Source organism: Diadema antillarum, unplaced genomic scaffold (genome assembly GCF_040938485.1).
Source record: "Diadema antillarum isolate AM-2024a unplaced genomic scaffold, OU_Dant_1.0 seq00001199_RagTag, whole genome shotgun sequence".
In the NCBI taxonomy this organism is placed as follows: domain Eukaryota; kingdom Metazoa; phylum Echinodermata; class Echinoidea; order Diadematoida; family Diadematidae; genus Diadema; species Diadema antillarum.
Genome location: NW_027271993.1, coordinates 1,145,668 through 1,274,500, shown reverse-complemented (window position 1 = coordinate 1,274,500; position 128,833 = coordinate 1,145,668). Strand labels below are relative to the sequence as shown.

General features: G+C 37.9%; 3 protein-coding genes across 3 annotated transcripts; 2 read left to right on the top strand and 1 right to left on the bottom strand.

Annotated features, from left to right (window-relative positions):
* The first annotated feature begins 10,895 nt into the window (after positions 1-10,895).
* Positions 10,896-18,799, top strand: LOC139744643 (uncharacterized). Its single transcript, XM_071655073.1, has 2 exons — positions 10,896-11,354; positions 15,896-18,799. Exons 1-2 carry the CDS (start codon positions 11,131-11,133, stop codon positions 17,490-17,492), a joined length of 1,821 nt encoding a protein of 606 aa, XP_071511174.1. The 5' UTR covers positions 10,896-11,130; the 3' UTR covers positions 17,493-18,799.
* Positions 18,800-31,584: 12,785 nt separating this feature from the next.
* LOC139744645 (b(0,+)-type amino acid transporter 1-like) lies at positions 31,585-69,362 on the bottom strand. The gene is made up of 12 exons (XM_071655075.1): positions 69,230-69,362; positions 67,482-67,629; positions 66,837-67,085; positions 65,811-65,936; positions 48,013-48,118; positions 47,302-47,346; positions 46,295-46,418; positions 45,287-45,390; positions 44,467-44,563; positions 37,279-37,428; positions 36,543-36,711; positions 31,585-32,707 (listed from the first exon to the last, which is right to left on the bottom strand). The coding sequence occupies exons 1-12, from the start codon at positions 69,326-69,328 to the stop codon at positions 32,643-32,645; spliced, it is 1,482 nt and encodes a 493-aa protein (XP_071511176.1). The 5' UTR covers positions 69,329-69,362; the 3' UTR covers positions 31,585-32,642.
* A 39,352-nt stretch (positions 69,363-108,714) lies between these two features.
* LOC139744642 (geranylgeranyl transferase type-2 subunit alpha-like) lies at positions 108,715-125,540 on the top strand. The gene is made up of 12 exons (XM_071655072.1): positions 108,715-108,824; positions 113,379-113,489; positions 114,054-114,178; positions 114,712-114,899; positions 116,217-116,414; positions 117,851-117,934; positions 119,499-119,683; positions 121,139-121,232; positions 122,514-122,654; positions 123,345-123,571; positions 124,390-124,588; positions 125,053-125,540. The coding sequence occupies exons 1-12, from the start codon at positions 108,822-108,824 to the stop codon at positions 125,208-125,210; spliced, it is 1,713 nt and encodes a 570-aa protein (XP_071511173.1). The 5' UTR covers positions 108,715-108,821; the 3' UTR covers positions 125,211-125,540.
* The last annotated feature ends 3,293 nt before the right edge of the window (positions 125,541-128,833 follow it).

Sequence of the window (128,833 nt, the reverse complement as noted above, 5' to 3'; positions counted from 1 at the left end):
CGAGTTGACGACGTTGCAAGAGTTAAAAACAAATGTGTACTTGAAGTCCAGGTAGTCTGTATCCAATGCAATTAAAGGTAATGTGAGATTGGTTGTGAAAATACAGTAGTCTTTTCTTGTTATGTCACCCTCAAAGGAACAACAAAGCCCTAATGTAAATGTGAATTGAGTTAAAGCAGCAATGTTAGCCGAGCACATCCGTGAAAGTTTGAGTAAAATCGGGCAATCAACTCATAAATTATGAATTGTTAAAGTTTCGGTGCCGTCATCGCTGGATAAGGAGATTACTTCACTTCATGACGTCATTATGGACAACATTATAAAGAAAGTATAAAGAAACTATAACATATTTCCACTATGTTATAGCATAATGAAAGAGCACTTTACTTACCTCTTCCAGCATTGTCCAGAAAGCAGAGGGAATAATATTACCCTTAGCATAATGTATGTCAGTAGCAAGTCGATGGAATGTGTAAATTTCATTTTTAAAAAAAGGTTTTGTGGAATTCTCTTATATATTTTTTATATATTGTCCAAAATGACGTTATAAACTGTATTAGTCTTTTTATCCATTAGTGACGGCATGGAAACTCCAGCAATTCGTAACTTTTGCGTCGATTGTCCGAGTTTCCTCACGCTTTCACTGATCATAATTTTCACTAACATTGCTGCTTTCACTCAATCCACGTTGATATAGTTGGATTTGGGGTTCCTTTAACATGTTTAATAAAGGTTTTATGAACATGCGAAAGAGAAGAAAGGGAGACGTCGATGTGCATGTTCGAAACTGAAACAAACGAATGCTATAATGCTGACAGATAATGGCTTGAGTTCAAATCTTCAAGTATCTTATGAGAGGTAAGGGGAAGATGGACTCTTTTTAGAGGCAAGCTATAAGCGCAATGCAAAGCAACCAAAACTGCATAAAGCATAATGATAATGGTCTTATTTTCAACCTGCTGAGGTGCCGATAGGTTTAATGTGCACAACATATTTCACACTCGTAACTATGGACAGGAAATTCATCATGTATACAGACGGTTACTGCGGGATGACCTCTTTCGTGTTAACACCGGCAGCTTTTACCATAGGCTCTTGTTCGGAGCCTGTACACGCAGTTCAAGAGGCTTTGATATAGTGGGCAAACATCATGATTGTAGGTCTACTTATAAGGTTGATTGTCCTAGCGGGATTTCGTCTCAAAAGTGATAGAATATCAACTTTATATCTTTTTGACTATCTCTCTCCCATAAATATAAATATGTATATACTCTGTATATATATATATATATTATATATATGCATTATATACATATTTACATACATATATATATATGTATATATATATATATATATATATATATATTTATCTATCTATATATAAACGAATGGCCCCGTATTCCTTGAACTTCACTGCATGACGTGTTTCTCATATTATGTATTATATAATACTCCCTCGTCTCACAAGTGGACCATCCAGATCCCCCTCCCTGTGGCTTTGGTTTCGCTCCCGCCTCCTCAATCATGTAACAAGTTATTATGGTGACTGGACGTGTGTGTGTTTGTGTTATGTGTGTGTATAATAATAATAATAATAATGATAATGATGATAATGATAATAACAATAATAATAACAATAAAAATGATAATAATAAATAACAATATTATTATTATCATTATTATTATTATTATTATTATTATTATTATTGCTATCATCATCATTATCAACACCTTGAGTGATATCACAATTTGCTCATAATAAGATATCCGATGGACAAGAAGGGGGGAAAATGTTAGATTTCTATTGTTTCCAAAGGATGACCCATGAATGTGATGGACAGGGCAGCGAATGTAAAAACATACAGCTCAATCAAAATATCAAAAATATTAAAATATTTCGCCAAGTGCTTGGCAACATATTATAAAACCCAACATTAGACAGCAAGGCCTACCACCGTCTCTCCTAAAATGATGATGATATATTAGAATGAAGTATATGAAATCCATATCCATATCCAGGGCTCTGTGGTTGGCCCAATGTTGTTTACCATGTATTCTTCTCCTTTACAAGATATTATCGTGTCCAACCGAATGTCAGGGATGTGTTATGCTGATGACACTCAGATATACATTTCATTTCAACCTTGTAACGTGCAGGATGCAATCTCTCAAGCAGAATGTTGTATCAAAGAGATTAAACTATGGTCAATCCAAAATGGTCTTAAACTGAATGATGAAAAAACTGAGATCTTACACCTTACATCTCGATTTCGCAGAAGAATGGAACTTCCTGCAATAAAGATTGACAGTATACTTCCATTGTACCTAGTAAAACAGCCAAAAACCTTGGTGTGATATTCGATCAGAATATGGTCATGGACAAATTTGTTTCAGAGAAATGTAAATCAGCATCCTTCGCTTTATATAAGCTTGGAAAAGTTCGTCAGTTTTTGGATGTAAAGACCACTAAGAAGTTTGTTCAGGCTTTTGTTATTATGTCATTTAGACTATTGTAACAGTTTGTTGTATAATATCTCTGACTCACAGTTACATAAACTCCAGGCAATTCATAATGAAGCTGCATGATTGATCACCCGCACGAAGAAGAATTCTCACATAACCCCTATTTTGAAACAGCTCCATTGGCTTCCTGTTCAGTCACGTATAGTTTTCAAGATACTGTTACTGACTTATCAGTGCCGCCATTCAATGGCACCAGAATATCTCAGTAAGTTCTTGGTCAGGTACGCTCCCTCTCGTAATTTAAGATCAACTCAAAAAAAAAATTTCTCCAATGTCCTGCTATCGCAACAAAGTTTTATGGTGAGCGATCTTTTGCTCATGCTGCTCCCACACTGTGGAACACGGTTCCATGTTATATAAAAGAAGCTCCCACAGTGTTAAAGTTTAAAACTGATCTCAAGACATTTCTGTTCAAAAAGTATTATGAATGAGTTTGGTTCTGCATTTATGGTACACACATTGTACACTACATTTCTTCTTTCTACTTTCATCCCTCTCCTTTAAAGCGCATAGAGACACCACGGTATATAGTAATATGCGCTATTGTATTATAAGCACTGTGTTATACTTCCACTGGAACGATCTGTCCAATCATGTAGATCGGTTACGCGTTACCATATGAAAAGGAAAAAATAGAGACATTCATTGCTGAGAACTTCTCAAAACAGAGACTATTCTCTTCAGGTCTTTGACGGTGATGGTCCACCAGAGAGATAACTGACTACATAGACCAAATAAGATCGTGACGTATTATGGTGTGATCATACGGTGAGACTACACTGCAAACAGTGTTCATGTAAGGCATCAGATAGGGTCTGATAGTTGTGATAAATGACGACTTAATGATGTCGCAGATCACACCATTGTAATGAATACAAGAGAGACAGAAAGAGAGAGAGACTTAGACGTTAGATAAAAAGGTGACCAGAAGCTGCGACTGCTTTGACTCAACGTAAAGATATTAAAAGACTAATTGCATCGGAACGCCGTTTTTCCCCCATTGTAAGAGATCATTTACTTATTCATTGCTATAGTTAAAAAAAAGAAGCAATACACCTTTATACACACACACTTATTTTTTGTTTTTTATATCATCATTACTTGTTACCGATTGAATATCTAAGCGCACTCAATTCGAAATATTTGGTCAGACAGAGTGGATCAAGCTCCTTTCGAATTTGTAAAGATGCCAATCGAATATTACCGTAATATTATTGTAGGTGTCTTTATTGACGAGGAGTCGCATAGTTTTATTTCAGTTCAGCGAAAGACGTTTGTGCGGGTGCACAGTACCGTTATTCCAGTCTTCGAATTTATCTAAGAATATCCTGTTGAAGTATCCTTGTAGTATACATGTTTGTTTGTTTTTAATTGATCTAATTCGCATAATACTAAATTAAAGGGAGAGGCGCGTGCACATTTTTTTTTACTTTTTGTTTCTTTTGTTATAACAAAAAATAAAGAGGGTGTGCGCGCCCGGTACACCCCCCCCCCCCCAGATCCGCCATTGATTAACGCTATACGTCATCGGGGAAAACATGAATTATTGCAATTCGACTTTGACATGATTGACAATTGTTTCACGATTTGAACTTCAAGCCAATTCAAATGTGTTTATCAAAAGCAAGCACAACTTACGAAAATGACTGGGTAAACACATAATGATACTCTATTCAAGATTTTACGTTGTATAACCAACAGGCGTGCCATTGCGCAGACGTCCTGAGAGAACTGCATTGCCTTTGTGTTTGGTTTTTCTGTTTTTCTGTTTAGGTTTCCTTCTCAAGCGAACGCAAAGTGACATTTGTACAACCGAGAAACATGAACAAGGCATAAAACGAGTTCTTCTTGTGTCCTCAAGACCATCAAATCCACTTCCTCAGTGTACAGGTATTTTAGGAGAAATACACCATCATATACGATACTGCTCGTCAAAGGGGGAAATTTTATGGGATTTTTTTTTAAAGTACCTACAGCAAGACAGAGAACGAACTTCCCACTATCGTATATTAAGAATCGATATCTTCAATAGGCGTTGCGTTTTCCCCACACAAGTGCGTAACAATTTGTTTCTTTTCAAAAAGAAATAATAATAATAATAAGCTTGATAAAAGCCGGATCCTATGAGAACAAAAATCATGTGAACATCAAATTGAATATAAAATCGTGTCATTCATGTAAGATGACATATACAGTACTTTGTATTTTGTGTCTGTATAGGCAAAAGAGAAAAAGAAGTTGACATGACGGATATAATTATATCGCACAAGCCACCTGTGAAGGAGAAGACTTTCATATGAGTCTACTGTATAACAATAATTATGTCAAATACATTCGAACATCGTTTAACGAGCTTTCCGTCAGCAAGTTTAGAACTCCCCTTATGTCCTTGACTTACTTGACTTAATTGCACAGGACGTGGTGTCCCCTTGCCCTCCCTCGGGTAACCCTCCTCCATATGCCTCTATCCCTGGCCAGTTCCTCAGCATCCTGTTATAGGCCTATCCTACTTCTAATCTGGTCACTCCAACGCAATGAGGGGCGACCCGGTGGTCTAGGGGTGTCAAAGTTGTTCCTGTATGCCCTCAGGGGCAATCGGTTCTCTGTCATCCGAATGACATGGCCGAACCATTTGTGTTGCCTTTTTGTTACTTCATCATTGATGGTGTTAGTGATATGGAGCTGGCATATGATGTCACTGTTCTTTACTTTGTCCATTAGGCATACCCCGGCAATAGTTCTCAGGCATCTCATTTCGAAGACCTGCAATCTGTCCCTGTCTCCTTTCTTCAAAGTCCAGCTTTCAGCCCCATATGTTGCAATAGGTCTTATAAGTGCTCTGTATATGCGTACCTTCAGAGATCTGGTAATGTCTTTGTTAGTCCAGATATTTTTCCTTAGTCTTCCAAAGGACCAGGCAGCAAGAGTAGTGCGCCTCTTCACATCCTCTGTTACTGAGGGTATCACACTGCCAAGAAATACAAAGTTCTGCACTTTGTCTACACATGTAGCATTGATTGTTATGTCATCTTCTGAGGGTGTCATAACTTTACACTTGGAGGTGTTTATCTTCATACCCCATTTTCCGCAGGCTTCCTCTAGCTTGGTAGTTGATATTTGGAGTTTTTCAAAGACCAGCTCGACCAGGGTAGTATCATCTGCATACCTGATGTTGTTGGTACACATACTACCCATCTTCACTCCGCTGTCTAAGTTTTTGACGTCCGTCATTACAAACTCTAGGAAGATGTTGAATAAACTTGGGGATAAAAGACATCCTTGCCTGACTCCTGTCACAACTGTGAACCACTCTGTAGCTTTCCCATTAACAAGCACAGCACATTTGGATTGCTCATACATATATCTGATTAGATGAACCAGATCCTCTTCCACTCCTATGGCATAGAGACATTTCCACAGTGCTTCCCTCCATACAGTATCAAAGGCGGCTTTAAAGTCTACAAAGTTCCAATGTATGGGAATGCGTCTTTCCTTGGCCTTTTCTAGTATCTGGCGGACTACAAATACTGCGTCTGTTGTACCTCTGGAGCTTCTGAATCCACACTGCTCCTCTGAAAGGTGGTTGTCTATTGTATGTTGGATCCTATTGAGTATCATCCTGCAAAAAACTTTTCCTGGTACAGATAGTAAAACAATAGCTCTGTAATTCACAGGGTCTGATTTGTCTCCTTTTTTATACACCGGTGTGATAAGGCCTTTACTCCAGTCCTCTGGTGTTTTCTTTTGCAGAAGAATCTCATTAGCAATCTTTAATATCATTTGCGCCATAGATTGTCCCCCTGCCTTTAATACTTCTGCTGAAATTTTATCAGCCCCAGTAGCTTTGCGGTTTTTCAGGGTCTTAATAGCTGACTCAACCTCTGCCACTGTAAAAGGTTCACTCTCAGGAACTGCAGGAGGTGGATCTGGTATTGATTGCAGGACATTGTCATCTCTTGGGAACTGTGTGTTCAGATGAGTGCTAAAGTGATCTCTCCAGCAGTCCAGCACATCACTAGGGGCAGTTTTCAGTGTCCCTTCCTTGTTCTTTGCTATTGGTTGTATTGTGTCTCTTTCACCAGCCAGCTTCCGCACCTTCTTGAAAAGTTCATGGCTATCATTGCGAGCATATGCTGCTTCCATTTCCTCTACTTCCCTCAGTAGATTTTTCCTTTTCCACTTCTTCACTTGAAACTTAACTGATTTATTTAACTTCTTGTATCTTTTATTATTAACAGTATTGGGGTGATTTAGTTTGGCGATTCTTGCTTTCCTTCTTTGTTCACATATTTCTCTGACTTCTTCCGGGAGCCCGGTTACTAGTTTAGCTCTTCTGAATCCAACTGTTTCTTCCATGATGGCATTTGTGGTGTCACGGAACTTTGCCCATACCTCTTCTACATCAGTGTCCTCAAGTTGTAGCAGTGGCTCGAAAGCTCCACCAATACGGGCTCGGAATTCTTCAGCAACAGAGTAATTGCTAAACCTGCTTACATCGAATGGTTTAGGGAGGCTTTTCATTCTTCTTGACTTAATCAGTCCAAACCTAACATTGGCTATGACTAGGTTATGATCCGATCCAATGTCTGCAGAACAGTATGATCTGCAATTATTGATGAATCTAGCATTGTCCTGATTTGTGATGATGAAGTCGATCTGGTTTTTATAGAGACCATTCGGCGAAATCCAGGTGGCTCTTCTGCAAGTCTTGTGCTGGAAGCGTGTATTGCATACTGTGAGTTTGTGGAGCATACAAAACTCCAGTAACTTCTCCCCTCTACTGTTGATCTGACCCAGCCCATATTTGCCTAGTGTAGGAGCCCAGGTTTGGTAGTCTGTGCCTACTTTGGCATTGAAGTCACCCAGTAGCATCAGTTTCTCATTCCTTGGTATCTTCCGGATCTGCAGCTGCACCAGGTCATAAAACTTGTCACTGTCTGCATCACTGTGGGTTGTTGTGGAAGCATAGACCTGTACAATGTTCAAGATTCCTTCTCTGAGTCTAAACTTTGCAGTGATAATTCTTGGTGAAACTGCATCGTAATTCATTAAACATTGCAGCATTCTCTGTGAAATCAGGATACCAACTGATGTCTTTTCTGCTAGACAGAAGAATAGTATATTCTTCTTTATTTACAAGTGTCTCTTTGTCGGTAAGGTGGGTTTCACTAATTCCCAGAATATCCAGCTCAAATTTTCTGGCTTCCGCAATCAGTAGGTCCCAGTGACCTGATGTTCTCAAGGTCCGGACATTCCAGGTGCCTATACTAAGTGTTCTGGCATTGTTATTCCTCTCAGACATAGGTGGGGCCCTGGAAGATACCTCCTTTGTCATATCTGGTATGTTTGTCAACGTTATCATGCTGTGATTACTTACTCTCGATGTTTTACTCCATGGGTAGTCTGGATTTCCTTCAGTCAAATCCTTTCCTTCCTTTGGTGCTTGTGTTTTCTTCCTTAGTTCCTCTGGTGTCATCTTAGTCCCTGCGTTGTTGGATGATGTTTCTCCAGCGATGTGTACCTGTTGGGTTGACAGCTGGGAATCATCTGGCATATTTTAACACCCCTGCCGCTCTGCTGTCTACGAGCAGCCACCTGGACTTGGGGCCGTGGCTTAAGGTTGTGATTCATATTGAGTTAGTTTTTCCCGAAGGAGATTGGCCATTGTGCAAGGCACGTAGAGCTGGGCACTTGGCGAAGGACTTCCCAGCCCGGTGAAGCGATGGTCTGCTGATTTATAGGAGGGGGGACACCACTACCCCTCCCGACCCAGAGCCCCTGTCTGTTACCCAAGCTGCAAAGCCCAGGCATCCAGTTGGTACCACGGGGAGGTAGGGGTTGAGTTATATGCAGAGAGGCGATTATGGACAGATAGGCTTATGGGTGCTATCTGTACATACAGCATTGAGAGGAGAAACATATAGGGGGACAGGAGGGAAGTTTAAAGCAGAGGGAATATAAGGAATAGCATGCAGTCATACATGCAGTGATACATGCAGGGTGGAAGGGAAGGGATAGGAAATGTGAAAAGGCGACTCAGCTGAAGTTGCGCTTCTACACATCTTATGTCCACGTCACTATAATACAAGGATTTAGGTTGCTTTAATGTGGCATCTGCAAATAAATATATTGCATTCACGTACTGTAGTTAAAGAAAGATATGAAGATATCACGCATAAAAACAACGAGATATACATGGTTTGAAGACGACAACAATATTGTTTCACTGTTTACAGGCAGGGCAAGCTTTCATTCATTAATTTTGGTAGGGCATTTAAGGCACAGATTCTATAGATAATTTATAAGTTTTGCTTTCAAGACCCTTTGAGCAGAAAACAGAAAAAACAACAACTTGAAAAAGACTGTCAGGATTGAAGTGAAATATGCTTGACTTCTATACCAAATTATATCCATAATATCATATTTCTGTGTATATATGTATTGCATGTGCTGTATAGTGTATGAACCAATCGTGCACAAATAAACAACCTATAGCCCAGCAGCAACATCACTCATACTAACTTTCAGCTTAGCGGAAGAGGTCATGTAATAATACTTCCTTCAGAAAACAGTGGAAATAATTGCCCCTAACATTATATCTGTAATAATTAGGCGAGGAAATGTGATCGAAATTTTGTGTTATTTTCTGTTCATTTTCTTTGTATGGTTCACCTACAGTGTCACCACTGACTGTCGTATCACTCCCATCCAACGATGACGGCTAATGGTTCTGACCAAAACTTTAAAAATTCATAACTTTCCAATGGATTTCCTAATTTTCGTCAAACTTTATATTTTCCTGAAAATGAATCTATAACCTTAATATGGTTTGGCATTGCTTTCAAGTTTAAAGGGATCGTATAGTTTTGGTTGAGACCTAATTTCAGTTTTCTAACAATTTTTGGTGAGATAATGAGAAACCTCTTAAGAAATATGAAAGAGCATGTAATTCTATGAGGAATTCAACATTCATTTGATGAAAATTGGTTTTGAAATGGCTGAGATATCCAAAAAAGAGCGATTCTAATAAAGTGTGGGACCCACACTTTATTACGATCGCTTTGTTTTACTTTGTTTTTGGATGTTTTAGTCATTCCAAACCCGATTTTCATCAAATAAACTTTGAATTCCTCTTAAAACGGTATGCTATGTACTATATCATATGTGTATTCTTGGTATCTAGCAAAAAGTTAAAAGCCCAATTCTCATCTCCACCAATACTGTACCATCCCTTTAACCATACATTTCCTAACTCAGATCATGGATTAAATGTGTCATTTTTTCTCTCTTTTATGATTGAGAGCAGTGGCGGATCTAGGGGGGGGGAGGGTTAGGGGTTAACCCCCCTTGGGCTGCCAAGTGAAAATGTGATTTGCATAGAAAACCGCCGTCATGATTGTGTCCAGACCCACTATGTTCCAAGCACTCTGTCTCAGTCTCTCTCTCTCTCTCTCTCTCTCTCTCTCTAAAAAAAAAAAAAAAAAAAAAAAAAAGAAGTGAAGACCTTTTTTTCCTCTTCTTTTTTTTTTTGTGTTAGCCGATTTGGGAGAGAGAATTATCATTCATGGATTCCCCCCCCCCCCCCCCCCCCCCCCTTAGCAAAAAGCTGGATCCGCCCCTGAAGAGTGACGTTTATTGAATTTATCTATTTTAGCTTAACACGAGAAATGTGTCCATTGCTTGAGTCTTTCGATCAATACCCGATACCTGGCAACCCTGATCTGTCAACAACAACTCAATAACATAAACGTACAAAAATTTGGTGCGTAACTCACTTACTCCGTTGAGTGTCCCTGACCTGCACCGCATACAACCCAAAACCATTGCACCATGGTCTGGAATAAAGACTAGTATTTGCTCAGACAAACCATACTGACATGTCTCGCGAATGCGGGAAATCCCCTACTCCCACCCAGTATTGGGTGGTGATGTAACAGCGTCGCTGTGATCAATAGACAATAAATGTGTACCTTCTCTAATAGGAATGAAAGCGGATTTTGTGCAGCGCATGGCCTGTACTATGGTTTCATCGTAAAAGGGTGTTTTCCCGCTTTTTTCTTGACAATTTTCCCCTTTTATACGGGCTCCTCACGAGTGAAGGGGCATTCGAAATTGTTTGAGCTAACCACCAAGTATAACCGCAGTTTGTTTTGCTAATATGACATTATAGGGCCATTGGAAAGGACGTTTCCGTAGATCTTGAGCCTTTCATGCTGCCACTCGTCGTCTGCTTGTTGATTCGCTGATGCGGGCGCCAATCTTTACCAATGAGGGCACACGTCTGCCAGCTGTGGAGCACTATACTGTTGCTAAGTTAGACGGCGACATCATCTTCGTGACAGTGGTGTATACCGGCTACGTTTTTACTTGCTTCATTGAATGAATCAGTGTGACGCTAGGTGCTGTTGACATTCTAGGCAAGCAATCAATATCGCTTAAGCAGCATCAGCTGAATCCCTCTGCACTGTGTTGGAACATTTTATGTGCATACCAAGTAGAGTGGCTTGTTTTTTCAATTCAACAGCGTCGAACCTACCATCTCCCTCCTCGGAAATTTGCAGCTCGAACACCGGCAGGCTATAGTCTCCGCGAGGGTTCTACATCCCGATGCTCTTGGTGCGGAGTCTGCTCGGTGCCTTTTTCTGTGCGATGGAGTCCAATGACCTCCTGCGCATCTCATGCACTGTCAACGTCTGCACGCTGCTCTTCTTCACTTCTAAGCGGCTGGCCGATCGTCTGCTTGTGATGTGGCGGGAAACTCTGGACGACAGGTCCGTATGGCGGTCGATAGTCGAGATTGGCGAGGATGAACCCTGGAGACTTCCTCGATTGTAAGTAGATCTTACAAGAATGCATTTTATTTTATGTGTGTGCGTGTTTATTCATCTACTTGTTTATTTTGAGTTTTATTTATGTATTTGTTAATAGATATACACTCATGCATTTCCCAGATGATTCACTTTTCTCAACTGAGTTCACGAGAACAGCATGATGTAATAGACTACATGTTTTGATGTCTATTAATCGTCCTGATGTGTTGTTTTTTTTTTTCGTCGGTTCTTTTCAGCTGGAAATGACCTAACTGCGAATATAATTTTTTTTTATCAACAACAGGAACCCAATCGTTTTAATGATATCATTTAAACAGACCTAACAGAGAAAGCGGAGCATTATGTTAAGATAATTGCATCGGGCTCATTTGAAGCAATGATTAAGCAGATACCCGCGACGATTATTGTTGACAGGGATTAAGGTTCTTCTGAGTTATAGTCATGACAGATTATAGCATTCAAAACTTATTTAGAACACGATTAACCAACATTCAATGTAGGCCTACATACCTTTTCCATCTACCCCTGCAATCCTTAATCAGACTGCTAAATCGTGAATACTAACGGTGGTGTGGTTATTTTTATTTGTTTGGTTTGCTGGTTGGTTGGTTTGTTTGTTGTTATAATCGCATCATTACCCTCATTTTCAAGCCATGACCCCGTATGCATTTAACCAAAACCAAAGATCTGAATTTAAAATTCCTAACCTCTGATGAACGAATTGTCCAATATTCTGTAATAGTTCATAATATACAGTTTGTGCGTGGATAAATAGCACAGTCTGGTTTCTTGAAGACCTATCCAGTTTCTTAAATATCTCTGTAAAAAGGTCAATAATTTCAAGAGATGGCCTGCAATGATATTCATTCGAACAGGTTCAGATTGTAGGCCGACTGGTAACTCTAGCTTATCCATACTGATCTTTCGCAAAGGCATATCACCTGCCGTTGCTCACGGAAGCAAATCTTGTCTCGACATGATATCGCACATGGCGCTTATGTTGCGATTCGCAAAAGTAATCTGGCCGAAACAGAATTATACACCCTCAGGAGGGGATTAATCCCTACTAAACAGATTACATAAAATTGCATTTGTTGCGAAAGTGAGAGAATTTCGTCAAGCATATGGCAAGTGTTATCACACACTGTTTAAAATAATTCACTGAAGATATCTGTAGGGAAATGTTAATAAATCTAAGAAAATTGCCAATAGAATCAGAAATCGTAATGATTACATTAAAACTGTGCCTAAAGAGAAAGGGAAAAATGCGTGCGTATGATATCTCATGTCTGTAGCCAAATTAAATAAACATGATATGATACATGTAATTTTGAACAGATTTATCTGTAGACTTTGCTCCATCCAGATGTGTTTATCTACTATCGCACTTAAAACACATGCTAACATTGATAAACATTATATGGCTGTTAAACTTCCGCTCGCCGAACTGTATGTTTTAGAAATTAAAAAAAAAAAAACACGTCAGCCCTTGCATATCCCATTGCAAGTAAAAATATTGTGCAAAGTTAATGATCTGTATGGTAATGATTGCTGTTGAATATGATATAGTTTGATAGTTTGATGATGAATGTAACTATTTTAGCCTAGTAGAATTTTTGCCAGTGTTATGACTATTCCCTCTCGTTATTGCGCAAGTTCATAATTTCATTATGCTTCCTAGTGCATATCTTAAATTCCTGTTCCGTCTTCCTGGAAGTTGCGAATATTACGTACGTAACAAAAATATGTGTTACCACATTTTTACCGAACAATAGATACGCATAAAAAGAGGACGGGAAATTCCTTGGGATTCCCACAATGGCGTTGACTTCACGTGTGATGTCTTTCTTTATACATTATAGTTTAGGTTTGTTTGTATGTTGTTGTTTTGGGTTTTTTTCGGGGGGGGGGGGAGGGTGGGTGTTGAGTGAGGAAGAGTAGACACAGTCAACATCCACGTGGGAAGTTGGTTGATAAGACAAGAATGGTGCGTTTCCTTGGGGTCAGCCAAGTGTCCCATTGTCCAAGACGATAGCTTTATTCTGGTCACTTTGAATGTTTTTACAGATAAATGGAGCTATATAAATGCTGTTTCATCATCACTTGGGTCAAAGAACTAGATGTTTATCTAGTTGTGTAGTTACATGTACGCATGGAGGCGGGGGATGGGGGTAGAGTGATCAATAGCAAGATATTATCACCTGCGCTTATGTACATGTTTAGCCAACTCCACGGACTACCATTTCCAGTTTAACGCGCCGTAAATCCTTGCGTATAATATACGATATTTGTGTCAAGAACTTGATCTGTTAATAGTATAAAATTGTGTCGTTTCGTGTGACCGTGAAAAGCTTATAGATAGAATACATTTAATGAAAAGTCAACAAAATAAATGAGAAAGAGAGGAAAAAATAGAAATAAATATTAAAGACAACACACTGCATGCAGTATCTCTTTGCGATTAGCCTTGCATAACGCTACTCAGCTCAGGCACAAAAGAGGATGTGTTAATTACTCTGTCTATCCGCCTCAACTTTTTTTGCTCCCCATTTCTCAAACAGTGTCGAGTAGAGGACTTTCATGCATGGTTTTTTGTATATTTTTTAGTGTTGGTGAGCCGTGGTAGTTGATATGTTCTGCATTGTACATCGTAAACTATAGTTTAAGTATAGTATGACCAGTAAGCATAATTTCATGTGTATTTCACTTCTAAATCTGTATTATACTTAACAGTGGCGGATCCAGAGGGGGCTCACCGGGCAAGCGTCCCCTCTTTGTTATTTGTTAAAACAAAAGATTTAAAAAGAAAAATAAAGGGGGCGTGCGCCTCCTCTACGTTTGTAAAGGCGCCTCCCCTTTATGGAATTCCTGGATCCGCCACTAGTTAATGTACTCATATTTACTATAGCTTAGTATAATACAAAGTTTTGATTATGCATTAATGTTACGTTATGTGTACATGATTATTTGTTATTGCTTTCGATTGTACTGTCATACCCCGAAAGGGGTCGAAAGAGTTCATAAAATTGAATTAAAGTAAATTAAATCATGAAACATGGTGATAGTGTCCACATTTTCACAAGACGACGGCATCATACTGGTATGAGACAAAATGAAGAGCGAGACATTTTGATAACAGCTAACCATGAACTTGAAGTTGGGTGCATAATACTGTATTCAAGTTTTCGGCATGTAAACCCTTTCTGTACCTGAGATTTTCGGCAGCGTGTTAAACGCTAAAGGGTTTACTGAACAAATTGCCACACAAAGCACACACAGGGGTAATAGTGTGTAATTTGACACCATGTTATGATTGGCTTAAATGGGTTGAGAAAACGACAAAATCAGATGAATAAAAGTAGTAGCGATGCCATGAACATTGGACTCAAATGAGAAGATAATGTATTCAAATTCATGAAATTCTTTCGTCGAGATGTTTTCATTGCAACTGATTGACAAATATTGCCCGAGCTTCCGCCCGCTCGGTGGTCTAGTGGAGATGACACCTGTCCGGAGATCAGGAGGTCGTCTATAGGCTCGAATCCTGCTCGAGTGTGTACGCCCATGATTTCTTTAATCATGGCTGCTACTAAAACTCTGATCAATTCAGTGCTTATTTACGTCGATGTAGGGCAATTTGTCAATCAGTTGCAAAATAATGAAGTTGTAAAATATAGTAGTCAAATGTTTACACACATGAGTGGTATTATAGTAGTCACGTCATATTTGAATTGGCATACTTGACGATGACATTCCTTCATACTATTTTACACACACTGATCCTGGCGATTCCCCCCCCCCCCCCCTCTTTTTTGCCTGAAATCAACAGGATAACATATATGATATATATATCCTTGCATTGATTTATCAGGGTCTTAATTGTAATGACGTAGAAATGACGTCTTTATCAGGAAGGTGGCTGCACTTGCTAAATTGACCAAAATGTGATTTTGATCACATTTGTGTGTGTGTGTGTGTGTGTGTGTGTGTACACGAACTAATGAGGAGAGATTAAAGTAGGTATCTCAATGGCTTAGAGACTAGTGGCGACCTGGAGGCGAGTCGAGTCTCGCTGGTTTTGGAGACGTCGCCGCGACATCTCCTGGAGACTAGCTTGGTCTCTAAGGGGAGTCGTGAAAGTCTTCAAATAAATGTGTATCGTATGTGCTTTACTGTATAGAGATTCTGTTTTACGGCCCACATGGATGTCTTTGTCACAGACAACTACTGTATGTCTTGATTATGAATTGGTACTAAAAGAAAAAAGTAACAATACTAATGATTTACCTCCTACTGAAAAAACGCCCACACTGTTTCATCCTCATTAACAACTCATATCAACGCCATGCAAAACAAAAACAAACAAACAAAAAAGTCATGCGATTATACAATAGTGATATACGTTGCATCAAGAGCAAGACTCGCTTCCATCTTGTGATTCTGAACGTCAGCATGGTCACTTGTGTTACACACACTAACATCAATGTAACTGGACCCATCATAGTAACAGTGTGTTACTTTGCATTTCTGTTTGCCCACAGCTGTCTGGACGTACTTCAGAGCGCCGTTCTCACGTCAGTTGGATTTGCGATCCTCTGCAGCGGTGACGTCATAACTTATCCGTTCACGGGGACATTCAGCAACCTGACGGGGACAGGTTTCGCGGTGGCCATCGGCTGTTACATCTACCGCATCTGTCAGGACACCCTGCTGCACAGCCACCTGAAGAACTACCGAATCGATCTCGTTCATCATCTGGTCGCCGTTGCTGTGTACTGTGTGTTTCTGTCCTACCGGCAGAACGCCCTCTTCGGTGCCATCGGTTTAATCTGTACAGGGAGCGTACCTGGCGTCGAATTTTCCCGTCTCCTGAAGATGTTGGGTGAGACGAGCGGGAAACCCACCGCATTGATGGTTGTCTATCGCCGAAACCTCGTCGCTGGGGCCGTAATAACCGTCGTTGTCAGACTCGTTATTCCAATCATGTTCGGCAGCCTTGCGTTGGCGACTTCAACACCTCTGGTGATGGCTGTCCCCGTGGTCGCGTTCTTCTTCGCCTCGTTAATGTTTTTCGGGTCCATCAATGTCTGGTTATTCTTCTCGTCTCTGCTAGCTATTTATCGACTGCGAAACAAATGTATCAAAGACGTCCCCGTCGGTACTCCTGATGCTGAAGATGGTAGGACTTTCACCACAAAGTCGTCGCATCATGCCACAATTCTTGCAAAGCAGAACATCGTCTCTGGGCTGAGACCGTGTGCTAACATAAATGTAGCCCCACCAAGGTCGAGCAACTGGCCCAAGATAGCAAACAACGCTGTGCTGAACAACTATGCCAAAATGAGCGTTAACGAGGCCCTTGTGCATCCCCTGAATCAGACTCTTCAGGCCGGGCCCAGCCGACAGGAGGTGGAACATAACCAGAGCCCTGGCCCCGAGGAGCTCAGAATGTTCCACGTTGGGGACGAGGGGGAGAATGCCAGACCCCGATCCGTAAGATTTCTCGTTCCTGTAACTAGATCTGTTCGGGACCAAGTTCGCACCAGTACCAGCAGTAGTCCTAGTAGCAGTGGATCTACATCCGTTGCGTTTGTGACCCCCGTTCAGAATCCAACGACGTCGACACGGGAAAACTCAGCGAGCGAGCCAGAACAGCAGCGGTCTACTACTTTACCTCGCTCCGCGATGGCATCATGCTCTTCCCTTTCCGCAAAGGGCGCAACAAGTCTATTGCCTGGTTGCAGTCAAAGACATTTGGACGCATCTCAAAATGCGTCACCAGTAACGGTATCAGGCAAGCGACATCCAACCCCTCATATTGACACCTTGACCAATGAAGATAATATGGCGACTTCACAAGAAAATGAGGTTCCAGCAACAAGCACACGACCAGCCGTCCCTGTAACTAGAAGGGCGGAGGCGCTACTTTCAAAGCGACCTTTCAACATGAGCTTGACAAACCTGGCGACATCTTCCTACGCTAACACACCGGCAAATACATCATTTGACAGCCTGCGGAGGGATTCTCCAAGACGGCCACCGAAGGCCGCAAGAACTAGGAGCCTCAGCTACCTAGATGAAATCAAACAGACACCAAAGACGGGAACAGGCTCTTTCATGGACAACAAGAGCTTATAATCCGGCTATTCTGGAACAATCGAATACAACTCTGGTCATTTTATGTTCGTATGAGTTAGTCATGAATGATTACAGATATATTTATTTATTTATCTATTTATGTTAACTCTCGGGTACGCGTGGCCAGGAATGGATGCAATACTAGTTGATATGTCGTGGTATGGACGGAGGTATCACACACTGCACATTGTAAAGCAAAATGTCGGATGCAATGTCGGGCACAGGCTGGGAACACAGCAATCAGTAGATTGGTAACATACTCTTCTGTAGGCTCAACAGGTCCTTTAAAAACTGGCTCTTACATCATCTCCCGTGAGACACATTCTATTAATGTATTCAAAAGTACATTTATACCGGCAAGACTCGTTAATACAAATGTGATTTTCATGAACTGCAATAGGGGAGCCTGGGTGAGCTTGGCAGTGTGCTTGTTTTATTGTTTATATTTTTTCATTCAGATATTTCCCATACCCGTTTTATGCAATGAATTGACTAGAATTTCGAAAGCAGGCAGACTTTACCTTTTTGACAATTTAGTTAATAATTCATAACGCCTTCAAGCTCGAAGTGTTCTTCAATTTCCATCGTCTGTTAGTGAAAATGACAGAGATCCGGTTTATTCATTTGTCAGAATTATTAATGAAGACATGCATGGCATGGCGTGTCGAAATGAAATCCTTCGTTATAGCCCTCAAGCACGTATCAAGACAAGAAGTAGGTTACCACGAATAGTTTCACGGAGCGATCACACCCTGGTCGGAACGCAATTGTAGAAGGGGAAAACCCCGTTTCAACTCACTACCCGGCCAAAGTTCGGGGAAATTGCAGATAGCGAAGAGCTTCCCTTTTTCCATGGTTCATAGAACGAGAAATATGTGTATGAATATGATGTGGAAATGCTTGTATTCACTCAGACACTTAATTAAACAGTAGTTATCGAGGAATTGAAACAGGCTCGTAGCAATAACTGCTACATAAGATGGTGACTTACTTGATGTACTCTTGTTTGTGGCATGAAGTATTCTCGGAGATGTACCGCGCAGTTGAAATTCGGCTTGATTGTGAGCACTTACATGCCATGCAAATTTAAGATCAGGTACAGTCATTATTTTACACATTTCTATTGTCAATATCGTGATAATGGTATGTATCTGTAGAGCCCAAGGAAGAACATCACAAATGACGATATCAGGAGATTACATTTATGCATTCTCTGACCGATATTTGACTGATTATATTTCATCATAATGTAATGAAGTGCACACACTTTAGAATCACAGTTTCTCACATTTATTCGCAGTTTTGTAAAAAAGAAGAAAGAAAAGAAAAAGATTATCGTTACGAATAAATGAAAACATAGTCAAGGGTAAAAAAAAAATTCGCGTAAAGCTATGTTTGCTTTGTCTGTATTTAATGTTCAAAGATGATAATGCAACAACAACACAGTTTTTGATCTATCACAAATACGAAAGATAATAGATTGTGTGAAATATTCTAAGCAAATTGAGCTTCTGTTCCAAATTTTAAGTGTTATAACTATACAATCGTTCTATGGAGGCAACCTGTTATCACTATCTTCGAGTGTGTTGTATTCGAAACAAAATAAAATAACTTAAAATGTCTAAATGACTCAAGAAAATGAGAATCAATGATACATGCTGTAAAACATGCACTGCTGACGCACAAATATATGCCAGATGTAAGTTGTATTATGTGCCTATGATACACTGAGAAGTGGTGTTTTGAGGAAAGGTTTATACAATGAATTTTAGCAATTGTTCACCGGAGTGATTTTCAAAGCTTCTTAGCTACGTGAATTTGATTGTTCATGGGAAAAGGTAGTAGCTAACATTATGTTCTCTTTTTGCGAATCATGACGTCACATCGAATTGCGAATATCTACAATTATTCAGAATCTACTGATGTGTTTTTCCTTTTCCAAGAACTAGGTTGGTTCACAATAATTATGACTTGGCATGCTTGTACAATATGCGGATGCGGTATCAAAACTTAAATTCTGCTTTAGACGCAGTGGTATGAAGCCTATCGTCGTCAACGGAGCGAGAAAATAATATCGAAAAAAAAAACACCCCGCAATCTTACATATTTTAATGCACACCCGCAGGACAAGTATCTATAGACATAAGAGAAGAGAACAAAAACAACAACAATGTGCGCTCAATGTCATTGATGTAATGATATCATGCATTTACGTGTGAAGATTTTTTTTATTTTTTTTTATGGCATACTTAGAAAATGAATTGTCACATTCACCCGTGCTAACTTTGTCTTTCAGTAGCTATTTCGTTGTTGGATGAGCAGTATATCATATTATATTATACTGAATTGAAAAATGATGCGATAACGTGGGATCACGTCTGGCAGTCTTCGTGTGTGTTATGTGCTTGTATGTATTTACCATAATGTATATTATGTATATATATATATATATATATATATATATATATATATATATATATATATATATATATATATATATATATATATATATATATGTATATATATATATATATATATATATATATATATATATATAGCAATAATAATGTCACAACAGAGGAATGCATTAAATGCCAATCTTGATTTTAATTAAAAATCCGAATTTTCGGGGGTCCTACCCCTTCGTCAGGGATGACAGTGCGAATGATATATATATATATATATAATCATATATATATAAATATATGTATAATATATGTATAATGATACATATATATATATATATACATACACTTATTTAAGAGAGAGAGAAAGAGAAAGAGATGGAGAGGGAAGGAAAAAGGAGAGAGAAAACGAGAGAGAGAGATAATATGTGTATATGCCTTATACTTGATAACATATACTTTTTGGTAAATATTAGTTTGTTGGACATTGGCACATGTTATGTTCTATGCTTTTAGTCTCTCTCTCTCTCTCTCTCTCTCTCTCCCTCTCTCTCTCTCTCTCTCTGTTCAGCATTCTCCATTATTTTTCTGCAGGGTATTCAGTGAACTTTGCACAAGTACTCTTACATCTTCTCCTCCAGATACCTCTCACAATCTCTGCATGTGCTCATATGAATATACAGATTATCCTTCACAATAATCATCAACCTCTTCACATCACGGCAAAAAGACCACCTAATTTCCTTCAGAACAAACTGCTTGGTAATAATATCACAACCGATATGACAATGCACCAAAAACACACAATAAACAAGCATACAAATGGAACGGGACATTCCTCTTCGATATCTCTTTCGTTATAAGGACTTGAAGGAGCAACAGTAACTTTTTTTAAAGTTCTTCAAGCCTAAAGTAAAATCTTTCTTTCAAAAGTCTCAACCCGAAAATGTTATCATTTTGACATGCTGTAGGGATTGAATGGAGACCGATTTACGGCCTTAACAAAGCCGCAAACTATTTCTCGAAATGCACATTATACGTACATAACATTATACGTACATTATGTACGTAAGTTGAACCTGCAACTCAAGTAGACGGTATTCTATACTTCCGAAATGCAGGTTAAGTTTGACAGATCAGAGAATGGGCTGACGGCTATCATGCATTCAAAGCTTGTAGTGATTTACTAACCATGGCGTTTGTTCGAAGTCAGTTCCAGTGTGAACACCAAAGAAATGTCTTGTGGAAAGAATTACGTGATTAATATGACGGAAAATTAGCATAGCTAACAATTATTATTCGTCTCGTTAATTTTACGCTGTAGATGAAGAAACTACAGCTTTCAAGGAGAAACAGGTAAGGCTGTCATTTTTCTAGAGTTTCAGAATTTGTCGTTCGGTGTACAAAATAAATGTACAATGAAATGGTTTAGAGAACAAATCCTGGATGAAAATAGGATAGCATCAGAATGATGCCTACGTCTTAGCTATGCGGGCGAGACAATGAAATAAGGTTAAAGGTTACACATTCCCTTTACCAAGAGGTTCATTAATCCAAATACGTGTATTAGATTGCAATGTTGATCCGAAGGTTCATCATTCCGAAGGTTTGTAAATTGGAAAATGAAATAAGGTTCATTATTCCGAAGATTCGTTAATCCGGAAATGAAATAAAGTTCCTTTTTAATATTCTGAAGGTTCGTTGATCCTAAAATGATATTAGGTTCCTTATTCCGAAAGTTTGTTAATCCTAAAATGAAATAAGGGTTGTTAATTAGAAAATAGAATAAGGTTCGTTAATTCGAAAACGAAAAAAAGTTCGTTATTCCAAAAAGTGACTAATCTAATGCGAAGCCAGGGAGGGTGGATCATCGTTTCTGTCGAGTAGATAAGGGTGAAAAGGATCTAATCTATCGAGACCAGGGGAGCACGCAGGATCCTTTAAAGGGACTGTACAGTTGTGGTTGAGGTTAGGATTTAGCTTTTAACGTTTTGCGAGATATTCAGAAACCACTCTATGAGATGTCAAAGAGCATGTAATTCTAAGGGGAATCAAAAGTTTATTCGACGAAAATCGGTTTTGAAATGGCTAAGATATCCAAAAACAAGGTGAAACAAAGAGATCCTAATAAAAGGCGTGGCCTGTCGCCTTTTATTATTATCACTTTTTTTGATATCTCAGCCATTCGAAAACCAATTTTCAAGAAATAAACGTTGAATCCTTCTTAAACTTACATGCTCTTTCATATTTCATAGGAGGTTTCTCATTATCTCACTTACGAATGTTATAAACCTGAATCCTCACCGCAACCAGGACTGTACAGTCCCTTAAAAGGGGATGATCATTACACCCATGTATTTTTTTCTGCCTTTGAGTGGCCTCTTTCCTACGTCACGAATAGTTCACATCCCGACGATGTAAAAGAGGGGTGGAGCCGCTACGGCAGAGGACCGGAGGAAAAATACCTTTTTTTTTTCCCGTCAGTAACAATTACAGATTATATGATTGTATTCCAGTGAGTCAGTATGTGTATTGCGTTTGTTTGTGTATGTGTTTATACATGTGTGTGTGTGTGTGTGTGTATTGCGTTTTTCATTACACCTCTATATTTTGTCACTAAATGAATATTATTTCATTTTCGAACTAACGAAATCATTCGCAGATTAACGAACCTTCAGAATAATGAACCGCATTTCATTTTTGGAGTAACGAATCTTCAATATGATGAACCTTCGGAGTGACAAATTGTAACCCACACAAACACACAACATTTACACATCACAGAGAATGCAATGACGACAACGTGACGAGCTAGGCACAGTTACCATTGGCCTAACTACAGGGGCGGATCCAGGAATTTCGTAAAGAGGGGGCGTGTTTACAAAATTAAAGGGGGGGGGGCGCATGCACCCCTCCCCCATTTTTTCTTTTTATTTCTTTTGTTTCAACAAAAAATAAAGGGGGGCGTGCGCCGGTTGCGGTCCTCCCTGGATCCGCCCCTGTAACTATATCATCAGCAACATGTGACAGAGGCAAGGACACAATCAAATCAATTGGGTAGGTAGATGTGATGATATTTGAGTTAGAAGAGAAACCCTGTTTTATTTCACATTACTGACGAGTCTCTGGACACACTCTGCAATAAGCAGACCACGGTACACTGTCACACTGAACTGACTGTACACTCACGGGAATGATATTCATAGACAGTGACATGTACAAGCACATACTACAGTGGAACCACATTATAAGGACTTTGGGATCACGAAACATACCTTGTTACATCAAGTCACTTCTTATATCAGGGTGGGTAATCAAAAAAATCTTGAAATACATATGCAGAGTTGTGACCAGTAGAAATGACTTGTGGTAACAGGGTTTTGTCATATCTGACCCTCGTTATAACGGGGTTCCACTGTCCCATGAATTGCAGCTGTATCTGAACTTTAACACACATCTGTCATCTAATTTCACACAGGACTTCCAAATGTCTAGCTATCCTACGAAGAATTTTAATCAGTCACACTTCTTCCATCACTACTGCTGTGCATTTGTGAAAGTTCACTACTGGTATTGCATTGTGTCTCGAATGGGCAATACACCTCATACTCGGGACTATCTCATGTTACACACATTATCATCTTGCATAACACAAGGGCTTTAATTAACTGTGATGTTTGCCAGCCCGATGTCAGACACACGATAAGCCATAGATGGGACTATCAGGGTGTGTTCATACATCTTTAGTAACATCATACCTGTAACTCTTATGCTTCTTTTCTCTCCCTATACCACTGCTACATTTACCTTTCATATGTAAGGTGCTAATGCTTCTTTGAAGTAATGGTTTTTAGACATTTGGACATTTTTTAAACATTTTTCCCCCCGATTACAAGCTTTCAATCACAAAACTATTCAGCAGTGGGCACACTTGCAAAGTTGGGTATCTATGTAGCATGAAGTATTACACTGCACACGGTGTAAACACGTCATCACAATTCATTCATGGTGTACTCATGGTGTTATATTCACATGAAGACATACACCTCTTACACCTTACACTGACTGGAAGACACCAAAGACATTCTAAGAAATCTCACGGAAATGCAAAGAACCCTGCAACTTTACATCATCTGCCCAGTCTGGCATTAGGCCTGCACTTGTAGTATTCAAATACTATCATACCGTACATATACCGTATATGCCAGTAAAGTTTAGCAAATACTGGGAGGGCTTCCAATATCAGATCCCTGCCTACAAGCCTGATCTTTTGCATGCTCAGTCTTTGTTGCTATGTGGATGGATATGTACATTTTTTCACATTTAAATTCTCTTTACACCATACCTCGACTACATCTACCATTAGTAACTCTATAATCTTTAAAGCTCCTTGAATCCCAACTGAAAATATTCATAACTTTCAGCGTTAGTATTTCCACTTTATGCTTTCTACAATATTTACAATACCACAAAATTGATATAATATATGGCGTGATCGACAAAGAAAACATTTACCTCAAATTCATCACACAGTAAGAGAAATGAATATACACAAAGAATGAAAAGCTCTTTACTTTAACTAAAACAAGAAAATAAACTGAAACTTAACTGGCTCACAAAAAAGAGAATTCTTTGAGACCCATTGCACATAGTATACATTTTTGAACATGTAATCTGTTCACTTGTAGCTTTCATTATAACAGTCACAAAACATTGAGATCTCTTTGCGAATTATACCTTCAGCTCGCGCAATATACAGATTTCACATTGTATTGTATGCAATTCTTCTGCATATTCCGATCGAGAAGATTTATCAAAACGAATCAAAGCCTACTGGAAGTTTCTCACAATATTTTGCATGGCAGGGGAAATTGAATGTGCAGACTTTAGTCTGAATCGTACACAATGAAATTTACTGTTACCAAGAAATTAACATTTACAATCAGCTTATAACAGGGAAAACATCCATGATTTGAATACATCATGAAGTCACAGAAAGCAGTATTACAGTGTCAAGATGACTAATTTGACACACAAGTGTTTGTCTAGTGTAACAATGCTGGCTCAAACAGAAAATAGTAGATATCAATGTATACATAGATAAAATGGGATTAATGTAAGGATATATAAAACAATAATTCAGAAAGGGCCAGAGTCAGACAAAGGTACACGTGTATGCACATTATTTTGATTGCATTTCTAAAAAAAAGCAAAAGCAGAGCATGACCCATCAGCTCCCATTTCAATTCGTGGTAGATTACAAACCAAATGTTATGCAGCAACTCCAAAACATACTTAGTTTTCAGTGTTTAATGTCTGCTAGTTACTTGTTGTATAAATCAAGAAGTTTCTACTTCATTTACCTAATTCTGCTTCAATCTCAGAGTTCTTGCATCAAATAGCCACAGTTCAAAAATGCCAACAACACTGGTATCTACTTTGGAGGCATACCGGTATAGTGCCACAATACTGCTTTTCTTATTTTACTTTGCAGTACCCTAATAAAACACAGCATGCAGCACTCACAGTAATTAATCAGCGTACTTGCCCGCTGGCTTGAGAAATTTCTTGGTAATTACAAGCAACTGTTCTCTGAGTTATTAAAATGATTATCAGCATCGGTTAATAGTAAATCTGACATCCCCCCCCCCTCCCCCTTGAGCAATTGCTGCACTACAAAAAAAAAAAAAAAAAAATCAGACTCACAGAAACTGCAACATCAAATACAGTGAATGACACATTTGCACAGAATTCATTCTTTGAAGACGAAAAGACATTGCATTTCAGATATGCAATTAGGAAAAAGGAAGACAAATGAATGAAATGCATTTTTTAAAATTAATAATTATTATTATTTTTCTTTAATACATACAGCATGATATCCACAAGACTTCACGTGAACCAAAAACACTGCACATTCTCCCAACAGGGAACATAAGCATGATAACCCTGGTTAACTGGCACTTCAACAATTACAAAGTTGGACCACAAAAGAGTTAACTCCATTTTAGTTCATTTGAGATGTTTGCAATTAAAGCTGCTAAAAACAGAGAAAATACTGGAAATTTTTTCTCTATCTGATAATGGATGTGTACTTCAAAATGTTACAGAGAAAAGCACTGTAGCTCTTTTGCAATCAAACAATTCAATCATGTCACAGTCAAATTAAAATCTTTGTTTTCTTATCCAAGCCTTACATGTCATTGGGAACAAGGACATTTTGCCTCAAACACTACTCCATACTTGATCGTGACCACATCAACCACCTTTCACTGCGAGCAAATTTGCAACAAACCATTCACTCCTCACTCCAATCAATTTAAGACCAGTTCTGAATGACTGAAGCATACAAGTAGGCCCTACTTCAAAAATGTCTCCCTTCTCAGCTGTTCCTGTATAATCATTCTTCATCCTACATGGACTGAAATTTAAGCAATAATAATACACTTGCTCAGCTATTCCTCCCTTAGAAGCCCCACCCCTCCCCCCCCCCTTTGAATTTAATCGATCATAATTATGTGAAAGCAAGCAATTGTCTAGATTTTGTGACTTCCCATGATGTGATAAAACACCACTCTCACTGATGGTCCTTCACATCTGAAACTTGGCTCCTCCTTTCATACTGCATTTTAAAACCTTCAACTTGTACATCAAAAGTTACTTTCAAGTGCAGAGACACACACAATTGTCGTCCGCTTGGCTTGCAATATGCATTTGCCGGGAAGCACTTACGAAACACTAAAGACAGAATAGAGTACTGCCTCATTTTATGAGAGTATGACCCATGGACAGAATCCCTCATTGGACATATGCCACCTTCCTCTGCTGGCACCTAACCAAAGACAAAATAATACTGGCTGACACTGATACATTTATGACCAGGCATGATATTTTCCTTACCTGTGTAATTATCAGCAAATGTTTCTCCAAGAACATGCTGTCGCAACATCAAACTAACAAATAAAAGGAGAGAAGAAAGTAAGCTTAGGTCCTACAGCTCAACAACATACATCTACTCTTTGAAATTTGGGTAAGAAATAAAAAGAAATGGGCTGTTTTGATATCCCGAAAAGAAAATGTTTCACATAAATCAAGGTTTTACATGTATTCCCTGTGTGTAGAGTTTTAGAGCTCAGTGCACAACTAGGTGCAATTATTATTCTTTGGTAGACAAGAGCTCTAGTGCAATACCTACAATAAGATTGAGAACCCCTAATTCTGCATTCATTTCATATTGCCCTTATTACTGCAGTACTTTTTTCCATAATACTTAGACAGAAACATGCAACATCATTTACTTATCTCCACACTACATCATTTCAGCACCTCATCTCATGAGCAAATGGTCCCTCCTGGTTTTCAACAACTTGACATAAAAACTCCCAAACACCCTGCATCATCTCACGTGATCAGGGGCAGATCCAGGAATTCCGTAAAAAGGGGGGGGGGGGGGGGGCCTTTACAAAATTAAAGGGAACACGTGTCCCCCTATTTTTCTTTTTATTTCCTTTGTTTTGACAAAAATTAAAGGGAAGCGTGCACCCGGTGCGCCCCCCCCCCCCCCAATCCGCCACTGGTGATCAATTACCAGCCACAAGATGCTACAGGCCATAACTTAACTATTCAGACACGTCTTACAGTGTATTTTTTTACTTTGCAACACCCCTTAACTCTTGGTGAGTCATGGTGTAAACCCCCTGTGTGCCACGTTATTCTCAGACAGTAAGGTAGTCATGCTTTGGGGAAACATTCTGCTTTTCAAATCTATGTGAGTTCAATAGATTTCTTTACCCTGGTCATGTAATAACCAAAGTTATAGAGAAAATGCCAGGTTTTCCTTTGATGTAAATTGTATGACAGAGCTAAGATCATTTTTCATTTAAATGACCAGTAGCTACATTACTACTGTAGAGTACATGTACATGACATTTGCACACAAAACAGTGTCTGAAACTTAGAATTTACTTGCAAATCCAGTTGGGAACACCACTTGATAGCCAATCATCACATAAAATGCCAGCTACGTGTGACAGAAATGAATCGCAAGACTCACTTTCATTGTACTGTGGCATTTGGCTGTTTATCGATCGGTTTGGGCGGCTTGTGCGTTTGAGCAGAGTATGTGAAGTTGGCATGCCGTCGACTGAGTGGGACGTGCGAACGTGGAACACACAGAGTTAATGCAGCTCAACCCCCTACTGCCACATGAGCAGGCCTGCCGGTGACAAGGCAGTCGTACAAGACCGCTGTGAGGGCAAACTGTCTCATTATAATATGCTTACTTTTACCTTTTACACAACACTGTTGCAGCATGTTCTATAGAATGTCAGGCATGCCCCTGCAGGCTATCTAATAACTCAGAGAATCACACAGACAATGCCTTGACACATTTTTGCTAGGTCGGTGGGTCAGGTATAAATATGTACCACTCTAAAGTACAAATATATCATTCTACAATTTGATTTTAAAACTGCTTTAAATATCAGTCCAAAAAATTAGACATACAAAATGCTTTTAAGTTTCTCTTTTTTCTTTTAGAAAATAGGAGTTTAACTGCAATAGCAATTGAAAAAGGTCAAAAAGTTTCCTCCTTCGAAACATTTGTTCAGGAAATCATTCCATTGCCAAATAGTCCTGCTTTAAAAACAGCACAAAATTCCTGCCACAACCCTTAAACATGAACTTTTACAAACAGGAAACTATAAAAAGTTCAGTTGCCAAAGGGGCTCTATTTACACTTTCCATGAAAGTAATTTCCCTCATGACACTTCCTCTACTGGACAAACTAAAATATAAACAAATGGAAGCAAAAACCAGTTTTAGATAAACAGTACTATTTGAGTATCATTTCCTTCCGAGGACAGTTCGTGAAATATCACAGGAAGCATCCCTAATTCAAATAAATATTCATGGTTTGAAAATACAAACCAGCTAACTTTTTTTTTTTGGTTATACTTTTACCTCTCAATAACCTTAAAAGAACACAAACAGTTTATTTCAGTACGTGCAATTTTGGGAGAAACTCTGTACATGTAAATTATACCGAACAATAAGTTTGTGGCTTCAATTCTTAGGCACTCATTTGAAATCTGAAACTTTACACAAGGCTTAACATTGCCATCCTAAGAGGATTTTGCAATTTATTCCTATTTCTTGTGAAAACATCAACTGTTGGCATTAATATGTAAATGAGAGAGATTTTTCCCCTTTTTTTTTTCAAGGAGAGTCACATCATTCACTACATGATGCTTGCCCTTACTTTTTGTGACTGTTTTTGAGGGAGGTCACTTCTAACTAATGTCACTGGCCTTCAGTTTTTCTTACCAGTTACAACAGATTTTCACGACTTACAAAAAGAAAGAAGATCTCCACGTTGGCTGATCTACAAGTAAAGCCCATGGTGTCAAATGGGGAACAATGTCCTACCTTTACTGGAAAGGATCAAATTTTTTGGTTATTGTAGTTCCTTTTTCAAAGTTTTCCTCGAGGAAACCACAGCAAAAACAGTTTGCACAGCCCTGCCTTTTAATAGAGGAAGTGGATGGTTTACATGGCACGGTTACACACCTCTGTGCTGTTGAATCGACTTATACATTCTTAGACTAACTTATCAAGCTGCGCACAGCATGATGTAAGACTTGTACAACAGCCTGCCACTATCACTGCTCACTCATCATAATCTTGTTGTGTTCAATAATGGCATGTAACTTTCATGTATTCTTAATCCGTTCCATTCTGAATTCTGAAATAATGATAGACTTAATACATAGGCCACCAGGTTCCTGTATGGAATGGGTTAATCCAGCAAGATTGCCAGTGTCTAATAACTTACATAGATAACATCTTTCATCACCAATAGCCCATAATTTTCAGGATTTGAACTAATTATCATAAAATCTGAGTCTTTCCTATGCAGAAGGATCCAGAGCCATTAATGAGATGCTAAAATTCCCTTACTAAAAGTAAAACAACCAACAGGTCCCTCTAAGCAGGGGATCAAATATGAAATCAATGTTTTAAACTCTACTAAACGCAAATACATCTTTTTTTTTCTTTTTTTTTTAAATACTGTCTTGCTAAGTTCTGTTTTGTACCCATTTGGGAGTGATAAGAGTTGCACCTCACAATACTGTTTAAATATACCAAGGCCCTAAGCACAAAATGCCTGCAATGGAGACATACTTACTACATTAAGGACCACTTGTGAAATCACATAACGGTATTCTTTGGCAAAATATGAGATTAGCTCTCACACTACTGAGAGTTGCAATATCGTACACTAACTACTCACACTAAAACCATATTACTGTGGGTTTGTAGTCACAATGTAATTATGATAATCATTCAATCAATGACAAAGACAATGATAAAAACGAGAGTCAGCAATTTCTGAAGTTAAGTGAGTGATCTCACCTGCATGTGCAAAAAGTGACCAAAAAAAAAAAAAGGAACATAACAATATTTCTATTCTCACATTAGTTCAGCAATATACTTCTCATACAAACAAATAAAAGACATACAGAATTCACATGCCTGCACAAATTAATGTGAACCTTCTGTTTCCACTGCAAATACAATTCTCATACTTCTCATCCACATAATAATATACTTCTGCATGTTGGGGGGCTTCTTCTATTTATACGTAGCAAAACAAGAAGGTTGGGAAAAGCATAATTAAAGCAAGACTGCTCCAGAATTTGCTTGCAAAGTAAGACATGAACCCATAGGATCCTAGAAATCACATACATGTCTATAGTTTGGAGCTGTAATTCAATATAATAATAATAATGATAATAATAATAATGGAAATATGATTACTTTGTTTGTGTTTCTTTGGGATAGAGTGTAATTATTACCTTTCAATCCAGTCTTTGGTCATTCATTATAAACTGTTTGTTTTGGTTGCAAAATTTTATACAAGTGGAGAAATAAAACACACTGAAACTAAAAAATGGCTATTAAAATCCATGTTTAATTCTCAAATCGGCAACATATTTTGGTGGATTGAGGCTCTTTTTCTACCCATGAAGCACATTTTTGCAAATGTCTTTCTCTGATTGTGAGCACATTTAATGACTTCAACCAGCTCCATCTTATATGAAGTGAAATACAGGGTTGCCAATTTGATGATCACAAGGTGATAATTTTTTGGCAGCAAAGTTTCTCCAAGAATTAAATGAGTTTAGCCTGTTCCACATTCATATTGCAAAGTTGATTACCCTTAAAACTCAGTTCAAGTATGACATGTGGTATATCATATATACCCTACATCTTGCACATAGTTTCATATCATTATTCTTAACCACTGGTGGTGGCATATTTATACCGGAATACATAAAACAGAATGTAGAATACAAGCTACCTTCCCTAACAAGGTGTATTCCCTAAATATGTCTGACATAAGATTTTTGTTTTATTTTTTTTCAAAGCTTGTACCATTCTGTGTACTTTACAGAACACAAGATCATGAAATAAATGAAAATATGAGGAAAACATGATTATAAGTACAGGCACAATATATTATTTGAGACTGACGAAAAAACCAAGACAACAGGGTGCTGGAAAATATCTAACATCTATTTAAAATCTGTGCTAATCTTCTATACTGTTTTTAATACCTGTTGAATTAGAAGTTCAAGTATAAGAGCAAATGTTTCTTTGAATGTCAGCACAGCTACTTGGTAGCATTATTCAAAGATTTACAGACAAAAACAAGAAACAGAAGAATAGAAAAATAACACTCCTGTCACTAATGTGAACCTTATTTCACTCAAGAGTGACACTTGATTTCAGTTTGTGTTCATCTATTTCCTGCTCCTCCACTAGTCTCCTATCAAGGCTGGTTAATACAAATAAATATCAAATAAACTCTTGGTCAAACTGACTGTGGAGAAGATTTATTGCTCTAAAATATTTCATAGCATGTATATAGATTAAGTATGTTTTACTTTTCAATATATTACAAGTCCCTAAGATGAAAATGATAAATTCAAATTATGTTTTAAGATATTTGGCTCACACAAGTGTCATCCTAGAGCTACATTTCAGAATGCAGAGAGAAAAAGATAACTGTAACAGCATGACGAAACAAGGTTTTAATCATAAGGTGTTCTTAATGACATGCAATATTAAAGCTTAATATCAGTCTTTTAAAAAAAAGGAACAAAAGGCACACCTTATTAAAGGTGATCTAGACACAGACACAACATACTTATCAACCCCATGCTCTCTAATCTGCATACAGAAAGGACTTGCTGCCTATTTCTCACCATTTCTAAAAAGTGAGAGTCAAATATAGATACAAATTCACACTCACTTCCTTGTGGAATTATGCCTCCAGCAGCTTTGATAAAGCTTAACTATATTAGTGAGACAAACAAATTCATGATAACTTTTTAGTATTTGCCGAGTCTTCAACCTCAACCATCCCACTTTTGCACCACCACCCTTGGCTATTAAGCACCTTCAGAATTGATCGCATCTGCACAACTCTTTAAAAAAAAAATACTGGCGCCCTCATTGATGGACGAGAAAATTAGTGAAACGCGGTCAACTGAGAGTGGTGTGAGTGTGCACTAAGCCTTGAGACAAGACTAAGGGGGAAGGTCAGTCTCACATTGAGGTGTCCTTGACATGTCCTTGAGCTGTCTTGGGTGCTTTTGTATAGCAAGTGTTGCAAAGGGTGATGATGATGGTGATGATGGCGATGATGATGATAGTGAGTTGTCTCGGTCAGGCGATTCTTTCACTCCGTCCTCTTCACCGTTGGCACGACGATGAACAACTTCTGGAGCCAAAGGGTCACGGGATCTGAGCAAACAATGAGAAGGATGCCAAGGTAACCAATTAAAGGTTCTTCATAGCAACCAAATCATCTTTCCCCCAGTTTCCCCCCTTTGATCCTCTCTCATCACAAACACTGCTAATATAAAGTCTTCATTATTTTGGTTGCCAAAGCACACACTCGCTCTGGCAAACATGCTGTGTAAATATTTATCTTTGATCTAACACAAGCATCCACATTTAATGTGTTTACCGAATCATTGCTTCATCAAAATGTTGGTTTCCCCTTGGCAATTCTGTGTTGCATTAAATAAGCAATTAAATTCAAAGTAATCAGAAACAAGAAAAAAACCCCAAAATGTTAGCAGTTTTGATGGGAGCCTAGAAATAGATACACAATGGCTGTACCCCCATAGTTTGATCATTTAATAATTCAGTCCTTAAACATGCATTCTGTCATCCATTCAAAAAGAAAATCAACAGCAAATTGATATGACCAATGACAACCTTCCATGTGACACAATCTATAGGCTGTTTTATGTGTGTTCTCTATGACAACATTCTGTAACTTATCTTTTACTATCCATTGTGATTCAATTCATGACTTGTATTTAATTTCTGTAAAATACCTATGTTTCTGTTGAAAATGGGGAAAAAAATTAATTAACTAATTAATTAATGAAAATGAATGTGCAATTCAGCCTTTTACAGCCTTAGCACACTGTGGTTAATGCAAACAGAATAATCACTCCAGTTCCTGGGAAAGATCACTCACTAACAGAAGTGCAGTGGTTTGGTGCAAACTAACTACTATCAAGCCACATCCTGTTCCGGTGGTCAGACAGCAAAGAGAAATGGAGAAAACACGCATAAACACACCCCAAACTGAGACCAGTGCCTTGACAAAACTGCACTGAACTTCTTCTTCCCTAAATACCCTCCCCTCCCCTCACATCCTCACAACTCTTGTATTCATCAGCACAAAGTGTATCCACTTCCCTTTGATACAGATATGCACAAATTAACAGTAATGTCATCTTTGTTAGGGGTAGGTCATAGAAACATAATTGAGGAATTATTGGAGAGTTAAGCATTTGGATTAAAAAAAAAAAGACATTAAGAGATTTGTGAGGTGATAACATCATTGCCTTGGCAAATTTGCATGTGCGATTTTAATTGACAAAACAAATTTCAAATTTCCTTCATGTTTTATATTTGGCCCAAAATTGTTAACAAACTTGAACTGTAACATTTGTTTCATTTCTTCTCCTCTTTAAAATGGCACAATGTACCTGGTCTATAATGTTTGCCAACCACTGCTAATCACCTGGGGGAGGACCACAAGGTGTGGGCATCCTTTGCCCATTTACCAATGTGGGAGGACCTCTTCACCAGGGTAGCACCCTTCTCTTTGCTAAGAAGTGAAGTTGGATCTTCTACGTGTGCAAGTCGTGACTCTTTCACACACGGGACTTCCTTTTCATGTCCCATCCAAGGGACATTTTTTGTGCCTCTTACTAGAAGGGATGGTATGATTGTGCACAACAATGCTCAAGTAGACTCGGTGGAACTTGAAGCCAAATCTAATTGATTGCAAGACAGATGCGCTACTGACTGAGCCACTTCACCATTCATTTGTTTCCCTTATCCGTAAATCTGAACACTTGCAGACTTTCCACATAAGCATTCATTCGACGAATGAATACAATGTACATCTCATTCTTGCTTTAATACATTATACAATCCTCTTAACCAAAAGAGACCCATTTGTGGTTTCGCTAATCCAACACAAAAACTACATCAAACTACAGATGTTATCACACATGAAACTAATTCTCCAGAAGTGGCGTGCTCTGGGGTTTTCCCTGGTCAGGTTTGAACCACACTCAAAAGTTTGCTTCCCTGTTGGATGATATATACTAAGAATGGCAGCTGTCCAGCAAAACTAAACCACAAACAAGGGCATTAAATGCACTTTGCTTGGCTTGCAATGAACAACTACGAACAAAGTTGGCCTTGTACCGAAGAAAACGATCGAGATTTAAAGCCCTCTGCGTACTCTCAATCAATTCCTCTGAACCCACTCAAATGTCATCATCTTATACTTGTGTAAGGTGTAAGCTTGACCATACGGGTACATATTACCCTATACACAAAAATTCACACATCACTTCATGCCTATTGGATGGGCCATCTTAAGAATCATTTGAACATAAAATAAAACACATCTCTTGGCAAACTGCTTGCACTATTCTTACAGACTTTACAAAAAGTGATAACAACAATGTAGAATAGCAATTGTATCTTTCCACTGACTGATGATGAAGTTATCATGTCATTAACAAAACAATATCTGCAATGTACTTCTACATTGTTTGTTGTTTTGGTCCCCTTCCCCCCCCCCCCAAAAAAAAAAAAAAGGTGCAGTCAGCTAACACTCATTTGCAAAGTGAACTTGGAGCTTCTTTGATAGAAGTGAAATTGACAAGGACAGCACAGAACTTTGACATCGTTTGTCATAACAAAGTTTTTTTTTTTCTCGATACATACAATAGACTTGAAAGGTCAGCTGCATTGATAATCATCCATTAAACCCCTGGATGTGCCATGCCAAACGACATCATAGACACCAAAAGTGAGTTCTGGTGGTTCCAAGTGGAAAACGCTTGCTGGGCCTGGCATCTTGTCAAGCCACAGACAGAGTAGGTTTTACTGGTTTGTCTTTGAGAGGTTTGATTGCAACTTTGTTCCGCTGGCTGTGACAATCTTGGCAAAACATTAACCGGATTTCTGATAGGGGCTGCTATTATCGTCACCATCATTATTACCACTTATGTGGTGTCCATTAGAAATAACAAGTACTGTTTCCCTTCCATGAGAAGATGCCAAAAATGCCCCAGTTATCTCAAAGTAATGCCCCTGGAACAATTGTGTGGAGATTGAGTGATAAGAATATGACATTAACAAGCTAAAATCCAATGATGCTAAAAACAAGGATGTTAATGAGTCTTACAGAAAAAAAAAAGCGGGACATCTTTTCGAAATATCAGAGAGTCTTGACAGAAAGTGTGCATGATATCGGCATGGAAATTATATCTAAGATTAGTATCATCATGAATTGAATGTATTTTATGTAACATTGGTTTAACAAGGTTTTTCATTCTTAGAAGAGATCTGGGAGAAACCTGTGGTGTTTTAGGTATGACAGGTAAAAAGGTTTAATTCTATTATCTCACCACCCCCATAACAAAACAATATTCACTAATCAGATATCATATTATAAAACACTTAACATCTTAAAATATAATAAAACAATGCCTTCGGCAACACTTCGTGGCGGAGGCATAAATATGACAGATACAGAAAAACCTTTTATTGGCAGGAAAATGTTATCTCAAAAAAAAAAAGGAAAAAAGCTTAAACCACGCTTTACATTTTCTTACCTAATAAAATATGATTGGCATTGAAAGTGTCATAACCTTTTCAACATCACTTTTCCTAGCTCACCACTAATTTTCATCTTCCACTTTCATTCACACTGACATTTCATTTATTCACATTAATGACATTCTTCCATCAAGTTGTTTTTATCACAACTGATGGACAAAGTGCCCTACATTGACGTAAATAAGCACTGAATTGATCAATGTTTTATTAGTAGCCATGACCAAAGAAATCATGGGTTTAAAAAAGTCATGGTTCGAGTGTGTATGCCCATGATTTCTGTTGTTATGGCTACCACTAAAAAAAGTGATCAATTCAGTGCTTACGTACTATGCCAATGTAGGGTAATTTGTCAATCAGTTGCGCCATTTCATTTGCCCTCTGCTCGACAGAGGGCGGTGTGAGGGTGAGAACTTACTCATGAATTTCGGCGAGTATCTGTACTTGATGAACGGGAAGTAGAAAACGAGCCCCGCCAGGATGAAGAGGAAGGCGTAGAGGAACTCGATTAACGGCTCGTTGATGATCGGCGCCACCACGAGGTAGACCGACGCAAACACAAATATGATCGGGCATATAATGGGTACCTGCATTGAATGACATAAAGGGTAAGGAAGTGCTGATAAGTCCTCATTTCTCTTTGACCACTGGAGCAAATCGAATGGGGTTTTCTGTAAGATGTGGGCAATGAGTTATGGTTTCATACCCTGAATTTGTATTAAGATTGATTCACTATTTTCAAAGATATCATTGCAGAGCTCCCGTTGTATTTCTTCTCTTTTTTTTTTTTGGGGGGGGGGGGGGGGGGACATACGGTAATGTTAGCTTCTGTGACTTTCTCTTTTTTTTTTTAAATCTTTGCTTATATAACTACTCATAATGATGAGTGTTTAGATTTCTATGAAAAGTTTCCCATTTAAATTTAAGGACTTATTTTACAGAGATAGCTCTCCCTGATCACTAAAAAGAAATAATTTAGCTTAGAGAAGTTTAACTTTGCATATCAGTCAAACTATCAACACACAGTCAGTCAACAACTACTACCAAACAGGGATGAAGCTACAGGTATATTATTGATGTTGTTGAATGTTGATGCTGCAGGTTAGCAAGGAGATGTCACAAAATAGGTCCCACAGACTCCTGACTTTTCATACCTTGAAAGGTCGCTTTAAGTCGGGATACTTATATCTCCAGTACAACAGACCAGCGACGGTGGAGCAGTAGAAGAACCACGTGGCAAAGCTGAAGTAGTTAATCAGCGTATCGAAATCGCCTGGAATCAACATCAAAACTGCTATCGTGCTCTGTGATGGGTCAGTTCAAGAAATACAAACACAGAATTCATACAAAACGAGTAGGTTTGACTATTGCTTTACTTTATAGCTTTATTTATATTCCTTTCTGTTGTAATAAAGCCTTTCTTGGTAAATTAGAGTGTTACACATGCTATCAAGTATTGTATACACCATATATTTCATAGTGAGTATATTTTTTTTGGTGAATTGGGACTTCCAACTATTTCGCGAGTGGTTAAATTTACAATCTTGGAGTACAGTACTGAATGCATGTTGGGTTTAGAGTCAATATTTTTGTGTCTTTAAGCTCATGAAGAGCACCTAAATCCGTGAAATATATGGTGTGTATTGTATGCAAGTTGTAATAGAAGCCACAATGAAAACAAAGTTAACCCTTTGCATGCTTAGAGTCCTGATTGGCACTGAAGCCCCAGAAAGGGTTGAAGAGGCTATCAACCTTTGTGGATCAAAAAAATATATAATTCACAGTAAAAACAAATAAACAAAACATATCTAACAGTCAAAAATGCATTTTTGGTTCAAAATGGGAAAATTACACAAAGCAAGCATGATACATCAAATTTAAGACAAAAAACATATTCATCTCAAAGATATATTTTCTCATATCTTATACTGAAAATAAAACAGACTATCTAAAAACAAACTACAACAGAATACAACAGACTAAAACTGACTACAACAGACTACTCGTACTTAACTGTTCATTGAGACTACTTGAGAATTAAAATGACAGCTCCCTAAACTGCAATGCAATTATTGCAGTCATTTTGTTGCCTTGCTTAATCAAACATTTACCCACAAATTGATTACTAATATCATGGGACTAATATGAATAAATCAAAGATTATCAACAATGCACTTCTAAGATAGTGATGTTTCTTTCTGTTACACACATCAGTCAGTAATTACAGGAGACCTACAGGTGATTTTGAGTCTTATGCATCTGTACATCTATAAATTGGGTAATACTAGGTACAGACTGTAAGAATCTATGATTGGATGAGGAATAAGAATGTTTTCAAAATTCATAGGAACACACATTGAATGAGGATGATGACATAGCAGCTTCACACAAGATTGAATGATGGGTGCTCAAGGAAGCAGAACAAAAGAAAAAAGCATGCACAAGTTCCAGACAGGTGAACTTGTTCAAGCAAGTTGAATTGTAACAAAATGACACTGCTATGAATTACAGGAGTATGTGTGCATCCTATGTCATCATCCTTGTTCAATGCATGTTTTCAGTTTTTAGTTATTAATGGTTTATAAGCCTAAGGACCATAATAAATTTCACAAATCTACACATGGCACTAACTACTATCAATTTATGTAGTAATGTAAATGTAGTACTGTACATGATGTGAAATTATATAAATTGATATCACAGAAGATGTTCATCCTTGTGGTATTAAAGTGGTAGAGGAAATTTATATTCATTATATAAATTGTCTGGAATGCCCCTTTAACAACACTTTATGCTATAGATACACTCTAGGTAGATATATTGTATATCCAACCAAATCAAGGTTGACTGTTCGTTCGCATCAAAGGCATAATTTACCATTTGCAGATGAAACAAAAACCCAGAATCAGTGCTTTAAAATCATTCTTACATGTGAGTTAGGGATAGAAACAACCAATGTAAAAATCTGAACCAGTATAATTTATGTTAATTATTGGTAAATATACAAAATGTGAACAATAGTTAAAATCAATATGTTTCCAGACTAAACCGTCTACAGTTATGGTTTAATGAGAAAAATAGTGATATCTCCTTATATTTTAGGCTTTATTGCAGAAAAAAAAAATATATATATATATTATAGGATGTTTTGTGATACAAGTGACCTACATTTTTTAAATGCATCAAAAGTGATATCTTGAACATATTTGAATCTCCGCTCCCAAAAGTAAACAGGACCTTTAAGAACATTCAGCGTACACTAGTCATTGCAGGAGATACCATCCATGAGATAGCTACACCACTATAGGTAGATATCATATTGTATATCTAACCAAATCAAGGTTGACTGTTCGCTTGCATTAACAAAATGTATTCAAGGTAATGAATCACCCTCCCACCACAAAGTGTCTCTTTTCAACACATAATTCCACTTTGCATCATATGCTGGTACATTGTATCTCTATCTTGTAACTGAAGACCAATACATTGCAGTAACCACACACTGACACGTTTCCTCACTTCTTCATCTTTCATGGTTTGATTATTCATGTATGTATACCAGCATAATATGGCCGAATGAATGAAAAGCCGCCTGACTGCACCTCCCCCACAAAACTAAAAATGAAGGAGGCTGATTTTATAGGCCTTTGAAACAGATACTCGACACCATTTTCTGAGAAGACGATAGTTTCTATGTTCCCATTTATTACTCCATGATAGCGAGCACAAGTGTCAAGACAACCACAAGACATCCTATCTACAAACTAATCCAGTTTTGAATTGCTACATTAGTTTGGCCCTTGGACATATATCTATACAACATGTTATTAAAGTGCCATGTTGGAGCAGACTGTTAGCACTTTCACTTCTGATTCTCCCACTCGTGATCCTCTGCTACACAGTCAGTCCGCAGCGCGTGCGATAATGAGGCACGAACGACAATTTTATTCAGAATCACGTTTGCGCAGTTTGTGCCCTTGAGACTGACGAGATTTCGCGATACTTTGCGAGAGTTTTTGCAGAGGTCGCAATAACAGCTTTCATAGCTTTCGCAGTGCATTGTTTGACCCAGGATGGTTGGGTTGGTTATAGAGCTAATTATGCTCATTAATTTGATACCTAATTTCCCTATTTTTTATCTCAATATAGTAGTCCATTTTAGCATCAACGTAAACGATTATTTTGCCAGTGTTCAAGAAGCTTTTAGATCATAGTTTGATGTTTTGCTAGTTCCTGACTGGTATTGAAAATAGATCTCCGTAATTTCTTCGATTTCACAATCGTGAAACTTGAGCGAATATGATCAATCAAATTACGAAGAGGGGCACCATTTTTAAGGTTGTGAATTTTCCTGTTGAAAACAAGGCAAATTATGTTTTCTTATCAGAAGTGGGGTAGTGAATGAACACGCGTGGAGTGTGTTGTTGATACCCAGACAATGGTCGTGGACTATGACCAGGATTGGAATGCTTCATGAGGAATTCCACTATCGCAGCTAGTCTTTGTTCATTCTGAAATGTGGTGTGTGCAAGCACATGGAAACATGTGCTTACTTCTTTCATGTGCATGTATTTCACCCTGTGTCAAGAATTCAGACTAGCAGTGCTCAGGGCAATCCACATGAATAATTGATAAAGCATTCATGTGCCTTGCAGCAGAGCTCGGGACAGGTGGTAGCCAGGTCCATTGTTCAGGGTCATTGTAAGTGCACACTCACATACACATCATTGGTTTCTGTGTAAAGTTCAAGTTTTGTATAGAGAGTGAAAATTCAATCACAATCTGGAACCTAACATTAAAAAAAAAATCATGGATTTCATGAAACTAATATAGGCTTTCATTTTCACAATACCTCCAACTCAATTGTACACTATTCAGCTATTACTCATATCAATGACACTTCTATCTGATACATAGTTTTTGAACTCACAGCATTGAGTCAGCAGCCAATGGATACTGCTCAATGCGACACGCCGCGTCCTGCGACAGATTTCGACCAATCACAGACCCAGAATTCCGGTGCGAACGCGAGGATAATCTTTTTAAACTCGACGCTAGACATGTCTCTGAATTTTGCTAGTTCCTGACCGGTATTGAAATGAAGATGAGAAAACTTGCCCTTATTGTGATACTATATACTTTAGCGGACATAGTCTTCACCATATTTTAGAGGGGCATGAAAGATTTCAGGTTAGTTTTTTGGCGTCAAACGTGAAAGAATATTTTTGAATACAATACCGAATTCGAGAGAGATTTTGATATTCTATATTCTTCTTTTCCGTTTTATTTTGATCATGAGCATATTTGCTAATGTTTTCTCTTTCAGTCGATATTAAAAGTGTCGAAAACTGACGAGAAATACTCGTTCTACACGGATTTATTCATGACCATGTATCTGCTCATTACGTATGCAAGCACCGCTCAGCCGTGCATACGACTTGAATAAATACGTGCGTTTTCGCTCACGCTGCGGACTGACTGTACAGAGAGAATATTATACTAATGATGCACAGGATAGAGTGTGTTAGTGAAGGTGCGGCGCGCTCGAGAGTATTGACAATGGTGCGACATGCACGAGGCGCATCACACTAACGCCACGAAATAATCCTGTGCATCATTTGTTTTATAAAATGGGTCGAAAACTAACAGCATTATTCACGTACCTTTGTGGGTCAATACCAGTCAGCTACATGTAGCACTCGCTCAAAAGTCAAGATGTCCGAAGATGTTCGTCCCAAACATTTACGCACGTCGCACTCGGAAATCCCGCACATAAGTACTGTACGTACGTACGTATAAGAGTATACGTACGCCACGTACTGTTATGCACAAGAAAGGCCGCCGGCTGTTGTGGCAGCCCGCGGCCCGAACTAGAAGTTGTTTACAGGATTGACAGCGCGTATAGTAGCGCGTGACGCACTTGTAACAACTGATTGAGTGCGCACTGCTAGTGTAACACATTGTGACGTACGTCAGGCCAGGGAGGTGGAAGAGAGACTCTTCTTAGTGCATACCTGAAGAAAATAATGCACACACACGTGACTCATTTCAGCGCTTCCAATTGGCTACATTCTTGAACCCATTTTATAAATAGAATTACAGCTTTAAACATTAGATGCGCATCTAATATATCATTGAAGATCTTCCACGAAGAGGGGGCTATACTCAAGGAGTTTCGCTTTTGGCCAACTTGTGGTTTGTCATGCACCTGACAGGCTCACACACACCAAAGAAAATCCACCACACAAAGTGCGAAGACAGGAACAGGAGCGGAGTCTTAACTTCCTTCACAGTAATCACAACTTCCAGAAAACGAAAACCAAGCAATTCTTTTCGAGATATTTTGCATTGGTGGTGGATCCTGTGAAAATCTGTTTGCACCACCTTTCTTCACAAAAATATACATTATGTACATCAAAATACCATTTTTTTTTCTCCATTTGTTTTTCCAAGAACATGAACATTTCATGATCATTCTCAGAGAAAGACAGAGTTCTAATACGCTCTGACATATTTCTTCAAGGTAATTACTGAACTTTTACACATTATCAAAAACACAAACAAATCTTATATTGAACTACGTCAGTCCACTTTGTATAATGACTCGATATCACACAAAATTTGCTGGCAACAGTCCCACGACAGCATTACGACATATCCACACTTTGACTGTAAGTAGTTATGTACCGTACAGCACATGCCTGTCCTCTACTGAATTTGCAGGACACGACCACAAGAGGGTGCTAAAGCACTCATTTTACTTCAAGATAGGAGAGAGAGGGAAAAAAAAATCTACAGAAGTAAATCATTCTAGCTAGAGATATCAAAACTCTCTAGTATCTCGTTCATGCCTTTTTCTGCACATGATACCCACACACACATGAGCCTAGCGCTGTATTTTTGCTTGCCTTTATGAAGTAGCCTGGCCTATTTTGCTTCTCTTTGTTTGTTTTCTTGCTTTTTGTTTTAGACAGAGATTTTTGCGAGTCCTCTATAAAGCGTCAATCATAATCTGACTCTCAAATGGGGGTGGCAAACCACTTCCCCTAACTATGATGGTGAGGGCGCCACGCACTTTTCTGGACCCGTTGAGGACGAGTCCCGAGTTATTCTGCTAAGTGTCTATGGGAAATGGGTATTGTAGCAAACTCAGCTAGTCCCCAACAGGCTAAAATCATTTCCTTGGGAGTGCTGTTGCTTTCAGGTGAAATGAGTTTTATTTCTGATGTAAGTGTCTGCTTATTAATCACAAATTTCTATGTATGCCAATGTTTGTTTGCTTTTTTTTTCATCATACATTGTAGCTATTACTGACTAATTGGTGCTTATCGAATTATATTGATGTAGGGCAATTTGTTAATCAGTTGCAATGAAGACAACTTGACTCAAGAATCCATTAATTTGTGCAAATATCATGTTTAGCATGTATTCAGATGACTCTTTATGTCAGGCTGCAATGTATTAAGCAAGAAAACAAAACAAAACAAAACAAAACAAAACATATCCAAACTGTCAGGCACTCCACTACCTGTATATCTACTGGTGTATAAAGGCCCCTGAGCTATAAAGCCCTGCAGGACTTGATACCCAATTATGACAAAAACTTTGTTAGAATGAAGTAGAAATTCAGGTTCCAAAATCATCATCCCCCCATATATCTTCATATCTTCTTGTGTACCTGGTGGCTCTTGATGCTGATTTTGTAATTCTTCTTTTTTCTTTCTTTTCAGAAATAAAAGAGGAATGATGGCGGAATTGCGTCAAAAGCCGCCAAAACCTATTATCAAACAGTTTGTATTTGTAAATAGGAGTTTCTGCAATTTACAAGCATTGCTTCTCAGCAGGTCTCCTATTTATTCCACCTGATCTACATATATAAATATGTTAAGTCTCTTATCAGCTATCTGTCATGATTGTCAAATCATTGATTTTTGTCTTTTCGCCCAATATTACAATTTTGTAATTTGTTATTCTTGGTGGAATTGAACAAATAAATTGAAATATAAATTGAAAATTGAAATTAGTTCACTGTTCAGCTGTAACAAAATTTCTATAAAATGAAAGAAAACTGCCAGTCCAGAGGACCTCGTTAGAACAGCAGTCACCTGCAGTCTGACACTAGAGCTTCAAAGACGATGGCCAATCCACAGAGGACTATCAGCAGATGTGAGATAAAGGAACAAAAATAGATTAATCCATTGAGGACGGTTTGATTTTGCAACAACACACATTTCCCATGTGTGTCGTAACAAAATCAGGTCGTCGTTAAATTCAAATGGATCACAGCAGCCCACCTTGGGCTCATGGATCCTGTGTGCTGGAGGTTAAAACAGGTGGCTTACCGTTGTGATGAGAGAGATGCTAGGAGTCAACTTCTTGGCATGGATGAAGGAAAGGATCTGGGGTAAATGTCCATCCTTGGCGGCAGCATAAGGTAATCTGTGAATGACATTTAGAATAACAACAACAATTGGTTTTATACACTGACTTTCTACTGTGTTCAGGTGCCCAAAGTTTTCCTAAGTATAATCATCTCTGTTGCTGGAATTGCAAAGGGGCAGGTGCATTATAGGCATCTGAGGGCAATAATAGTTCCCTATGAGCAACATTCATACCAATATTTTTCACTTTGTTGGTATATTTTGTTGAACAGGTCAAAATGTCACAAGTAAAAACATTTCTTCCAATGGCAGATATCATCTTCCTTGTGGTTGTACTGTTTGGTTTTGGTGATATCAATTTCTTCTGCCACTAGATGGCAGTATTGCTTTAATGACATGGCACTGGAAGAAATATTCATCTCTTTCCCAGTGAGGGCAGCAGGCAATGCTTTAAACGTGTGATTTGAATAGTTCAGATGCAGACCCGTCTGTTGAGCTAGACAAAAACATTGTAAATGATAGTATTCTTTTTTTTTTTAATGTCCTGCCAGGTAGGGAGGCTAAGTTGCTTTGTCTGGACTTTAATACACATTTTTTTATTCTGTAAGAGGTGTTCATCCAGAAAGTCTTCATAACAACATAAAAAATATTGGCCAATACTAGCATCACTTTATACAAGTAAATGATGGATAGTAATGACTACTCTCAGAGTGGATCTGCCAATGACACTTATCAAGCTTCACTGGTGTCACAAAGGTCAAAGTTTAAATTGCATCCTTACCTCCCTGAGGCAAACAAGTTCCCGTTTGCGGAGCCGAAGGTGGAGAAACACACGAAGATGGGAATGATGAAGGCCATGGGACCAAGGGTGCGCTCTGCAAACGTCTGTCAGGAAAGGTGTGAGGTAGAGATTGAGATAATGATGGACGAAAGCAATGAACATACACACGACACAGGTTACTTGGAATAAATTTTTACCTTGCTACATTTATATGTGACCCTTTAACCAAATTATCCTGATAAGGTTACAGACTTTAAAACAAAACAACCATAACTGCAAAATAGTGATCTTGGCTGAAAAATGAGCAATCTAGTTTTTTCAGTACTAGTACATTAAAAAGTTTGATGGTTCAATATCTCCTGTCTGAATTTTCAAAGTCAGCCACTGTCAGCCACTGAAATGATTTTGTTTTGCCATGGGTGTGTAGAAAGTTCAATTCAAAATGATAGAAATTCACAGAGCAAACACACTATAATCATAACTTTATGAATGACAAGCTATGAATATAAAAAGAAAACACTAAAGTGAGTTTACATCACATGGGTATGCTAGTAATGCATGTGTGGATCCCTCCCTGAGCAAAACCTTTTTGTTATTTTTTCTCTACTGTTACATAAAAACTCTCAAGACAAAACTTTTATGAAAATATAAACTTCATCTTGAACAAAATCAGGCCAATGGAATAACAACTTTAATATGTGGATGTAGTGGTAGGCCTACGTGTACATGAGAGTCATGCAGTGGGACTGTGTATGTGGCCCAATAAGTATAACGGTGACATGATATTTCCTCCTGTGATAATTGCTCCAGTCTGATTTTCTCAAAGGACTTACAATTGTAGGGTTACGGTTGTGATAGGGCTTTGGATTTAGTTTGATGTGAGGATTAGGATTAGGGTTAGGATTATGTTTGTGGGTAGAATTTATGTTTGGTTTAGCATGCAGATATTTAAAGGGAGCAATTGTTCGCAGGAGCAAATGTCATGGAACCAAGTATAACACTACGTACCACTGCCACTGCATTGGAGTCCAGGAGTTCCTGAGGTGACATGACGGTGAAGTAGGCGACGTTGACTAGCAAGTAGAAGAGCGCCACCAGTGGGATACCGATGCCAATGGCCAAGGGAAGGTTTCTATTGACGAAGAGGGAAGTACACCATGTTTTTGGCTCACATTGGTTTATGCCAGGACTGCAATCTTTTCATATTAGACAGCAGCGGGATAAAGCAGTGTAGGCCCTATGTTTTAAGCATACTGTATGCGCATGTTCTCTACAAAAACACAATTCTGGATTAGACAATATTTGCATAGATTCAGCATTGCTGAAGTCAAAATACAATGAAAATTTCATTGTACGCTTACATGATAGTCTCTCACCTTTTCCAAATAGATGAGGAATACTATTCCGTACTTTGTGAGCATTGTCAGTCTTGTTTCTTTTTTTTTTCTTTTTTTTTAAAGCAAAGTCATGTATGGAGACATATTGTGGTTTTTCCAGGTATTTCACCCTTCCTTTTTGTTGCTAGTTTTTCACACTTTTGTCTTCACTCATCACTGGCCCAGCACTCCTCCCCTACAATGAGAAGAAATATTCATTGACCTGTGTTTATCTAATCTCTCCTTTCTTCACTTTTTAAATGTTTAAAATGTAATTTTCAGACAAGTTAAGGGAATGAAAAGACAAAGATAACATTTTTTCCCCATTAAAATCAAAAGATAACAGATTCTATTCAACAAGATATTAAAACTCATTCTTTGACATGATATAATCATAATGGAACAACCAGTTGTCTTATTATCATTACTCTAGCTGTCACAATCAACATCCATCCTAGGACCCATTACATAAAAGATGTTAGGATAGCAACTCTTGCTGGAATGGCAACTTCCCATGGCAACAGTCAATCAGGAAGCTGGATTCTTGTTGTTACCATGACGACTGCCGTTCCAGCAAGAGTTACTATCATACAAACTTTTTGTGAAATGGGGCCCTGGGGAATCTATCTCCATCCATACCTTGTTGGGTTGACCAGCTCTTCTGCTACAAAGTTCAGGTGGTTCCTGAAATCAGAGGTGATATGCACAGTTGTTACTCAATGGCCATTACTCATTTTCATCTCAACTTTAATATTCATATGTGTGTGTGTGTGTGTGTGTACATACATATATTTTCCACCTTTATACACTTTGCAGCATTGTTAGGTAAACAACATGCCTAAATAATACCTTTCTGCACTAAAAAGGCATTTGATTTGATTTGCCTTGATTTATTCGCAAAATGTATATGGATACATATAAACATGCATATACAGGCGCATATGGTTTGTACAAGGACTGATCATTTAACATTCTACAGATGAATAGCGTTATATAACTGCTGTTCATCATATTGATCATATCCATTTATGAGTGGATTGTCGTAAGCTATTCAAAACTTCATTAAGACATCCAAACATTTTACTACGCCTTATGGGAGACACAGAAATGTCAACATGCTGTAAACTCATGAGAATTGTTCATGAATTTGTTCATATTGTAGTCGTTCTAAATTCTATAGGCTAAGAGGACATAAATGGCATGCCGATGAATTTCATTTTGTGACAATATCAGTTTAATGAATTTATATGAATTCCTTGAAGATCAATAAAAAATTTGAATATTATTTCGGTAAAAAGATAAAGACATCATTTCATGATCACCCATCAAGACTTCCAGTATGATACTCACCAGCTTTCATATGCCCATAATCCTTGGTAGAATGCAATTCCGTACGAGAATGCTTTGGGTGACGATCCTATAAATGCTGTATTGGCAGACAAATATTGTGTTCCCCCTGCAAAAATACACCAATGACAGAAAACAATTCAAATTTCTAGCTCTATGAAAGAAAAAAATCTGTGAAGTCAATGACTACACGGAAATAACACTATTGCCTAGCTTCAATGGACTGAACAGAAGGGGGGGGGGGGGTGGAGATAGAGCACAGATAGAATTTGTTGTTTTGGTTTATTGTTTTTTAAATGAGGAATCAGACTTCAAATCATGAACGATGGTTCAATGGAAAATGATTCAGCTGATGCAACAACTGATGGGGGTGGGGTGGGGGTAAAGCTGGAGGGTAGAAATGGGGAAAGGGACAGAAAGAGGTTTTAAAAGTCAAATCTTGCTGAAGTAAACCATCATTACACAGATCAAAGGTGCCACACTAGAAATGTTAAGTTTATAGAAAACTACTGAACAATAAATACAGTTGTCAGCTAAAATGGGGATTACTATTTTGTAATTGCTGACATCATCACTATATGGAAATTTTAGCGAAAGACTACAGCAATGGAATAATTCAATATCAGGCTAAACCTTTGTCCTGGTTGTGATTTGCATGAGAAGAGAAGAGGATTAAGGTAGACTAAAGTATGTAGGATTATTTGGGGATGATGAAAGGATTCTAGACTAATAATAGAAGTTGTGTTCAAGGGAATATTGTGCTAAATAGGGCCATAAGGAGAGTGAGTAAACATGCAACCAAACATCCCCCTGCAACTCAAAGAGAAGAAGGCCATTCACAAAAACATTGAAAAATTGTGACACTACTAATATCACATTTCCTTGAAAGCAGCAAGGCAATGCTGCCAAAATCAATCCAAAACATACTGCTGGAAGATAGATCGAGGTGCAATTTATCCAAGCTTGCATGAAGTTTGCTGGGGCAATTTTCGATGAGAATGCTCGCGGCAAAAATATTGGTTTAAGTCACATGACTTCCTTTCGGTGTTCGGGATCCTCCCAGTGGAGGCAACTGATACAGGCAACTAAACTGGCTGAGGGTATTCTTACATCATTTGCATGCAGCAGGCTGCAGAGCCAAATATGAATTTGCATAAAGATAAAAAAGGCAGTGATATCAACTTTTTATTCTCTGCAGTTTTGAATTGGTGGTGTTGTTTTTATTATTTTCAAATTGGTTGTGTTTGTTTTTCACTGAAGTGTGAATGGCTAGGACAAAGATTTGTTATGCCTTAACAATTTATAAATAAGAATGGGCCTTTTGAGAGAGAGAGAGAGATGTAACAGGACTTGAAATATAATTCATTTAATAGATCTGAATCCCATTGCTGCATTACATTTAAGTTGTGCCAGTTAGTAATCATGAGAATAATACCAATAATACTTTTTATATAGCACTTTCATACTTCCCCCATTATGCTGCTCAAAACACTTATATTATATACATTATATAATTGTATTAGTCAAGCCTGCCAGAAGGTTCCCATACTTTAAATGCTACACACATACCCCTGCACAATACCCAGATTTCCAGAGGTATAAGGGGTTAATGTCATACAAATTTTTCTTTTATCCAAAGAGATACGAGTACAGTAACAGAATGTGATACAGTTAAAAACTTCACATACTGTGTAAATGTATGTATAGATTTTTTGGACCAAAATTCATTCATTTATTTCCATATCAAAACATAACATCTACAAATATCAAAATACAATTGCCTTAGAACATTTATACATTTTGAATGGAGGGATCATAGAAAGCACACAAGAGGCTTGTTGGAAACGATCCCCTACAAACAATTATCAATACATTTCAACTAAACAATTATCATACAAATTCATTTGATAAAACAAATGTCAAAGATACAATGAAAAGAGAAGAAAAGAGACAGAGGTGGAAACAATGCATACTTATACTTACAGTTTCAGATACATTTCATCAAAAATATGTTTTTTATAAAGCCTTTTAAATTGACGTAAGATCTTGCTACTCTTGAGTGTTGGAGGAAGAGTATTCCAAAGAATAGGGCCATGGTAAAAAATGGAGGATTGAGTTTTTGAAATCCGGTTTAATGGTGTGTGAATATTTTTTGCATTCCTGGTATTATAATTGTGTATAGAACAATTCAAAGTGAAATGGTTGTGAAATACTTCAGAAAAAACATTGTTGGAAACTTTAAACATAAAAATCATACTTTCCAAAGAAATAAATTCTTGAACAGGTAAAATTTTCATCTTAAGAAATAATGGCTTACTGGGAGCTAAATATGAAGAGTTGGTTATCAAACGAATACTGCGTTTCTGTAATTTATGAATACGATCAATATTTTTCTTTGTAGTAAAACCCCAAACAATACTACAATATTTTATGTGAACTGAAACAAACGAATAATACAGCATCTTTAAAATATTCTGTGGAAGAAATTGTAATTTGTACAGAACACCAATACTTTTCGATATTGTTGAACATATATGATTCACATGAGAATTCCAGGACAATTTATCATCAATAAAAACACCCAAAAATTTTATATCATATACTCGTTTAATTTCCTCATCTCTATACATCAATTTCAAATTACTGTCAATTTTAGTTCTTGTTCCAAATAATATATAATTGGTCTTATCAACATTCAAAATCAATTTGTTTACCGACAACCAATTTCTTATACAATCAAGTTGAACATTCATATTATGAAATAATGTCTTTGGGTCTGTGCCTTTACAAAATACACTTGTGTCATCTGCAAATAATATGTAATCTACATCATATGTTGAATACGGCAAATCATTTATATACAATAAAAAAAGAAGAGGCCCAAGAATAGACCCTTGTGGTACTCCACATTTTATTTCTTTAAGATTAGAATGAACACCATTAATATTTGTTAATTGCTTACGATTTGAGAGATAACTTGTAAATAATTTTAATGGAGTGCCCCTCACACCATAATAACATAATTTTTGTAACAAAATGAAATGGTCTATAACATCAAATGCTTTGGTTAAATCAATAAATACCGTTAAAGCATATTCTTTATCATCTATAGCCTGATTTATCTTATTAATCAGTTGTAATATTGCCGTTTCTGTTGAATATCTCTGCCTAAAACCATATTGATTACTAATAAGTATATTATGTTTATTCAAAAATTCTATTAACCTATTATAAATACATTTTTCTAATATTTTCGAAAATATAGGCAATACTGATATTGGACGATAATTATTCACATCAGTTAATTGTCCTTTTTTATGTATTGGTGTGACTCGTGCAATTTTCATTTTTTCAGGGAAAGTACCAGTACGCAAACATTCATTAAAAATAATAAATAACGGAACACAAATCAATGAAATAACACATTTTACCACCTTGATATCAATATCATCAATACCAGAGCTGATGTTGTTCTTCATGTTATTAACTATAGTTATTATTTCATCATTTGTTATAGGCTTCAAAAAAAGAGTATTACCATTTGGCATTTTCAAATAATCTTGAAAAGACTTATTCTCATATACATCATTTTTTAAATCTTGCAATTTTGAACCAATATTAACAAAATATTCATTGAATGTGTTCACAATATCTTGACTATTGGTAACTTTTTCATTACCGAAATGAAGAGACTCAATAACAGTATTTTTCTGACTTTTATACAAAATATTATTAATCAATTTCCAAATACTCTTCATATTACCTTTTACTTTATCAAATTTCCTATTAAAATAATCTCTTTTAGCTTGTCGTATCTTCATAGTTACATAATTCCGACATTTTCTATACATTTCCTTTCGATACAAAGTGGGATTCAAAAGATATTTCTTATACAATTGTGATTTTTTATGACAAAGCTTTAATAAATCCTTTGTTAACCATGGTTTTTTATTTCTATTCTTTGGACAAAATAATTTCTTTGGAAAACATTCTTCATAATTTTCTTGAAATATTTGCAAAAAGATACCGTAATTATCATTTACATCATCTTCAACAAAAACATTTTCCCACCGTATATTAATCATCTTCATAAAAAACATCCGTAAATTAGATTCATTAATCAAACATCTCTGATTTTTACATGGCAACACATTCTTGATATAAGTAGGGTCTGATAGAATAGCAAAAATCGGTAAATGATCACTGATGTCATTTACAAGAATGCCTGACTGTATAGGGATAGTTACATTTGTAAGGATATTATCTAACAAAGAAGCAGATGTTTGGGTGATACGTGTAGGACTATTGATAACTGGTTGCATATGAAAACTTAACAACAAATCTAAAAATAAATTAACCTTATAATTAACATTCAGTTTTGTTAAATCGACATTGAAATCACCCAAAATAAAACAATTGCATAATTTTAAGTCGATCTTATCCAATAGAATTGTAAAATCTCTAATAAAAGCATCAATATTTTGACATGGTGGGCGGTATATAACACCTATAACAGTTTTTTTACAGTGAACATTACTAGGGATTTCTACAAAAATGCTTTCATATGACTCAGAAAAAGCTGTTAAATCATCTCTTACAAAACATTTCAACGACTCATGTGTATACACACCTGTTCCACCACCTCTCTTATTTTTCCTATTATTACAAAAAAATTTATAACTATCAAGGGAATACATATCTATTGATGAGGATGAATTCAACCATGTTTCTGTTACTCCTATAACTTTAAATCTATGACTAATACTACTGAGACAGACATTCATATTTTCAAAATTGCACGGTAAACTTCTGCAATTAAAATGAACTAAGGAAAATGAGTTTGAATATACATCCCCATACTTTAGATTAAATTCAGAAACATCAAGGTAAGTATTTAACAAATCATTATTACTCATTGCATTGGCATTATCCATTTTGAGGTGATTGGGGGTTATTGAGAATAAGACTTTTTACACTTTTTGGGTACTGACAGTAAAACTTTCGACATTTTTTAAGGCAAAATTTCATACAGTGTAATTGTGCATAGATGAACATGCATGTATCATGACTAACTGAGTTTCCAATAGAACAGAGGTTAGAAATAGAATGAAGAGAAAGTACACTAAAAACAAAATATTGACACATTAAAAAACTGTTATTTTCAACAAACATTACAAACTAACAACCAAATTGTGATCTCAGAATGACAATGATAAGCTGGGTAGGAGCACTGGATTGATCATATATTAAAGTTTACCAGGAAAATCAATAGCAGGAGGCATATCAGAAAAAAGAAAAGAAAAAATCACTGTTACATTTCTGTGAAAATACCCTAACGCAATTTCTTCAGGTCCTCTTCGCAGGTGATCAGCTTTGTTATGTTTTTCCCCCCAGATGCAGCGACAAGAGCTATTATGCGTCCGTCTGAAGACCAGGCCGATTTTAAAGAGATGGTACAGTTTCAGTTGAGATGGGGCTTCAGGTTTCCATCGCTTTTAATGATTTTTTTTCTTTAAGATAATGAGAAACATCTTATGAAATATGAAAGAGCATATAATTCTAAGAGGAATTAATAGTTTATTTGATGAAAATTGGTTTTGAAATGGCTGATATACATATATTTCTCAAGCAAAGCAATACTAATAAAAGATGGGACCCACCTCTTATTAGGATGGCTTTGTTTTACTTTGTTTTTGGCTATCTCGGCCATTCCAAAACCGATTTTCATCAAGTAAACTTTAACTTTGAATACCACTTAGAATTTTATGCTCTTTAACATTTCATAAAGTGGTTTCTAAGTACCTCGCAAAAAGTTAAAAGCTGAATCCTCACCTCAACCAATACTATACCATCCCATTAAGCACACAAAAAGAATCCTTAAAAAGGCAAAGAGATTAATTTTAAGCAGAAATCATTCCTTACATCTGATCACACTATATAATGATATTTATCCCAGATATGCTATCACCTCATTGGAAACATAGAAAGAAAAGAAATATATTGCAGCGAGTCATTGCTAGATTTTGCAGGAGCATAGATTAAATGCAGCAGGTGAAAAACAATGGCAAAGGAGTGAGAGAGTAGAGACCACTGTATCCAGGTTGGAATCAGCCATGACACTCACCATATTTGTCAGCTATCAGTGTTAAAATGATGGATGAAATTTTAAGACACAAGTTACTTCAATAAGAATAAAATGCAAGCTCTCCAACACATCGTTACAGAAAAGAACACAGTAAAGAAAGGAAAACATAAGACAAGGAAATAATGGTCACGAAAGTGACAAATGTCGAACTGTTACTGAACCGTTTATAACATAATCAACACAAAACATATACAGGATATTGATTCAAGATGTGACCATATACATGTATTTTATGACCAGACCACTGACCACCAGTAGTCTTTTCAAACCTTATCCCAGTGTAGTCATTTACTGAAGAGAATTCTCAATCTTTTGAGTTGAAACATTTTTGACAACTCATGATGGATGGATGAGGAGAGCGGAGATAGACGTGAGCTACTTTACCTTGTATAGAACTACAGACAGACACACAAGTGGTTGAAATTAATGCTGTCTGCACAAGTCAACAGGAGATGTATCATGCTTTGTCTGCGAAAATTTGTTTTGACTCCACTGGACAAAATTTGCTGAATCCCTTGTCGAGGCAATGAATCATTCCCACTTAACCCATTCTGTATCGGGATCTGAAAATCCTGTAGGGTTTGTAGGAGATTTATCAGGTTCCCATCAAAAATGGATTAAACTTGGCGACCCTCGTGACATAAAGCGGTTTGCATTTGTAGAGAGTAAACAGTAGTAATATGAAGGCAAGTGTCAACACTTGCAACGATTTCTACTTTCACAGATGAGCCCATATGGGACCGCAGGCCACTGTACTGTGACTGCTCTATGCTAGGTTTTGCAAACGCACTGACTCATTACTGCAGTCCTGTAATAGGTGAAAGTTTTATTTTATAAACATTCCATGTTTCTACCTGGTACTTGATTTAATCAGTAATGGTACAACATCTCACAGCTTTAAATTATGTTCCTGTCTCCCATGGTATAAGGTTACAAAATATTACATTAATTTTTGCCCTCTTGATTGTTTGACACTTGAGACCTTACACCAGGATACAATTCAATCTTACCTAAAAAGTGTTGTCACAATGTGAGACACTAAATCAACATGGCAGTTGAGTTTTAACTTAAACGCACCATATGTTTTCATGTGGGAAAGTAAGTGTCAAAATGGTTCACACAGACTGGTACACATTTCAAGCACAAGCCTGGCACACTTACATGTACTCTTAAACTATCAGTGGATTATTTTACAATTTAGCTGCATGTATGTCACTTGCATCTTTTACTTTTTTTCTCTGAAATTGACATTAAAAAAAAGGCTAAAATAAATGAAAATATGGATCTACTCTAGAGCAAGGGAAAATTAACCTAGAGTGCAAGTGTACACTATGTTTTTCTTTCATTTGAAGTCTTTGTCATAATATGATATAGGCCTATTCCTGGTAAGATTAATGAATGTCAGTGTTTATACAAGGACATGATTTTTGTAAGATGGTACTACTGCAATCTCCACTTCAAGATATTGAAAGAGGTGAGCCAAAAATTGTAGATTTTTGTGTACATTGTACGTGAGAAGTAGGTCGCCAGTAGAGGCGAGCCGTTTGAGAAGATGAGTGTGGAAATCACTCCAGCTGGTACCGGATTGCATCACGCTAAAACTTGGCAACCTGCCAAGGTGAATGACGTCCGTCGCCTCCCCCACCCCACCCACAAGTCGGCTGCTTGCATCAGCAAAGCCAAGAAGTGGAACAGGCCCTGAAGCCCCCGAACGCAAATCAGGAAAGGTCAAGCTGGTAGTGGAACAGCACTTCCCGATCTTTTCCTGATTAAATCAACGCAGACACATTTATACACAGAGGGCTCAAGAATCAGCCACGCTTCATGTTTACAATAACAGATTTTTGTTCTTGAATGTCCCACTTTTCAGAATCCCTATACTAAATGGATGTGTTCCCTTTTAAAGGGACTGTACAGTACTGGTTGAGGTAGGGATTCATGTTTTGAACATTCCTAAGTGAGATAATGAAAAGCCTCTTCTAAAATATGAAAGAGCAGGTAATTCTAAGAAGGATTCAACGTTTATTTGATGAAAATTTGTTTTCAAATGGCTGAGATATCAAAAAAAGTGCTAATAATAAAAGGCGACATGCCACAACTTTATTAGGATCTCTTTGTTTCACCTTGTTTTTGGATATCTCAGCCATTTCAAAACCGATTTTTCATTGAATAAACTTTTGATACCCCTTAGAACTGCATGCTCTTTGACATCTCATAGAGTGGTTTTTAAATATCTCGCAAAACGTTAAAAGCTAAATCTTCACCTCGACCAGAACTGTACACACCTTTTAAGTTTATGTGATATGCCCCCAAAACACCACAGCCTGTCACATCCCTGTATTTATGGTACTAGGTAGATGGAGAATGACTTTTGATCTATCACAAAGTGTATCATGGCTGCAAATATTTACTTGCAAATAGGGAACAATAAATTGTTGCATTTATGCATTTACACACATGTGTGTATATTGCTTTAGAAATTCTGTTATCATTCCCACAAACATATTTCTCACTAAATGACTTCCTATGGCTTGTGCAGAGTTAATTTTCATATCTTTCCTGCCATATCAGTTTGCAGACTGTAAAGGTATAATCGCCGTGCACATGATATGTACCCCTCGGTACAAGTGATATAGATTGGGGAGAGTCTAATCTACAATGAAATAACAGTGTAAACAACGAATTTGTTAATCACAGCAAGGATGTCTCATCTCCCTGATCAGAGGAGTCTAGTCTATATTTGAAGTACACAATTTGGTAACACAGTGATATCAGTGAAAAAATGATGAAAAAGAACAAAGATTTTTTTTTTCATATTCTCCATTCAAGCAAGGCAACAAAAAATGGATAAATTAATAAAGTGATTGAAAAGAGAACTATGATAAGGTGTGTTTTTTTTAATAGCAAGATTAGATTTTAGATTTTTTGATTACAGATTTTAATTAAGTTCAGAATAATCTCTACTTTCATGAATGTTAAATCGTTATCCAGTTGCATGTTACAATATGTTGTGTGATTGTTATTTTTAGTCCCAGTGTCAAGCATTATTAGGTTTTAATTTTTAGAAGGTTAAATTGATATAAGGTGATGAGATTGTCATTTGGGAGAAAATAGACATATGTCATCTCACAACAACCAGGTACACATAAAAGCTCAGTGTTCACTGAATAAACATAAAAGTCAGTAGAAGGCAAGAGCCTTGTAAATGTGCCATAAACTATAAAATTTGAGTGCATTGATCGATTCTCTGTCTACCACCAACCACACACTGAGGCTTAGTACAGAAGTCTATGACTGTAACAGAGTGTATAGCATACTGTACATGAAACACTGTAATTTCATGTGTAATTTGGAGTCTTTTGAATGCAAGGTAATTATGAGCATTTCAATAACATACCACTTACCGGTAACCATGTACCGGTATTTTTATCTATCATTGCATCGTGTAATTAGGCAAGTATCCTAATAATATGAAACAAACCATTGCTAAAAACTGGGGCTTTGACATTTATGTGGGTCATGGTCTATATTCAATGGGTGTAAGGGGAGGGGGTAAACTCATATAATTACACTGGGTATCACTTTGTCATTGATTTGTTGGCTAAAGTAAGACTGCATATGGAAGAAAAGCTTCCCATTATTTGGATCACATCTTCTTTTGTGAATACTTTGACTAATTCCATTTCTTCATGCTCACTAAACAAAATTTATTCTATTTCATGATTAAAGCACATTTGTATGTTTGTAGATAATAATATGTAAAGTGGGCAAATTACATCCTCATTTCAGAATAGCACTTCCAGAAGATCAACAAAAATCAACCAAGGCCATTATGAATGTGCATATAAAAAGTGAAATATCAGCTTAAAAGTGGATATTTGCAGATGACCAGTATGTCTGTATAGCATTTCCAGTGAAATTTGAGGCCACTGCTTGAGTATAATAAAATGCAGTCTATCACATTCAATCAGGGAGATGGGAAGAGAGACACCTCCCTGATTCAATTAATGCTATGAGTTCTTCTGTTTAAAGACCATAATTTACACTGATTCTTTGTTTTCTTTCGATAAATATGACATCAAATCACTTTATGAGAAAGAAATTTTCTCCAAATCAATGTTGGTCATCTTAACTTGTTGAGGATGGACTGATTTTGCTATGACATGCATTTACCATAGACAAGTTCCTATGTATTCTCGGGACTCGTCATTAACGGGTTAATCGGGCCCTTATCACACCTGATGAGGTGATAGGTCCCATGACATTTGCTCCTCCGACAACTGCTCCCATGAAATACAGTATTTGCACGCTAAGCCAAACATAAATTCTACCCACAACCATAACCCTAACCCTAATTCTTATCCTCACATCAAACTAAACCTAAAACCCTATCACAACTCTAACCCCAACCCTATATCCTTGAAAAAAATTAGACCAGAGCAATTGTCCCAGGAGCAAATGTCATGTCACTGAAGTGATGACATTACTTCAGGGGTTTCCATTGATATGCAAAAAAAAAAATAGTATCTTCTTCCTTCAATCTGTTTAGGAAATCAAGTAGATAAATAAACCATCTTCCTGTGCATTAAGTTATGGTAGAGTTGTAAAGAGTTAGGGTAGCAGCAATGGTTGGTTAGAAAAAAATGGGGCTGTAATTGCTAAATGATACACAAACACATGTATTTTACAAAATTTCTTTGAAAAACCAAAGGGAAAATGTTGTGGCAACATATCACTGTTTCATCTGACCTTTAATTTCAACATTCTAGTGAATGCTTAAATGAGTGCTTGTGGCATATAGTAATGGATGCAGAAATGTATGTGTGCATGTTGCATTTGTATCAGGATCAGAGTCCACATCTTTGCATTTAATTAATTTCTGAATAGCACCTGACACACAAAATTTGTGAAAATAGAAACCTTACGAAATATATGGTGTATATAGTATTTCCCATAGGTCGCAGTGTTAGAATAAACCATTCAACACTGTTGAACATCAAGATGAAAGTTGTTTGCTGTCCCCGATGTAACAGTGTAATTTTCCAAGTTTCTTACATTCCTGGAAAGTGTTTCTTTATCCATAATAAGCAGCATCCGACAGCTTCACCGGCAAAGTGTGTATTTCTTTAAGAACATAAATTCTGTCACCATAATGTTGAACCACATCTCTAACGGCCTGTTCCGACAGTATCCTGGTTCAGGTCGTAGATTAAGTGCTGAATTCATGACTATAAATGTGACTGCAAGGTGTCAAGTTTCCCCCCTTGTCGGAGAGTCAAGTACTCTCCTGGCTCAACCCTGTTTCCCACTTCATCTCTCCCTGTCTGGCGTCCTTGCTTTTTGTCTCGAGGTCATCCCAGCAACTCTCCCCCATCCTGCTTCTTCACTTTCCCCTTCCCACTTATCTCCCATCTCCTGCATATCATCTTCCAGGCATCTCTTTTCTTTCTTTTTTTTTTTTAATACAGGAATGGGAACACATTGTATGTAAACAAACTGTTTTCATTTCTTGTAACCTTAAACCACTTTTCCTCTTTTTTGCCCCTTTGACATATTTTTTTTTTCTCTGTCACTGACAAACCTCTGGCTAGATCTATTTCCATGCATATCAACTTGTCCTATATATATATATTTTTTTTTTTAGTTCATCTCCAGCTTGAGAGGGCTTTAAATCTTCTCAGATATGCATAAAAGCAAATATCAAATGTGAATAAACACACCCTAAAAAGTGCACGGACTTCAACTTTCATTACTGCTGGTACTGCTACTACTTCTACTAGCGCCTTTGCTCTTCATGATGATAACTGAAATGATATTGATATAAGCAATAATGACATCCACACTTAATTTTAATACCAATTCTCTTTTTATAGGCAAAAAAAAAAAAAGAAAAGAAAAAAGTAGCGTGAATGGAAAGTACACTATGACTGCATGTACAATATCGTACATGTATGTCTGAATCTTTTATTACTGTATACGCCATATAATTCGCGAGTCTAAATTTTCACTAATCGGGACTTCCCGGCAATTTCGCGAGTGGTTAAATTCGCGATCGTGGAGTCCTGTACTGAACGGAGAAATTGTATACACGTACGTCACATTCATATCAGCATTAGAGTCAATATTTTCACGTGTTTTTAATTTCATGAATAGCAGCTGACTCGCGAAATTCGCGAAAATAAAATCCTTGCGAAATATTCGGCGTATACAGTATTCAATTCATTGTGAACACATAGGCCTTGTGCATAAGAAATCTTGAATCCTCTCACAACAGAGAAGTATCTGCAAGTCAAAATTATGTCATTTTGGACACATACGATGACACCACCTGACTTACCTCATATTTCATTATATTGCGACTAAATTTCAAACACGCTAACCTTTGTAACTAAAACTGAATTCATCTCAAGTCTCAGAGATGTGCCAGCAATCATTACGAGCTGTGCAAACATTACAAATCTAACTGTGTACATAGAAAAAAATTAAAATTTTAAAGATGGATATGCATCAATACAAACTTTATGACATCGTGTTCCAATCGAACATGATCTTTCTGGCCTTGTGTACCACAAATGATCTGATCTTTACAATACATAATAAACATATGTCTACCATTATCAATTCTCCAACCACCTAAACCTACATGAGCATGGAAATCATGGGATGGTATGGAAAGCTAAACATATCTGGGCCCCATCTTATAAAGCCTTCAAATCAATCACAAGTCCCCAAATCAATCGCAACTTGCATTGCAGCTCACAAGAAACTTGTAATTGATATCTATCACAAGTCTTTATAAGACAGGCCCCAGATGACCCGGCCCCTTCCCACATATACACATCTGTCTGCAAATGTGACCTTTGACCTTGACCTGAAGAGCAGTGGCGGCAGCAGCAATGCACGGACCATCACTGAGATATGTGACAATTATTGATTGCCTTCACTGCATCAAGCAGGGACAGTCTGCAAATAGGGCATGGCCAAATGTAAACATTGGGGGAGACTCCACAGCAGACAGAATGGGCCTGGATCGTGCATGCTGTTGCCAATGATGCTATCGCACAAAGGCATTATCATATTTGATATCTGAGAATTACAGTGTACTTTTATTTTAGGCATTTTCACAGAGTGAAAAGTGTGTGATGGAGTCATAGAGTGACAGAGTACTTGACCATTTCAGATCACTTCATAAATGAAGATTTTGAAACCACAATTTACTGGCTCACAGAAGAAAACAAGTAGCACAAAAAAGAATAAAGAAAATCTCTAAGAGGCATAAGTGCTAGCATATACATGTATAAACCATATGTCCCCCCAAAAAAAATTACAACGGGACCCTCCGCAATGATATCTTTAAAAATATTGAATCAATCTAAATACAAATTCAGGGTATGAAACTATAACTCATTGCCCACATCTTACAGAAAACCACATTCGATTTGCTTCAGTGGTCTAAGAGAAATGAGGAATTTTGTAGAAAATGTCGGGAATCTCTTCCGTCCAAAGTCCAAGTTCTGTCTATTGTATTCACACACAAGATCATCGAAGTGCTAAACTTGGAAGAATCAGACTTATGACATTCTTTAGAACAATACGCATTTCCCTGTGACAGCTTAACCAAATCGAATGGGGTTTTCTGCAAAATAGAGCTAAAATGTTATATTTTGAGACCCTGAAGTAGCATTTCGACAGTTCAATCATATTGGGTGTTATCAATGCGAAAATCTGTTTGTAATTTTTTGGGGGGACATGATGTATATTGGTGTATATATATATATATTTTTTTTTTTTTTTTTTTTTTTTTGGGGGGGGGGGGTATTAGGGTAGGTGAGGCTCAAAATATATGTTAGCCCACTGCAGGCAAACAGTTTTTTAACATTTGACTAAACCTCTAGTCCTTTCAGGGTTCTCGAATCGGGTAGGTGAGGCTCAAAATATAACTAGCCCACTGCAGGCAAATAGTTTTTAAACATTTGACTAAACCTCTTGCCCTTTCAGGGTTCTCGAATCCCCCCCCCCCCCCCCCCTTTGCTAAGTTTTTAAAATTTAAAACTAAAATCTGCTAAGTATACATGTGCATAACTAATGAATGTCTGCATTACAAGGCTTTGTTGGATTCCAAGTCATGTGTTTGAGGACTGTACTATTTAATGCAGAAAACTTAAAACCTGTATGACCATGGAATCAATTCATCCATATGCAACTTGCTTTCTGTGCGTTTGTTTCTAGGTATTGGCAAAATGTTTTTCACTTTTAAATGCAAATCATGACAACTGTTACAACACAGAAGCGAGTTGGGTAATAAAGAAGTGGCAGTCTAATGAACTATGGTTTCATAATCATATTTCTTGTATGTGTGCAGCAATGCAGATACATACAGTAGCCCCATATGTGCTAATGTGTACGCATCGACACACGTGTGCGTCACTTTATAGGTCAATGCCATGGCATTGTCAGGCGTTGTACAAAGGTTTCCAATGTCATTAATGGCCGCTGAATCTGACACCTGTTACACACTAACACCTGAATCCCATCTAAACCATTGCTATAGCCCTCACAGAAGCCATTTGTATACCAAACACGTACTATGCTATACGTAAAAACATAATCATGCCAATTTTAATAGCCTTTTGTGTGTTTTCAGTGATGAATGGCTCAGAAAATCCAATAGCACTGCTATACAGGGCCTTGAGCACAGAAAGGATTAAATGAGCCAGTACATAGTTCCACTTGTATGAGTAGAAAAATGTTGTTTGTGACAACAGGCATGTTACTTGGTTTCTGACTTGTATTATACTTATATATTTAAGCATCGGTGATGTGATGATTATTTATGCATTAATTGTGCTTGCCAGTACATCCATCAAATGTTTTAATGTTGACACAAAAGATAAACTCCAATCTTCATGGTGCAATGGTGAACACATCAAACAAAGGGTCCTAAACAAACAGTTATGGTGGAAAGTTGAAGTAACAGAATATGGTCATCGTAGCTTAAAGGGGATGGCTAGTAACTGATCAGTGGGAATCAGTGGGAATGCTGGGGGATGATTGTTCCAATCCTTGTGGGATTCATTTAAGAGTACATTATAGGTTTTATCTATTGTTGTGTGAAAATTATTTGCTTCAGAATGGTCTCATATTCAAGTAATGTGCAGTTTAATGTTTCCAGGTTAGCATGCCTGTACAGTGACGGGGCAATCGTTAACGGCCCGTTAACGATAGCCCCGTCACTGTACAGGCATGCTAACCTGGAAACATTAAACTGCACATTAACGATCACCCCATCGCTGTACAGGCATGCTAACCTGGAAACATTAAACTGCACATTACCTGAATATGAGACCATTCTGAAGCAAATAATTTTCACACAACAATAGATATATAAAATGTACTCTTAAGTGAATCCCACAAGGATTGGAACAATCATCCTCCAGCATTCCCACTAATTCCCACTGATCAGTTACTAGCCATCCCCTTTCAAAGAAGGATAACAATGAGGATATTCTGTCCACATTTACAGTGTCAACAGGCCTTTCTTTCTGTAGTTATCATAGTGGTGAAACAATAGCTACAAATGTAGTTCACATCCTCAAAAGCTATGCAGTCTGAAACAGAACTATTTTAGGAATCAATGCAATCAGTAGACATGTTTAATAGGTGATTGTACTATCTTTTTTACATTCAGACAGAATGCTGGCAGCAACATATGTGTCGTCCGAATATCTCCTTCCACAAATCAAATCACAGTGTGCCAACAGGGCAATCTAGAGAGAATTCAAAGCTTCTTGTAGTCATGTATACCACAAAGGAGTATTTCTGCTGAAGTCTTTTCTTCTTTTTTTTTCTTTCTTTTTAAAGACTGGACATCTAACCTCCAATTGTATCATGCATGTCCCATGTTATTGGTGTGGAGTACCATGTGACAAGGGTTTAAAAAAAATGGGAGGGCCATATATGGTGTGGTGACAGAACCAAGATTTATTGGACTGACCATGGTACCACTGGGTGTCTTACCTGGTCTCTACATGGCAAAGCTGCCAAAGTTTCTTACCAAAATGACTACCCCCTATTCCCCAAAAAGGATTCACACATATATTATTTGTATCATATGCCACTGGTAAAGAAGAAAACATGACAGGGGGTTGGGGAAGAGACAAAAGAAAAACACACAGACATAATTGACAGCATGAGATATTATGGGTGTCTGATCTTGGCACTACTTCTGCCATAGTTTATCATCAAATGACTACCCATTAATTCTCCCCTTAAAGGGATCGTATAGTTTTGGTTGAGACCTAATTTTAGGTTTCTAACATCTTTTTTGGTGAGATAATGAGAAACTTCTTCTAAAATACAAAAGAGCAAGTAATTCTAAGAGGAATTCAATGTTTATTTGATGAAAATTGGTTTTGAAATGGCTGAGATATCAAAAAAAGATCAATTCTAATAAAGTGTGGGACCCAGACTTTATTACGATCGCTTTGTTTTACTTTGTTTTTGGATGTTTCAGTCATTCCAAACCTGATTTTCATCAAATAAACTTTGAATTCCTCTTAAAATGGTATGCTCTGTACTATATCATAAGTGTTTTGTTGGTATCTCGCAAAAAGTTAAAAGCCCAATTCTTATCTCTACCAATACTGTACCATCCCCTTAAGGTTTCATCATATGCCGCTGGTGAGAACTAAAAACATGACTGGGGTTGTTCGCCATTGTGGGAAGATAATAGAATACAGACATACCGATTGACAGAATGAGACGTTATAATGTGCTCAGAATAACCTCAGAATTGCTTCGTAGAGCCGACGATGATTATCACCACATAAAAAGTTCTACTTTCCCCTCAAAGGTCTCATACACGTCAAATCACATTGATATGAAGTAACAACTGACAGGGACTATGGAAGGGCCAGGGAAGGGACTGATAAGCACAGATGTAACATTAGACAGGTCATTGTGGGCTGTCTTATCTCAACATTGCTCTGCAAAGATGCCAGTCCATTTTGCTATTAAAATGATTATTGTCACCCTCCCCCACCCCCCCCCCCCCCCCCCCTTCCCAACAAGCTGTCAAATGTAGTCTAACAAAATAATGGTCAGTCACACACACACACATTATGAGTTTGTCAGGGCGAGAAGGTTGCATGTGGCATGTGTTGACCCTGCAGTGACCCTCACAGAGGTCAGAAATGTAAAAGTTCACTTCACATTACACAACAGAGAGTGGTGAATTGGGCTCAAATGCAAACGAAGGTGGGGAGTGCAGGACCTTGCCGAGAACATTGACAAATGCCTTACTTTATGTATACGTATGTAGTCTGCACTAGAGCTCCAAGCAGGCAGATAAACCAGTATCAAAAATAACATTTTGCCACATATTTTTGTGTGTTTGTGTGGAAAGTGACTCGCTCTTATGAGTGATGATGGGCACGTTTAATGTCCATGAAGCTTATCTAATAAAGATAAAAAGATAAAAATTGACAGGGAACTGGTGAGATGAATTTCATTTTAGAGAGCAAGGACAAATAGAAAGTCCAATTGTCTAACACCATCAAATGGCACTGGTGTGTAGCCGCAAGTAACGGTTCAGTTTGGGGCGTGACTGAATGGAGATCTCCCTTTCAATAGATTGATGTATCATGTGATGTCTTACCTTGACACAGCTTCACAAAGCCCACTATGACAATAATGACGAGAGCAAATAATTTGGCTGCAGTGAAGATGACCTGAACTGCGTTGGCCCACCTGACACTATAGCAGTTGATGAAGCATATAATACCTGCAAAAGGGAACAAAATAGAAAGATTCTACAAATAAGACAGAAAAAGAATCTTTCAGTGCATTCAGTCATAGTTCAGTAGCACGTGATAAATATTCTCATATGACTTGTCATCAGATCTCCTCTTTTAATATGATTGAATATATCCAAATGAGGCATTTCATAAGTAGCATCAACCACCAATATTCATACTGCATAAAAACTTAAAGACGATAAATGAATGGCATGCTTTAAAGACAGCTACATTTCTCAGTCTTAACAAGTACCAAAGGTAGATATTTTAGCCCAATAACAGATTGAAACAAAGAAAATGCATGCCAAAATTAACAAACACTTTAGCATCTGTTAGCTTGCATTCAAAATTGGTATCGGACAAATTGGGTGTCAAACCATGCTAGAAGGGCTACAATCTGCACTTTCTGATAGGGTGCAGTTGCAGAGACCCCAACCCCAGGCACCTTCTGATCTGGAGATTCTCCTGCCTGAAACCCCTAGCAAACGGGAGACTCCAAGTTTATGTGTGTGAAGCGCGAAGTTCCTAGGGCTATAGATGCTCTCTGGTGCTATCTAAGGCTTATTTTTTCAACATACGATAGCAATAAGTAAAAAATCCTTTCCAACGGGAGACATTGAGCCAGGGCGGGAGAAATTAAATCTCAAGCGGGAGAACGGGAGATTTTGCAAAAATGGGTTTTCAGCGGGAGATCTCCCGTCGAAAACGGGAGAGTTGGAGTCTCTGCAGTTGAGACATCCTCATAGAAGAGTCCTTTAACCCATCGAAGACTAGTCTGAAAATACTCAGGCAGGTGTCTATGGGAAATGCGTGTTGTAGCAATATCAGTCCGTTCTCAATGAATTAAGAGATATAACCTGAATGGGGGCGCTCTTCATCAGGCTTACCAATGGAGAGGGCTGCAAAGACTTTCATCAGAACGATTTGTTCGTTGCCGTCACAGGTGGTCATGACGGACTCGACCACGTAGGTGCCCGTGATCAGCGACACGATGGATATGATGGACGGTTTGATGACGATGGTGTACGTCCAGGCAAAGAGGAATGCCGGAAGGGGACCCCAGATTTCGTTCAGGTAGGCGTGCTCCGCCCCGGACTTTGGTATAAGGGTGCCTAGTTCTGCATAGGACAGCGCACCTTCACAAGAAATAAAGCACATACACTTCAAATGCAAGCAGTCATCTCTTACAAACACATTCATACTTTAAAAACATCACCTTCAGAGCTATGTTTTAGTTTTAAGAAATGAGGCTGTGAGTGATATAACTGATTACTGAATGTGAATATAAAACTTCAAAATCATTTCAACATACATGTTGTCTTGCCAATGGGTTTTACCCCAAACTTTCACCATTATGTTTGTATCATTCCATTCTGTTTCTTAGAGTTGACTTGAACACAGGGCAGTGTTTCACTTTATGTTATTACTGGGATTTGTTAAGAGCTAAAGTCATGTCCAAGCCTCGGTAAAAGGCTAAACAGGTGTGTCTATCAATCCTGTAGTTAAGATTAAAAAGAAAAACTACAACTCACCTGTCATTGCCAGCATGGCACAGAGCAGCCAGATAATCATACTCATGCCAACGCTCTGCGTCTCACGTAGGATGCCCTTCGGCGAGACAAAGATACCGGACCCTATCATGGATCCCACAATGAGTGCGATGCCGCTCCACAAGCCAACCTGGACAGATGACAGACAGGATAATCGTTGCAGAAGTTACACAAAGATGCACAGGCTACAATGTGCATATGGTGGTATTAAACTCAAAAAAGAACAACAGGCAAAATTTAATGAAGATGAACAATTCTTGATTTACTATAGCATTTCATCTGTATATTATATCGCAGTTTTATATTCGGATGTACACACTGTATGTTCTATTGTCTTGAAATCAGAAAGAAATTACTGTATTTCATTGGTAACATATATTCAATGCAGAAAATTCCCAATAAATTCATCTGAATTTGAATTGAATAGATAATATTTTTGTGCTTCCATTAGTCACAACAAAAAATTACATTATGATAATCACCCATGGAAAAAATGTTAGAGGGAAATTGTGTTGAAAGATCTGCATCCACCTAAAGAATGATAGTAATTGATTTGTCCATGCCAACACAGGCTTTAACTTGATTGCAGGATGAAATGAAATGTGTTACTCCTGAAACATTTAATCATCTTCCTTTATTCTACAACAGAGCAAGACAACTCAACACTTTCGAATTGAATTCTACAGTACCATGAACTGAGATATACATCACTGTGATTCAAAGCTGTCATAAACACCTGAGATCATGGTCATCATGGTAGCTTTAATTCATATTTTCCTCACTAGTAAGCAAAGCATGTTGACATCTGACTTTTGTTAATTATTTAAACACCACAGTCTCATTTGAGAGAGTACTGGGAAACCAATGGGAGACCATTGGTTTTATGTGCCTTTCTTCCCATCAATTCTCTCACCTGCATTGATAATAACACACACATGGTTTCTAGATATCTTTGCGTAAAAGTGTTACAGGCCTAATGAAATACTAAAGTCCATGACAGAACGACAAAAGTGCAGCTATGGATAGATACCATACTGTGCAGTTTTAGTACAGTAACACACATTAGCCACGTAAAGAGCAACACCTTTTACAACTTTTCTTCAGATTGTTTGGATTTCTGTTTAATTATTCTCTTAGCCATAAATTCTCCCCAAATCTTAAAGGAGCAGGCTTAATTATTGTGACCCTCACCCCTTCCCCCCAGCTGCAATCACATAATTTGTGACCGACTGGGCAGTAACGCAAATGTAAACCCCCAATACTGATTTTATTTTGGTTAATCTTCCAAGTCCTGTTTCCCTGTCTGAAACCATATTGAGGGGTATCCAACTGCACCTACAACATACTGGTACCATTGGTCTATTAAAGATCATAATTATTTCATGACCCAGTTTACATACTGTATACGCCATATATTTAGCGAGTCTAAATTTTTGCGAATTGGGACTTCCTGACGATTTTGCGAATGGTTAAATTCGTGATCGTGGAGCACTGCACTGAACAGAGAAATGTATACGTGTGCGTCACATTTATATCTGGATTGGAGTCATTATTTTTGCGTGTCTTTAATTTCACAAATAGCACCTGACTCAAGAAATTTGTAAAAATAAAAACTTTGCGAAATATTCGGTATATACCGTACATGATGTACATGTATGTATAATTGCTTTAATGATTGGCAATCTCAATACACAAAACTTTTGCTTGTGACCTGGGGCGCTCAACCTCACCTCTTGCTTCAGTTTGACATTCTCCTTGCTGCCGTCAGCCTCAGCCTCCCGGCTCTTGTCAGCATCTCCGTTCAGGCCCTGCTTCTCTTGCATCTCCATGGCGATGGGATGTCGATCTTCTGGGTCTGGATGATCACAGGTGTTGTCCTGGCAACTAGAGCTCCCTCTATAGACGTGATGTACGTGATGGTGCAGGACTTTCTCCAAGTCTGCAGAGAGAAGACGTTTCTTTCTTTTGAATAAGAGTTAAGCGACCAAATCCCATGATTTGCTTGACAAATCTGCACAACTGTGATGAATCTCCCTTCACAGGAGTGTCCAAACACAGCTTCATGTAATTTGCACTTCCATTAATATGAAGCTCTTCAGTCACTCTGACTATTGGATAATGAAGTCAAACGACCATTATATTGCTGCTTGAAAAAAAAAGAAGGCTAATCAAACATGTCCATCTTCATTTTATAGATATCATGAGATGAATCAAACGTGACACAAAGAATTAACAAATTAAAGTTGTGATAAAGATGTGAATACTGTAAGGCCTACTGCTTTCTGCACTGATTGCAAGCATGGAAAAACACCACATGAATTCTTATAGCAAATCCACACCTAATTCTGATTACATTTTTGATTACACAACAATGTTTACTCTTTTTTAATAGTAAAATATTATGACTGCAAAGTGCAAAATACTCGTTCATTATATGGCTCTATTACTGATATCCAATGTCATCGCATGCCACTGTGCTGCCTTCCATTATGAAAGATTTACAATGTAACTTGTCATGAATATGCATGTTGTACAAAGTGGGTGTGGCCTGTTCTGCCCACAGTGGAAGTCAAGATGGCTCGAGGCTGGGACCATGCCGTCTGAGGAAGCGAGGGAAGAATAAAGTTTTCATTACTTTAAGTTTGATTAGTGGTGGTGATTTGTTTCGGTGTCAGAATGTGTGACATGTTGTTGCCCCATCAGGTTTTCCCTCATTTCCTAATAAACTATTAACAGATGGGGGAAAAAAAGTCTTGAATTAGAGCATCTCCAGTAGTGTACATATGGCAGCTATCTATTCAAACACAAAACAAAACATGTGCTTGCTTCTACTTTAGGCAGAACAAAACAGGGTCTGGAAATGGAGACTAGACACATGACCTAAAAACTAGCAGACAGAGCAGACGGCTGAGTGACTTGGGTGGGAGCCAATACTACTAGGTACACTTTACATTACAACCATTGCATCAGCCAAACCAAGGAATTATGAGGACTCCTTGGCCAGACACACAACACACGTGATGTGCACACAGGTTCCACGACATTTGCTCCTATTGCTCCCGTAATACATCTGCACCCTAGCGGCCTAAGCCAAACATAAATTCCACCTACAGGCATAATCCTAACCCAAATCCTGATCGTTACATCGAACTAAACCTAAAACCCTATAACAATCCAAGACAGGAGTATAAATTGTCGCAGGAGCAAATGTTCTGTTACCTGTTACCATGCACACAACATGCAGTCAAATATACACATAATTTAATGCACATCCTGAAATGACTGTTTCTGGAATACACGACAATGCATCAATGTTTCTGTTCTTACATGTACATCCTAGTACCGCAAAAGTGAAAATTTTTGCGGAATAAAAATTTTTAGCACATTTTGCGCGACCAGAAGCTGACGTGAAAATAAAAGCACACAAATAGTTTTTGCATGTCATACGTTCAAGCAGTTTATGTCCTGATTAGGTGGGATTCAAAACATGCATAATTCATCTTACCTGGCCGACCGGGTTAAAATTACTCACGCGAAATATCCTCTTTTACAGTAACAAATTCACAATTCATTCATCTGTTCACATCACGTTCCATAGGCAGGAATTCAATTCATAGGACCTATATTGTTACTATAGGTACGACAGACTTAGTGTTTTGTGGTTGTAAACTTTTGTGAACGAAGTACATGTATGCAAAGACTTTGACATACATCACTAAAATGGTCTATAAAACTTGTGAATGAACTGAGTAAAGATAAAGATATTGGATACATCCCTGCCACATTTTCAGGCAATCTGTAGTATAGCGTATGGCATGCAGGCCCCCTGATTGGCTGCCTCCTGCTGCCTACATACCTGCCTCATATTTCACCCCCATTAGCCAGCCAGTCAATGAACCAACTTTACTACCACCCATGGAGCTACTAACAGTAGAACGTCTCTGTTAGTAGCTCCATGTACCACCCAACTTCAGCCCCGCAAGCGTACAATAGGTATGAGAGGGGCACAGTAGGGTGGACAAGTGAATTGTCACCCCTCTATCAAAATAGAAAGGTCCTCACCAACCCTTATTTTGCACCAAACATTTCACAAGAGGGGGAATTTAGGGGGGGGGGGGAGAAATGTCCATCAACAAAGAGAAGGAATTCAAGCTTGATAAGAACTAACTGCTCAGCTGATACTGACAGGGTTAGAATTCTCATTCATAATCAACAGAGTCTGGAGGCTGGTCATGCTTACCTTCACATATTGAGGGATTATTCCTTTTTACTATGGACTAACAAATCGCGTTGCGCAATTCCTCATGAAAACAAGCAAAACAACTCAAGGTCTGGCTTCAAGAATCCCTGAGTTACATTTGAACAGAGAAAAAACAAACAAAAACAAACAAATCTTGAAAACTTTGCAACTGAAATAAAATAAAAATATCCATGCAGCCATCACAAAATCTTTTATCTTTCATGAATTTTAACAACAAATTTTTGTTTCTTTTACATGTAGGTTCATGACAGGTCTCTCTGTATAATTTCTTGCAGGTGTAGGATTACTCACAAACATCTCCGGATAAGAAAGCTTGTATCTGGCTGACAAGTCACGGTTTCAAAGGTTTTTCTTTTTCCTCAATGCTTCAAAAAGTCAAAGACTGAAACTTCATCATGCTAAACACACAACAAACAATTCAGTGTGTACATTTTGTATAATAGCATCTATAAACACAGCAATTAATGTCAGATACTAAAGAGAGCTATTATTCTAATGCACTCAGCAAAAAAAAAAAAAGAAGAAAGAAAGTAAACACTCTTTCAAGTTCATAATTTTCATAGAAGATTTTGATGAAAATCAATGTAATATATACCATATTAAAGTTAACTTAATTGGCTATCAACATAGTAGGTCAATATAAAGAGAAACCTTACGCATAAGTGAACACGTTTGTTTTTGTCCCTCAAGGCACAAGTATAAATTGCAAAAATTGACATATTGTCTTTTATTTGCAAATGCCCTTTAAGATAACAATGATAACAAAAGACCAGTTTAACACAATGAGAGACATGAATGAAATAGCAAAAATAAGTTTTCTTTCTCATCTCTTTAACATTTACCTCAAACAATATCAAAGTGGGAAACTTAAGGGGAAAATAAGAATTTTCTCTCAACTCAAACTTCAAATGACATAGGGAGTAAGGGCAAAAAGATGATTAAATGAACAAAATATCTTTATTTCATTTATTCAATAGTAATTTATGAATTAACGCGATAAATTGAAGAACCAAATATAATTTACAATTTTCCTAATTTGAGAAATCAATTCAAAATCCTACCATTTTTGTTTAAATATTAATTGCTTCTTCTTTCATTTCATTTGAATTTAGATTGACAGAAAATTCTTCATTTTCCTTCATTATTTTTAGCTTTTATTGATTTTTTGGGCTTCAAAGATTTTACAGAGATCATGTGTATATTTTTGCAACTGAATATATGTTTTTTATTGTTTTAAATTTGTCTTTTGGTCTTATTGTTACATGGAAGAACATTTACGCATGAGTGACAACTTGTTCATTTCTGCAATTTTTACTTTTGTGCCTTGGAAAAGAAAAACAAAGGTGTTCACTCATACATAAAGTTTACCTTTCTATTTACTTACTCAGTTGATAGCCAATTAAATTACCTTTTGTAATATAATGCATCAATATCTAGCTAAAAATTCTACGAGAAATATAAACTTGAAAAAGTGTTTACTTTGTTTTTTTGCTGAGTGTAGAAACAATAATGATAAAAATAGGGCCACTGTTGATGACGTTGAGGTTGATGTTGATGACGATGAATGGCATTTATGATAGGGACAATGATGAGGATAATGACAATGACGTTGAACGTCACAGTGATAGTGATTATGACAGTTCTGATAAAAGTGAGGATATTGAAGTACTGTTCATGGAGGAGTGTACTTTAAAATGTCTACAGCTGTCCTTGCGGAAGCTCATACAAGACACGGGACCCACAGGTTTCCTGGCAAAAATCTACATTCTTCTCAAAAGCATAGTGAACAAGTCCTCTCATATCAAGACGGATCTGCCAACTGTATTCCTGAAGCTCATCCAACCTGAATTTTATGCATCAAGATACTCATTTCCTGTAATGCTATCACAAGGAGATCACACTACATACTCCTGGTGCAAAAGCTTCCTGTCCACACTTCTACATTGTAAGCATATCTTCTTCTTTTTTCCTTTCTTTTTTCTCAAAGATATTCAAACCAAAATCAATCAGAATTGCCCATACTGTATACATGTCACTTAACCAGTTGAGGATGGTTTGATTTTGCTACAACACGCATTTCCCATAGACACTTGCCTGAGTATACTTGGGAATCGTCCTCAACGAGTTAAATGTTCAGGTTACGTTTAAGTGATCTAGGATAACATGAAATGGACACAACAGGAGATAGCAAAAGTTTCACTGAAATTGGATTTGAAATTGGAAATTTGTGTCATAATTTTCATGAAATAGTGGACAAAATAAGTCTTTAATCATATGTTAATTAGATGATGTGAGATGAGGTGTATTCACAGTAGAACAACCATGGCATCAAAAATTACAGTAATTTATTAGTACTTGTCTCAATGGCAAATTACCATGGTAAAAGATACTAATTCACTAAAGTATCAGGCCAATTCACGAAATAACATGGTATTTCTGGTTGGCATTGTACATATACGGGAAAGAACACAAAGCTTGTCAGGCCGTGGAAAAAATACACTCCTGAATGATCAAAAGTATTTCATGATACAATTCATACTCAGATCTCATTAGCGCATTTCATGCAAAGTAAGAATTACCATCCTAAATATGATACTAGTAGTATTTAATGATGCATTTTGAGGTGTATATCGTGGTGTTACTGTATTTCCATTCACTTTACAAAATACAATTGTACCATGCTAAATTTTGCAGTGTTTCCCCATTAATGTGAATGCAGAGAGGGAGAGAGAGAGAGAGAGAGAGTGTGTGTGTGTGTGTGTGTGTTTACACCAGACAAGGGAAGACAAACTTCCTATTGACTTCATTCATTCTACCAAGACACCTACTTTGTATTTCTGTACACCATAAACTATTTTCAGTTTATAAATGCTGTGCATATAAAAGACCCCTACCATACTGATTGGATTTGAAATGAATACAAAACTTCAAGGGGACTTCATTTCATTGGACATACTTTATTTATCAGATCATCTGATTCTCACTTGGAGAAGCATGTGGCCAGTATACTTTCTTTCACAGGCCTACTACCAAAAGTACAAATTATTACAGGGATATTGGTCTGTTCTCACTATGAAATGTAACAAGCAAATGAACTGACTAATAGTCTTGGCTGCCAGAACCTTTAGGCAAGGCATCATTTTACATATTTAAAAGATTTTGTTTTGTTGTTCATGTTACAAGAACGAACATTCAAAATGAAATTGTTCTTTTAAACAGTGATGTTATCTGACAATTATTCAACTAAAACTTGATTTGATCAGATTTAAAGAGCTGAAGGAAACCTAATATAACCTTTAAAATCCAATAAATACTGTGATAAGTACAAATAATTTAGCAAAACTTGGTATGTAAATGCTGTTTGGTATCAACGGACAATACAAAATCTTAATAACTTAAATGCTGTGTTACCGTAAGGCTCAGTAACAGCAGATTATACCACAGTATAAACACAGTAACAAATTAAGAAGGGAAACATTTCATTCGGAATGATATAGTGATTGTTAGGTATTTAATTCATACACATGATATAAAAATATCATGAAATATTCATCATTGCAACTCAGACTAAAGGTACATGTAGCACAAACACGAGTATTATGCATCAGAGTTTGATACCAGCTACATCTTCTGATGGAATTTGATGGCTATTTGTGAAAAGAAGACCACTATTGTGAGTGTCCTTTTACATACCTCATTCTGTTTAAATCATACTCCTTGACATAAGACTAGTTTTACTATCATTGATGTGTGTTAATTATTGTAAGCCAAGCACCAACAGTCTGTTTACTTCCTTTACAAAGTAAGCAAAGTGTGGCACAGATGTGACGGCTCTGTCAACTTTGGATGAAACACAATCATTCACATCAACAGTCGATGTCAACTAGCAGCTCGTCAAATTTACACCTAAACCTTCCGGCCAGCCAGCACTGCAAAAGGTGATGCAACGCCATGCCATGAACTCGAGAGCTGCTGGGTAATGTACAGTTTGATCCTAATATCTTGAGTCCTTCCAGATGGCAAAAGAAAACTCACTGATAAAGACACTCATGAGAACACATTTCAGGATGGTCAAGTTATATCTGTATGTCCAAAAGCAGACAAGTGTTTCTCCCTAACATACTTCTCATATTCATGCCTGACCAATTGCACTCAAGATTCAAATCTGACATTGAAACGAAAGTGTCAAGGAATCATTTCATAACACTTTAAAGCTCTTGTATCAACTGTTTGAGACAGAAATATAGGAGGAATGATACGGAATAATAAACCAGAACAACAACAGAATGTTGCGGCAAAATGCCAATTCAGCAGATCATCCAATTATCTTGCTCTCATAACAATCAAGATGTGCATATTTTGCATAATCTACATACAATGAGGAGGGGTGTATATGATTGCTATTGTTTTATGTATGCATAATGATAACCCATAGCAGGGGCAATCAGTTCCCTGTTTGGTTGGAAACAACAAACAATTCACAGATTACATTAAGTGAGAAATAATGACCTGCCTTCAGTTTGGGATGTCAAGCACTATCAAAATCACGTCTATTGGCCATTAAAGTGGCTAAGTTATATGCAAACTTTATCTCATAATAAATGCTGGTATCTCAAGTCAAAAGTGGTTTCCACAGATAATACAATTATTCCCCTTTCTTTCCCGCAAGGGTACCATAATCCATCACTGTTGGTCGGCTAGGTTGTTGTTTTTTTTTCTTGTTTGCCTCTTTATTTCTGCATACTTTTCCATTCTTTTGCAAGTGCTGTTTCACATTATGTAACTAGTGAGTAATTATGATGAAGCAATTTCAAACACATTTTTCTATCCATGTCAAATAATTTACATTAAAGAACATGCATGCCTTACAGAACATATCTTTGAAGCATCTTTGTGTGTGTATGTGTGTGTGTGTGTGTGCGTGTGTGCAGAATTTCATGTCATTTCTCTTATAAAAACAGGGTATGATTTGGTAAAAAGACCCAAATATATCGTACTGTATGTTTGAAAATGATTTAGCAGCACAAGAAAGAAGAATACAGCTGCTTTTTTTTTTTTTTTTTTGGTGGACATATTAATTTCATTGTTAATATGGATTTGAGATTGAATGAAACTCAAATAAAGAATATTATAAAACAAAAAAAAAGTGTGTGTGTGGGTGTGTGTAGGATACATGTTGTATATTAATAAATAATGAGACACAACTCTGCAAAATCTATGAGCATTGTGACATGGAAATTAAAAGTCTGGAACAATCCTGCAACTTCTGTAGAAGTCCTAGCTCAGTACTAAATTCACTTTTTTTTTTAAAACTTATTCATAAAATGTGTATATATGTACATCACCGCCAATAGGAAAATGACTCAGCAATGTTTTACACAAACATGGAATGAAAGCTGGAGTAAATCACGATCAGCCTTTTACTTTGCTAGATAATGGGATGTTCAAGAGCTACCTTTGTACAAATATGAATGTATGCATAGAACTGCAATGTTCACTCTTTCAGTCAACTTGGAAATATCAAGTCTTGCACGTTTTCAAATTATCAAACATATAATGTACGACATCATACTTCAATAGCATCATTTAACCCTTGGCATGTCTTGAGAGCTGATTGGCACAGTAAACCTCATAGCATTGTACACAATGTCCAAAGTCACTGGCGCAAGAAGGGTTAAAGAAGCAGAGAAATTTCAAAGGGTGCGTTTGAGTGCTCTAAAGCGAACCAAAGCGAACTGAACCAAAGCGTACCGTACCGAACTGTGCCAGATTTGAAGTGTTCGAGCACTCTGTTGAGAAAGCGTACCTCCTCACAAATTATTTTTAGAAAAGGTCACGCATTTTGTAGCCAGAATGTCATCCACCTGGCGCTTAAACTACTTGCACCTGTTCACAACAAGGAGAATGATGTCTTTGCATTGTGATGTATGCGCATGATACGCGCATGCTTTACAGCGAACTTTTGGTACACTTTTGGTACACTTTTGGTACGCTTTTGGAGCACATCGGGAAGTGGTCCACTTTTGGCTCGGTACAGTATGGTACGGTACACTTTAGGAGCATTCGAGCGCTCCTCTGGTGCGGGTACGGACAGTCGGTACGGTACAGTTCGCTTTAGGAGAGTGCTCGAACGCACCCAAAGAATATGAATACAAGAGAAAGGACAGCATACTGTCACCTGAGCAAAGAAGGTCATTGTGTTAATACCGGTCTTCATTAACTTGCTTCCTTCTCTCTATCTCTTTAATATTTTGCTTGGTTGACAGATTTCCATATTAAACATAAGGACAGATACTACTTTACGGATATATCAATCATTCAAAGCAAATAGGAGATAACTATGTTTCCACATAAACTTTCATTATCAACACTCAAGTAGAGCTTTAGAAAAGCGTATCATGCTGTCCCATATGAACTCCAATATTACCTTTTGCACAGTATGTGATAAACTGCAGACTTTGTGATTTACCTTTCATTTATATCATAGCATCTGAGGAGTATTGATACAAATGCTTCACCAGCAGCCTCAAGGAGACTGGAATTGATTTCTAAATCTGATACTAATTCAACATGGAGTGCCATCATGCATGAAAATGACAAAGCAATAGTAAAATCAACAAGAATGTGATAACAGATTGGCACCTTACCAGCGTTTTGTTGCTAAAATAAGAATAGAGCAGCAGCATCCTCAAAATCGAACAGACGAATGATGCCCTGACTACCATAGGACTACCATCCATATGTAACAGCCAGCAGATAATTAATGAAATTGGAGGGAGAAACAAATGTAAACATCCCACCAAGCTACACTGTACAGTCACAGATGACAATGACTTGCAATTTTCATCTTTCCCAATCTCCCTAAAAACTTTGCTTCTGGAAATCTGTAGAATCAACCCACTCCCCGATTTGGCACACTGGCAAACTGAGTAACGAGTATGTTGCATGTCATTGTTTACAATCATCCAACAGCATGACATCACAAGAACACTAACACAACTCAGCATTTCTACTCAGCTACAAAGCCAACTTACCATAAATGGAGGAGTGTTCGCATGCATTCTAGTTTCACGAATTTCGCGAGAGCCAAGATTCGCGAAATTAAAGTGCATGCAAAGGCTCTTGTCTACACAATATGCATTGAATGTCAGAGGCACACGACAAAATTTCATGTTTTACAGTATTTCTTAGTATTTTAACATTATCAATCTAGCACAGATAGAGACACCAGCCAATAAATAGGCAAGTAGATATATAAACTGATCAATAAAGGGGAAATTAAACAGATGGGTGGGGAGAAACAGAAAGAAGAATGAGAAAAAAAAATATACTAACCCTCAGTATGGTAATAAAGGTGTTAGACATTAAAAACAAGATGGCCAAAAACCAGACACAAGTCAACCATATATAATTTGATTGTGGTCATACCTTGCAGATAACTCACAAAAGCAATTTCACACCAGACACACTTGTTCCAGTCAGCACACACCTGCAAATATGAATCTAACTGCAGAATCACAAGCTAACAAAAAGAAAAACAAAATGTGTTCATGCATGCCTGAGCATATATTGAAATAGTGTAGATCCAATAGTAGTGCTCAGTAAATCCGCAAGGTTCTGTAAAGAAGTTATTCTAAATATATTTGGTATTTAAATCAGATAGTACATGTGCGGGTAAATATTTGTTTCAAGACGATTGCTTAATAGTGATGGTTTATGGTCTCCAATCTTTTCAGAGTACTTCTTAATGATTTGACTCAGCATTAGGCAAATACAAAATTGTAACTATGATAAGCTATCACCTTATCCTAGTATTATGGGTTTCGAAAATTTGTAATGGAGTCCCTCAAATAATCACCATCACAGAGTTTTGAAACTTTTCAATATCTAATGCAGACGTTATAACTCTTCATTATTATTCATTTCGTCTACCTTTGGGTACAAACATTTATTTGTAGTCAGTTGCAGAGATTGGAAGTACTGGCACTACTACTTTGTCTGATTTATATTATTTGCTTGATATGACCAATAAGTGGACGAAGCATCAGACTTCAACCTGTTCCTTCACCAATTCTCTGATAACCTTTTCAAGGCCCCCAAACAAGATTCTTTTTCCCCATCAGCAAAGAATGTACAAGTTGGTAATCCGCCTGTGCAAAAGCAGTCAAGCAGTAAATGTATCCCCTTTTCACGGTCAACCGCATGTGCCATCGAACAATGGAATACATCGATCGCACATTGGTTTAGGAATAGAGCACGCATGGATGGGTTCAAAAACCCTTTTGTTATAAATTCAAGTTTGTATTCAAGGGCATCTGAATGGGGTCAGCACAAGTCAAAATCTAGTGAGCTGAGCTTAGCCTTGAATTGCTTTGTATGTCTTCATTCAAGTTTAATAGCAAATCAAGAGCACTTCGACAGGTATGTTTGAAAAGGTAAATTTAAGAAAAAAATACATGCAGTCTTCCTAGAGAGAGAGAAAAAAAAACCCAGATTGATAGAAGAAACTGTAATCTTTTTAATCAAAGTCATTTTTCTGGTAAGAATAACACAAATAAACATGAATTTAGGCCATGAATGCAGACACTTATGACTTCCTATATTTTGGGAACCTGGTATACCACTACCAGGTTTATAATGCATATAATCCAGTTGAGAGCATGGGAATCTCTATCCATAATGAACAGGTTAAAAATACCAACTGTAAAGACTGTTTGTATTCTGCTTGGACAGAGGCATTACTGGAGTGCCAGTTAACAATTACCTAGTAGCCTATCCATTGAAGCATAAGGTTGGGTTCACATAGGAGTACACTATTCGGGTATGTAACGGTGCACATTTTCGAGGGCACACGAATAGCTTGAATCGCACGACAGGATTTCCTAATACTGGGTCACATAAGAGGGCACTATTCGAAAACGCCGTACAGCTGCGTATAGCATAGTATAATGGGATCGTGCTTGTTCGATTTTTGTGCAGCGTATGCCATCTCTCGTTTATGAAATGATGAAAATTTTGGTCTGGATTTGCCCTTTAGCAAAAATAAACATTTACTTTTGTACAACATAGACTAATATTCTGATGCAGTGTTGTGTATCATGATCAAATATGATATTATTAAAGAAATCAAAAATAATCAGTTTTAATTGATTTACCTAAAATGACCCCAGGATGGAGTTGGGTCAGTTTTTTTATTCATATACTCAATATTTTTAATATAGTTTTCTTGCAACAAAAATGGTACGTTCCAATGTAATCTCAGTTTAGAAACTCTTAATAAGATAGCTGGTATGGTTGTGTAGGAGGAAGAAATCCTCCCTGCATGGGATAGGGAGTTGATGGTGCAGGTGATGGTGTACTGGGTCGACTTGACGGCGCCAAAAGAATATCAAAGTAGGACACGTGTGCTACCTTATGTGACCCGCCATGCCCAAATGTAGCGAATAGCGAATAGCGAATAACGAATAGCAAAAACCGTATACCATACACTTCTATGTGAACCCAGCCTAAAAGAGCATTGCTTTCACAGAATTCTCTGAAGACAGAGCACAACTATGGGTCTCATTCTGGGACAAACATCTATGGCTCATACAAATAGCGCATAATATCACAATTTCACTTATGTTGAGATTCTGAGGGAAGGGGTCCCAAGCCGAGAGAGGGTGCAGAAAGTTTACTGAGTGAATTCCTCATTTCACTTGCCATATGGTTGACACACACTGTATAATATACCTACATAGAGCCACAAGTATATATAGATAGGTTGAATACGGAATTAAAAAAAAAAAAAGCAAATATTGTTTGGTCAATGCTGGTCCAGAGTACATTACCATGACCAATAACTAAAAGCAACACCTGTGGTTCAAAGTCACTGTTCACTATGGATTGAAGTAAACTTGACAGACAAACACATTTTGAAAAACACATTATCATCTCACATTTTTATCATTATTATTTTGACAAACACATTATCATCTGCCCAGAGACTCCAACCCAAAGTACCCTCTGATCTGGAGATTCTCCCGCCTGAAACCCCTAGCAAACAGGAGACTCCAAGTTGATGTGTGCGAATTTCCTAGGGTTCTAGATGCTCTCTGGTGCTACCTAAGGCTTCTTTTTTTTTCAACATACAATAGCAATAAGTAAGAAATCCTTTCCAACAGGAGACACAGAGCCAGGGCGGGAGAAATTAAATCTCAAGCGGGAGAACGGGAGATTTTGCAAAAATGGGTTTTCGGCGGGAGATCTCCCGTCGAAAACGGGAGAGTTGAAGTCTCTGTCTGCCTCAGTATGTTGGCATGAAAGGCTTTACTAAACACATGTGCAGCCTACCCGAACACACAGCAATTTACTTGACAAAACAAAAACCAATGCTATGTACATTCGTATCCATGTGGAAATCTTGACTTCCGCAAGCACATATTCCACTGAAATCACAGGATATGACTGAATATTTCCAATAACTATCATATGAACCAAATCTGTCATCAGGCAACATCTACATGTATCATGGCCCGCGCAGCCGTGGGGGCCGTGGGGGCTCAGGCCCCCGCACTTTTTGTGCACCATACAAAGGAATACAATCACTTTGGGCCCCCACGGCCACACTTTTTTTAAACCCGGAAGTACGTAAGTGGCACTAAAATAGAAATAGATAGAGATCTTGAAGTATGGCGGCGGTAACTGTAAAGGTTATGTTTTTTCTCTGAAGACCCTTTTTTTTTTTTGCTTGTCAGGTGAAAACACCCGGAAAGGGGAGAGAATGAGCTGAGGACCATTTTTTTTTTTTTTTTTTTTTTTTTTGCTTGTCAGCTGAAGAAACCCGGAAGTGGACGGGTAGAGATGAGCTGAGAACCTTTTTTTTTTTTGCTCGTTAGCTCATGAAACCCGGAAGTGGGCCCCCACACTTTTGAAAACGCTGCACAGGCCCTGTGTATTGATATCAATTTGAAGCCCACTTTCATGCCATTGTTCTCTAAAAAAAAAAAAAAAAATCTTTTCAAGCAATTGTGGCATACACTGCTACAATTGTAGTACAATCTGAAACTGAAGTTAGTATGGTACATGTAGTCCAGACACACAGGGCTTGACATTGACTTTTTTGTCTTAAAATCTGTTAATTCTGAAATTATGGTGGCCTGAAGAATATATGAAATGGCCGAAATAAAGCAAAAATAACGATCCACTTTACATACGGTAATAGATAGTTAGTTACCTGATGGGGCCATCAATAGGTAAATTTGGTGGCCCAACACCAATTTTTAATGCAATTAATTAATTTTATAATGCAACAATATTTCAAATACAACTAGGAGGTAAAAATTGATGCACAAAAGGTTTATAGCAAGCTGAATGAAGTCGGTTGAAGAATACAGTTCTTTGTACAGCGCACACAACCACAGACAGAGACAGACACAAACCCCTACGCGCTCCAATGTCAAGTCACGATATCAGTTGCTGGAAAGATATGTCGCATTAAAATTGATGGCCAACTTCAGTTTCAGATTGTGCAGACAGCAAATGCTGTGACTGTGAATTTAACAGCAGCTTGCAAAGAGCAAATTGTTTGTGCAATATTAAACACAGAAGTCATTGTCAATATTGATGCTTTCTTACAACCGATAGGTTTCACCAATATACGCGAGTACCAACTTGGAAATAAGTTATTATGGTAGGCCTATATCCTGTGTCTACAGTCTAGTTGTGATTTTGGTGTAGTTTGGTTCAGCGGAATTTGTTTGAGATATCTATCTTCAAGTAGATGGATACAATAATTAAGTTTGTTAGCGCAAAAAACAACAACAAGAAAAACAAATAAATATACACATCAAATCATACCGGCCAGCATATGATATAGCAAGTGATCCATATGGATATGGCATATAAAATCTGTAAATTTACTGATGTGTACACTTAAATCATTATGTGTACACTATAGATCATTTGGTCAGTTCATGATTTGGAATGTTCTCTCTCTAGACAATCATTTTGGATTTCAAGGAATATAGTCTAGAAACTAGATCTAGCTATCATCACAATTACATTCCTGACCATATTGGAATACCACGTACAAAAAGCTGGGAAATTTCAAGGCAAGGGCCTCAACATTTTGGCCAACATTTTTGAGAAAGGCAGGATCCGTAGAAGATGGAATGGCATAAATTTATGTCTACATGCCATGCCTCATCCTCAGTGTGTCCCTTCCTGTCCCTTCAAAGATCAAGACAGCATGCTTTCCTAGATCTTGATATTACCGGTAACCACACTTGGTCACTGACACTTACCTACGCGTTTAATGGATAGGATTTCTGTACTACGGCACTGGATGCCTCCGATGTCTCGCCTTGGCCTTGGCCGTCCGAAAACGACTACGAGTACGACGTGCAGATGGTGTACTTGATGGGTCTTATTGTGGTATGAAGGAAGTACCGGTAGTTAATATCTGTAAATCGCCCTCCAAATCTGGTTGAAAAACGAATTCGGGGTGTCCGTATCTCACCCGAGAAAAGTTGCAGATTACAGGTTGGACCGGATCTGCGAAGGGCACAGCGCAAAATGCTAAATGTGAAGCCAGCCGCCAGCCGAGGCCGATAACAAACACTGCAATGCTAATTCACCGCGCGGTAAGCGAGGTGTGTATGTACTCGAGCTTCTCGCCGGGATGATGAAAGAATCTGCCCTGCCACGTGGTGCATGTATACAAACGTAAGGGGTCGGGCTAACTCGGCCCACGGGACATCTCGTCCCACCCGTCGAGGGTGGGCCGAGTTGTCCCACCCGTTGGTATCGATAGTGATCGTGAGCGCTCGTCTGTGTTTGAGTTTATTTCGTCTTTATGACGTCTTTTCTAACCGTAATATTTATGGAATTGTGCTCAGTGGTTTCTGTAAAGAATATTTGCCAACTTTTGGGGGATACAACGACGTAAAAATGAAATTTCAGACGTTTTTATCGCGGTTCGCGATCCCCATAGGTTCACGTTCATTTCGCGCGGTGGGCTAACTCGGCCCAGCTAAGTTTTGGCTGTTGTTTTGTCAGTAAATTTCCGTAAAACTGTCAATTTTATCATGTATGAAGGTGTATTCAGGGTTCCTTCAACTAATTTCATCTTCGAGGGAATTTAATTTTGCACATGTTTGGTGAAATGTTGGATATTTGTTCGCATGATTTCATCTTTGCCGTGTCCGCACCGCACTGGTCTCGCCACTGCAGCTCGCTCACACACACAGTGGCAGAGCTGAGCTGGCAGCGCCATGCCCACTCGGGGAGGCGCGGCGGCGGGGCGCAGCGGGGCGCTGCGCGTGGGGCGCGAGCGGCAGAGGGAGCAACCGGCCACTCCGTACCCGTATCCCCAGTAGAGAAGAAATCAAATTATGTAGCAGATCATTCGATGTGAACTACATGAAGGTCATTATATGCATTTGATTTTAACTGTTAAATGTTTTGTTGTTGCTGTTGTTGTTGCTGATTTTATGTATAGATCTGCGTTCTACTTAAAAGTTATTTCTGTCCAATAAATGTTACCTTTTTTCTTAATAAAAACAAACAAGCAAAAGTCAAAGGGGCAAGTCTGTTTATGGGCATTACCATGGAAATTAATAAATTGTTTGATATCCAGTGGTCAGTTATTTGACCTGTAGATATGGATGGTTTGGTTGAATGGTTGATATCATGAAACCGGTAATGAAATGTAGTGCTAGCTAGATTGGCCTTGTTTATGATTGTAGGGCCTACCTTTTGTGTGTACTTTCAAAAATAAAAAGTAATTGTTTTTGTTTCGATGACATTGCCATTTTTGCCATGGGAATCCTTACCCTAATTCAAGAGAAAAATCCTCTGCCACCTGTACCTGCACGATAAAGGCCAACCGTCAAGTTCTTTTTCTTTTTCTTTTTTGTAATTTTCTTTTTATATATGTACTGTATATACAGTGTATATCTCTCTCTCCCTCTAGCTATGTTATGTATACTGTGATGATCTATTGAACCAAACTTGGACTTCATATCTTAATCTTTTCCATGCCTTAGCCCTATTATATGTGTTAATCTTTTACATTTTTATTTATTTGTACAAAACAAGGCTGATTATAAAATTCTAAAATCCTTGCTTGTACTGCACTCATACTGTTGAATTCATGCACATTTTTTTTTTTTTTTTAACAAGCAGCAAAGATGAATAGCTTCTCAAATGGTCTTCCTTCTCAAGCACGGTACTCAAAGTGTTACATAATTTGCAGTCATGCAGGGTCACAAAAGAAACATTACAACATGCACTGGTAGGCATTGGTAAGGTCATGCATATATAACTATAAGCTCTCATCTTCCTTCACAAAAGAATCTGTTGTTTTGTGGCCATTGCATCCTTTCGACTGTGGCCCTGCCTGCCCTTGATTACAATGTACCTGTACTGCTCTTTCCAAGCCTGCAAGATCACAGCAAATGTTGAATAATATCAATGTGAGCATGTAAAGTATGTTTTGTTTTGTTTTGTCATTTTAACATCTATTACTTTATTATTTCCTCTCTATTTTTTTTTTCTTGAATAACAGAACATTCTCATTTGACTTGAAATAATACTTTCATTTTCAATTATCACATTACCAAGTATCATCTGTGTACAAAGCTTTCTTTCCACAACTGAATTGTAAAGTTCTATATTTTTTTATGATTCTTCGTCTGGCTCTATAGATCGCCTACTGCCAATATTTCCGCTTCCTTTCCCCGTCTCTCTTTCACTCTTCCATCAACCCATTCTTTTCTTATGCGTGATCAATGTATTTGTCAAGTGTCAAATGAGATTTGATTTGAAACACTGCATACTTCATGTGAATTGCACACCATGGCAGTATTTTTTTTTTCCGAATTCATATTTACATAGAACAACTAGTGTGTGCATATCTACACTGATGTTCAATGTAGACAAATTTGATATCTTTAATAAAAAAAAAAGTCTCAAGTAGCGCTGTACTATGGATTAAAAAACATATGTGACAAAAACATCATTTTTTTTAAAAGAGTCATCACACTTCATCATCAGTGGATAGTGTGCATTCATAAAATGTGAATTTAATTCCGTCATATTTTATAGTGTGTTATAACGGTAATACAACATTTGTTCCTGTGACCTTGTAACAATTGCTCTGGTGTATTATTTTCTCCAAGGACTTGGGATCAAGGTTAGGATTGTGATCGGAGTAGGGTTAGAGTAATGCTCCTTTGTAGAATTTATGTTTGGTTTAGCATGCAGAATTTCAAGTGAACAATTGTTGCAGGGGCAAATGTCATGGAACCATTACGACACTGACTTCAGTCCTACTTCAGTTAATAGGCCTACTTCAGTCGATAGTTTGCTTTCTTCTAGATTTTCACCTCTTGACCTACCTGTAAAACATACAAGTAGTTTACCAGATAATTGATGAACTCTACCCCAGGTGAGGTGCATCGCAGGAAATGAGATTGTTGTACATATGTCAATCCAGATACACTTCATGAAATGTTGCATTATTGTAACACTCATTTCGGTGTCCAACATTATGCTCAGTCACTCCGCAAAACCAGACAATGTCCTCTCAAAACTGAATATTCACTATAGCTGTAGGGGCTGAAGAAAGCAGATCTGTTCTCGGTCAGTTCCTTTGGTAGACTCTTTCTTAATTCTACCCACTTACTTTTTCCAGGGTAGTTAATTTACATATTAAAATCATAAGATAGACAAATCAACCAAAACGAAAGGAGGAAAGTAGTTTCACCCGAGGACCGAAGGAACCGATGGAAAATAAAGGTAGGGCCTACAGGTGATCACAAGGTGAAGTTGAACATGAATGGAAACAGATCAAAAGAGTTTGAGGACGTAGGTGTGGAGGTGAGTGGAGAGAATTAGAATGTGTGGAAAACTAAATGTGGATAATTCATTAGGGGTATGTGTGAAAAGTAAACTAGAAATATGGAAAACTACACAAAACAACAACAACAAACCAAAGCTACACAAAAAATTAGTTTCTGGTCACATTAATGCTCTGACATTATTGTTAGGTGTTTTGTTGATCTTTTTTGTATTTATTGGTTTTCCACTGATTGCAATGCAGTATAAGACAAATAACCATAAATCAAAATGATTACAAATAGTCAAAATAAGAATTACAGTAAAGATTTAAAACTAGAAATGTCGCTTTGGCGACTGGTATGCCTCCGCCATAATGCATGATTTTCCCAATAGGTCTAGATAGTACATGTGGACAATGTGTGATTACATTTTCACAAAATTGGCAAAATATTGAAATGACAAGTTTGTCACAAATGTAATGAATGTTCACCTTCCTGGACCTAGGTTTAATTGGATGAATAGGAGAGCATGTATCTAGGGATTTAAGGACTTTAACTTGACTTTGACCCATTCATACATTTAGGCATTGAGTAATTTTCAAGGTACAGGTGTGGAGAAAAAGTGCAATTTCTGAATTGAATAGTAAATTGTTACCATTTTCATCTGGCCCTTGACCCTAAAATTCACAAGATAATCACTTTCAGGTAGAACATGCATAATATGTACTAAGTTTCAAGATAACTTGAGCCACTTCCGAGATATGGAGGAAAAAGTTAGTTCAGCACTTTCACTTGATCTTTGACCTTTCGACCTTTGAGGTAAAAAAAGATTCCAGAGAATTTCTATTAGGTTACACATGCATACACCAAGTGTAAAAAAAAAAATAACCCTGCTGGCATTGCATAAATATGAGGGAAATAGTAAAATTTTGAAGTGTTGCACTTGACCTTTGACCCCTGACCTTTGACCCCATGAACCCTACATTCTCTAGATAATCACTTCCAGTCAGTACATGTATATACTATGTTCCAGAAAGATACCTTGAACAATTTTCCAAGGTACGGAGAAAAAAAAGAAGTTTTAATATTTTTACTTGACCTTTTGACCTTTGACCTTTGACCTCATGACCCAAACTTTCACCAGAGAATCTTAATTGGGTAATACATGTATACACTAAGTTTCAAGAAAATATCTTCAGGCATTCAATAGATGTGGTGGAAATAGTGAAATTTTATGTATTTGACCCCGACCTTTTGACCTTTGACCTTTGACCTCATGACCCAAACTTTCACCAGAGAATCTTAATTGGGTAATACATGTATACACTAAGTTTCAAGAAAATATCTTCAGGCATTTAATAGATATGGTGGAAATAGTGAAATTTTATGTATTTGACCTTGACCTTTTGACCTTTGACCTTGAGCGTGTGCGCCCAAAAGTTGATAGGCACAACTTCACCCCCTAATACACATACATGCCAAGTTTCATTAGGATACCTCAACAGGTTTTGATAGTTACCTTGTCCACAAAATTCATTACGGACGGACGGAAGGACGGACGGACGGACGGACGGACGGAAGAACGGACGGACGGACAACCCGAAAACATAATGCCTCCGGCACCACTTCGTGGCGGAGGCATAAAAAGAGCAGCTTACAAGATTGAGGCATGGCCACGGAGACTTTGCAAAACATATAAGGGACTGAAAGGATATCCAAAGCACACCAGAGACAGCCCCACAAACCAACAGGAACTTACTCCATAGCTACACAGTGTAGAAGCCAGATCCCATTTATTATGAAGTTGGAGGTACCGGGTACACATCAGTGTTTTGTTGATTTTTGCTCTATGAATTTGCACATGGATAGTATGTAAACATTAGTCCTGCATGCTTCAAGTCATAAACATAATTTACATAAACTTAACATATCTAAATTAACTAATAGGACCAATATCCAACATGTCAGAAGGATGCATATCACCTTCCATGTACCCGAAACAATTTACGCAAAAACGTCGGGTGCCCGTGCATTGGCCGCTAACGCAATACAAATTGTATTGCATTAGCGGCCAATGCACGGGCACCCGACGAAAAACAATAAAACAAAACAAAACAAAAAATACATTGTGTATTATGTTCACCATGGGCCTAATTATTGGAATGAACTTCCCAATATGCTGCACCGCACCACCTTCTTTCAAACATACTCTTACAGTCTTAGGCTGCGTTCACATAGGAGTATACTATTCGGGTATACGGTGCTCGTTTTCGAGGGCACACAAATATAGCTTGAATCGAACGACAGGATTTCCTAACACCGGTTCACATAAGAGGGCACTATTCGAAAATGCCGAATAGCATAGAATAGTATAGTGGGAATCGTGCTTGTTCGATTTTCGAACAGCGTACTAGTATACCATTTCTCGTTTATGAAATGATGACGATTTTGGTCTCAATTTGCCCTTTAGCAAAAATAAGCATGTAGACTGACATTCTGATGCAGTTTAGACATTTTTAATAAGATTGCTGGGATGGTTGTATACGAGGAAGAAATCCGGATGGTGCAGGTGATGGTGTACTGGGTCGACTTGACGGCGCATAGCGAATAGCGAATAGCGTATACCGAATACTTCTATGTGAACGCAGCCTTAGGCTGCGTTCACATAGAAGTATTCGGTATTTGCTATTCGCTATTCGCTATTCGGGCACCGAGTACACCATCACCCGCACCGTCAACTCACCATCCCATGCAGTGAGGATTTCTTCCTCCTACATCCCAGCAAATCTTATTAACAATTTCTAAACTGCATCAGAATGTCAGTCTACATGCTTATTTTTGCTAAAGGGCAAATCCAGACCAAAAGTGTCATTATTTCATAAACGAGAGACGGTATACACTGCAAGAAAATCGAACAAGCTCGATTCCCACTTTGCTATACTTTTCACAGCTATTCGGTACTTTCGAATAGTGCCCTCCTATGTGAACCGGTGTGAGGAAATCCTATCGTTCGATTCAAGCTATTCACGTGCCCTCGAAAAACGAGCCCGAATACCCGAATAGTATACTTCTACGTGAACGCAGCCTTAAAGCAACATCTTATTAGCAGCTATGGCACGCAAGTGCATACCGGGTACCTGGTAGTAAAGTTGTTGCTTTTTTTCCTTGTCTATTCTTCTACTTCGGAGGGATCCTAACCAGGAATGCAGGTATTGATCAGCCTGCCTGTTACATTCCACAAGTCCTTCATTATTGTACCTGATTTCAGAATTCTTGTACGTGGCAGCTTGCTGGTTACCATGGTCACACAGTCTGGTTCTAAGTAGGAGCCCTGCTGGAATGTGACTCCTGATGAGCTTATTCTCCATGTATAAGTTGCAGCTGAACAAACTTGCTGGTATGTATAGGCCCCATCATATTTCTAGTACCATAGCCCAATTCTAAACTCACCTTTGACTTCATGCTGAGACAGACTGCTGTACATTTTAATTTTGTCTGTACTATTTTCATGAGAAATATGGAAATACATGTGAATTGAAATTGAAATTGAGAGTAACAGGAATGGAAGAGACCAACTAAAATGTAAAAATCCAACTCACTATGACTACAAATGAAAATAAACTGGACGAAGGTGTCAACAAGCTGAGGTGAGAACTTATTTCTTCTTTTTCTATGTCACTGTCGAACATCCCAATGTAGAGGCCGACTGGACAAGGGAAGTTAAGTTCGGACTACCGAACTTAATATGGAATGTTAAACAAAAGAGTAGGTGTGGTGTGAAAGGGATGAACACATGAATGGGAAAGGAATGAGGGCGATAAAAAGAAACAGCATACTGGTCAACGAGAATGTGTGTCAATACTGTCAACCTATGAACCTATACAATTACAAACTGAACAAAATATAATGATCTGAGATTGAAAAGAATGAAATAGCCAAGAAGCTCAACAAATTCAAGTTTGCTGTCTTACCGTGGGCCTACAGGCCATCATAATACAATTTTAGGCGCAGGTAAGAAAAAATGTGAAATATTAGCAAATGTTAAGCTTTGTCGAAAGTTCTAGGTGTTACAAAAAAAAAATAATAATCCCACTTTTGATCTTTAATGCAATGTAGTTCCAAAACTAGTACTACAGTACAATCTCAGAGCTTACCTGGTCATATTTTCCCCTACCAGGCCCTACTACTACTATATAGCAGTATCCATCCTGCACAAGTCTGCATGCAATTCAATACCACAGAGTTTACTGGTCTATCCTGCCAGAGAAGTAATACCTGGTACTTGGGTGTAAAAGAAAGAAAGAACATACATGTACTAATGTAAAATTAATTTCAGGGCCAATAGTATTCATTGTTAGTAGCAAGGTGCAGCCTATATGACAATTCAATGATAAAGTGATAAGTTAAGTTGCTACATAGATGTGCTTCGATCACAATGTAATTTACTATTGCTTTATCTGCTGCTTTCGTTACAAGGTTATATATTCCATTCATTTCAGTACCGGTATAACAGTATTTCTTTGAATTCATGAAATTCTTCCATCGAGATGTTTTTTAATGCAAGTGATTGACAAATTGCCCTACATCGATGTCAATAATTATCTCTATAAATCATCATATTTACATAAACAAGTATATCGATGTACGTGTAGGGCAATTTGTCAATCATTAGCAGTAACAACAGTATTTCTGTTAGCCATAGTACATTGAATAAATATCACTTTGAAAACAGACTTCACCATAGTACTAGTAAATCATTTCAGACACAAAAAGGTGACATTTTCACATATTAAAACTCGTATTATTTCACAAATGTTACATATTCGTAAATTAAGGAGCAGTGTCCCAACATAGCGAATAGTGTCATCCGAGTCACGTGATAATTGCCAACAATACAGCATGCATCCAAATCGTTATTTTATGTGTGTGTTGTGTGTGTGTGTGTTTTTTTTTATATTCAGTATCAATCATTACATAACGTTGATGCTGGGGGATATTACAGAAAAACAGCAAAATGACAACTGCAAACTGCATGAGGTTGGAATACATATTATTGAGTCATCCTGGAAAAAAAAAAATATCAGAAAAAAATAAAAGACAAAAAAAAAATCAGAAAAAAAAAAGAGTCAAGCAACCCCCTATATCAGTTCGGGAAACCCACTCACAAGGGGGGTCCCTCCTTATAAGTAACCCGTCCCCCTTATAAGTAACCCCGTCCCCCTTATAAGTAACCCCCGGGGCACCCCTTATAAGGAGTCTCCACGCTTTTTTGCAATGCAACGCGAAAATGAAAGGACTGCGGCAATTCGCTTGATTATGTCCATAAAGCTTCACAAGTTTCCTAGTTACTCACGAAATTTGAGCAAAATCGGTTTGAGGCATCATATCTAAAATCATGGATTTAAATGCGATGTCAAACGACCCATGCGAATGCTGAAATGCGAGCGATTACTGGCGTGAGTGTCGCCAGGCGCGGCGGCGCGGCAATGCTTGAGTGCAGACGTGGCGACTGAGTCTCAGTCCACTCAGTCGCCACGTCTGCACTCAAGCATTGCCGCGCCGCCGCGCCTGGCGACACTCACGCCAGTAATCGCTCGCATTTCAGCATTCGCATGGGTCGTTTGACATCGCATTTAAATCCATGATTTTAGATATGATGCCTCAAACCGATTTTGCTCAAATTTCGTGAGTAACTAGGAAACTTGTGAAGCTTTATGGACATAATCAAGCGAATTGCCGCAGTCCTTTCATTTTCGCGTTGCATTGCAAAAAAGCGTGGAGACTCCTTATAAGGGGTACCCCGGGGGTTACTTATAAGGGGGACGGGGTTACTTATAAGGGGGACGGGTTACTTATAAGGAGGGGCCCCCCTTGTGAGTGGGTTTCCCGAACTGATATGCCCAGCCTTTAGCAGAAACCTTGCCCTTTCACCTTGGCATTGGCTGGCGGTAGCACACCAGCTCAGCCCAATTCACGCAACGTTGCAGCAAAACACAGTTGAGTTGAAACAAGTTGCTCCCTCTCTAGAATCTAGCTCTCAGCTCAAAGTTCAAGACAATGGATAGGAAAATGCCAACTGACTACTGCATAGAATTTAGTACTCACGCGAGAAAATTGGGAAGTGCAGCAAATGACGCCTTTTTCTCCAATTTCAACCACCGCCCGTATCCGTAGCGACGTTTACGGAGTGGCTGGCTGCTCCCTCTGTGCCATTCGCGCGGGTGCCCAGCGCCGGCCCGTGCCTCGCCGAGAGTGGGCATGCATGGGCATGGCGCTGCTCAGCTCTGCCACAGTGATGTGTGACGAGCTGCTGGTGGCGAGACCGGTGCGGTGCGGATACGGCAAAGATGAAACCATGCGAACAAATATCCAACATTTCCCCAAACATGCGCAAAATTAAATTCCCTCGAAGATGAAATTAGTTGAAGGAACCCTGAATACTCCTTTATACATTCTAAAATTGATAGTTTTACGGAGATTTACTGACAAAACAACAGCTAAAACTTAGCTGGGCCGAGTTAGCCCACCGCGCGAAATGAACGTGAACCTACGGGGATCGCGAACCGCGATAAAAACGTCTGAAATTTCATTTTTACGTCGTTGTATCCCCCAAAAGTTGGCAAATATTCTTTACAGAAACCACTGAGCACAATTCCATAAAAGTTACGGTTAAAAAAGACGTCACACAGACAAAATAACCTCAAACACAGACAAGCGCCCACGATCACTATCGATACCAACGGGTGGGACAACTCGGCCCACCCTCGACGGGTGGGACGAGTTGTCCCGTGGGCCGAGTTAGCCCGGATCCAAACGTAAACCAGTGTTTGACCTCGCCTATCAACCAGACATTATTAGTAGTCTGTGTCCTAGGCCCTGTGAGCATAAACACATAAATACTAGTACACAACTGCATTCTCTCCGTTATTCACAGTCTTGATCGCCATATTCCTTACAAAAGTAAGGAAAATATGCCAGAAAATCTGCCGGAAAATCATTCAGAAAGCACCGAGACTTCTTAAAAATCTCCTGACAGGCCCATATGGTTCGGAATTCGAGCGGATACTCGTACTGAGTCGTAGTCGTACGGAATGTACGAGGTACCGATATCATTAACCTAATGCACCTGTTCAAAATAATTGTTCGCTTTCAATTAGCGACTAATTATGACAATGAATGAGTGATGGGCGTGTCAATCAGTACGTGATTGTGAGACTGCTAAGTACCCGGGTTGTGAATACTGTACCAGAAATTAGGACCACGCACAACATACCGGTGTTTCTCGCGTCCCCTCCCCCACCGCTCCCAGTGCATTTTGTTTCCTTTTTGCTGACATTTTTTTTTTTTCATATTCAAATTCCGGAATTTTCCCTCCTCTAAGCTTTTAGAAGAAACGAGCCATTCATTTCACCTGTCTTTTTATTCATATCAATGGCGAGGATTGCATTCACGAGCGTTGCTGAGCAGGGCAAGCTTTGGTCGAGTCTTCTTGTAGTGACCTGTGTCTATCCTATACTATAATACTCGAAGTTGTTGTTGTTGTCGCGGCCTTATGTATTTCCTGTTTTATTTCGGCGTTGCTGGTTTCTCTATCTCCTCCCGAGCCGTCGGCTCCGGGCAGTTGCGACCGGTGCCGTCGGCCGCAGGAGAGTATCCTACATCGAATGGCGTGGGTTTCGTCCCCTCTCCGCGTCCGTGTCGACGTCGAGGACGAAAAAGAAAAATTAATTAGCTACATGCATAATGCATTTTTGTGCGTGACGAAAGAGCCGAGCGTTTCAATATTCACGGAACCTGCGCTGGCCTCCTGCTTTCTCGATCTTCCATCTTTTAGCTTGCAGAGACACTGGGGGATACTAAAGATGATGGTGCAGCGAAATCTCTGACATCTTCCGGCGGACGCGCACGCACACACACAATGTACCTCGCAGAACTCTATACACACTCTACACTGTGTGTATATAGTTCTGTGATGTACCTTTGCCTCCGCCTGTTACGTGTACTGAATGTATTGACGATGGTTTCACGAATCTGTGTGTGCGTGACATGGACTACAAGGGCATTTACGTACAGTTCGCCATTATTGGCGTCCCCAAATGAAAACAACGAACGTTGGTTATGTAATTGTATTTTGCACAACTGCAGAATACTATATGCAGCTCAGGTACGTCATTTAGTTTGCTCGCCGTTTGCTCTCAAGTCCGGTGTCATTGCACGCAGACTGTTTAGGACGCGGCTAAATATATTTGCCGATCGTACCCTTACATATCAGATTACACGCGCAGCTGCACGTGTCCATTCGTTTACTGCAGAGCTGCTGTAATCATACATATTCATAAGATGAGCGGACGTAGAGGAAAACCTCGCTTTGCCGACCGCCTATTTTTAAAATTGCAAGTGGAAATAGAATGTGTGGTTCTATGGTCTATCAAACCAAGTTTTGGTGACAAAAAAAGAGGGAGCAAATGAAGACGAATGCAGTGATGTGTATATTCTTCTTTCTTCCATAACATGGGAAAAATATTAAAGAAAAAAAATACGAGGTCGTGAGAACCTACTCCCACGGGTGCCTATTAAACCTGATGACTATGATCTCCCCCTCCCCAAATAATAACAATGATGATAATAATAATAATAATAATAATAATAATAATAATGATAAGGATAATGATAATAATGATATAATAATAACAATAATAGGAGCAATAATTGTAGGCCTAATATTAATTATGATAATGTACAATCTGAAGCAGATGTAGTTCTATATCATATGATATATCAAGCCAAGTTTTGGTGATTAAAAACAACAAGGAGGGAGCAAAATTATGAAGACGAAAATATCTTATTTTTCTCTCATAACGTGGGGAAAAGAAACATGAAAAAAAAACACAAAACAAACCGAGGCCTTGAGACCAGCCGTGGATTCCCGCGGGTGCCCGCGTGGATGCAAGAGCAGGGGGTAATCAAAGTCATAGTGTTAATATCTTCCCGTTTCAACGGGAACAACCTGTGGGCAGAACTTTCGGGGAATCTCATTTGCGTTTTTGGTAATTTTTCCCTGAATGTTTTTGTTTTTTTGCCCTGCGGAGGTGGAAATGTGTGTGTGCGTGAGGGGGGGAGGGGTGAGGGGCAACAAGACAACTGTTGGACTTCAACGGGTGCAAATAACCCCTCGAAACTCAAGTTCTATAATAAAAGCAAGTAGTGGCGGGAATGATCCCTACCAATGGACCGGATCGCCTGGCATATACTACAAAAATGTATTATAAAATTTCTGGGAAGGGTGGTCATTTAGAAGACAGCACAATTAACGAAAGAATGAGAAGACTTTTCTTTGTATTTCTTCAATAAAAATGTGCAAAATCGTATTATGAGAAAAAAAAATAAAACCCCTCAGACCCGTGGATTTCCACGGGTGCTGCTAGTCCTATACTATAATACTCGAAGTTGTTGTTGTTGTCGCGGCCTTATGTATTTCCTGTTTTATTTCGGCGTTGCTGGTTTGTCTATCTCCTCCCGAGCCGTCGGCTCCGGGCAGCTGCGACCGGTGCCGTCGGCCGCAGGAGAGTATCCTACATCGAATGGCGCGGGTTTCGTCCCCTCTCCGCCTCCGTGTCGACGTCGAGGACGAAAAAGAAAAATTAATTAGCAACATGCATAATGCATTTTTGTGCATGCCGAGCGTTTCAATATTCACGGAACCTGCGCTGGCCTCCTGCTTTCTCGATCTTCCATCTTTTAGCTTGCAGAGACACTGGGGGATACTAAAGATGATGGTGCAGCGAAATTTCTGACATCTTCCGGCGGACGCGCACGCACACACACAATGTACCTCGCAGAACTCTACACACTCTACACTGTGTGTATAGTTCTGTGATGTACCTTTGCCTCCGCCTGTTACGTGTACTGAATGTATTGACGATGGTTACACGAATCTGTGTGTGCGTGATATGGACTACAAGGGCATTTACGTACAGTTCGCCATTATTGGCGTCCCCAAATGAAAACAACGAACGTTGTTATGTAATTGTATTTTGCACAACTGCAGAATACTATATGCAGCTCAGGTACGTCATTTAGTTTGCTCGCCGTTTGCTCTCAAGTCCGATGTCATTTGTACGCAGACTGTTTAGGACGCGGCTAAATATATTTGCCGATCGTACCCTTCCATATCAGATTACACGCGCAGCTGTGTCCATTCGTTTACTGCAGAGCTGCTGTAATCATACATATTCATAAGATGAGCGGACGTAGAGGAAAACCTCGCTTTGCCGACCGCCTATTTTTAAAATTGCAAGTGGAAATAGAATGTGTGGTTCTATGGTCTATCAAACCAAGTTTTGGTGACAAAAAAAAAAGAGGGAGCAAATGAAGACGAATGCAGTGATGTATATGTTCTTCTTTCTTCCATAACATGGGAAAAATATTAAAGAAAAAAAATACGAGGTCGTGAGACCCTACTCCCACGGGTGCCTATTAAACCTGATGACTATGATCTCCCCCTCCCCAAATAATAACAATGATAATAATGATAATAATAATAATAATAATAATAATAATAATAATAATAATAACAATAAGGATAATGATAGTAATATAATAATAACTAATAGGAGCAATAATTGTAGGCCTAATATTGATTATGATAATGTACAGTCTGAAGCAGATGTAGTTCTATATGATATATCAAGCCAAGTTTTGGTGATTAAGAACAAAAAGGAGGGAGCAAAATTATGAAGACGAAAATATCTTATTTTTCTCTCATAACGTGGGGAAAAGAAACATGAAAAAAAAAACACAAAACAAACCGAGGCCTTGAAACCAGCCGTGGATTCCCGCGGGTGCCCGCGTGGATGCAAGAGCAGGGGGTAATCAAAGTCATAGTGTTGATATCTTCCCGTTTTGACGGGAACAATCTGTGGGCAGAACTTTCGGGGAATCTCATTTGCGTTTTTGGTAATTTTTCCCTGAATGTTTTTGTTTTTTGCCCTGCGGAGGTGGAAATGTGTGTGTGCGTGAGGGGGGGGGGGGGGGTGAGGGGCAACAAGACAACTGTTGGACTTCAACGGGTGCAAATAACCCCTTGATCGAAACTGAGTTCTATAATAAAAGCAAGTAGTAGCGGGAATGATCCCTACCAATGGACCGGATCGCCGGGCATATACTACAAAAATGTATTATAAAATTTCTGGGAAGGGTGGTCATTTAGAAGACAGCACAATTAACGAAAGAATGAGAAGACTTTTCTTTTTATTTCTTCAATAAAAATGTGCAAAATCGTATTATGAGAAAAAAAAAATAAAACCCCTCAGACCCGTGGATTTCCACGGGTGCTGCTAGTCCTATACTATAATACTCGAAGTTGTTGTTGTTGTCGCGGCCTTATGTATTTCCTGTTTTATTTCGGCGTTGCTGGTTTCTCTATCTCCTCCCGAGCCGTCGGCTCCGGGCAGTTGCGACCGGTGCCGTCGGCCGCAGGAGAGTATCCTGTATCGAATGGCGCGGGTTTCGTCCCCTCTCCGCCTCCGTGTCGACGTCGAGGACGAAAAAGAAAAATTAATTAGCTACATGCATAATGCATTTTTGTGCGTGACGAAAGAGCCGAGCGTTTCAATATTCACGGAACCTGCGCTGGCCTCCTGCTTTCTCGATCTTCCATCTTTTAGCTTGCAGAGACACTGGGGGATACTAAAGATGATGGTGCAGCGAAATCTCTGACATCTTCCGACGGACGCGCACGCACACACACAATGTACCTCGCAGAACTCTATACACACTCTACACTGTGTGTATATAGTTCTGTGATGTACCAGGGAGGTGGAACCACCTCCCTGGATGTACCTTTGCCTCCGCCTGAACATTACGTGTACTGAATGTATTGACGATGGTTACACGAATCTGTGTGTGCGTGATATGGACTACAAGGGCATTTACGTACAGTTCGCCATTATTGGCGTCCCCAAATGAAAACAACGAACGTTGGTTATGTAATTGTATTTTGCACAACTGCAGAATACTATATGCAGCTCAGGTACGTCATTTAGTTTGCTCGCCGTTTGCTCTCAAGTCCGGTGTCATTGTACGCAGACTGTTTAGGACGCGGCTAAATATATTTGCCGATCGTACCCTTACATATCAGATTACACGCGCAGCTGTGTCCATTCGTTTAATGCATAGCTGCTGTAATCATACATATTCATAAGATGAGCGGACGTAGAGGAAAACCTCGCTTTGCCGACCGCCTATTTTTAAAATTGCAAGTGGAAATAGAATGTGTGGTTCCTATGGTCTATCAAACCAAGTTTTGGTGACAAAAAAAGAGGGAGCAAATGAAGACGAATGCAGTGATGTATAGAATTCTTCTTTCTTCCATAACATGGGAAAAATATTAAAGAAAAAAAATACGAGGTCGTGAGAACCTACTCCCACGGGTGCTTATTAAACCTGATGACTATGATCTCCCCCTCCCCAAATAATAACAATGATGATGATAATAATAATAATAATAATGATAAGGATAATGATAATAATGATATAATAATAACAATAATAGGAGCAATAATTGTAGGCCAAATATTAATTATGATAATGTACAATCTGAAGCAGATGTAGTTCTATATTGATATGATATATCAAGCCAAGTTTTGGTGATTAAAAACAAAAAGGAGGGAGCAAAATTATGAAGACGAAAATATCTTATTTTTCTCTCATAACGTGGGGAAAAGAAACATGAAAAAAACACAAAACAAACCGAGGCCTTGAGACCAGCCGTGGATTCCCGCGGGTGCCCGCGTGGATGCAAGAGCAGGGGGTAATCAAAGTCATAGTGTTAATATCTTCCCGTTTCGACGGGAACAACCTGTGGGCAGAACTTTCGGGGAATCTCATTTGCGTTTTTGGTAATTTTTCCCTGAATGTTTTTGTTTTTTGCCCTGCGGAGGTGGAAATGTGTGTGTGCGTGGGGGGGGGGGGGAGGGATGAGGGGCAACAAGACAACTGTTGGACTTCAACGGGTGCAAATAACCCCTCGAAACTCAAGTTCTATAATAAAAGCAAGTAGTGGCGGGAATGATCCCTACCAATGGACCGGATCGCCTGGCATATACTACAAAAATGTATTATAAAATTTCTGGGAAGGGTGGTCATTTAGAAAACAGCACAATTAACGAAAGAATGAGAAGACTTTTCTTTTTATTTCTTCAATAAAAATGTGCAAAATCGTATTATGAGAAAAAAAAATAAAACCCCTCAGACCCGTGGATTTCCACGGGTGCTGCTAGTCCTATACTATAATACTCGAAGTTGTTGTTGTTGTCGCGGCCTTATGTATTTCCTGTTTTATTTCGGCGTTGCTGGTTTGTCTATCTCCTCCCGAGCCGTCGGCTCCGGGCAGTTGCGACCGGTGCCGTCGGCCGCAGGAGAGTATCCTACATCGAATGGCGTGGGTTTCGTCCCCTCTCCGCCTCCGTGTCGACGTCGAGGACGAAAAAGAAAAATTAATTAGCTACATGCATAATGCATTTTTGTGCGTGACGAAAGAGCCGAGCGTTTCAATATTCACGGAACCTGCGCTGGCCTCCTGCTTTCTCGATCTTCCATCTTTTAGCTTGCAGAGACATTGGGGGATACTAAAGATGATGGTGCAGCGAAATCTCTGACATCTTCCGGCGGACGCGCACGCAAACACACAATGTACCTCGCAGAACTCTACACACTCTACACTGTGTGTATAGTTCTGTGCTGTACCTTTGCCTCCGCCTGTTACGTGTACTGAATGTATTGACGATGGTTTCACGAATCTGTGTGTGCGTGACATGGACTACAAGGGCATTTACGTACAGTTCGCCATTTGGCGTCCCCAAATGAAAACAACGAACGTTGGTTATGTAATTGTATTTTGCACAACTGCAGAATACTATATGCAGCTCAGGTACGTCATTTAGTTTGCTCGCCGTTTGCTCTCAAGTCCGGTGTCATTGTACGCAGACTGTTTAGGACGCGGCTAAATATATTTGCCGATCGTACCCTTACATATCAGATTACACGCGCAGCTGTGTCCATTCGTTTACTGCAGAGCTGCTGTAATCATACATATTCATAAGATGAGCGGACGTAGAGGAAAACCTCGCTTTGCCGACCGCCTATTTTTAAAATTGCAAGTGGAAATAGAATGTGTGGTTCTATGGTCTATCAAACCAAGTTTTGGTGACAAAAAAAGAGGGAGCAAATGAAGACGAATGCAGTGATGTATATATTCTTCTTTCTTCCATAACATGGGAAAAATATTAAAGAAAAAAAATACGAGGTCGTGAGAACCTACTCCCACGGGTGCCTATTAAACCTGATGACTATGATCTCCCCCTCCCCAAATAATAACAATGATGATAATAATAATAATAATAATAATAATAATAATAATAAGGATAATGATAATAATGATATAATAATAACAATAATAGGAGCAATAATTGTAGGCCTAATATTAATTATGATAATGTACAATCTGAAGCAGATGTACTTCTATATTGATATGATATATCAAGCCAAGTTTTGGTGATTAAAAACAAGGAGGGAGCAAAATTATGAAGACGAAAATATCTTATTTTTCTCTCATAACGTGGGGAAAAGAAACATGAAAAAAAAAAACACAAAACAAACCGAGGCCTTGAGACCAGCCGTGGATTCCCGCGGGTGCCCGCGTGGATGCAAGAGCAGGGGGTAATCAAAGTCATAGTGTTAATATCTTCCCGTTTCAACGGGAACAACCTGTGGGCAGAACTTTCGGGGAATCTCATTTGCGTTTTTGGTAATTTTTCCCTGAATGTTTTTGTTTTTTACCCTGCGGAGGTGGAAATGTGTGTGTGCGTGAGGGGGGGAGGGGTGAGGGGCAACAAGACAACTGTTGGACTTCAACGGGTGCAAATAACCCCTCGAAACTCAAGTTCTATAATAAAAGCAAGTAGTGGCGGGAATGATCCCTACCAATGGACCGGATCGCCTGGCATATACTACAAAAATGTATTATAAAATTTCTGGGAAGGGTGGTCATTTAGAAGACAGCACAATTAACGAAAGAATGAGAAGACTTTTCTTTTTATTTCTTCTATAAAAATGTGCAAAATCGTATTATGAGAAAAAAAAAATAAAACCCCTCAGACCCGTGGATTTCCACGGGTGCTGCTAGTCACAAAAATAATTATGCAGAATGTTGGATCATGCCGATAGACCGTTTATCAATCAAGCGTAATCGAGTTCGAGCGAATGAGCTTAGAGGGAGCAATGATCCACGCTTATGTAAGAGTCGCAGCCGGAGAGATGTCATAGGAGAAGAAACAAGAATCCCTCCTTTGTATTATACCATGTATACAGGGAGGTGTCTCACCTCCCTATATACCCATGCTCCGTGCCGCTTGAAAGTATGCGCTCTGTCTAATCAGGTGTTAATGAATTGCTTTGACGAAAGTATGCATCATTTCTCATTCAGAACAAACCAAGCAAGCAGCAGTTCGCTGTCCCTTTCAATATTTCCTTGGCAGCAATAATTGAGTGTGTAGAGAACAGGACACGCGAACAAAAATTAGAAAAAACAAATGTACTTCTTTAATTGCAAGGAGTTATTAAACACGCGAAAACACGCATTAGCCAATTATTTGATCTGAAAGATTTCTCATTTAGGTATAGAAAACCTGGGAAACAAAATTATGCACAAATGTGTGCAAGATAGCCAAATGCTAACCTTTTTTTATGAGATACTAGTGTTCCGGGTTGGGTTTTTTTTTTTCAGTCCTGGAGTGTTGATAACAAGAAGATTTGAAAACCCGAAAGGGTTTGTTTAGTAACATGAAACCAAAAAGTTCCGCACGGGATTTCAGCATTTCCACTTGAAATTGTTGAAATCAAGAACCTCTTATTTGGTCTCCGTATCAAAACTTTAGGGAAGAGCGGCTTGGAGCATGGAACATTACTGAAGCCAGTTGAATGCTAAGCGTTCATTGTCACATTATTAGTACTATATATAGAACCTACGCATAAATGTACACATATTGGATAGAGATTTCACTAGGACCTTCTCTAGCACCTCCACGATAATGACGTTTTACTTGGCCTCTTTTCTTTTTTCCTTCTCTTTTTATTATTCTTCTTTTACGTAGTTCTTCTTGTTGTTTTTCATCTCAGACTCAGTCATCGATTCAAGCTTCCTTTATCTATAGGATGGAACATCCTCTTAAACAGTCACGTGCCTATATGCCTCATGACAAAAAGCATAGTTATAAATCTATTTCCTGCAGTGCACGGAAATTTCAAAATGTACATGTTATACAACGAAGCTAAGTCTGTATTAAATGTAATTCAAGACAGTGTTAGGTGTTTTAGTTGTGTCACCGCCTGGTGAGAAATTTTGACAACTATTTCATGTAGGATAGATCTTATGACTCAGAATCTATAGACACGAGACAATGTCTTCTCAATGTTAAACGTAATGCTGGAATTTGGTATGGTTTCCGATTATTGATATGCATAACTTCAAGGGGAAAAAATCCTCGGAAAAAGGGCATCCTCCCATGTACCTACAAATTTGTACTAGCAACATTTACGGGTTATAATTGGGCTCAGATTCAAGTTACACTATGAAATACACAACAGACATAAAACAGGTAAAGGAACTAAAATCTTTAATTGCCTGAAAGGAACATCTATCCAATCAGAATTATACAACGAAACTCGGATATGGTATTTATAAGTTAAGATATTTTGGTCACTCACAAGCAATTAAACAGAATGTTGTTGGCTTAAACTCATAAAAAAATAACATGTATTTTGCTGAATATTTTCTGAATTATCATTGCATGTCCAGTTATCAATCAGCACCAACACCAAACACTTGAAAAGGTATAAACTTATGACGCTTTAATAATCATGACAGATGATAGTAATGATCACGATGATTATTAATAATCTTAAATGGCAAGAATATTGATAGTACTATAATAATGCAAGGATATTTTTTTCCTCTACTCACATTTATAAGTTCTTTGTAATAATGATAATGATGATATCAGTAACAATAATGATACCATCATTATTTTTGTTATCATTATTATTACTGTTACTAATATTCATTATTAATATTGTTTTGTCACGTTACTGATTATAATCATTTCCATTATTTACATATCATACACTATTAATGAGAGGAGAAGAATACTCCATTAATAGCCTGTCTTTAATGCGAAGATGAGAATTTCATAGCATGCTGGCAGTTAAAGTGTTGTTCTGACAATGAACGTAATTACACTTATACAAAAAATGACAAACGTCACACTACAAAAATAATCGCCATGACCGATCTTACAGATATGCTTTCTTTTGAGGACCGTGCACCGTGCATGCGTAGAGTAGTTGATTTTAAAAGAAGGCTTATCGCAAAAGATAACAAGAGTGTGCATGGTACTAAGTGGTGAGATCCTTCAACCACACACTATTATCTCTTAAGAAAACAACACACGCATTACAATTAAAATGCAATTAAGGTTATGACAAACATACTTCACTCACATAACTGTGGGCGTATATACGAAGCTTTGTTATTGTTGTTGTTGTTGTTGTTGTTGAATGGTGCTGAAAGGGACAATGACCGTCACGACATAATACGATATGAATGTTTTTGTTACATATTGAGGAATATTTTTTATGTCCCATTAATGCAATCATTGTTGCTGGGCTTAAAAATCGCAGACAGTAACTTGTTTTGTAGGTGAAGAGCTATTCCGTGAAAATGTTCAATTTGCCGCTTTATGATAGAAACAAATTTTCAAAATGTTGATTAAGTCCGTTTTAAAGGAATTTTAAGACAAAATATACACAATACTGGATCTTTAACGTTTAATGTATGTTTTCATAAAATTTGTAGCAACCACATTTTGCAAACTATGAGGAAAATCATGTCTTCATTATCTGACAATTTTCACTTTTGTTTACTGTTTGTAGCCAGAAATGTCATAAAATCATTGTTGTGTGTATCGTATGTGTGTCTATATGAAGTGACCTCAACTTCATTACTCTTGAAAATAATCATTAAGTCGTTACCCTTGTGTAATACATCCAAGTTGATGAAATTTTATATATGTTTTAATCTATACATATTTTTTATCTTGTCTTTCATTCAAGAAATTTATTGAAGTTAGCAATTGAAGACAGTAAATACGATTCAATGGATGATTTTGAATTGATGGTATCTTACCATAGTAAACTTGCTTATGTGTCTATACTGTTTCTCTTTTGTAACAATAACTGAAATTAAAATTAAAAAAACTTCTTACGTCGCGTCCGATTTTGAAGAAATTTCAATAATTATTACTAGCTCTTCAATTGATAAGAATTTACTCTATAATTATCATTGAAGCCCCCATAGATGTTATAACGTTTAACTTTTAAAAATCAGATGACATCTTATGAATAAGTTGGATTGACATTGCACGTCGAAGATTGATCTTGATAATATATTTAACCAATACCGAAAAATCTAAAAGATTTAATGATCCACTGAATGAAGTGAATATAATATTATGCTTGGCCTTTATTTTTTAGAATAGTGAAGAAGTAGAAGTCTTAAAATGTGACGTGTTTACGAAATTGTTTTGCTCTAGTTCCAGCTTTCAATAATTAAACATCGAAAACGAATATACACGTATGCAGCATACGCGGCTGTTGTCGGAGTAAAACTACCTTAACACAATACCATTAAACAAGTTGTTATGTCCATGGATAACTGCAGGGAATATTATTTGCTATTGGAGGCGCTTCTCCTGTTGAACTTTGTCTATTTTGATTTATTTGCCTTTGCTTTTTTTACTGCTGTAGTAGTAGAAATATTATAATGCAGACTGATTATACAGATAAACATATATAGAATAAACAATGAAATCATGAGAAAGAACAACACAGTTATCTTCACAAGTGGGATGGAATGAGATGCTTGGGATTCGGGCCTACTTACAGTCATAAGAAAGCGCTGAAAGTCCTAAAGTGATAAAATGATATCAATGATAAGACAGAAGAGACTTTAAACACCCTTTAGAAGTAATTCACCCACAGATAATAAAGACTGAGATTTGTCTTCGTGTCATGGAAGGTTTGAGATAAGATGTTGAACCTGTGCATCCTCAAGTTGATAAATAAATCAGATCGGCTACAATAATCTGAAACCATTTGATGTCTTTCTTTTTTTATTTAGATCTTGAGTATTGAAAAAAAAATTGACAGTGAAGATGTGATTGTGTGTGTTTGCGTTTCCGTATATATAGCAAAATCTTCGACTGTATGGGAGACTGAACAACTCACCTCAATCAACACTGATCAAAACTTAAACAGAAAATGATTACAGAGGGAGTGTCGAATCAAAATAATGCACACTATGGGCTCTTGTAATAGGACTCTACGCTTAGCATAACCACATAAGTAAATGAATGAATGAATAAATAAATGAATAAATGAATATATATATATATATATATATATATATATATATATATATAAGTACAATTCAAACATTTGTTTACAAAAAAAGTTGAAAAGAAAATATATGACTTGGATCTTTTCCATATTGAATCCTTTGTTCCAAACCTACACATGAATGAATCTCCAACTGCCCTCAGGTTCGGCTTTTTCATTAAACATTCCTGTTCATAGCTTCTCCACTCTCCAGTTATTCCATATACCTGGTACCAGCACCACCCTTGCACAAAACACTTACCTGTATCTATTCTGGTCCTAAGCTTTGAAATTATTTGCCATTCGATGCGGAATATGTTCATCAATTTTAGAAGCATTGAATTGAAAAACTATTGAATTGAATTGAATCTGCCCCCAGTTTATCTGTATTCAAGCATAGACAAAAAAAACAACAACACACACACAAACTTGCAACCTATGTTGATTGATCTGTATATGTGACCTCTAATTCATAATCAATAGTTATGTGCATTATGAATTTATGCAGTTATTTCTACCTTCTAGGACATCAATCGTGGTACACCCGGTAGTGCCAGTTAAGTTTCACGGTCTTCTGAATATATTCTAAATCCCTCACAACTCTCCTAGAAATGAAGAAGTCGACTGAATTTTTAATGAGATGTACAACTAACGAAATTGTCGGCTTGTTTGCCTTTAAATTAAAATATTTCCACCAGGTCATTATTCATGGGCAATATCACCTGAAGCATGGAACCATACAAAGTCCATGCTTGTAGCCATGAATAACTTGCTACTGCACAATGTTGTAACTGTCACTATTCTCTTTAAAAAAATTCAGCCCCTTTGCAGGTACAGGACGGTGTACTCCGTTTTTCTTCCTTCCCCACTTCCCACTTGGTTTCTCATCCTAGGTCTTGTGACGAAATACATCACTTTCACTTATCTACATTATATGAAGACAGAGTTTGTTCGCAAAAACCGATAAGTCCATTTTTGATGATTTTGAAGTACGGTCTCTGTCATAAAGTACAAAATAATACCTTTTAAATGATATATTGGTCACTACATTTTTAAAGTTATGGTCAAAAGAAGCAAAAATATTCTTATTATTCTCTCTATTTTTCTTGACCTTTAATCGCAAAATAATCATATTCTTTGAAACCTATAGTTCAACAAACTATATTCTTTATTCAGGTCTCTCATAACATTCAATGTAGGCCTATATAAAACCTGCTTCAATTTTGTGAATGATATATCATTATAATTATGTACATGTTCACATGACGTGCATCCTTTTGAAATGCTACCTATGTTAATATTAAACAAAAAAATGCACTGAAATACAGTATTAATGTACTAAATACATAGGAGCAACTGCAACCGAAGAGTTTGACACACACACACACACACACACACACACACACACACACACACACACACACACACACACACACACACACACACACACACACACACACACACACACACACACACACACACACACACACACACACACACACACACACACACACACACACACACACACACACACACAAAAACCAAACTTTGACTGAAACTGAGTTGCCGCCATCTGCCGTTCATTGAGGGTGAGGCATGTCACCTTCCTTCGCAAGCTTCGTGTCTTCGGTTTCTCCGATTCGATTCCATCTCACAGAACAGCGAGCACTGTCATTCATTCATTCATTCCTGTGTGCCACCGAAGCCTATTTCGAAATTTGTCAAGCTGGATCAGCATTTATCAACGAAATGGTAGGCATCTGAATCACCCTCAAAATAAGTAACAATGTGTATCGTACGTACAACAGTCTTACTATGGTGGTTAAATGGGTGATGGGAGGGTCTTCGTGTCTGTAGTCCGACATGTTCAAATTTGTGTTTCATGCGCAAACACATGAGGATGTTTACTTGCATAAAATTGCACGCGCGATGCCCGCGTCCGCTGTTCTACCAAATTATACCCCAGATCAAACTAGCAAAGCCAACAATTGTGCACATGTACTTGTAGTAACATGCAAAGAAAGAAAGTATGTGATCTGCAGAATATAAATTACTTGCTTGCCTAATACTAATAGCTTGGCCATCATCTTGCATATCAATTATCATCATGTTGCAAAATACTACCACTGGCACTACGGCACTAGTACCAGGTCGGGTGTTACGTGTTTGGATTGGTGTAAATTTACTTGTAAATTTCTTGTAAATTTCTTTTTTTTTTCCTTTTATGGTGGCCCTATCAAAAATATAGGCTGTGCGTGATATGATATGAGATATTTTAGATGGGGGTTGATTCCACTTTTCGGCCTGACGCAGTCCTTTCTCCTTTTCCTCTTTTTCTCCTTTCTCCTCTTCCTCTTCCTCGTCCTTCCTCTCTTCTTCCTCCATTGATCACCTTCTTCCATGAGCCTTGAGTTGAAGAAGTAATGTTAGGGGTCTTCTCTTCCAAAAGTAGAAGACACTACAAAATACTGCTTCTTCTCCTTCTTCTACATCTTCATATCCTCCTTCTTTACATACATGCATTCATGATATTTTACAAAAATATTTTGTTAGGTTGGCCTGGTGAATGAAAAATCACAGGCACATAAATCATGATGTCTTGTTTGTGATAGTACAGCAATACTATGTAAACTTGCAGATAGCATAGTAATTTTGGATGCAGTTGCTGTTGAATGAATTGAAGCTGATATATGTAGCATCATACAAGTGTAGCAGTTTCAGTGCACTAGTATTATTACGACTGATTTCCACCATGTCTTGTTTCTGTCTAGCAGGGCACATCAGCTCAATATGGCTGTTAAAACATGTAATATATCATTCTCTCTCTGCATTTGAATATCAAGAGGAGACTTACATTGTAATCTATAACTCTCCATCAAGATATCTGACAAATTTTTTTATTGAAATTGAAAGGTTTATTTATTCATATCACATCTCGTAGCCCAAGGGCTAAATTGCGTGTAATATAACATAAAATATGTACATACAAATTCAAACATTCAGACAATTACAGAATAAAGCATTTACACGTGTGGTAGAAATAAGTGGGAAAATATCATAATTACAGAAATCAATAAGTTGAGCATTATGCAAGATAAGAACATATTCCGCATTTGTCAAAACAAACAGAATTACACAAAAAATACTGTGACGACTGATTTGCCTCTACTCCATTAAAACTACAAAACATCATACACAAAACATCAGGTTTACATGACTGATAAATAAAAGGTATTTCGAAATGTGATTGCACAACCCCAAATATAATTAAATCACTGTTTTTACATTTCATAACAAAATTTCATTCTGATGGCTGAGTTATCACATATGACTATTATACCCTACATATAGCACTCTCAACCGACCCTTCCAAAGCCCCGTAACCCACATTCTTCTTTAAACATCATCAAAATAACATCAAATTCACAGAAAAATTCGTCTAACTGTACAAAAGTATGGATACAAATTTCATATTTCTCCATTCAGAATTTGCAGAAATATGGGGAAAAGATAACGTTGTGAGAGTGATTCTCAACGTAAGTATCAATACGGAAGAGATGTGGAGTAGAGATACAAGAGGAATAGGGGGAGAAGGAGAGATAAAGATAGGAATAAGTAGATATGTGTATACAATACATATACAGGTGTACACAATACACACAAATACACAGTCATTTGCATGTACACACAACGAACCTTTCTAGGGGGGGGGGCAGAGTTAAAAAAATAACATATTTATGTTCTACATATAGCTTTCTCAGTAAAACAAATATCATAAACCACATCTGATTTTAATAGATATTGAAAAAATAGAAAAATAATCGGTAATGAACAGCAACATAATCAGAAAAATAGCCCCATCAAAATAATAACATCAGTGAAAAATTTCGCCTGCCGGAGCAGATGGGAAGGACAAGGCAAACTGGATAAAAAAGAGTCTAACCAATATTTTGATGTTTATGTAATACATGCATATATAGGTATAATCATACTGTACATACATACACAGTCATATGCATGTACATAAATGGAGACGTTTGTATGGGGATGCAGAATGAAAAATGACACATTTATATCCTATTTAGCTTTCACAGTAATAAATGCATACATACATATTATCATGGACCGCACACTTTAAAAATTGCAAAAATAAAGAGATACAACAACGTGAAGGGGAAGGTGGCCCCATCAAAATGATAACAGAGTGAATGAAGGCTTTCACCTGATGGTAAAACAGATGGAAAGACCAGGGTATAATGGGTAAATGAGGGGTCTAGTAAAGATAGAGTAGGAGAAGGAGAGATAAAGAAAGGAATATGTGAATGTGTGTATACACAAATAGGTATGCATATGCGAACACAGCCATAGATGCATGTACAACCTTACTCAGAAGTCCAATAGTGACGTGATCGGGAAAGTTATCCATTAAGAAAATAGCATGATAGAACTCATTTGTATTATGTAATCGGGTAATGATATAAAAATTATGACCTTGATGACATTTTATGAACAAGAAAGAAGTAAAAGGCTGAAGGAGAGAGAGAAAAAAAGAGTGTAAGGAATGAGTATGAGGGGCGTGTCATCATTCACCACACAGAGACTTATCAGTAATCTTAACCCGGGATAACAATTCAAAATAATTTACATTAATTTAGAATTCAACAGCCTTGTGAGGTAAGGAATTGCACTATTCTCAAAGCGTTTAGTGCGACATCTTTTTTCCATGTAGCGCTTTGTGTGTCTGAGTTTTCGAGAGGACGCGTTCAACACAAACCATTTCTGGAAGTGTACAGAGTTTGCCGATTTCTGCGCAAATTTCAGAGACAACTCCTCGCGTCTCACTTCTAGGCTGGAGATTTGGGCTGTTTCCAGTGCTACATCGTAGTTGCAGTGCGGTAGAATGGTCCTCAGTGCCCTCTTCTGGACCCGTTCAAGTACACCTGCCTGTGCGACCGTGAGACCTGAGTGCCACACTGGGCACGCGTATTCCAGAAGCGGTCGAATGAACCCAATATACACAGACACAAGATCATCACTAGGCATGTTAAATGATTTCAACATTCGGAGCATGTGCATGCGACGGTTTGCCCGCGATACCATGGTACGGACATGGCACTCCCACTTGAGATCACTTTGAATCATGACGCCTAGGAGCTTCACTGACGTGACTTCCATATTTCCATACTGATATAGAGTAAAATATCCCGTTTGCGGCAGTTTAAGCATTGTTAAGGGTTTTTCCAACTTGTAAACAAATCAGGCAAATTATTTTCAACCATTTCATATATCATAGACAAGATTATTCATTAACGCAATTGTTTTCATGAAAGAAATTTACCATTGACCAACGCAGTTTTCATGATTTACCAGGGCAAAACCCGGCACAATTTTCGCCGATAAGGGCGATATGCGACGTAGTATTTCTGCTTGCGGCACGATGTACAATCCCTATGCAATACGCGCGTGCTCCGCGATCTTTAGCTGAACGCCTTCACATGTCTCGCGAACATTGCGTAAGCGCCAATTCCCATTGCGAAAGCACGTGAAAATAGCGTGCGCACATGCATTGGCCGCAAACAAGATCGCAATTCTGGCGGTGTTGTTGATGTCTTTCTCGTGTTTTTCTCATTTTTTTTTCGATGGTAACTCCACTTTCCGAAAAAAATGGCGGCCCACATCGGCTCTCGAAAATTCTATTTTACGTGAGGATATGTTTTCAAAATCCATGAACATCGAGAAAACGACAAAAAAATCCAGTTTCTTGGACCATTGTTTCTTAACTGTTATGTTAAGAAGTACCAAAAATTTCATTTTGGATGCGATATGTTGTCATTTAGGTGAGAAAATTTCACTTTCGTCAGAGATCGTGCCCATTCTATCGGTTGTTTTTTGTTGATTGCTAGTGTGTTAGTATATGTGTAGTGTGCATGTAACAGTGCAATGCTGTGTTTAGCTGTATATTACCGTGTATGTTGTACCTGCCGCGAACGGCTGCACGGCCGCTCACTGACGCAGTTACTCTATACATTTTTATGTTGATTGTAACATCGTTCAATAATTGCAACATTGAAGAAATTCAATAAAAATGTCAGAATCTGTGTGACTCAGACTATTATTATTACTCTGATAGTTTCCATCAGTATATTATCGATCTAAACCATAGATGAGGGATCGGTGCTCTCTGACTCTTCCACACATGAGAAATTCAATGTGGTCTGTTTGGCAAATGTGAGAATGAGATGCAGAGTTAATTAGAGGAACTGAATGATGATTGATGATCTCTCGCTCTATCGTTTTTTTTCCAAGCATGGACGGTTAAAAGTGAAGACAACAGCAGAGCAACAAGAGGCAAAGAGGAAGGAGAGAGAAAAGAAACTCAAGCTCTTTACTGCTGGCACAAACAAAGTCTTTGAGAAGGTTTGTGGTGTAGCATTTTATAGTTTTTATCTTTATATATTTTTCTTGCACGCAGGACATTCTCTCGCAAATAGTGGATACGTGAACACAGTATACCTGTTGTATTTTGAAATATAATGTTACTTATACTTCAATCTATTGTCGTAGTGTTGTGATTTACAAACGCGTTTTGATGTCATTCAGGAATATGTTATAATTCTCCACATCATAGCACAAAACAAATTTGGGGAAAAAATGGAAATAAAGGTGGAACCACTGTGTTTTGTACTAATTGAAATAATTTCTGGCCAATGTCTCTTAGCGTTCTCAAATTGTTGCAATTTGTTATACCAAGAAGTACTTGGTGCTCGCTTAGTACCTTCCAGGCTATTTATTTATGCTTCATACTATTGAGTCTGAAATATGCAAGCAAGAAAGTGTTACTTTTTCAATGATTAAGAATCAATTTACAAGGCAAAATGAAGGTGCTTTTTAAAATACTTTTCAGGTTCTGTATTTCATTGAGCTAAATATATTAAAATGAGTGAGCAAAATTTTTGTGTGTAACACTTCTGCCCCACACAGAGAAAGAACAAAGAGTTTGATGGGGAAATTCTCGAGGTGTCAGCCCAACTTCTGTCTGCAAATCCAGACTTTTACACTCTGTGGAATGTCAGGAAAGAAACCTTGGAAGCATTTCAGCAGACTAAGTAAGCACTCACATTCTCAGTCCAAATATTCTGGTTCTGATGTTTATGCCACATTTTTATATTGATAGAACAGCAAATGACTTATTTGAATGTGAACATGGTGATAGCCAACACGTCATTCCGTTCTGTAATGACATGGTTTTTTTTTTTTTTTTTTCCTCAGGGATGGTGCAAAATTATTTGGCCTGTGAGAAAATGTGAAACCTATGAGATAACAGAAAGCTGCCTTTTGATACAATGGGAAATCAACAGTGAAGCTTATAGGCTGAACCATTTGGTTGTTTTGTGGCATCTGGTTTCAGTATGCACTTTTATTGATTTTGTTTATGTGCTTTGCACATGTTTTTCCTGGGGAATAATTTTTCTATTTGTGATGTGGTATGTTCCGCCGTGCAAAGGGTGATTGATTCATGCCGGCAGAGAAGTACGTTTCAAATGTCTACATCCAATTTGTCAGGTGATGAAATCTGCTTATGATATTCATAAATTCATTCATTGTTGACATCGATAACTTTATTGACATTGATTTCTAGAAGTGAAGATGAGATGCAAGAGATCTTCAGCAAGGAGCTTGGCTTCATCGAGGCATGCCTCCGAGTCAACCCAAAGTCCTACGGGGCGTGGCACCACCGTTGCTGGGTGATGGACCACAGCCCGCATCCAGACTGGAAGCAAGAGCTGAAGCTCTGCACCATGTACCTGGAATATGATGAAAGGAACTGTGAGTCTTGGTGGTGCCCTCATTTTGCTTCTTATCTGTGTGTGTATGTGTGTGTCTGGGTATGTGCCTTCTTCATGTGGGAGAAAAATTTATCATGTTCTATGAACAACTAGAAGATGAATTATATTCTATTTGTTGTTTTAACCCTAACTAGGCCGGGCTATTTAGGTAGTTGATAGAGCCGGGGGGGGCCTCCCAGACCCCCCCTTCAGATCTCGGCCGTCGACCGCGCGATCGCGACGAAAATTAGCACACACATTGCCTATGATGTAATCTAAAATACCATGAAGTTATTTTTTTCAAAGAATCATCATTTATGCTAAATTATGCTAATTTATGCATGATGATGCATAAAATCAGACTTTTTGGTATAAATCACAAAATAAAGCTCAAAACAGGCACATTTTTTGTGTAAATATTCTTTTTAGTGTCCTTAGCAAGTGTAATGAAAAAAATTGTGATATCAGAAAAAATTCTTAAGTATTTTATTGTTTTTGGAATTTCTTATGTATTTCATTGTTTTTTCGACTTTATGTTTTTCATTGTCTTTTCGACTTTATGTTTTTCATTGTCTTTTCGATGAAATTTGTCCGCGACATCGCTCCGAACAAGAAAATATGTTATTCATTGATTTTAATCAATAAAACACCAAAATAATCATGCTTTTATGAAATTTGCCTGTAAGCACAGTTTGCATTGAAATTGTACACGAATTAACGTTTTTGAGCAATTTTTGGTCTGACATGCATGTACATATTTATGCGTAACTTCGGAACCGCGCACCCGGGCATCGCAAATTTGGTGTCAAAAGATGCGGGAGACTCGAAAGAAAAAAGTCATGAAACGTCGCGGCGATAGCTTTTTGCGATTGCGATACATCGCGCGGAACGTCGAGGGGGGGGGGGGCCTCCGAGGCGCCCCCCCCCCCCCCCCCCCCCCCCCCCCCCCCCCCCCCGGCCTAGTTAGGGTTAAAAGTTTTGATTCACGTAGACTTTATCAGGTATTATTCCTACGGTGGACAAGAATGTAAGTACAGAAGAATTGCATGTTATTTTGTCGAAATGGAAAAAAAAAAGAACTCACAAGCAAACATTAAATCATCTCAAAGTTTCATTCAAAATAGGCAGAAAATATCTCCTCTCTGATTTAGTTCTGTTTGCTGTTAGACTGTTAATAAGTTACCCTATGATGATGATGAATCAGCTCTTAAATGATAAAGTGTCATTGAAACATAATGCTCATGATGCCTGTAAACCTTGAAAGTCTTTCCTTCTGAAATCACACCATGTGTGCAACACCCTTGTTTCTGGTGTCCAGTCCACTGCTGGGACTATCGCAGGTTTGTTGTGGCCAGGTCAAAGGTCCCTCCATCAGACGAGCTCCAGTTTACTGCCACCAAGATCAGCTCCAACTTCTCCAACTATTCCTCCTGGCACTACAGGAGCAAACTCCTGCCCCTCCTCCACCCAGACCAGGAGAGGAAAGGTCGGCTCCAGGAGGATGTACTCTTACAAGGTGAGGCTGTCCGGGTTTCTTTTTCTTCTTATTAGCAAATCTATGTTGTTGTTTGTTTGTACATTGCTGTAAGTAAGTATATGGTAATGAGTAAGCTGCCTGGGTACGTAAAAATTCAATGTAGTAGTTGTGGTCTGCAGGCCTTCCTTCCTAAATCACACACCAGAAACATTTTAGATTGATTGAATACACAATTTATCATGATTATCTAAATGTTTTTCTTCTTAGCCTGTGCAACCAGGTGTTCTGTTGTAGCATTTTGTCTCCATATTGTATATTTGTTTTATTGCAGTTACTCTCAAATGCACCAAGCATTTTATAACTGATATGACTGCTGTAGTCAATTGTGGATGGATAGATAGAAATAACAACAGCATGCCTCCATCAAAGCAAGAAATATTTGATCTGTATTTTGAAAATATGTGGAAATATTGAACAGCAAACAAATTACTGGTTGTATCAGCTTGTCCATAAGTTGCTTTTGACATCAGTTTGTTCTTAAATCTACCCACATGTTGTAGCTGTCTTGTTCATTTCTTGCTCAATCAAGAAGTTTGTGTGTGTGTGAAAAGAAGAAGAGGTGCAGATGGGCAATTCCGCAGTTAGGTGGACATGACATGGATAAAAGAAATGTGCCTCTTTATCTTACTCCTTGATTTAGGTATCAACTAATGCCATGGATGTTCATCAATCATTAAGGTCTTTCAAATTCAGTAGATTTTATTTTTCGTATTTATTGATTTTGCGAGATCTAAAACCATCATCTAAAATGTACATGTGGGACTGGGGATGCTGAAATTTACTTAAATGCAAATTACAGTGGGTTCCTTTGAAATTTTTTCCTCCAAGCTTTGCTAAAGGGTAAAGGATGAATACATTTAAATACTCCAGAAGTCATGTGACATTTTGTCAATTACAAAAGGGTGAAATGACCTGCGGAATTACTCCGGACAAATGTAACGTTACTAACCGTAACGTTACTAACCATGCTTTTGAGGGTCTAGCTAAAAAATCGTCGGTCGAACTGCTAAAAAAATTTGCATGAACATTTGTCATGATGCAATAATTGAAATTAATGCAACACTTTGTTTGAAGTAACTTGAATTTTTGCACACTTTTTGTTACAAGACATTGATTTTTTTGTCATGTCCTTTTTTCGTAACGTTACTAACCAGCCCTTTAAGTTGCCATAGCAATTCTAATATTTCTTGGATTGTATTCATTCTTTTCTGTATCATAAACATGGGGAGGATGAATATGTTTTTGACATAATTTTGACTTGAAATGAATAAATGGTAATTTTGTAGTAAAAACAAATATCTAAATTTGTTCAAATGTAACGTTACTAACCGCGGAATTGCCCAGATGCATTTTATGTTTTTTTATTTGTTTCCTTATCTTTGTATCATGTGGTATCTTTCTATCTCCTTGTGTAGAGTATGATCTGGTCCAGAATGCATTCTTCACAGATCCCAATGATCAGAGTGCGTGGTTCTATCACAGATGGCTACTGGGGAGAAGTAAGTTGGTTTATTTGATCAAATGTGGAGCATAAAATCCTGCAGCAATATAATTATGTATTTTGAAAGAGAACTATGAAATCCATCTGTACTGTAAACATGGTATATACATATGTTGCATCACATTGATACAGGCACCAGAGATAAAAATCCTGTCATATAAAACTTTTGTTACTGATACCCTGGGAATGTATAACTGGTATTTCTAGTATTGCATTTCAGTTTATCACACTAAAATTATCATGACGTTAATGCACAGCTTAGAGATTTGCAGTGAAATGCATTTGAACATTGTTTTACTTGGATGTTTGATTCATTTAATCTGTTTCATGAATACATGTTAGCTACTGATTTCATAAACTAATCCAGTCCATTGTACATAGAGAGTTTTGCTTCTTCAATCTGACTTGCTTATGAAGTTGATTTTTGTCCCCGCCGAACGAGTTCGAGCAGGGGACTATGAAACGGGCTCCGTACGTGTGTGCGTCCGTGTGTCCGTCCGTCCGTGTGTCCGTGTGTCCGTGTGTCCATCCGTGTGTGCGTCCGTGTGTGATCAAAATCTTCAAATTGCTACTTCTCTGTCATTTATGAGCCAATTTTGATTCTGTTTGCTTTATATGATAGCACTACATGGGAGCTTTGAAACTTCTACACAGAATTTCAGTCGTGACCTTCGACCTTGACCTTTGACCTATATTGTACATTTTGCTACAAAATGCTACTCCTTCGCCATTTCTAACCCGATTTCGATTCCGTTTGCTTTATGTGATGGCACTAGGTGAGGGCTTCAAAACTGCTACACAGAATTTTGACCTTTGACTTCTTTGACCTTTGACCTTGATTTTTGACCTGTATTGTACATTTTGCTACAAAATGCTACTCCTTCGCCATTTCTTACCCGATTTCGATTCCGTTTGCTTTATGTGATGGCACTAGGTGAGGGCTTCAAAACTTCTACACAGAATTTTGACCTTTGACTTCTTTGACCTTTGACCTTGATTTTTGACCTGTATTGTACATTTTGCTACAAAATGCTACTCCTTCGCCATTTCTTACCCAATTTCGATTCTGTTTGCTTTATGTGATGGCACTAGGTGAGGGCTTCAAAACTTCTACACAGAATTTTGACCTTTGACTTCTTTGACCTTTGACTTCTTTGACCTTTGACCTTAATTTTTGACCTACATTTTTTGTACATTTTGCTACAAAATGCTACTCCTTCGCCATTTCTTACCCGATTTTGATTCCGTTTGCTTTATGTGATGGCACTAGGTGAGCGCTTCAAAACTTCTACACAGAATTTTGACCTTTGACTTCTTTGACCTATATTGTACATTTTGCTACAAAATGCTACTTCCGGCGGGGACATGTATTACGCACCGCGTAATTTCTACTTTTCCTTGTTTTTATTCTTGTAGTGAGAATGAATTGATTGTGATGATAACAGTCAATTCTTATAATGAATAATACAAAAACTGGATTGTCTCTTTTGTGAGTTTTGACAATTATGCTAGCTGTTGGTATTGCTTTAAATCATATGATTAATATCTCTTTTTTATTTTAGGTGAGAAGCCCATGTCGATACAGACACTTTGCATCAACCGTCCCTTGAACCAACTCATGACGACCTTCTCTAGACCAGTAAACCTCCACCCAGGGCATCAAAGAGCAGAGGTCCTTGTCAATGGGGGCGTGGTCCAGGGCAAGTGGAAGAACTCAAGGGGTACAACCAACCACTCCATCATGTGGGTATCCTTTATCCAGAGGAGTGAAAGTTTCCAAGCATCATTAGTTATTTGTCTATCTTGTGTAGGATCAGAGATATATGTACTGTAAAAGTGGAAATTTTCGCAGTGTTGAAATTTTCGCGCATTTTGCCAATGAGAAACTAGCGCGAAAATAAAAGCACGCGAATATTTTTGCGTGCCATATGTTCCAGTAGTTGACGTCTTGATTCCGCGGAATTAAAAACACGCGAAACTCTTTTTATCTGGCCGAGCGCAAAAAATTAGTCACGCGAAAATATCCACTTTTACAGTATTTCCGAGTAGGAGAATTTTGTTGTGACTCTTAAGCCCAAATTCACAAAGGTGGTGTAAATTTAAACCATGGTTTATGCAAATTTCTTCTGAGTTAATACCATTGACAGATTGCATACACCTACAGACATAGAGTAACAAACTCGGATTGATACACGCATGTCAAAGGTACACCTATTTCATGCTTATTTTAGACCATGGTCTACATTTAAACCACAGCCTTAAAGTTAAAACTGCATTTGTGAATTCAGGCCATAATGTACTGAAAAAAAAAATAGTTTGCACCATAAACTCTATTCTTCAATTTGATTTTGTCACTTGTGTTTGAGGCATCACTGGCTAAGCCATTGTTTCCTCGTTTTGCCTTTGTATGTGTTCATGGATGATGGTATCCTGAATGAAAGCAAAGGGGTTGACTTTCATGGACACTCCAGCTATCTGTTCAGTGAAAACTTTGCATTATAGAGAGCCATGTGTGTGTTGCGTTGATTAATTCAATACAAGGACAAAGAAAGTCCTGAATTGCTTGTAAAATTATCTCAGATCATAGCACTTATATACAATTTTTCAACACAACACAAACAACATGAATAGGGATTAATATAGCTCATTATGATGCTGTGAATTTGCTGCCCATAAGAGATCTATTAGTCGATGTTACATGCAGTATGGAGTACTGAGCAAGAAGAAGTCAAGCATGTAACAGTGATGCACAAGAAGTAATGTGCAAGAAATTTTCGTGCATAATGTTAGAAATTGGCCTAGAATAGTACAGGGTTCATACGGGTTATGGGAAACCTGGAAAGTCATGGAATTTGGCCTGGTCTTTTTCCAGGCCTTGAAAGTCATGAAAAACTGATATTTTCATCAAAAGGTCATGGAAAGTCATGGAATTGCAAAAATTGTAGAAATTTATCTGTTGTTTGTGTGAGATGTATATTTATTCCATTTGCTTCGCTTTGATTTGGGATCAAATTTTCAGTTTAATGTGTTTAAAAAAGAATTATGTAAAAGTCATGGAAAGTCATGGAATTCAATTCATGAGAAAGAGTATGAACCCTGTAGTAACACTACTTGAATCATTGGTATCTCTAGAGATGGAAATTTGTTGTTGTCACTCTGCAAAATTGGAACTCCTTGACTTGATGTTTGCACTTCACTTCAGATATTTGAATTAAGTGAAAATGTTCTACGTGATGCGGAGACTGTTGAAGTGAGGCTTGATAGGAATGTAAGCAGAATGTGTCAGTTGAGCAAAGGTAAGAGAAACGCCCAGAATAAAGCAGCAAGGTATGAGTGCACTGGTTCCATGACATTTGCTCCTACAACAGCTCCCATGAAATATGTGCATCCAAACATAAATTGAAGGGTTTGTTTGCAAAAACCGATAAGTCCATTTTTGAAGATTTTGAAGTACGATCTCTGTCATAAAGTACAAAATAATACCTTTTAAATGATATATTGGTCACTACATATAAAGGTATATTTTTGAAGTTATGGTCAAAGAAGCAAAAATTTTCTTATTATTCTCCTTATTTTTCTTGACCTTTAATCGCAAATATCTCCATTTAGCAAATATGGACTTATCGGTTTTTGCAAACAAACTCTTCAATTCTATCCACAAACATAACCCTGACCCTACTCCTAATCCCACACAAAACTCAACCGAAAACCCTATCCCAACCCTAACCCTTACCCCAAGCCCTTGGAGAAAATAAGACTGTAGTAATTGTGACAGGAGCAAATGTTGTGTCACTAAGTGCACTATGTCCTTAGGGAGGGCAAATGTCTTGAAAATATGTGGAAGACACGAAAGTTCAACATCATTTCTGTATCATGAAAATTACTGTTTAATGCAATACTGTAGCAATAAGCCAATATAGTTTCGGAGATTTCTTATAGGGGGTGTGGATAGTTCAACTGACCAGTAATAGCTAAAGTTCAAATTCCTCCATATGGATGGACATTTATTGTAATAATAACCTGTTATGTGTCAAATTTTCTAATCATCAAGATGGTTATTAAGATCCAAGTATCCTCTAGTGAGTAGGTTTATGTGCAGTCACTGTATATCCCTGTAACATACCTTCTGGGTATGCTTTGTTTTTGAATAGGGATTGCCAGACTAGTGAAGGGAAATCAGTCCTGAAGAGAAAGTTGGGGCAACTGCTGTACTCTGAAATAAAAATGAAAGGTGGACAAATATTGTTGCAATTACGAATATTTCTATGTCATCAAATAGTTAAACTTAGCATTCATAGGACACTGAAAAAAAAAATGACTCTACTGGCATGACTCCCACAGTGATCTTCAATATTTTGTTCTTTTCAATCTGTTTGCCAACCTCACTTTGCATGTATCAGTTTTATTTTTTTTTCTCCAATCACTCTGCTCAATGCGTGTCAAGGACATTGCCAGTGAGAGACGTGATTGCATCAATTAGAACCATTTTGAAAAAGAGTATAATGAAGTCACACTAGTGGACCACACATTGGGAGTTTTATCATGCTGAAAGATGTGACCGTCCATTTGTTCATCAGATGTTCCGGAGGGCTGGAGCACGGAGGAGCAGGAGGCAAGGAGTCTGTTCACTGCTGAGCTCAGCGATGAGAAGTCCGAGCTTCTCAAGTCAGAGCTGGAGTCTTGCCAACAGCTCCAGGAGCTGGAGCCAGAGAATAAATGTAAACTGTTGATTCATTGTCCTACTCATTGGCTCAAGTTTTAAGGATTGTGTGCTTTCAAGTGCATGCTTTAGGCCTTTAGGGCTTTTTTTTTGTGTGTATGCTGTTGTTTAAAATCTATATCAAGGTCTTTGTATCTGTCTATATGTCCGTTTAATGATCTTGTATGTCTGTCTGTGTTTCTATGTGTTTTGTGCATCTCAACATCTTTCTATCACTTTTGGCACCTCCTTGTCTGTCCATCTCTGAACTGGTTTTTCTGTCTGTCATGTGGTATGTCTCACTCTGTTGGTCTGCCTGGATGTCTGTCTTGTCTGTATGCTTGTCTGTTTATCTGTATTTCAGTCTGTCTGTCTGTTTTTCTCCCTGAAGGTCAAAAGACAGGGCTGCAAATGACAACCCCTGGTAAAGAAGTGTGCATAGAATGTGAATGTGGCAATAAAGTGACCTATGAAATCTATAAAACAAATCCACTGGTTAGGAACTTTGACAGACGTCCACGATTACCGGTAAAGATCAGATTATACAATAAAACAGCAACAAATGTAATAAAGGTATATCACACATTCATAGTGTGCTTACCATATTACTTGCTATTGCTAGTGTGAATTGATACCTAGGCAAGAGCATCACGGATTGTCAAAATCTTTTTTTTTTTTTGCACAAAATTAAATCTTCATTCTACCACAGGGTGTCTCCTGACCATCATTCTCCTCATGAGGGCGGTAGACCCTCTGAAACACGAGACAGAGATGCTTCGCTACTTCCAGACGCTCCTCACCCAGGATCCCTACCGCCAGAACTACTTCCGGGACCTCCGCAGCAAGTTTGTCATGGAGAACGCCATCATGAGGCACCTCCAGGGGTCAACGCAGGGGTCAGAGGGCACGCAGAGGTCGCTGGACCTGTCTGGAAAGGTGAGATTGCGCCTCTTGATTTGCTGTGTGATCACTTTCTGATTTAGTCTAAAAATGTTTCATGTGAGAGAGGATTAAAGGTAATGTAAAGGCAGATGACAAACAGATAGATTGAAGCAAAGATTAACTTACAGATAGAGTGTTAGATGTCTTTATATTCAGTGTAACATACTCTTTGACAGTCTTGTCAGGCTGAAGTTTGACACTTTTGTGCTAATTGCTGTTCATCTGTTATCTAACTTGCCTACAAACACACAGATGGTTACTCAAAAGAGAGATGCCTAGGAGTAGTAGAATAAAGTGATAATTATGTCAAAGAAAATGTATTATTTGTGTGCAGAATGTTACCCATATGTTGTGAATATGAGATGAGACAGGACAACTCATGTTTTCAGCGGTAAACATCATCATCATGACCAGTAGAGACATTGATAGAATGTCCATGTCAGTATCATACGAAACTTTTGACTCCATTCTACTCCATTGGCTCGTGACTATTGGATAAGCAATTTTCAGCAGCTTTTTTCGCTATACGAAACTTAATGAACACACACTTAACCCGTTGAGGACGAGTCCCATGCATACTTGGGCAGGGGTCTATGGGAAATATGTGTGTTAGCAAGATCAGCCCGTCCTCAACGGGTTAAGAAGAAAAGAACATCTTACCCATATTGGTATTAATATTCTGCTAGGATACTTTGAAATTCCATGTGGTCATTGTCAAAGTGTTTATCGTTTACTCTCATGAAGCATGAAAATTATCTTTTCTATCTCATTAAACTGTATCTCTCTTTCCAATGTGATCTCCCAATATCCAGGAATTGTCCACTCTCCATCACCTTCATCACTTGTCCAGTCTACAGAGCATTGACATCTCCAACAACCAGCTTGCCTCCCTCTCTGGTGCCGATCAGCTCTTCTGCGTGAGCAGCCTGGTTGCCGATGGCAACCGTCTCCAGGACATCTCCCACCTGGCCAACCTTCCACTCTTAGAGAGTCTGTCTCTGAAAGACAATCGTATCCTCTTTTTCGATTTTCTCTCTCTTCTTGTTTTTATGGGGATAAGCATATTTAAACAAATTTTAGATGGTTTATATATATGTTTTGTAAGTTAGAAAGCCACATCGGTCCCTAAGATGTTATAGTTTACTGGCTTTTCTCATATTCACACAAGTTTCTAGATGGTTTTCGATATGTCCCATTGCCCCCTTGGGAAAGTTATATCAGTTCCTGATAAGCAATACAGTACAGGTTTTTCTCTGATTGATTGTAATGACCATTAGGAATATCTATTCTGTGGGTATTATTTTGTTTCACCATTAGTGATATCTATTGATCATTTTCTTATATCACATTTTTATACACTAGTTGCCTTGTTGCCTTCTTTGTGTATCAAACCACTAATATAACAAGGATGAATAGCTTATATTTTACTCTATCTGACACTATTGAAGGAATATTCCTTAACCATTTATTTTCAGAAATATCCACCCTCTCGCAGTTGCAGTCCCTGTCTTCGTGCACGGCGCTTCGCAGCCTGGACGTGTCCAACAACGCAGTCTGTGAGGTGCCAGATTTCACGTCAAAGGTCAAAGAAATCCTACCGCAGATTACCACTCTGAATGGGGTTACACTTTGATGTTTGCATGTCTGTATAAGTATGTGATATTAACCTGTTTCTTCAGTGATAAGATAATGCCCTATAGATTTTAATGTGGGGTGCCCCATTCCCATAATCAGTGGATTAAAATATCATGCAACTTTTTGGAGTAACTTGACATTGCAGGCAGATAATCATGGGCCAAAGGTATTGGAGTGTTATAATCTATTTGCCGTATCTACATATGCAATGATTATGCCTTAAATTGAATGGTGTAATCTGTGGTTTCAGGCTTGTGTTTTAAATGACACACTAATGATGGTGTAAGATAAAATAAGGTTTGGCAGCCATGTAACTCTCCTTCACCATCTTCAGGGAATCTTTGTCTAGGGATTTGGTACCTTTAAATTGCCTTTAACAAATTGATTGTAGTAAAAACAAAAACAAAAACAAAACAAAACAAGATAAAACAAAAGCCTTTTCTATTGAGGTGGCATATTACATTGTAATACCATTGTATTTACTTGATGGTTGTCAATGACATTTTTTGAGCACCAGTTCTAATTGAATAATGATGTTTTGTAGTGCCATATGTATGTCTGTGTATGTGTGCACTAGTACTTCACTCGATATCTAGAGATCTCCACAAATACAAAGCAAAAAGTGTTTTGCTTTATATGTTCTTTCTGCAACTCATTGCACCACAATACTCCCATGATGTTACACTTCTGCATGTGAACAGGCTTGTGGCAATCCCACATTATGCCTCATTGTGAATCAAAAACATTCCATTTTAATTATTAGCAGAGATAATAAATTGCAATACATATGACTCATGTTTTGTCTTTTCTGCCTGGTGTATTCATTTCTGATGCTGTCATATGGATTTGCCCAAACACAACATTCAAGGTTTCTAGAATGAATTCCTTGTCAAGACTTCAGTAGTCAAAAGAAAAAAAAAAATTGCTTTGTAAGCTTTCCTACAGCTATCCAGTAGCAGGTCATTTTCATCCTACATATAGTTCTGATAGTAATGCAAGGGACCACATCTCACTGCCTTTACATGGCTTCGGTCTTCTCTTTATTAGAATTACAGTTACACACTTGCCTTGCATTTTTTTGCAAGGATGCATAGCACCATTGAAGGAGATGGGGTAGTCTGATGTATGCTTAATGTATTGTGTACCTGGAATATAGGATGGGGAAGCTCTTGATAGAAAGCATTGGTTTGGCATTTGAAAGGAAGTCATTCTATGAGTGAATGTTATTGATGTCATGTGTGATAAATGACTCATTTGTATCAGGGTCACACTAACTTTGAGCACACATCACATCTATTGGCTAATGGAGTGTTAAAAAAAACGCTGTACATTCTTATGTGAAAGTCCTCACAGCCAGCTTCCACATTTGAGAATAAAACTGAAATAATCTCTGCACGTGAAATGATGAAAAAAAGACAATTTCGCCTGCTACTCCAAGGCTGGTAATCCAGAGTGTCTGTAGTGATGGTAATCTATCATAGAGTCCTAGTTTTCAGATGTCTACAAATGTGTACATTACAAATGCAGCTTAATCATGTGAACAAACACATTCTACTTTTGAAGTCACAGATCACTGGATAGACCACAAAAGCTCTGAAAGCAATGAGTGATTATAAAACAAAAAAGTCTTCTCCTTTTTGTTATTGATGTAGTGTCTGTTGTGAACTTTGATCTGGAGCTGTACAAACTTATTTAATGTTAGGTGTAGAGACTTTAGGAGGCTGTGGACAAAGTTATGTAACTGTCGATGTGATGCAATAAATTATTATATTAATCCAACGTGGTGCAGAATAAATGAACAATATCAGAATGGAAAACATTTGATATTTAGTCTCTCTTTTCTTTCTCTGTCCCCATCCTAACCATTCTTTTTTATTAGTAGCACACAAACACACACACACACACACACACACACACACACACACACACACACACACACACACACACACACACACACACACTACCCCTCCCACAAAATACAACCTTGTGCACTTCATTGTTACAGATACAAGTACAGTCAACCTTACTTAAGTCAACCTCGTGCAAGTCAAATAATTGCCTAAGTAGGTCTTTTTCAAGTCCTCTTCTCTTTATACTCTATTGATTTTATTTCTATTAGAGAGAGAGAGAGAGAGAGAAAAGAAAAAAGCAATCCCTCATACATTTTATGTCGAATTTTCTCAGAAGTCGGTGCTTTTTCTTCAGTTCGAATAGATTCGACCTACTAAATTTGTGAGTAGAAGCTAATTCTGCAAGGTGAACACGAGAACAAGATACAGCTGTACAGTGTTTAATTGCACACTGCCCAATACCAAGGCATCATTTATACTAAAAGAGATTAAATCTACTGCAGCTGATGTGATAAAAGTACTCTTCGGTGTCATGTAATTTTCATGCGAATGTTATTGACAAATTAGACATGAGATTTCCAGTGGTGACTGTGCCAAGTGTTTGTGGCTCTGTATTGTGTATTCCTCTTACAATCAACACACAACCGTCTACATCTCTTAACAGCAAAAAAAAAAGAAAAAGAAAAAAAGAAAAAAAAAAGAAATATAAAAAACAGGCTGATTGAATAATAAGTAGTAATAATTAAAAAGTAAATTTATTTGGTAAACATGAAGCTGTACATGTATCATAAAGATACAAAATATTAAGTTTTGAAACAAAAAACTTCCCTTTGCATAGTTCAAAATGCATACAAAAGCATATAAACACAAATTTCGTGATACATACCTCGCATAAGTTGAGCATAAGTTGACAAAATCAGAAAGTCCCAAATTTTTGCTCATTTTATTTTCTCTGAAATTCTTTGTGTAAAGCGAAATTTACAAGTCAACAAATCGCATTATGCCGACATGATTTCTTGGTCCCACCTGGGAAAATCCTGAGTTAAATTTTCGCACAAGTCTATTGTCATATGGGTAACAATGAAAGACAAGAGATTGATTTTCGGCAATGTGGTTCAATTCTCTGTGGTGTTCACTTGAACACACACATACTTCTACAGTATGTGTCAAATACACATGTTTGTGGGTTGATTCTGACTGTCAAGATTTTTTTTTCTTAGTTGATATCAATACCAGCAACAGTGATACTGCTGACTTACAATGAGCAATAAGATTGGAGAGAGTGGAGTGGAGAGATTATGGATACAGTAATTCGATAACACGTTCAGTTTGGGACTGGAGTTGCCTTCTTGGTGAGAATACAAGCCATTTCTTGGGTCTTTGCACGAGTTATGGTGAGTGGTCACTCACGGCGAAGTCTCCTCTAGTGAGACAGATAGGCTCTTTAGTGTACAACCTTGCCCACATCCAACATCCAAATGTGAGTTTGAGTATCATTTAAATCAACAGTGAAAACGAGAACAGAAAGAAATGAATACAAAACAAGTTTCTGCCAAAATCGCAGAATATGAAAGCCCCGTGACTTGTGTCGGGGTGGACGAAGTGGAGGAAATATATAAATGACTGGCAAACTTCTTTCATCAACTCTACAATTTCAGCTGCTGCATTAAACTCCAACACAGGCTTATTGATAACACAATCAAATTTTTGCAGCATTTTCCATCATTTACTGGCAAAATAAAAGATTACCAAAGGCATACAGAGGTTTCCT

Excerpts from the sequence above, each read along its gene's own strand:
- LOC139744642 (XM_071655072.1), top strand. Across the intron at positions 113,490-114,053 it reads CAAACAAAGTCTTTGAGAAG|AGAAAGAACAAAGAGTTTGA; the intron begins GTTTGTGGTGTA and ends TGCCCCACACAG. Across the intron at positions 114,179-114,711 it reads GAAGCATTTCAGCAGACTAA|AAGTGAAGATGAGATGCAAG; the intron begins GTAAGCACTCAC and ends ATTGATTTCTAG.
- LOC139744645 (XM_071655075.1), bottom strand. The coding sequence starts at position 69,328 with ATGGAGATGCAAGAGAAGCAGGGCCTGAACGGAGATGCTGACAAGAGC. Across the intron at positions 47,347-48,012 it reads TTATGGGCATATGAAAGCTG|GAACCACCTGAACTTTGTAG; the intron begins GTGAGTATCATA and ends CTCTGATTTCAG. Across the intron at positions 45,391-46,294 it reads ACTCCAATGCAGTGGCAGTG|ACGTTTGCAGAGCGCACCCT; the intron begins GTACGTAGTGTT and ends CTTTCCTGACAG.
- LOC139744643 (XM_071655073.1), top strand. The coding sequence starts at position 11,131 with ATGCTCTTGGTGCGGAGTCTGCTCGGTGCCTTTTTCTGTGCGATGGAG. Across the intron at positions 11,355-15,895 it reads CCCTGGAGACTTCCTCGATT|CTGTCTGGACGTACTTCAGA; the intron begins GTAAGTAGATCT and ends GTTTGCCCACAG.